The following is a 108,737-nucleotide window of genomic DNA, read 5'->3' as shown; positions in this document are numbered from 1 at the left end:
GACATCTTACACTGCACTGTAACCTTTTCTCTCCTACTTTAAATGTTTTACTGTGTTTCAACTTATTTTCATAATATTATTAATTGTATTTTAATTTCTTTTTGTGTTTCCTTATGTCACGTTTTGTTTTGTCACATTTGGTTTATTTGTGCTATTCAAATAAACCTGTTTTGCCTGAGTGTAAGGTTCAGAATTAAAATAATTTAAATGTTGTCAATCTCATTTTAAGGCTGAGGTTCTCTTCCAGTTAGAACATTTACAATTCAATAATCCACAGATGTTTCGGAGGGAAATAAATAAACTGGGATCACAAAAGAGCTGATTCAAAAATATTAATGGAGAATGGCAAATCTTCTTTTGAAACTGACCAGAAGAAGCTACTGAAGAAGTGAGAAACAGATTATAGTCATTTATGCAGGTAAGAGTTGCTCATTATTTCAAGGTCAATTCTTGAATTCAATTTAAAATGTGAGCTTGAAAACCGAATAAGTAATACAGCACACAAAATTATCTGAATAATGAGACAGAGGAGCTTCAGAAAGTGGTAGATAACAAATAAAGCTGTGGAGGACCTCCTGAATTCAGGTCCTTAAAACTTCAGATTTGGTGAACATCTTCACTAAACTTTATGGTTCACATAGTGTGGGGTTAAAAATACACTACAAGCCCTTAAATTTGGCCATTAGTGTGACATTTTTGGAGACTTCGATTATAAACTCACAGGATGGAAATTGTAATTGATTAAAGCCATTTTGGATCTTAGAATTAAGTAGATCGAATCGATTTTGTACTGTTTAAAGAGTTATAAATACATCGATTTATCTTTTAAATATACAGTGTTTTTATATTGCAATTTGTTTTTTCAAATAAATATTATGTTAAAAAAATCAATCAGATTATATCAGTAGCTCAGGACTGTAATATAAATCAATATTAAATGTTTTCTCTAATGTAATCTAAAACATTACCTACTGTTGGTGCTGCCAGGACATGAGCAAAAAACCCACACACTTAGATTTTAATGTGTTTTAAAGATGTTGGCATTTTTTTGTACTGTACTGTAACTTGACCATCCTCACTGTTCTTGGAGCTTCAGGAGTATAACAATGACCATGAACAAAAAACATTAATCTCAAAATAAGAATAGATGATTTATGCTATTAGCTAATTTCCATCTGCAGTCTCTGGGCAGGTACACACAAAGCAACCCCCAGAAACTAAAAACATTCATTTACATGCAACACTATTATAACATAATCTATTACAATACAAAATGTAAAGACAAATCTAAAAACACACATCAGCATATAAATACCAGCGTATTCATCCAGCACAACTTCAAGTTTGGTCTCAAGGCTTATGTAGAGCAGCGGAGCCAGAGAAGAGTGATACAAACAGGGAACAAACTGTGTCAGTCAGGTCATATTTGTATCATTTACAGCCACTGTAGACAGGCACAGTCAGCTAAACTACTGGATGTGTGTGTGTGTGTGTGTGTGTGTGTGTGAGATAAGATGTATATGGGGCCTGGTCTCATGTGACTTCTGCCAACACCAATCAGAGGTCCTGTTGTTCATTTAATATTTAGTTTACACATGTTTAGGTTAAAGTGTTGATAAAAAGAATTGTAAATGTTAAAGCAGGAAACAAATGAATTGTGAGAGGGGATATAAAGCAGACACACGAGTAAATAACAAAAGTAAAAAATGGTATTGCTATTCCATTTGAAAATATGTAATTCAATATTTATGGACAGAATAGGGAAACATAATTATTTATTGTATTATAATGATAAGTGAAAAGCATATATAGTAGTGCTGGCATGTCAGGTATTTCCCAAGAGGCAACCTAAACAGAATATGATCTAGGCATCTGATGCGCTGCCAAGTACTTTTACCCAATGTGTTGTCATTCTCCAGTAAGCCTGTCTGACACCAGAACATGATCCACTGACTGTACTGGGTATCTAATATGAATATGGAAAAATACATACTCACAAGAATATAAATGATACATTTACACAAATCCATACAAAATGTTGTCTTTCTTTTTTTGTGTTTGTTCATACATTAAAAAAAAACATTAAATAAGCTATAGATAAAATACTTTAAACTTTTATAATTAAGACCATACCTCTTAATTAAGCTGCTGTTAAGGTAAACGAAACTACATTTCACAGTGGCAGCTAGAGCAGATTCAGGTAAACAAACAAACAAATAACAAATAGACAAATAACTCCAAACAGTAAGCACATTTATTTTCCTAGGATGGTGAAGTCATTACCCGCCTAGGTCTGCCTCTGATTGGCTAGAACTCGTTGACTTCGTTAATTTGGTTGGTTAGTTTTAGGCATGAGTACTATGATTTATTAGGATTAGGGTGAGAATATCAGGGTAAACCGTTCATCAGCAGAAGAGAGAGAATCATGACTTGGCCATCCTAGGGAAAGAAACAGAGTACCACAGTCTGACTGTATAAAACGATGACACCACTAGATGTCGCCACTGACGTCATGTGTCTGAGTCAATTTCCCTTTTTTGTAACGACGAAGAAGATCAAACTTCCGGCTTCGGGGCGCCCTTTCGCTGTATTTTATCCAGAAATTTGAAAGAGATTAATAACATAAAGCTGTCATAAAGCTCACGTCGAAGCTCCGAAAACCGACAAGAGGATTTGATGTGACGCTTAAATGTTAAAAGAGCAAGCGATGTCTGTGGTGTTTGACGGGAGTCCGCTGAAGGCGATGCAGAGCTCACACACTCACACACCGCAGACTACTGCCCTGAGGTGAGACACACAGAGACACACAGAGACACATAGAGAGTGTGGAGTCAGTCTGGTTTATGTCTTATACTACGTACTTTAGTTAACTGGACACGGCAGGATGTATCTTACCACATAAAAATGTTTATTTGTTACTTTACTACTCCACACAGATACTGTTGAAACTTGTTGTAACAATAGACGTCAGAGCTTTAGTGAGCACCCTGTCAATTAATCGACTATTCATGTAATCTAGACAGGGTTAAGTACGGAAATATTGTTTTACTGTACTTATTTACAATGATCAACAACTAAAGTATCTGCAAGTAATTCAATTTAATTTTTATCCGACTGCTGTTTTTTGTTTGTTTGTTTTAGTGCTGACATAATTAGGCGATTAATCATTTAAGAGGTGATGCCGTTATTTGATTGATGGACACCAATTAATTGTCAGCTATTTTGATAATTGATTAATTTGAAGAAAAAAAATGTCAAGCCCAAAATTCCACACATACTTTAATTCCAGCTTTCTAATATTCTAGTTCTAAATTGATGTAAGGCCTACTGATAAATCTCCTAATAATTTTCTTAATCAAGAGGTTTTGTTCTGGGCCAGAGAATACTGAAAAGTCACTTAAAAAGAAACAAAAACAATTGACTAAATCCAAGGTTTGGTATTTTATTTTTGGAAAAGTATTATTTTTTAAACTATAAATATTAAGTTATTAGAATAGCTGCTGTTTAATCATCTGTCAATCTAACCAATTGATCAACCTATCTATATTTCAACTGCAATGGAAATTGGTGTAAAATGAGTTATATTTTTGAACTGCAACTACTGATTATTTCCAGAATTAATTAATGTGACCTGAAGCCAAAGCAATTCATTTATTTATTGATAAGTCTATCAGCACATAATGAATTGGAAACTATGTTGATAATTGAAAAATTTCAAATAAAATTTTCAATAACAAAATGTAGAACTACTTCTGCTGTGTTTCTTTGTCTTATGTGATAGTAAATTGAATAGCTTTGGTTTTCCACTGTTCGATGATCCAAACAAACAACTTGAAGGCACAGATAAGAAAATACTGGAAATCATTTTGGCCTCATAAATGATGTAAACAATCAATCAATTGTTAGAGTTGGTGAGAAATAATTTAAATATATTTACTAATTTATTAAACTTTCCACTTTCCCTCCTGACAACCCTTCTCTAGTGGCCAGGAGCTGTCCCAGGAGATCAAGTCCTTCATCAGTGGCGTTGACACTGTTCAGGGCCGGAAGCTCAGTGTGCGGGAACATGCCCGCTGTGCTGTGCGTCTGCTGCGCTCTGTCCCGGCCTGCAGGGGTGCAGTGCTGGAGCATTTGAGGGGCGTCTATGATGAGCACGTCTCCGCCTTCCTACACAACCTGGAGACGGAGGGTGATGCCAACTCTGGTGTCAGCTCCAACCTGGAGGATATCATACAGGTCAGTTGACACAAGGCCACACAAAGGACTTGACCAATATCTTTAATATCAGGACGTGATTAGAATATTGGAGGGTTAATGAAGGTCGCAACATTTTTTTGTCCTTAAATCTTCAATGATTAGTAGTCTGTGGCTTTAACTCAAAACCTTTAGCTTCCATTTGAGTTTCTTTTCTTCAACGATGTCTGGATGAAGAGACTCATATGAGGTTGTCAGTCAGGCCCAAAACAGAAACAGATCCTGATCCACCCTAAATTATATGTATCATTGCATTCATTAAAAATCTGGTGGTCAGGAAATTCCCCTGAAAAATCATCTTGATTATTTCTGTCTTTAGGAGGTTCATGGCGTGCTGTCAGAATTCATCCGTCTCAACCCAAGGGCCTGGGCCCCCCTGGTGTCCGCCTGGGCTGTGGACTTACTGGGCCAGCTGAGCAGCAAGCATGCCGGCCGCAGGGTGGCCCCCCACTCCTCCAGCCTCAACGAGCTGCTCCAGCTCTGGATGTCCTGCGCTGCCACCCGCTCCCTCATGGAGGCCTACTCTCAGTGTTTGGCTGCCATGCTGGCCTGGTGCCCTGATGCCTGTGTGGATGCGCTGTTGGATACCTCAGTTCAACATTCCCCACATTTTGACTGGGTGGTGGCTCACATCGGCTCAGCCTTCCCAGGGACTATCATCAGTAGAGTCCTGGCCTGTGGGCTCAAGGACTTCTGCTCCCACGGTGCCAAGGACCAAGGGCTAGTGGTGATGGGAGTTGAAAAAGGCACCAGAGTACCAAAGATCGGCTCAGTGGTAGGAATCCTTGGACACCTTGCAGCACACCACTCTGACAGCATCCGGAAAGAGCTGCTCAGGATGTTCCAAGAGAGCCTCAGCCCATCCAGCCCTCTATCTCCTACTTCATCCTCAACCTCCTGGGAGAGTTCCCCTCAACTCCGTCGAGCTGCTGTACCATTTTTGCTCCAGCTGTCTGCAATGTCCCCCAACCTCTTTGGTGCTGTCTCCGCAGAGCTGGTAGAGCTGCTGCGCCCACCTGTCCTGCTCCAGCTGCAGGCTTTGCTTCAGGGGCTTCCCAGAGAAGAACTGGATAACATGCTGGGACTGGCTGTCCACCTTATTAGTCAGAGCCCATCAGGAGGGGCCCGGGTCCTTCGCTTTCTGGCAGACACAGCAACCCCAGCCTCAGTCATCATCTCTGGCCCTACACCCTCCCCTCATGAAGGTGTCAGAGAGGGCTGCGACCGCCTTCTCCAGATGCTGCTTCTGCATCTCCATAAACTGGTTTACAACCGCTCGGATGGAGTTGAAGGAAATCCTCATCACTCTGCTTCTTCTCAGCCCAAGACAGTCATCCCCTTCCTGGAGGAGCTGCAGACACACGTAGCTGAGCTGTGTGCTGAGACATTGAGACTGGAGAGAAAACGTCACCTCTGGCTGCATCAGTTGCTCTGCCTGCTGTCGGTGTATGGGGGCCCCAGTGTGGCGACCGAAGCCCTTTGTCAGCTTCTCACCCAGGCCCGCAACCCAGAGGAGTTGGCTCTTGCCTGGCAGCTCCACACTACACTCTCCTCCTGCATGGCGGGACTAATTCCTGCCGCTGTAGCCCGCTGTGTGGCACAGATCCACACCCATACACTGGGACCCCGGCAGCTGAGGCAGCTTCTACTTAACTTGGCTGCAGCCATCCAGAGTCAAGATGAGGAGAGAAGAGGGGCGCTGAGCACTCAGTCCACCATGGCTGTTCAGGTGGGCTCCGCAGTCTCAGGACACCTCCATGATTTTGGCCCACTCCTTCTCCACGGTGATCAAGTCGTATCACATGCAGCAGTGCGTCTCCTGTCGGTCAGCCCACTCCCTCGCACCTCTTCCTCAGCACACCTGCTGCTGCTCGCCCGTGCTGCTGTCACTCATTTCTTTCTGGCTCTGCGGAGGAGAGGAGAAGTGGGGAAGGTGGGGAGAGATGGAGGACAGGCAGCCGAGGCGGTGAACAGTTCAGTCCTGCTCCTTTCCCGATTTGCTGCATACTCTTCTCTCACTCTCAAAGCAGTACTTCAGCAGCTGGTTGAGGGATCGCTGCATAAAGGTAATGCTGACCTGTTTGGAGGGCAGACCTCAGACATGTCAGGTGCTCCCGCAGTCGCTCCATCTGTGTCCCCTGACCTCGGAGCCTCCCTGCTCGATATCAACTGTTGCTTTGGTACAACTGTCAACTTTTCTGGCAGTGTGTGGTCTGTGTTTCATGCTGGGGTGATTGGCAAGGGGCTGAAAGTCCGTACTGACACACCTCTACCTGACCCATCTGGGGTCATCCAGGTGAGTTGGAGAATTTTAGGTTTGTAATTCACAATAGTTTCAGGCAACGTGTGTATCAGATTAAATAGTAGCAATGCAGTTCAATTTTCCATTTTCCATTTATCCAGCTTTTATAATAGGCCATGAAGGCACAAGATCTTTCTTTTTTAGCATTTTACCTATATAATTAAATTTAACTCTTAATTCTTTTAGCTGCTTTGACTTCAACTCCTTGTATTGTGCATGCTGCCTCACTGTCACATTTGAGTATAACAGGGAATTTGTTAATGTTATTAGTAACATCTGTGCTTCTCTACTTTTACAAGTTATATATCTGCTGTTGTTGCAGCAGAAAAGACTGAACATGTGTGACCACCATTTTCCTCTTTTTGTAGAATACCCAGACTCTACTGGCTGTCATAGTCCAGTGTTGCAGCTCCTCTGGTCTCAACGACTCCATCAACGGCTCACGACCACCATCGGACCCTGATGAACCAACGCCCATCAACGCCGAGGCAGCCAAAGTCATTGCTGTCACACTGGTGGAAAATGTGTGTCCGGATGTGGCCAACGGGGAGCTGTCCTGGCCTCCTGAAGAACATGCCCGTACCACTGTAGAGCGAGACATCCACATACGCCGGTGCTTTGAGGCCCACCCCGTGCTCTTCGCTCTGCTTCAAGTGGTGGCCGCTGGACGCCCAGCTCTCTGCTACTGCTCAGCTGTGCTCAGGGGTCTCTTGGCCACTCTGCTCGCCCACTGGGAGGCGTCACGTGAGGGTTTGTCCACAGACTCCCACTGGCACCTCCAGGCCTCCTGCCTCCTGGTGTCCTGCATGGGAGAGGGCCAGCTCCTGCCTCCTGTGCTGGCCAATGTCCACGAAGCCTTCCCCCACCTCGCACCCTTTGAAGTGAGGCTGCTGCTCCTGGCAGTGTGGGAGTATGTGAGGGGCAATGGGCCAATGCCCCAGAAGTTTGTCTTCAGCTCAGAGAAGGGCCTTTTCTGCAGGGATTTCTCACGGGATGGTGACGTAGCGAGATACGTGGCGCCGATTCACAGTGTCCTGCATAAAAACATTGACAGATTGGGACACCTCTGCTGGCGGTTCCAGCTCTGACATGTAGGGGAAAGAAAACTGTGAAGAGCAGGTGACAGGAATAGAGAAAGTGAAAGAGGTTGAAGACTGTGTTACATGGCTCTAAGATGTTGCTATCACTGTACTTTTCATTCAGTTTCATACATCTGTGTGTGTGTGTGTGTGTGCGTGTGTATAACTTTTGTACCATATTTTTAGACTTGATACTTTTCTAACTAGTTGCTTCTGAGAGAAAGACAAGTGGCGTAAAGAATGACACACATACAAAATACAGCCTTAATATCTCATTTTAATTAGAAAACTCAACTCACTGATTTATAGATTATTGGTATAATTTTCAAATTGATCTCATATAGAACATGTTCTGACTGCAAACATGCCTCGCATTTCTTGTTATATGCACAAAATGTTGTTTCAACCACTTTACAAAATAAAATTTCATTTGGTCCTCGACTCTGTCTTGAATCGAGACATTCAGGAGATATTATCCATCTTTACAAGTCTATTAGTGATTTGTATGATGGTTGTATGTTTTATTACAATGTTCTCTACACACTGTACATCCTCTATTGCAGTGATTCACACACTGCTGTTTGTGACCCCTTGATACAAAACAGCAAGTCACATAATGCATGATGAAGAGTGATTCTTCCTTCTCAAACTGTTTCATCTAAACATTTTTTAGAGATTTGAGGAGGTGAAAACATACTGTACCTCACCAGAAAAATGCAAAGATATGTAGCAGAATTTATCATTTCTAATTTCCTGCCCCAGTAACCATCTTTTGACACCTTGTGGGTGTCCTGACTCACAGGTCGGGAACCACTGCTCTGAGCAACTGGACAGCTATTAAAACGTCTGTGCATTATAATCCAATAAGGCTGGACTTGTGTATATGGGGAAAAAACAACATTAATGACTGAGTCAACATATTGTTGTCAGTAGTATTTTCATATGTCTTAATAAACAGATCCACAGTTTTTCAAGTCTGTCTTAAAACAGTAGTCAGGTGCCTAAATAATAATAATGATAATAATAATAATAATAATGCATTTTATTTAAAGGCGCCTTTCAAAGCACTCAAAGAGGAGGATCGGAGAGTTCGGGAAGGTGTGTAGATGTGATTAAGTTCAGAGAGATATGATGGTGCCAGGTTGTGAAGGATCTTGAATGTGAGGAGTAGAATATTAAAGTCAATGTGGGATTTGATAGGGAGCCAGTGAAGTTGCTGCAGGGCAGGAGTGATGTGTTCAATAGAGGGAGTTCTGGTTATGATAACAGTGGAATTGTATGTCAAATTTCCTGAGAATGTGACAAACAGGCAGAAGATAAATAATGAACAGGAGGGGGCCAAGGTCTGCCCTTGCCCTGGGGAACACCACTAGAGACTGGAGAGGAGCTGGATCTCAGATTCTTGAGTTGAACAAACTGTGTGTGGCCAGAGAGATATGATGTGAACCAAGCCAGGGGGATGTCAGTGATTCCAACGGAGGCTAACCTGTCCAGGAGGATGTCATGAGAAACAGTGTCAAAGGCTGCCCTCAGGTCGAGGAGAACCAGAATGGAGAGAAGTCCAGAGTCAGATGCCATCAGGAGGTCATTTGTGATTTTCACTAGGGCTGTCTCAGTGCTGTGGAGGGGACGGAAGCCTGACTGAAATGAACATTGAAATAGGTTTTTCTTGTCATAATCACTCCTTCTGTTCATACTAACCATATATCCTTCATAATGTGACAAAAATCTACAAGCCATCCTTTGGTGCAAAAATGTATGTAAAAGTTTATCTGAAGCCAATGTGAAACTTCCAAATTACTCAAATCAAGCAGATATCTTTCAACATTACAGTCTTTTAAAAACCTCATGTTGGCTTCAGATCAACTTTTAAATGCATTTTTACACAAAATGACTGTGTGGACACTGGATTTGGCCCCTATCACTTACATTGAAAGCACATTTGAAGGAGCTCTTTTAGTAGTCAGTATGGACAGATGAATGGTTACAGTGAGGAAAACCTCTTTCATTGTTCATAAAGTGAATGTTGAAGTAAAATATTTAAGACAGACTTGAAACATTTGGGAACATATCATTTAATACATGTCTGGAGGGGATCTTTAAATTAGACATAAATCATAAATATGCACAATTTTGTTTAAGAACTAATCTTGGTGCTGCTCAAATTGTATCACAGAACTCTTTAGGAGATCCCCTCATTGCTCATCACCCTTAAATATTATAAATATTGGTTATATAAATTATAAATCAGGGGCGATTCTAGGATCAGACCTTTAGGGGGGCTCAGCTCCTCATGAGAATGGGACATACAACACCCTGCAAGTGTTCAAACCCCCTGCTAATTACTCATTTCACTGGATAATGTAAATTACATCAACACATAGTAGAGTGGTTTACTATAATGTATAATTAATAATGGTTCAGAATAAACAATCACAGATTTCTACAGAGAGGACCCTAAGATAGTTAATGAACCCTGAGGGAAAGATTATACATTAATGACAGAACTATCTAAAGTACATTAGACCTGTTAAAATAAAACCATTTGAACCTGTAGCATAATTGTTTGTCCCATCTCTAACAGACAGGCTCACAAAATAATTAAAATTGTATAAAATATTTTTTAGGAAAAAAACAATAATTATTTATTTATTTTTAGGGGTGCTGAGATCAAATTTAGTGGTGCTTGAGCAACCTTAAAAGAGTCTAAAATCGCCAATGTTATAAATACATTATAAATAATCACTGTGTTGCAGAGATGCAGAAACAGGACAGATGTCTGCACTCCTCTGATGACGTGTCGCTGCCTGAGAGGATAAAGATACACGCACATTATTTTATTATCACTCACATAAATGTGACACTGTGATTTAGTGAAAACAGACTACCTAAACTAGATGCTGTAATCCTGACAGGTTAATTTACAGCGGTTGGCTCAATTGTCAGGATTTAAACGTGAATATGTGAGTGAGTTGTAGAGAGTCTCACTGTGTAAAGGATCTTTGTTGCGGACTGAAATGGGCGGAGTGTAGCGGAGGCACATTAACCAAGATGGCCACCTTCACCGAGAGGTAACACAAAGCTGTTCCGCGGTTTTATCGTCACTTTATCATTTGTGTTATCTATTATCTGTGTACATGAGATAAAAGACTATTGCTGTGGATGCCCTCTCGCTAAACGTGACAAAAAAAAGCGCAATTTCTGTTTTTTTTATCGTCTTTTATCGGAGATCCTGCTTCAATTGAATTAATTGACAGGCAGCTTCAGCCGCTGTTAGCAAGGTTAGCTTGACATCCTGCCACATAGAGGATGTTACACACAGATATGCAAGTAGGCCAGTGTCAGTCTGTAACCTTCTGATGCTTTATCGTGATCAAATCATTTACATGAGCTCGTGTTTTAAGGGGATGTTTCCAGAAGCCCGCCTGCATGTTAGCCATCCCTGTTTAGCTGATGTGTTAGCTAATGCTGCCTCTTAATTTAAGCTTACATCTACCGGCTCTGACAGTGAATATGAGCCTCTACCTGCACACTCAGGGTGTAACTTGGTAAACGGGATTATGGACGCGGTTACAAGTGCTTTGTGAGCTACTGCAGCAGGATGAGGAAACGGGAAATTGGGTGTTAAGGCTGCCTGTGACATTTTCTCTCTCATTTTACAACCACAAAGAGATCAAAGTCCGGCTGTGTTTTTCGTGTACATACTGCAGCTTTGCTAACATCCTGGGTATTTACTTACTACGTTGCTCAATCAGATGTGTTTGAATGAATTGGAGAGGTGACTGATAGTATGAAGGACCGGCTCACAATCTTTGAAGTCATACCATTTATATATTGAATCAGGGTCATAATCATTCTTCCTGTTCATACTGACAATTAAAAGATCCTTTAATATGTGATGGGAGGCAAATCCGCAATCTGCAACCATGCTGTTAAATGCTACTAAATCCCACACACTTCCCATTAATAGCCAGTATGAACAGGAGGAGTCATTACCTAGAGGAAAACCTTTCTCTGTTTTGTATGGGTACCTGATTTGTTATTGTAAAAAAAATTGAACCTATCCTTTTAACCAACTAATATAATCCTCGGTTTCCTTTTGTAGGATGGGACCTTTCCTGGTGTTCTGGCTGGCTGTGTGTCTCAGCGGGACCTGGGCTGTGGACAGGGGCAACTTCAAGACCTGTGACCAGAGTGCCTTCTGCAAGTGAGTGGAAAGATAGAAAAATAATGTATTTATTCTCTTCAAGTAAGTGTTTTGCCCCTTTCCAGGGAAGAACACAAGATTACTGATTTATCAACATGTCCACTCTTGTTGTTAAATTTTAAACAGGCGTCAGCGAGCATTGAAGCCTGGTGAGTCTCCCTATCGTGCCCTGCTGGAGACTATGGAGCTGACCAACACCAGACTCACCCTGCAGCTTATCAATGACAACAACAAGGTATACCACATCATCACCACATAGGAGGAATACATGTATACTAGTTAACATTATGTAGCTTCCTCATTTAAGTCTTACAGCCACCAGCTTTCAACTACCAGTGCTATCAAAACCGATAAATGTATTTATCTGACTCGTGTAGGCGATTTGTGCAAGTTCAGGTGATACAGAGGCGCCCTGGTAGCCGAGTGGTTACGGCGCAGACCATATATACACAACATCCCTGGTTCGAATCTGGCTAGGGACCCATGTTATATCTCGGATCCACTTCTTTCTCCCCTTCTTTCCTGTTCGCCTCTATGCCACTAGCCGACTAATAAAGTGGTCTTCTTCTACTGTTTCTCCTACCCTTCTTTTCACCCCTCTCTCTCCCTCTCTCTTGGGCCCTAAGGTGCGTCTGCTGCTGGAGCTCTACCGTCTCCAGGGAAACATGACAAGGGTGAAGATTAACGAGCTGAAGCCGTTGAAGCCTCGCTATGAGGTCCCAGACGTTCTCATCAGGGAGCCACCTACTGAGCCGTAAGTTTCCCGGGGGTGTCAGCTGACCGTGAAGTGTTGGGCGGGTTTGGAGGTTTTGATGTGTAGGTGGCGTGGTGAGTGACATTACAGAGTTAAACGGAAAAAGCAAAACTAACATACTTGTAGTGCTGCTTGTGTCAAGTCAATTTTATTTATATGGAATCACAAATTTCATCCTTTATTATTAGCCTCAGGAGGAGCAACAGCACAGGGATCCTTCTTCCAGAATAGATGGACAGATTTCCAATCGTGTGTGTGTGTGTGTGTGTGTATTTGTGTGTGTAGTCAGTGTAGCAGTGATGACTAATAATACAGAGAAAGAGAACACTGTCTTTCCGGACCATGTGAACAGACCAGAGCCATTGTTAATGTCATTATAAAAAGCTTTTCCTGCCATGACAAGTCAAAATGTCTGTGTTGAAAAAGCATGTAAGGGAATAAGATTATCAAAGAAAGGGACTTACAGGCAGATCTGAATAAGGTACCACTTTTATATATATGTTAGAAAATTTTAATATATTTTGAAGGAAACAAAAGCATCTACACGTATGACTGTAGGCTGAGGCACTCACCCACAGTATATACATTGATTTCGAAGTTGGCGGGGATGATGAGATCTGAACATAACATTTAGGACTGAAATTATATTCATTATCAGTTATCCTGCAGATTATTTATTATCATTTCCTGAGTCAAAGGTGATATCTTGTTTTATATTATAACCCCAAAATATTCAGTTTACCATCATGAATGCCAAAGAAAAGCAAGATATTGTCACATTTGAGAAGCTGAAACCAGATACAGATTTGTCATTTTTGCTTTAAAAGAATAACTGAATTATAAATCTATCAGAATGGTTCATCAGTGCAGCTCACATAAATTCTTTTAATGAAATAAGAGTCAGGCCTTTCAGATAAGTGCTTTTTTGGCTTCATCTCTTAGAAGCTTATCTCATTTTCAGCCTTGAAGTTTAGTTTGGCGTCAGAAAACTAGCATTTATGAATTTGGAGTAAATAATGGATCAATTGTAAAAGATGCCCTTAATTGAATTTTTCAGTTTTTGTCTTCTCTAAACCAAATCTTCTTTTATTTTCACCCTCTCTCATCTTCCTCTCTCTGCTTCAGCCTGTCTCTCCTGTCTCAGGATGAGAATGGGGTAGTGCTGTCCCTGGGGGCGGAGTCTCAGAGGGTCATTCTCAGCGCCCGACCCTTCCGATTGGACATCATGGAGGGGCGCGATGTGGTGATGTCGCTGAACTCTCGTGGCCTCCTGGCCTTTGAGCACCTGAGGATGCGCAAGGACACGTGAGAAACTACGCATGCACACACACATTGCCAAATACCAGCCCTCCCTTTTTGCTTTTCACTCAGTGGATGATTTCTATTTTTGTTCCCATGAAATTGTTTGTTTTTTGAGTATTGTCTCTGACTGGTTGTTCTGTCCTCTTCTCCCTATCATCCTAGTTTCTCCTATAAAGTAACTAGCACAGTGGCTAGCGTGTGGGATAATATCAAGAGGGTATTCTCTAGGTAAAGACCCTTAAGATTTGTAAGTGTGTATTCTGTTCCTTGTGCTAATGCTGCCAATAGTGATATAAACTTAGGGACTCCCATTACACCAAAGTCAGTATGTGCCCTCAAATGTGAGAGTGAGAGAGGGGTGTGGCTGAGTGAGTGCATGTCTGTGACTGATTTAATCCAGAATTAAGGGGTCATTTCAGCCCTGACTCTTATTATCCTCACATTAAATAGAATGATTGAAACAATCATAGAAAATGACGATGTTGATTTTTCATCTTATTTCATGAAACAAAGAATAAATCATCCTGATCATGAAACGGCACATTCACATAAAGGATACAGGCTCTGCCTAGCGATGATTTTCACTGTCTTGTCAGATCAATGTCTGAAAACTAAATCACACATGTAGAGTGTCACTACAGCAGATCTAACATTGCAGCTGCATGACTGACTAGGTTTCTTGACCAATTATCTTGTCTGAATTATTTGTGTCATGCTTGCTCAGTTAAGATGAGAGCTAACTGCCATAGTTCCCAGTGCCAGATGTGCACCAGTTGGGATCACAGAGCGACGCTTTCCTGTCTTGCATACAGTCTATTTTCCACCAGATAGTTTGTGTCTTATTTTCAAGTTAACCCAACAGCAACATCTCTCTTTGTGGTTATGCTTCAGTTTGTATTTTAGTTTTAGTTGTAAGAATTTCTAAAACAGAAAAGACTTCAGTGTTTCTCTTGAGCTCTAACAAGCTTATAAAACAAACTTTGGGCAACACTGTCTCTTGCTTTTACACTACTGCAGATCATGCACATCAACAGCTGTGTGTGGCGACCACAAGTTTGTAGCAGTGCCAGGCTTGTGTGTGAGAGAGAGAGAGAGGGGGGGGGTCTTTGGTGCAGTGCCATGGCCCTGATCATACCTTATTATATTGTTGATCCACTGGGTACCAGTTGGTTCTTTTATGAGCCTTTTGGGTGTTACACGCCGCAACCTCTAGAGGCCCTGTCCCATAATGCCTAGCTTGAAATAGCCACAAGGTAGGGAGTTGCTCAGTCCCTTTTGTCATTAGTTAGATCATTTCAAACCTAGTAGAATACTTATTAGTTGTTAGTGTTGAATTGGGAGGCAATCACCAACCTCCCTGTTTGTATGTCATCCTCCTTTTATCATAGCTTAATAATACCCCCATATACTTTTCTACTCGTCACTGGACAGTATGACTTTGCCAAAGTGACACATTTCTCTTTTGCCACATCCCCTCCCTCACTCCTCCCTCCATCTTTCTGTGCCACGCAGCAGTCAGGCAGACCCAGAGGCTGAGAAGAAAGACGAAGCTGATCCGACTAACCAGGCCGAGGTACTACACACAAAAATCCGCTTGTTTCTATCCCTCTTCCTCCTCCTTTTTTTAACAATCATTTCTGACCTGTATCTCAGCTTTGATCTCGTTTTTATTACATTACTGTTCTCCCTGTTTGCCCGCCAGGCAGCAAAAGAAGAGGAAGAGAAAGTGGAAGATGGGATGTGGGAGGAAACGTTTAAATCACACACAGACGGCAAACCCAATGGTAGGTACTCTAGTTTATCCTCTTCCCCATAAAGTGCTTATATGTATTTCAATTACAGCTCTATTTTGCTCCAGTACTTATACTAATATCTCTGAGTTTGGGACCGTGGTGTTGACATTATTGCTGAAATATGATGCAAAGTCTTGCATCTTTTTTTAGATTAAGTGAATTACTAATTCAATTACTCATTGAATTTCTTTTTACTTTCCCTTTTCTAACTAATTATTGGTTATTGTCATCCGGCAGGTCCATCTGCTGTCAGTTTAGACTTTTCATTGCCGGGGGTGGAGCATGTCTACGGTATTCCAGAGCATGCAGATACCCTTAGACTCAAAACAACAGAGTGAGTAGCAACAAGAACAATTACTTTTCTTCTACATTGTGGTGTGTGCACAATTGTCAGTGTAGTCTTCACTGCATTGGATAAAGGCTGCATTTGTGTTTTTGTGTTTCAGTAATGGAGATCCGTATCGACTCTATAACCTGGATGTGTTCCAGTATGAGCTGTATAACCCTATGGCCCTTTATGGTGCTGTCCCAGTTATGTTAGCTCACAACGCCCAGCGGACCACAGGCATCTTCTGGCTCAATGCTGCTGAGACCTGGGTGGACATCAGCTCCAACACAGCTGGAAAGGTAAGTGTCTGACGACCCTTTGCCTGATTTCTGACTGCAGAAACCTGTTTCCATTTTTAAATTTTGATTAGTGAGTCACAGTTGGGTTAAACAGGCCATGTTCAGTCTTTCACTCACTCATTTCTCTCTGTTTAGACCGTGTTTGGGAAAATGCTGGATTATGTGCAGGGCTCCAGTGAGACGCCACAGACAGATGTGCGTTGGATTTCTGAGAGCGGCATCATTGATGTCTTCATTATGCTTGGACCAACACCCAAAGACGTCTTCTCCCAGTATGCCTCCCTTACAGGTGGGTAGAAGGATGACTGGCTGCTTTGACACCTTTTTTCAATTAAATCAATTGATTAATTATGTTTAGAGTTTTAGGAATTGTACATCATATAATCAAAAGATAGAAATAATTAATTATTATAAAAGCTTTCTTAACCACTTAAATCAAGTTTAATTATGAACAGAATTGAATTTACAGAAGATCTCAAGTGTATTTAACCGTGAGGCATTGGCTCAGGATTTTCTGTCACCAGAATAATTAACTCTTATCTTATTAAAGATACATTTTACTGGCTTTTTACAGTGAACTTAACATCCAGCTGTTTTCCTCACATTGAATGTTGTTTTGTTCTTTAGGCACCCAGGCCTTCCCTCCATTGTCTGCCCTGGCTTACCACCAGTGTCGCTGGAACTACAATGACCAGGAAGACGTGCAGGCGGTGGACGCAGGCTTTGACAAGCATGACATCCCCTATGACTTCATCTGGCTTGACATTGAGCACACTGATGGGAAGCGCTACTTCACCTGGGATCCACACAAGTTTGCCACACCTAAAGAAATGCTGCAGGGTCTCCAGGACAAGAAACGCAAGGTATAGAGATACAAGACACATGACCTGATGTCATTGTACCAGCAGACAATGTCAGTGTCTTCATGTGTCTTCAAGTGTTCTTGTCAGAAGTTGTCCAATGTTTTGGTTTATTTATTTTGCTGTTTTTCCTCTCAGCCTGCCTGAAATCTCAAAGTAAATAACCTGTAGGCAACTTTTTGAAAAAAGTGTTTGTCTTTGATTTTCAGTCAGATTTTTTGTGTCTCTGGTGTGATTTGGCGCTATACAAATAAAGATTGATTGAATGATTGATTGATTATATGACAGATGGTGGCCATTGTGGATCCTCATATCAAAGTGGACAGCAACTACAAGATCCACACTGAAATACAATCTCGGGGTTTCTATATAAAGAATAAAGATGGTGGAGACTATGAGGGCTGGTGCTGGCCTGGTAAGAGACTTATGATACATTTATATATTGACAGTCAATCTTTTTTAAGGTGCTGAGACCTGTGTCCTTTATCTCTTAAAAATATGATGATGATTCACACTTATGATGAGCAGAAATCTTCATTGTGTCTCATGTTCTTTTCTGTCCTTTTTTCTCTTTTTCTTCTCGGTACAAATGATATCCTTCAGGAAGTGCCGGCTATCCAGACTTCACCCGTGCAGACATGAGGGCCTGGTGGGCCAGCATGTTTGCCTACGATCAGTATGAGGTGAGTCCCATGGCTCATTGCTTAAGATAAAGATGTACTAATCTGTAGTTTCATTTGCTAATGGTAGACTGATGTAAACTGAAAGAAGAAAAAGTCATATGTCAGTTGGTGCTCTATGCTGGTTCTCTATAAGAAAGCACCATGTTTTAACATTAGATTGTACTCAAGAGTTCTTTTATAATCTGACTTATTAGCCAATGAGCTACTCATAGCATGGTAAACAATTACATCACTTAACATCATTTCTTGGTCCAGTTTTACCTGTCCAGATATTTAAAATGGCATTTATCGTCTCTCATTGACTGTCTCTAACTCCTCTCTGACTCTTTAGGGCTCCATGGAGAACTTGTACACTTGGAACGACATGAATGAGCCCTCAGTCTTCAACGGGCCAGAGGTCACCATGCACAAGGATGCCATGCACGGAGCCTGGGAGCATCGTGACGTGCACAACATGTACGGCTTCTATGTGGTGAGTGCACGCAGACACGCTTAGAGAAAGACAGTGTTAAATATTTGTGGAAGTATTGAATCATTTTGTATTTTATTCTCTTCACTCAGTTACAGTGTTGAGTTTTCATGCATGAATGTAACTTGTGTCCCCTGTGGGTCACTGTAGTTGATGTGTGGGAGAAAATGACAATGTATTTAATTTCAGCGAATGTTTAAGCATGTAGAAAATGCTGTTACCACACAGACAGCAGTAGAAGACAGTGCTAACCAAAAATTAGAATTACAGTTTGAAAATAGAGGAGTTCTTAAACACTGGTAAAAAACCCTTTCCTCATTTTCTTGCAGCAAGTTGTGCAGGACATGATTTTCAAATAAAAATTGGCCATACATACGTTTTATATCTAATGTGTGTATACCATTTTCTGGTGTGCTAAAAGTAGCTTTAAAAAGAACATAACTGGAAAAATGGCTCCCTAGTAGCATTTGAGATTTTGTTTTTGTTGTCCCCTCCACTAATTGGTGTTTGTGTGATCTGCAGCAAATGGCCACAGCGGAGGGTCTGATCCAGAGGTCAGGAGGAGTTGAGCGACCATTTGTCTTGACCAGAGCCTTCTTTGCTGGGTCACAGCGCTATGGTGAGCTATTTACTGCCTTCACTTTTACTTTTACCGGTTACTTTGGTTTACTGTACTAAAATAGCAGATCCAACTACACGTTACAATGTTTTCAGGTTGCAGCCATAAGTCACGCTTGACTGTTTAACATCCAGCCATCACACACTCAGTTTTTTAAATGCTATACTTGTGCACTCTTACATTGTAGTCACTGTTCATAATAATCTCCCCTATTTTTTTGAAAGCTGGCGCAACAAATCATTAAAAATATTTAAAAATATATTTTTAATGTTCTATTGACATTAATGAAGCTGATTTGAAGCTTACTTTAATTCAAAAGTAATTGTATCAAAAGCAAAAAACATAATTAATGATTGACTCTAGTTCCTGGGCTGTGTGCAGATCTGGAAATCTTTGAGTTTTAGTGAATGGCGCTTGACTATTTCAACTGTATGTTTGTGACTCCAGGTGCTGTGTGGACTGGAGATAATGCTGCCGAGTGGGACCATCTTAAGATCTCCATCCCCATGTGTCTGAGCCTGGGTCTGGTTGGAATCTCATTCTGTGGTGGTGAGTATTCTCAGGCTTTACAGTCTGCTGTTTCTCTGGTGGTTTGTCTCTAAAAATATCAGAGGATTTCTGAAAGGTCTTTTGTAAGAATCATTCAAAATCAGAAACTGATACTGATTTTACAATATTTATACCATGTTAAACTGGAGAACATCTTAAGTAATGTTTCTGTGAATTAAGTGGAGCAACCTACAGAATCAAAGGTTTGGACACACTAACTCATTCACTTGAATGAAGTTTGTCCAAACCTTTGATCGATTATGTATTTTTGTAATGGCTTATTGTACCACAGATCTAGTCTTAAAGGTTAATCTGAAAACCTAATGGAAAGTAATTCTGAATGGTTCCATCTTTTGTTAAAATGTGAAGTAGAACAGAAAGTAGTTTAGAGTATGGATGTGATGGTTCCAGCCTTGATAAAATATAACCATAAAAACAACATCCTCTGAAACAGAAACTAGCAGCATTTTTACTAGGAAAAAAAGTAAAATGATATATATGTATTCTTAAAATAATTTGGCTTGAACATAGATTGCCCCCAGAGTGTTTGATGTTGTCATGGAAACATGCTCTGATAAATTGCATGAGGTGTTACCATGGTGATGAAACGGGTTCCCTGGGTAATGGTAGCAGCAGGTCTGCTGGCTGTAGGTCTTACATACTGTTCAGAGGATGAAGCAGTGCTCGTATTTTATAACTAGATTTGTTTGTCGTTGCACCTGCACCAAAAGAAATTACTTTGGTGTAATTAAAAACACAAAAAATCTTATCAGTGACAAAGTTGGACTTAAGCCTCAGTGTCATCATCCAAAAGCTCTAAAAGTTAGAGATCTCAAGAGGGTTGGACTCTGAATAGTGCCGACGTGACTAACACTCTGCTCTTCTGTCTCACAGCTGACGTAGGCGGTTTCTTCAAGTCCCCAAACTCAGAGCTGCTGGTTCGTTGGTACCAGACAGGGGCGTACCAGCCATTCTTCAGAGCCCATGCCCACCTTGACACACCGCGCCGTGAGCCCTGGCTGTTTGGTCCAGAGAACACAGCGCTGATCCGGGAAGCGGTGCGCCAGCGCTACACCCTCCTGCCCTACTGGTACCAGCAATTCTACAACACAAAAAAGACTGGAGACCCTGTCATGAGGTGAAGACACTGCATGAAAGATTGTTTCAAAATCATCAAAAACAGCTTGATTTATTTTTTCTAATTAGAGATGAATCCAGATATCAATTAATATCAATTTGCAATTCACTTTTAAAGCAGTCTACATGAGCAAACTATTTACGTCAGTAATAATGACACAATTAGGCCTTTACCAGCAATTCCCAGGATAATTGCTCATTAACTTTTTATTAACAAGTAAAATTAAGTAATGACAAGAACCATGCACCAACATCTTTTTTAAAATATTACTATGTAAAGCTGCCAAACTCGCACTCTCCAGATTAAATCTGACAATGCCTGAAAACCAGAGTATTAATATTTGCATGTACTCGCACATTTCCTCTTTGCACTCTGCTGTATAATAGAGAAGTGAAAATGTTTTAAATAAAATTTGTTTCATATTCAAAAACCATAATAAAGAGTATTCTGGGACACAAAAATACATAATGTAGTTAGTAATGTCTGTTCAGTTAGTATTAGATCAAGTCATATCTGAACCCACAGTGTGAAAATATTGTTAATTACATATTACTCAGCCCTGCTCATGTTTTTTGTTGCAGACCACTGTGGGTTGAGTATCCTCAGGATCCTGCTACTTTCGCTCTGGACGACGAATTCTTGATCGGTGAGAAACAAAACTTCACTTAGTTTGACCAGACCCATGATGTGGGCTGATTTTTGATTGTTGTTTAAGAAACACAGAAAAATAAGTTGACTCCAATTATCAATCAAAATAAAATATTAAAACTCTATACGTTTTAAAACTGGGCTTTTTTTATGAGATAAACATGGATTGAAATGATTATTAGTTCCCCTGACATTTCTTTCTTTGGTGCAGGGAGAGACTTGTTGGTGCATCCAGTGACTGAGGAGGGAGCCAGAGGAGTAACCGCCTACCTGCCTGGAAAAGACGAGGTGAGAGACAAGTTTTGACACCTCAACAATTTTCATTTTTATATCTTTAAGACTCAATGTCATTGTAGAATTTGAATGGCTTTCATCCAGTGGGATGTCAATTAGGTGACTACAGACTCAGCTGTTCTCAGAACTGGTGAAACCTCCTCCTAACCTCTTTGTGTGTGTGTGTCTGTGTGTTTGTCCTTCAGGTGTGGTTTGACGTCCATACCTTCCAGAAGCACAACGGGGCCCAGAACCTGTACATCCCTGTCACCATGAGCTCTGTAAGACACTCGAAGATGCACAAAGACAGAACCCGACTTGTAGAGATACAAATGTTCACAATGTTCAGTGACTTCATGTCTTTAATATGGAGTCTTCTGTTTTGTTAGATCCCTGTTTTCCAGCGTGGTGGGTCCATCATTCCTAGGAAGCTTCGGGTTCGCAGGTCCTCCACCTGCATGGAGCACGATCCCTACACTTTATATGTGGCTCTTAACCCTCAGGTAACTCAAATCATAATCTGCTGCTGTTTTCAGTCATTACACATTGCTTAGTCATGGTCATAAGATCTGACTTTTTTTTTTCCTCTGACAGAGAACTGCACAGGGTGAGCTCTACGTCGACGATGGCCACACCTTCAACTTTGAAAAGAAGGAGTTCATTCACAGGAGGCTGTCCTTCGCCAACAATGTCCTCTCTTCTGTGTACGTAATGATTACACCTGAAGTCTCAGTATTACCGGCAGCATTTAAAGGAAAAAGTCCATTCTCAAATAGACAAAATTAATTTCAGTTCACATATTTATTGCTCTACAGAAGATTTATTTTGCAGTGAGCGTAGTATAGAAACAAACACAACAAACACACTAAGACAATTGAAGACAGTAAAAGTGCTGTTTGTATTCATGTCGTAATTAAAATATTAACAATAAAGCACTTCACGTAACTATTTATGATTTACATTGCAATATTAAAACACACCTTTGAGCACTGATATTAAATCCATGTCTCTGTCTTGGTCCACAGTAACCTCGCTCCAGACTCCCAGTTTTCCACCAGCTCTTGGGTTGAGCGCATCCTCATACTGGGAGCCAGTAAGCCCAGCAAGGTTACCCTCAAGACTGCTGGTGAGTGCTTGATGTCTCACATATTATTTCTCACATTCATTTTAAAGCTGCATTAATCAATATTTTTGTATTAACAATGGATCAACGGATGCCAAGTTCATCGCCTGACTCTGCAGAGTGTTGGTCACTTAACTGTTTTAGTTTCACTTCTTGCAGCAGGCAAATGTTTTCAGCAAAAAAGCTCTGGTGTTAAAATAGCTGCTCAGTGCCAAACAGCAGACAGTATTAGCTACTTGCTGGTGAACATAGTGGAGCATTTAGCAGCTAAAGAGGCAGATATTTCCTTTTAAGTTGGTACAGAGATAAAGGGAGAGTAAATATTAGACTTACATGCGTCAGGTGGACAGAAACCATTTGCTCACATGTGCATTTTTGTGGAATTTTATGTGTAAATAATTCATAAAGAGAATAAAATTATGGTTGATTTCCACTTCATTAAAGTTACTGTCAAAACTCAATTTCTCACACTCTAATACTGTATGTTTTGATTCAACCTCTGAGCTCAAAGACCATTTATAGACAACCAAACCTTTTCTTTTGCTTCCTTGATGTAATCGATTGCACAGTAACCATTCAGCTACTGAGCTACTCTGCCAGGTTGTTTTTCAATGTGCTTGATCTTCTTCAGACAGACAATTGAAGATGTGCTGAGGTCTTGTAGAAAATGTCATGTCAGTGAAAAGGTTTGCTGTGATCACACGTTAAACCAACAAAATAACGCCGGTAAAACTGAGTGTGGAGGTTTTAGATTTTTGTGCTTTTTCCTTGATGAGGGAGATTTTCAAACTCTGTTGAATGGCAGCGTCAGGACTTTCAATATTTTATTAATCCCATATTAAATCCCAAATTCCGCTTCAATGAAAATTATCATTTAGTATGAAATCTGCTTTTTTTCCACCTCCAAATCTGTCCCTGTAACTTGCTTTTTCCTTTTTGCAGATGGTCATGAGAGCCAGCTGGAGTTTGACTTTGACGCCTCCATGTCTGTTTTGACGCTGCGCAAGCCCGGCATGAATGCAGGGGCCGACTGGACCGTGACACTCCAGTAACCACAGAGACAGGGACAGGAGATGCAGGAGGAGAAAATGACTGAACTGGACTGAACAGGAGGGTAGAGGAGGAAACCGACACAAGGCGCCGATACCCAAGACGAATTAAAGCAAGACGACAGGATACCCGCCATTGAGACTCAAGGACATAAACACATCAGACACACACCGCTGTCCTCCCTGCAAGCACTCATGTAGACCTGTTAGTTGAGCTGAGCCACATAACGTCTCCGCCATGTCCCTCTTGTGTTCAGTAACGGTGTAACAAAAAGGATTACTGCTAGGTAGATACTGTTTGTCATGTTTTTTCAGATAGATAACTGAGCAATTCAAATCATGTCATTGTAATGAATCATTTGGGGGTAACAAAAAGAGTTTAGTTTAGTTTTTAATCGTCCACTCAGTTGTCCATCCAGTCCGCCCGAGAAGAAAAGATCACTGTGGTGGATTGTTGTTTAAAATGAAGGCTGACATTCAAAGCACAAGCGCCACCTGCTGGTGATTCCCTCTGTTTCTGACTTTGAAAAAAAAAAAAAAAAAAAAGGATTATTTCCCTCTTTTTAAGCCAAGCTTGTGAATCAGCTACGATCTTCTTTCCACGTGCTGCATTTCATACAATCAATGATCTGATATGTAGCTCTACACTAATCTTTCATTCTCTATCTTTATTTCTTAACTTTTTGGCCTATCAGGAAAATGGTCTTTCTTACCGCTCCCAGCCAGTTCGTTCCTCTTCAGCCTCTTCTTGAACTCATCAGTGATGAATTTGTGTGCATGGAATTGATTTATCATCGCTTCACTTGGAGGTGATTGGGCTGCTGCACAGAGAGGGATTTTTCAGTTCTATTGAACAAAATACTACTTTGGCGATGGGAATCTTTCAGGGGACTGAACCACTGATGTGTGTGGATCATCCTGTTGACGTGCTTTCTTTGTTTTTATCAAATTCTTCTTTTTCCCCAACGTTGTTTACTAGATAATTTTTAATGCACTTGAAGAGTGAGGACTTACAAGTTGTTTAGATTTTCATGTGTTGCTAGATATCGGTGCAGTCCGAGATTTCCATTGTGTCATTTGGGTTTAATTATTAAAAAGTGTTTCACTTGCAATTATCTTTCTGTATACTTATGATTTTCATAAAAATCCATCCTAAATGTACACTGAACAGTTACAAAAATTCTAATGATACTCTGGAGATGTTGGATTGTGTCCTGTCTAGTCAAATCATTGGACCTTTTTTAGGTACTTTGTTTGTCTCCTTGATTGTTTTTATGACCATAAATGTACATGTTGCTGCAATTTTGTCTTGGATGGCTCGAGTTGTGGTGGGCATGGAAGTGAAGGAACAGACTTCAGCCGTCGATCAAAGTTGTCAAATGTACTAAAAGATGAGACCAAGTGAAAATAAAGTTGACCAAAATGAAGATGAGTCTTTAATTTTGGAATTGAACTAACTGAAAATTTACCACATTACATCTGTGCTGTCATCTACAGCTCACCATCAGAGCGAGCATGAGAGTGAATAGTTTTGTCTGGATTGATATCTGTTTGGGTCTGAAAATGAACACCTGTGTGTTTTATTAGTTAACACATGTACAAATGATACAGACTTTACATATACAACATAAGATGTGATGGAGAAGTGCAAAAAACCCTCATGGGGGCTTTTTCCAGGTACTATCCAGTGTGAGATTTACATTAATCAAAAGAGAAATCAAGGATTGTTAAAAGGAAGCTCATATATATATATATATATATATATATATATAATTAAATTAATTTCTTCAAACTGATTCAGATACATTTTGGGTGGATTATCATTTTATCATTTCATCATTTTACCCACTGACAGTTCACATGCAGCAGTTTCGCACATGTAGTGTGACAACCCCACCCACACACAGGCACTAACCAAAACCAGCTCTGCTGTAATTTCCTCATAAAATAAAGTGGTGTAAAAGAATGTAACTCCCACAATGTCAACATTGAGACATGACAAAACAATAACCTTTTCTTATTTTTTATACAGTGTAGAGGCTGTAGAGAAGAAGAATAGCTTATTTAAATTGAAAAAAAAAAACAACTTAAATGATGGGGTTGTTTTTGATATTTTGGCTCTGTGGATATAAAACTTACCTAACAAATAAAAAAAAGTATACAATGTTACAAATGTCACTATTATTATTATTACAAGGACTAGCCTATTATTATCATTATTATTATTATGTGATAAACTAATGAATATTATCTTGCTATTTTACACTTCCGAACTTTTTTAATGCGCAGTGACGTCATGGCGTACGTTGATGACGTCGACGAGACGTTCACCATCATGGCGGCGGAAGGCTGTGAGGAGATGAGCGGCAACGGGGAGCTGGAAGAGTCCTCAGGTAGTCTCATGGAAACACGTAATGAAATTATTGAACTGAGCTGGTTGCTGTTTGACAGATAGGACCGGGCGGTGGTTTCTACCGCAGCCTGCTGTGATAAAAGCTCTGCCCGCAGCTGGTTTTCAGAGCAGGCATGACGAGCTAAGCTAACTGAGGCTAACGTGATTTCAACTGCACGCAGCGCGAAGCTCCTTAGCTCCGTGTCCTACCAACTATATCTGAACTGATGTTAAACATAGAGGCTGACGGCTGCTCATCACCCTGCCGTCACAGATTAGTCGAGTTATGTCCTCAACGAGCACAAGTTGTAACAGTCAAAGAAGGACCGATGTGTGTAAACTTAAACTTTATATGAATGAAATGTGTGTGGGAGGTGTCTTTAGGAATAAGAGCCTGACAGTGTGTGTTGTGATCGTGTTGTTCATATGACTTACTCCCGTGTTCGGTTGGATGGCTGGTTTGTCTGCTCAGTGTCATCTTTAAAGAGTGTTAATAGATTTAATAAAAACCAGTCACACCACTTACTGAAAAAGCAGGTGTTTGTCATGCATGGTGGATGTTGTTGTTCACCTGAAGGCGCTTTTTCCACTCAAAGGTTCAGGAAGGGGAGCAATGAGAAAGTTAATGGATTATATCACTATAGACAGGATCAGTAATTTTGATTTTCTTTAATTATTCCTCCTGCTCATATTGACCTTCATAATCACTTCATATTTGCAAAATATAAAATCTGCAGTGCTCCTTCTGTGCAAAGAATATGCATATATGAAGCTTCAGTAGACCATTAGTCAAATCATGTAGCTGTATTTCAACATTACATTTTTTTGGTGCTTTTGTACCAGAGTCCTTCTTTTTGCTCCTCAAGAACCAAGAAAGAAGAGGGAGGAGTAGATAAATTAAATATTCATAATAAATATATTAATATGAAATAAATGCTGTATTATGTTAGATATTTCTCTGGCTGGCAGAATATAAAAATGACAGTCAGGCATTATGAGTGCTGAAAACCTATGTGACCCTTCAACTGCAAAGACCTTTGTATTTGTGAGTGTGTCTGATAATTGTTTTGTGACGGTCATGTGAATGAACCATCTTATTGTGATCCTGTGTATATGTAACCTGCTCTCATCTTAATGAAGTTTCCTGATTAGTTAACTAAATAGTATTGACAGGCTACTCTAGTAGAAATATATCCAAAGTTACAGGGAGGATAAAGGAGAGGTTTCTAGGTTATAAAGTCCTTCAGTTACAGTATGTTAATAGAGATTGTTTGGTCCATTTACCTGTAATCTGCTCCCTCTGTAGCGATGGAGGCTGCTGAGGTCCCCGCACCGCCTCCCATTGAGATGGCCGAGATGGCCGAGATGGCAGAAGAGAACGGCAGCGCCGCCATAGCCACCGAAGCCCCTGTGGCCCCCGACCCTGCTCCCTACTCTGTGCCTCCAGCTACAGATGACGAGGAGGGGGAACCACCTGCAGATTTTGAGCGTCTGTGGAAGGCTGCACATGACAATCCTCAAGACTTCACCAGCTGGACTGATCTGCTACAATACTGCGAGCAGGAGGTGTGCGATCGTTATTTTGAGGGGGCAAACGGGAAAGAATCATCAGGTTTTTGATAGAACAAGCACGTTTTCCTCTTCAGACTTGAAAATACTGTTTGGTAGCAGCAGCTTGCTGAAGTTTCATGTGACATTTTTTTTTCCTAATCTTCACAGGGTCACATCACAGCGTCACGCAGAGCACTGGAGGCCTTCCTAACCCGCTACCCGCTCTGCTACGGCTACTGGAAGAAATTTGCTGATTTGGAGCGGCGCGCTGGATACAACAGCAAAGCAGAGGAGGTAAAACAGGAGAGATTTCTCAGTTCTGTGTTTGAACTAATGACTCTTTATTACTGCAACATTAAGACAGTATTCACTCACTGCTTTTCTAAAAGGTATCAATGAATTTGTAATTGGATTGAATTTATATATGAAACTGTACAACTAACTAAGTCATTTAAATTTGTACTTATTGTGTAAGTTAATTATTACTGTTTATTTATATATTTGCACACAAAAATATGTTTTTATTGTAGAAAAACTGATTTTATTTTTGCACATGGTCATTCACATATTATAAAAACACACGTTTACCTACATAATGTATACTCAGCCATACATTAATTCAAAGTAAATAAACAATTGTGCAGGTAGGAAGCTAAAAGCTTATACAAAGACATTTCCTAAAAACTCAAGACAAGATCAACTCAATTACAGTACAGGAATGTATATCTAATACAATTATTAATTAGTTTACAACAAATTATTGCTGTCATGCCAAATATGTCTTACAGAAGTATGACAAAGTAGTTGTTGGCTAACAGAGTAATCAGGTGCACACTTACATTCATAGTGATGAAATGAGACTTTAACACTAGGCCATATATATTTTATAAGTTAAGGTTTATTAAAGAATGTTTTTCACTGGTTTAGTGAACTCATGTTGATTTGATTCTGTGTTAGGTGTGTGTTCAGGGCCTCCAGGCGATCCCTCTAAGTGTAGATCTGTGGATCCACTACATCAATCTGCTGCTGGGAACGCTGGACATGAACCTGCCTGAGTCGCCCACACGGATTCGCAGGTAGAAAAACACATTTACACACATACACAACAAGACTTTCAGCTCTTAATATAAACTGTTGCTTGTGTCTGCTGTTTCCTTGTGTCACTGATCTCCAATCTCAACCGTCAGTGTGTTTGAGGAAGCAGTGGCAGCAGCAGGTCTGGACTTCCACTCAGACCGGCTCTGGGATCTGTACGTTGAGTGGGAGAAGGAGCAGGGGAACATGAGGAATGCTGCAGCTGTTCTGAACAGAGCCCTCAAAGTCCCCACCCAGGTGTATAACACCCACTACGAAAAGTACGTAATCAAACACACACAGACGAGTAGTTCAATCTAAATGTCAAAATATGAGCATCAAAGCACCGTTTTCTGTAATGAGAATTGTAATGAATTACATTTCACCACTTACCTACCCTCTGTCAGGTTCAAGACCCACCTGAGTAGTCATGAACCCAAAGAGGTGCTTTCCTCGGAGGAGTATGAGGAGCTGAGGACGTTGTGCCGTCAGAGTCAGAAGGCGGAGCGTGCTGAACAGGCCCAGGAGGAGGAGGAGGAGAGGCCGCCTGGGGAGGAAGAACCCACCACACCCGAGGGAACAGATTCGGTGAGTAACACTCGACTGTGAGGCTTTAGAAATGAACACGTTTAAAAGACATTATTTAAGTGGACTGTTCTGTTCTGTTCTTATTGTTTGTAGGAGGAACTGATGCAGAAGATTAGGGAACAGGTGTTGGTTCACAGGGACAAGGTTTACCAGGACAACGAGGGAGAAGTCCGCAAGAGATGGCACTTTGAAGATGCTGTGAGTTCCTTTGTTTTCGTCCTTTGCTTTTTCAATTTTTTTCTTACACTTTCTCTCCTCCTCTTGTCATTCACTCAGTCAAGGCAATATGACGACAAAATGATTTTCAGGGCAATTTCTTCTGAATCTAAGGCTGGAAATTGTTACATACTGCTGCATAATGCTGATATGACATGTGAATTGATACCAAAATTATACTTCCCGTATTTTTGGGAATATAAACATGTTTTTCTACCGAACCTTCTTTCAGGCAGCAGAATAAGCCAAACTTAACTGGTAAATGTTGTCTAAAAGAAGAAGATGTGCAATAACTTTGCCTAAATAAAAGAAAATACTATAAAAAAGTATTAACATTCAATATTCAAACTTCTGAAAACCCCAAATTCTTAATATTTCTACTTTTATGTTCAAGTCCTAAAATAGCATTAATGCTTTATGTTCTTTGTAGTTATTTTTCCAGTCTTACAGCAAACTGAATTGTACTTTTGTTTATCTTATAATTAATCCTGTTTTTTTTCTGTTTTTTTTAATTTACATAAAAAAAACAACAACCTTGTTACACACTTTCATTACTTGCGATCTGGGAAACACATCAGATGTCTGTTTCTCTGCCCTGTAGATCAAACGTCCGTACTTCCACGTCAAGCCGCTCGATCGTGTCCAGCTGCGTGCCTGGCACTCCTACCTGGACTGGGAGATCGCTCAGCTGAACAAGGACACCAAAGACCCCAACCAAGGTGGGTGACTTGATTGACCTGATGAAGATGAATATATTGACCTCTTTGTCTCTGTGGTTTTATTCATTTGAGTCTTATGCTTCATTTTTGACACGGTTGTGTCGTAATAGATCCGAGCCAGGCAGCCACAGAGGAGTCAGAGGTTACAGCCCAACCTCAGGAAGGATCAGGGGAGGCTGCCGTTGCAGTTGATGACCACAGAGTTCGCATCCTCTTTGAACGTTGTCTGATCGCCTGCGCTCTGTATGAGGAGTTCTGGATCAGGGTAAGGATGTAAAATGTGTGCATTCTTGTGTTTGGTATCCTTGAGAACCTATAGACCAGATTAAAAAGAGAAGCTTGTGTGTGTAAATGATCTCTGCTTCATGTGTGCTTGTGTGTCGCTCAGTACGTTCATTACCTGGAGCCGCACAGTGTGGACGAGGCTCGGGCTGTGTTCAAACGGGCCTGTGAGGTCCACCTGATGTTCAAACCCAACATCCACATGCAGTGGGCTACCTTCGAGGAGAGGCACGGTATGAGAAACCTGAACACACATGGATTTATTTATTTTCATCAGTGGACATGCAGGTTTTTGACATTTTAAAATGAATATGTTATATTTAAATACATGAATATAATATGAACAACTTATTTCAGTGTAGTGCAGAAAAAGCATCCTCAAAACTCACAATAGAATTGAGTGAACACACGAGTCCTACAGTGAAACTATTATAGATGATGTATTCAGCAAATTTACTCCTTCATCTTCTCCATCAGGTGACTTAACAGAGGCCCGACGAGTGCTGGAGGCCTTGGAGAAAACCCTGCCTGGATTGGCAGTGGTTCGTATCCGCAGGGCCGCTTTGGAAAGACGGGCGGGCCAGCTGGACCAATCGGAGGCCTTGCTGCAGGAGGCGGTGATAGAATCCAAAGAGAAGCCAACATTGCACGCTTTCTACTCCATCAAGCTTGCTCGCCTACTGCTGAAGCTGGGCAGGAACCCCAGCAGAGCACGCAGAGTTTTACAGGAGGCGCTGGAAATCAGTCCGGTGAGCCAAGTCACAGTCACACACCCAAGATGGCATCTACTAAAACTGCATCAATCTGGACCCTATTTTCCCATCATTATATGTTTAAGTGACTAATGAGGACAACAATGTTTGAAATTTGTTCAGTATTGAGCGAGAGCGCTTCAGCCGGCAACCACAAAATGGGCTCATGTTATTGTAAGTGTCTGACAACAACATTATTAAAATGGACCATGCAGTGAAATAAAACCGTTTCGCTCTCAAATCTTGCAGGAGTTGAGCTCTTGCAGGCAGACAGCTAAATATTCAGCCATAACTTTTAGTTAACACTGAGTTAAACGTTCTGTGCTTCAACACAACAAACTGTTCCCGGCACTCCTCTGTTCAGCTCTCACTCACATTTCCGCTATTTTCTGCCTGCAACAACTCAACACTTAGTTAGAAACAATAACAAACAGACCAGATCAAGCAAAAGGTTAAGCTTTAAAAACTTTGTATGGTTCTTTCCATAATGTTGTCAGATGCTTATAACAATGTGAACCTGTCAGTGGAAAAAATAAGCACTTTTAGTGGACATATTGACGGGGTGTTACACAACAGTATTTCATGGCTGCAGGCAACAGGGCTCCCGCTCAATACTGGACCAAATTTAAAAAAAAAATTGTCCCCATTAGTCACTTCGAAACCAAAATATGGGAAACGAGTGTCCAGGTTGAAAAGTTTCCCTTTTAATTTTATCATTCACATCTGGCATGCTAGTAGATACACATACATATTACAGCCAAAAATAAATCATGAGTTTAAAAATGTCATCGGCTAATAATTTGATTATTAAAAAAATCAGATTGGAAATGTTTTTGTCCTCTCATGTAATGCTGACTGCTGTTACCTAACCTTCCCCTTCAGGATAATGATAAACTGCACCTGAACCTGTTGGAGCTAGAGGTGTCAGGGGAGCCCTGGGCCTCAGCTGAGGCGGTGCAGGAGTGTGTGACTCGAGCTCTGGCAGCTCCCCTTGCCCCACACACCAAGATCCTCTTCTCCCAGAGGGGCCTGCAGTACGCCGAGGACTACAGCAACTCCATCCAGAGGTCAGAGTTCAATGGTTACTGTTTGTTTAGAGCCACAAGGTCCTTTCTGAAGAAGTTTGACCTGAATGTTGCTCTTTATTGTCTCCGTTCTCTGTAGTGTGTTGTCTGTGTATGAAGAGCACCAGAAACTTCTGAACGAGCTGGGCGGAACAAAGAGAGGAGCAGAAAATGGGTAAGAGAGGAAAGAAAAGGAGGATTGACTCAAATTGTCTCTTACTTCACCAAAAAATGTTGGATTTTACATACTTTTTAATCAAAAGACTGCTGAACAAATTGTTTTAGTTACAACTAGAATTTACCAGGAATTCTCACACATAATTTTTTAAAAATAGTGATATATTTGCTGCACATTTGAGATATTTTTAAAAATTAAAATGTAGGTTTTGTTGAATAACACTGAATTGAATATTTATAAATTTATATTATTTATTTATTTATATATATATATATATATATATATATATATATATATATATATATATATATATTATTTATAAAAGACCCAGTTTAGGCTTTTCATGGATTGTTAAGTCCTCAAATCTAATTTTCTCAAACCGAGCAAATAAGCCCACCCTGCGTCAACCAGCTGTGTGAGATAATTTCCCCTCTTATTAAATTTGTTACACAATTCTTAAGAATTGAGTGTCCTTTTTCTTGATATTGGTGCAAAAAGACTTTTGGCAGTGTTGACACAGTAATTAACAGCACTGATAACAATGCTCACGTCACATCAGTTGAATATCAGCTTCTAGTTTTGTTGTTTATCCGCTCTTTGATTTCCAGGGATGAGGACCCAGAGAAGCTGAGCAAAAGTGATGACGGCTCTGCTGTTGCCGTGTCCGCACAAGTCCCTCCTACCATGGCACACGTCCCCATCACCACGCCCCCTCCTCCAGTGATGGGCACTGACATGAGTGCTCAGGCTGGCTACGGTGGATACAGCAGTTGGTACCAGGTACAGTTAAAACACTGAGAGGAATCAAAAAAACATATCTGTCTACTTTGTTATTCCTTGTTTGTGAGTGCCGTGTTTCCTGCTTTTTTACCAGCAACCACAATATGGCGGTTACAACTATCAGAACACCTGGAACTACAACCAAGGCTACTATCCACCCAGCTAAAGAGGGAAACGGGAACTGTGACACCAAAAGGCCCAGGAAGCAGATTGACTCGGGATGTCTTCTCAGCCAAACAACAAACTGAACCACGCGGTCCTGCGGGCTCTGCTGAAATACATATCCCAGCATCCTTTCCTCTCCGTCCTTCCTCTTGAGTTACATCACTGTCCTGGATTTGTGAAAAACACGGAGCTGGAGTTAAGCTCCCGTTTCATGTGCTGTCATTTCAGTGTCGATTCTGAGGGACAGTTGGAAAGATGGCGAAAGGAAAACGGTGATTTTATTTCAGTGCATCAGTGTGGCTTCCTCAGTGTGAATCCTCTACATTTTAATCAGAACTATTTTTGTATTTGTTTGCAGCCTTTAATTGTCATAAAGTCATCCACTCTATCCAACTTTACAGGTGATGTAATATTGACATTTTGTACCATTCCACAAAGTAGGCTATTTGTTGTTTTTTCTAATGTATATAAAGGTGTTTTATAGTGTGTCACAACAGAAGTCCTGTGTGTCATGTGTCTCTATTTGCATCTTAATTGTTAAACTCAAACTCTCAGCTTGTCGTAGGGAAAAAAGGTTTGTCTCCTCCACATCTACAGCAGGGTTTTGTAAAATGTTAGTAAAGAATTTAGTATCTTCTGTACACCACTGCAACAGAAATATAACAAGTGAATCACTAAATGCAATATATCAACAAACAGTAGATTGATAGTCCTAAATAAGTTTGTTTTTACTTATTCCTCTCTTTATTTATTACCTGCTGTAAAGCACTTTGGTACACCGAAAGGACTGTTGTAAAGGGCTGTATAAATAAAGTACATTTACATTTACAAGTAAGAAAAACACTTACAAGATCCTTATTAACAGTCCACACACTAACTCAAGAATTAAATGTCAGTGCTTGCTTCTTCATGAACATTTCCCATAAAGGACTTTTAGAAATGTATTAAATTGTAATAAGGAGAGACAGTTCCTGCTTTTGTTTTGCCCATTTAGTAGAATCAGACTATTCAAGTTAAGACTAGATACTTGTTTGGCCTACTTCAATAAGATGCCTAATATTTACATGTCACAGAAGTGTGGGAAAAGTCTGAGAGAATCCAGTTTAATATTAAGTCAGTCTTAATTAATCGCTCTCTTTTGACCAATCCTAATACTCAGATGACCACTGCTGCTTTAATAAGAGCTGCCATGTCACAAACTATCACAGTCTTGTTATTTGACCTCTTGGCATTATGTGCTGATTAAATCTGTTCAAATATAAGATTGGCAATAATCCATATTTTTCTTATAGTCAACAAATCCCCTTTAAAAAAGGTCAAAATGTGTTTACAGTCTACTCATATCCTGTCACTCAGCCACAAGCCAATTTATTCCCTTTAAAGACTCAAATATTTACAATTAATAAATATAGCTCTCTATATATCTATATAAGTAATTTAACAGCTGGGCATCATATTTTTTTAGCTAACAGCAGTACATAGTGTAGTTTTGGGGACCATGTCCATTGTAATGAATACCACCCAGTGCAATGCTGTGGCTTACTGACATGTTTTTAATGGACTACGGTATCACTATGTATTAGGATCAATTCATTGTTCATTTTGGTCTTGTCAACAAAATACAGAAAATACCACATTTGTGTTAAAGATTGTAACAGGTGATTTTTAGATAGAAAATTGAGTCCATCATCACAATTCTCCAAATCAGCTTTATTTGAAGTAGATTCTTGGTGATTATGCAGACATAACTGTCAATATATTTTAACTTATAAAAAAAACTGGCAAAGTAGAATGTCACAAAATCAGGAAGATTGTGGGGATTAAATGTAAGGCCTGTTAAGAACCAATAGAGTAGATCGTCTGTGGTACTTTGCTATGTAAGGATCAGGTTAAAATTGAACAACTTTGTTCTGTATTGTCTTTATAAATGTGTTGAAACCATGAGCTGTGCTCCTCCAGGCAGTATCACTCAGATGCCAGCTATCCTCACTACACTCTTGAATTAGTAAAAGTCACTGTCAAACCCACTGCACACTAACCAACCAAATCAATATCCAGTGAAATCAATCCACCCAGAATGGCAAGGGGGCTTCATTCAGGCAGTTGGTCTTAAAAAAAAGCCAAACCGTGTTTCTTCATAACGTCTTTGTAACTAGATTTTAAGAGTGACTACACAGCCTCACTGCTTTGGTTCAGTTAGCTGGCTTTCTGAATGATACTGAAGCTGCGAGTGCCATTGCTGGGTCAGTCTGTTTCTGGTGTCTCAGGTGATGATGTAGTGGAGGTGGTGAGGTAGGCTCACAGAGCAGATTCTCCTGATCTCACTTTTTGATAACAACCAGCACAGCCGAAGGCACCAAACCTGAACAGACAAAGGAAAGTCGGGGGGAAAAAAGGTTACAGTCTGTAACTACGATTCACAATTACACAGAATTCACATTACAAATTTACTTAAAGCGATGGTTAGGCGTAATTTTGACCTAGCGTCATATGCACTACTACGTCTATCTAAACACTGCCTCAGCCCTTTTTTAAAAATTTGGTCGCAAATTAGTGGAGTTAGAGCCATCAGCTGAATTGCTTAGTACAGGCGCTAATGGGACCAAAAGTGTATCTCATAAATGACCCCACTAATAATACCTGGATTGTTATCAAACTTCTACAGTAGTACAAATAGGGTCTTTACTCATAAATTGATGCATTGGAAAGTTTGTAAGTACACCAGGAGTTTATTAAAATAACACTTCCCTGATGGCTTTTACTCTGCTGCTACTGCTAAAGCTGTTAACATCGCTAAGGTCAAAATTACACCGAACCATCGCTTTAAGTAGGATGTGTGTTTGAAGTGCATTTTGAGTCACAGGTCAGTGCAGCCATTTTTCAAGATCACTTCGCTGCAGTTATTGCAGTCTGAGCCCCGAGGCTCTGGAGCGATCTCCACGAGGAAATCACGTCGGCTGAATCAGTGATCTCTTTTAAGTCCCTTTTTAAAACATGCTTTTATAGAGAGAGCCTTTCCTGATTCTAAATGAGTTTTAATTTTCCTTGAATTGCTTTTATCTCCTTTAATTATGGTTGGTCTACTCTTGCCTTTTTACTACATTGAATTGTTTTTATTAATTTATATTTAATTTAATTTTATGATGTGTATTTTGCTGCCTTGTGAAGCACTTTGTAACTTGGATTTTGAAAAAGTGCACTATAAATAAAGTTCATTATTATTTATTATTACTATTATCAATAGTATTACTGACTATGGTAGCAGATTGTCTATTAAAATCCAATCCCGAGCTCAGTACTCACCCAGCTCTTTAAGGGGCTTCTCCATGTCCAGTTCAGTGTAGACGTGACGGGGGTAGGGTGACAGCAGCGTGAAGTCCTGACCTTCAGGTGTGTTGCCATTCATCTGTACGTACACGCGCACTGCAGCCAGTGGCTCCTGGGCCTTAAAAACCGTGTTGATGGTTGAGCCATCCAGCAGACGGACCTGTAGGTAGTGAAAGGAAGAGGAAAAGGATGTTCTATTGGGATCTACTCACTGAGCTATTCTGACATGCAGGTTTTGCTCCAGTGGTGTGAAGACCAGCGTGTAAATGAGTAAGTGTGACTGAGGCTCGTACCTGTATCCTGCACTCTTCATATTCCTTCTTAGTGGGCGGGGGACCCTGACTGGTGGGCGATGACGGGCTCGGCTGGGTGGGCTGGGATGAAGCGGCCGTGCTAGAGGATCCACCCCCTCCGAACTTTCAGGACAGGTGAAAAATTAAATTCTTAGGTGGTTACTGGTTCCAACAGGTCAGTATGAGTAATGATGAACTAGATCAATGACTTACGTACCTTCTGTGCTCTCTCCTCTCTGTCGCGTGCAATCTTTTCTTTAACCCTTTGCCTGGCAGGAATAAAGAAAAGCAACACTATGTAGTTAGAAGGTATTTGCTAATTTATATAATTTGTTATTTTTGTCTCTTTTCTGACATAGTGTACATATTTTCATTTCTTCTATTGATTCCACTGCATCTTCTTTTCATTCACAGCAAAGTATTCAACAACAGTTTCATTTTGTAAGTGAAACAACATGTGGTTTCTTTTGGAACACAACTTTTTGTTGATGATTCTTAAATTATTTTCCACTGAGATGACAACACAGTGTTTTAAAAAATTCTTTGCTTTCAAGACTCAAACATCATAACCTAAATCTACTTTTCCTTGCTCTGAGATGCGTGTATGTGTTATGAAGACTTTACCGGGCCATTTTGTCTTCCATCTTCTCTTTTCTGCGCTGATCAGCGAGTTTCTTCATATCATCATCCTGCAGCTTTTGGCGGATCTGCTGCAGTTCTTGGCCCTGCCTCCTCCTCTGCTTCTCCCTCTCCAGCTCTTCTGCTCGCTCTCGCTCTCGTCTCTCCGCCTGCTTCACTCGCATCAGTTCCTCTAACCTGAAAATGGACACACACGGAAGAATCAGCTTATTTACCAGAAAGCTCAGGTTTACCTACTAACTAACCCCAAACTAATAGTCACGGATGACATTGTCAGTGAATTATGGTGGTAGTAGAGAATAGTAAAGTCACTACAGTTATGGTGGCCTCTGACCTTTTGACTTGCTCAAGTTTTTCTTCCTCTGTCATCAGCTGACCTCCACTCTCGTCATTCATAAGGCTGCCGTCTCCACCTGCTGTCCCTGAGACCAAAACGAATATGCATGAGAAAGTGATACAGAAAGACAGAGAGTATAGTGCAGTATTGAACTATTTTACTGTCAACCACGAACCACAACCCCCAAATCAAAGCAGAAGTTGCATGCTCGCCTAACCTAAACCACAAAACTTTAAGTCTCAGTGCAGACACAAAAAACCCACAAATGATGAAAAGCTGAACTGAAAACTTGAACATAACTGGTATGGTATTAAGATGATGAAAAAGAAAAGAAAATAATAAACAGAGAGAAAGATAACCAGATTACCACAGAGTTGCTGCTTCTTGATTTTACTAAGGCTAACAAAAGAAATGTTATGAAACCAGTGACGGTGCTAAAAATCACACTATGAGAGACCCTCCCGCCTCCTAAAATCACATAAAGCTCTGACCTGTAGCGGTGTCTCCTAGTGTTGGCTCTTCTGTGCCAGATTGGCCATCTGCTCTTCCTCCCTGGACATTCCCCACAAGCGGTACGTAGGGCTCATCAATGTCTGGGTCATTCTCATGCTCCATTAACCTGAGTAAAGCACATCACAGTGGAGAGACGAAGGCTGAAAACTTGACGTGTTGATGACCAGACCTAGTGATATACTGGCAAGTCACAGTCATGTTATGGTAGGCAAAACTGGAAAGCAGGGGCGGACTGGCCACCGGGAGTACCGGGAGTTTTCCCGTTGGGCCGGTGGGTCAGTGGGCCGGCCTTTAGTATGGTAACCAATGTTAACAGTTTCTCTAGTGTTTGGCTAATCAACATTGGCCTACATGGGTGTGTCACACCTCTTTCACCTCGGTCGTGGGGCTGCTGGCCTATCACAGCCGAAGGCCAAGGGTTTCAGTCCCTTCCTCCCTCTTCATCTGTCAATCAATTAGTCAGTGTGCAAAAATGGAGAAGAAACGCAAGGGGAGCGGAAAAATTTTGAGAAAAGAAAAGGCACGCACTACATCTAGATGCGACCAAGTGTCAGAAATTGATGGACATGTTTTCTGTTGCTGCATCATCTGCACCATTCTCAGCGGCACCTGCAGCTCCCGCGTCGCTGTCTGGAGCTCGAGGACGACGTGATGCTAGTCAGGTGGGCGGCTGTAATGTGATAACATTATTTGGCTAGCTTGCTAACTTTTAGCACAAAAAATGTCATTATTGTGTATGGACTCGGGCCAGACGGCACTCAGTGGCATTAGCCAACATTGACATCATGGTTAAGCAACTAATAAAATAGCTGAGCATCTGATCAAACATTATCTCTTTTGTATTTCACTTAATGCTAGTGAGCCAAATGCTGCTCTGCTGTCTTAATTACTTTGCTAATTCATCAACATTAAATTGAATGTCAGTTTTATTCTTTTGGGTGGATATTGTTGGATAATATATAAATTGAGACAGGCTACATGCAGAGGAAATGTGTTGGATTTGTCTTAAAGTCTAGCCTATTATTTGCAGTTTGTAAAACTTAAGCTGTAATTATTCAGTGTTAAGAACATGTAATTGTGCTTATCTGAGGCACAATAGGTTAATGTGTTTGACATGTTTCTATTTAGCTTAAATGAAATTTGAACATTCAAACAGTAATATTCCTGTTTGAAACAACATAATGTAGGAGAATGTTCTTCAATAAATTTAAGTAAATTTTGACATTTCAAGCGCATTTACTATTAACAGTTAACAGTAACCCACATATATGTGAACATATTTGTTCCACCGCCATCATCCACCTCCATCATCCACTGCCATCATCCGCCTCCAGCATCCGCCACCAGCATCCGCCGCCATCATCCACCTCCAGCATCCGCTGCCCCGGCCCCTGAGTGGGCCAGTCAGGTACTAAATTCCCGGGCCACTTTTTTGCCCCAGCCCACCCCTGCTGGAAAGCATCAGTGACATGATTTTTACAGCTATGTTCATTGCTGTGTGTGTCAAGGCTCACCAGTCCATGGCTTGTTCTATTCCCTGGTTCCCTGTGTTGGCCACCGCCTTCTCCCTGCAAACACCAACAGAGACAACATGCCGAGTCACTCTAATGTCAGACAGGTTTACTTTCTCTTTTTCGAACACCGTCTCAAATCTAAGAACTTTATCTGACAAACAAGTTGCTGTCATTATATCTAGTGTCACTTACGCTCTGTTCCTGTCAAAGCCCATCTCCAGCAGGCTCTCCAGTGTTGTTAGCTCTGCCATCTTTAGCTGAAACACAGATTGTGTAAATAAATATCAGCACATTAAGTTAATTACTCTCTTTTTCATTTTGGCATATTGTCACACACTTGTTACTTATTGTTATTAGACTATAATCCACACATAGACCATAATAATGCATCCAGCATGTTACAATCCATCTTTAATTGCTAAATTACCTACCTATTAAAAGGATAAATTCACAATTTGTCAAATCTCTTTTAAAACAATAGTCAGGAGTCCATATGAACACTGAAAGAGGTTTTCAACGCTGTAATCATTCCTCCTGTTCATGCTGACTATTAAAAACACATCTTCAAATATGCTTTCAATGTAAGTGATGGGGGTCAATATCCACAGTGTCCATACAGTCATTCTGAGCGAAAATGGACTTAAAAGTTTATCTGAAGCAGTCTGAGTTTTTCATATCAAGTGAATATCTGCCACAACAGTTGCTTCTATTTCTTCGTTTGCATCAAATTCCCTTCTTTGTTTCCTCAGCCTGTGTTTCTCAGTTGAACAGTAAAAAAAAGAAGAAATTTGGCACTACAAAGACAGTAACATTGAAAGATAATTCTGGCAGCTGAAGCTTGATATTGGCCTCAGATCAACTTTTAAATATATTTTTGCACCGAAGGAAGACTGGATTTTCCCCCCAATCACTTACATACTAGGTACATTAAGCGGGGATCTTTTAATGGTCAGTATGAACCATTAGGGATGATTACAGCGAGAAAATCCTGTTTCAGTGTTCATTTGGACACCTGACTATTGTTTTCAGACAAATTTGAAACACTGTGAATCCGTCCTTTAACTCCACACATACAACACCTCATGACTTACCTTTTAGCCCATGAGCTACATTAACTATTATCGCTGAAGTAAATCACAATACTAGCAATTTCTTCACATTTCCTGGGCTCACAGCCTGATAAACTCATTGTTTACCGCTTTTGGCTGATTGTAGCTGTTTCCTTTCATTACTTACATTATGCCAGAGCTAAAATTAGCTTTCATGTGGCTAACGTTCAAATTACGAAAGCTAGCTGTGAGACTTCGCTGGATTAGGACGATAAAAACACACAGGAGCAGCTAAATAACTCTCCGAGGCTACAGTGGTCAGTGTCTGTCTGTATGTTACACGTAAATGGACAAACAAGTGTATTTTTTTCTTTTTTACGCTAACGGCAGCTAATTTAGTGAAGAAGATAATGTTAGTTAGCTACTCACACATCAGTCAGCACCGCTTCAACAGTACGGCAGCCCACACAGGTCAAACAGAACAGCGCCCGAAAAAAAGCTTTTACAGTTAATCTCAAAACTTAATATATATACATCCAAAACACATACATTCATTTATTGATTTCATGATTGTACATAATCAACTAAGTTTTTGACAAATTTCTAGGAATTTATGTGCTATAAAAAAAAGTAGCATTTATGAGGAGAGACATTCTACATTTAAGAAGATTTGGATCATTTTCCAACCATTTGTTTCAGAGTATAAACCTCATACTTTTTATGGCAAAATTTCACCTAAAAACAAATTTAATACGAATTTAATATAAACCAAACTGATATAAGTATCTTGCCTCACTTTTGTGTGTGTGTGTGTGTGTGTGTGTGTGTGTGTGTGTGTGGTATATGATAATTATGATAATTACTCGTTTAAGGGGCATGACATACTTTTTTGGATAGCATGAAGTAAATTAGCACTGGACCCTGGAGCACTAAAATACTCACTGTACCTAAAAGCTCTTTATTTTAGTTTAAGACACAAAATGTGAAATACATTTCATTCATTAGGTGTAAACAAGCTGTATATACACAGCCACTATGTGTATATAAAGTAACATGTCACTTTGTTTCTTACCATTAAATATCTAAACACTCCTCACTTGTCTGTACTTTATGTATCCTGATCCTGTTTACATTTTACAGAAATGACTTCACCTGTACTGAGTCAGTCCTTGCGTATCTTTCTGTTTTGTTATGTTGTGTGTAAGTACATTGACAGGCACTGAACCAGAGTCAAATTCCTTGTATGCGTAAACATATATTGTCTTTAAAGCTGATTCTTATTCTGAAATTGTAAAACAGGTCATACTGGTGCCAAGAAAGAAAGAGACATTTACAATAACATCAGGTTATTTCCAAAAAAATTATTTGACATTTCATTGATTCATATACCTGTACTTATAGGTTTTATAACTGGTATTAATAATTCATTATTACATTGTTAGAAGGACATCTGCCAGAAATGGTGGCTTGCAAACATCCAGACATAAGTGCTGTAAAAACAAGACATACGTGGAATGCACTGAATGCAAGATGTCCTCTGGATAATCAAAAGGAGAAATCACTTACTTTATTACCATAGCTACGAGCAAAACTCGAGAACGAAAAAGAAAACACAAAAAAAAGTTTTTAGACTTGCAGAAATAATTCACTAATTAATCTACACATAATTATCAGAAAGAATCTTAAAGCAAAGCGAATTTTTTTCACTGTTGTCTACTACAGTGGATATGCTGTAAAAAAGAAAAAGAAGAAAAAGTTCAATTGTAAGATGTTTCTTTTACCCTAAACGGTCAGTGTATCTTTTGGTCACATGATTTTCTTTTCAGAAACAAGTATTGAAAAACAAAAAAAGAGTGGTTATTTGATTTTCGTTTTTAAACATATTTTGTCTGATAGATGAAGGATAGGAAATAGTTTCATATCTCTCCATCTGATATGTCCAAAGTGAACCATGTGATTGTGAACACACACTTTTTAACTTCATTATTATTATTATAAAGTGCATAACTACTTACCCGAAAAGCAACAACTTTTCCACGTCCCTCAGCCACAGATCAGGGATTGCGAGCAGTCTTGCTGAGTCCACATGTTGCTTTGGCTCTTGAGCACTGACTGAAATCACTAGGGCAATCTGGGCAAAAATAAGAAAGACAGTTCAAAAAGTACAGTCAAATCAATAAACGCCAGTATCTGCATTAGTAAGACTTGAACCAAACCAACCTTGTTCCCAGTTGTTGAAGTAGAACTTCATAAATTCAGTATTTCCGCACTGCACACTAATTTGACTGTCTAGTCAGAGTGTTTTATTTGGACAGGTAAGATTAGTGCATCCAGGAAGCTTTATATTTCGTTTATCTCAGCTGTTTTTTCAGCTGTAGTGAGTCAGTGGGGATCTGTTGGGTTAGGAAGCATGTTTTATTTTGTTCGTGATTTGGCGCCACCTGCAGCCTTTCTCTTTGATAGATACATATGACGGTTTGTCAGGTTAGTGTTAAACTACTTTTCCCCAACATGGACAGGATTCTTTTTTAATTGATCTTCATTGCGCCCTTGCCTTGATGACAACATCCGGTCTCAGAATATGAGCAAACAGGTCATTTTTTGTTTATTTGCTAGTAATATTATTTTTTACCATTCTAAATATGAAAAGAAAATCAAGTCAATTAAAATGTCTGCTCATCCCTTTTTGTTTTTCAATACTAATTTCTGAAAAGAAAATCCAATGACCAAAAGATACACTGACCCTAAACATACAGAATTCACATAAAAAATAAAATAAAATAAAATAAAATAAATTGGAAGACACATTTTTTCCTGGGTTCTTGTCAGGTTATATACTGTATATTATTGTTTTTGTTTAATTCTTTATTTTTTGTTTAACAGAATATACAATAAAATAAAGGAAGAATATACAAACATCCAGTCATTCCAGTTCATAAGTAAAAGATAAATACATTAGGTATAAAAAAGGTATAAATAATATGTAATAATTTCAATAGAAAGAAAAAAAACCTAAATAAATGACAGTGACAGACATCTTCAATTAGAACATTCGGAATGTATTTTAATAATAGTAGTAACAATACTTTCTTATTTTTTATACTGTATATTGTTTCCACTATCTGTACTACTGCTTTGAGACGTTTTATGAGACCTCGCCCCGTCAGCCTCTGACTGGCTGAGTCCTCCCAGGCCGGCCTCTGATTGGCTGAGCGTCCCACCTGCGCTACGCTACTACAGACTAGTTCCGGGATTCCGATGTCGGCCTAGCGGGCGAGCTAACAGCTAGCGGCTAACTGAAGGAGCACCGATACCACTCTCACGCTAGAGGCAAGACAGCTCGCATGGTTGATACCCGGTACGTCCTGCTTGTTTTACCAGCTCTTCGCGGCGTTTGTGTAGTTGAACACAGCTATGTTTGTAGCCCCAGTCGTCAACGAATGCTAACTTTTACTCTGCGAATGTGAAGCTCTCATGCTAGCCAGGTGACGCTAGCTAACTCCCTTAGCTGTGGCTGTGGGAAAGGACTGAGCAGTGTCGCAAAAACTTTCGAGGCTAGGTAAGAGCTAATAAAATTACACAAGTGTTGCGTTTGGATCTCTAAATGTTCTTTTGGTTGTTTGAAATAAAACACAGTGGCGCTTTTCAGTGAACTTTAAAAAAAGAAAAGATGAAGTGTAGTTTGATGAGGGGTGAGCAGATTGTCAGTAGTCTTGACTGAATCCTGCCCTGGCCTGTTGTTTAACGGTTGGTCTTTTTTTTGGAGGAATGATTAAAATATGAAACGATCCACTATTATGTGTTATTGTATCAAACGTAAACCAACAGCTGCCAATGTGCCACTAACTATCATAGATGTGATTAAATCTGCTCCACAGGCCACTTAGCGATGTAGCTCTGCGAGCTGGAAATTGTTGCGGTGACATGACAGGCAGGGCTCGACGCGGAGATTTTAGGATTAACATCCATTATAGTCTGAGAGGAGGGGGTGGATTTGTTGTGGGACAGATGAGATGATTAACAACAGATACTGTCACTGTACCTCGGCCACAGCTTTGTATTTGTGAGTAATTTACTGATGATTGTTGAGAAGAGGGGTGTGTCCAAACTATCAGATTACACTGTTACTCCAGATCCGTTTTCAGTGTGTTCACACCATACGGACGAGTTTTCATGTTGAGATAGGGGAAATTAAGTCTGAACTGTATGTGTGTGTGTGTGTATGGCTGTGTGCGCCACTGATCGAGTACTCTATGGTTGTTCTGAATTTCCAGTAATGGGTGGCTTTTCCCATGACCACCTGAGGGCAATGAGCTGTGTGTTTATCAACAGCAGACTGGTGACCAACTTAATGAGTAATAATGAGAAATGCATAAACACACACAGCAACCTTTTTAGGACTATAAGAAGCTGGTTAGTCAGCCTGATTGTTGTGAAATGAGGGTGAAACCTCTGCTTCTCGTGGTTAACTCGGTCTTAAATGGGAAATAAAGTTTTGAGATTAACTTGCAAAATGAAGCAGGGGTATTTCATAAACCATTATTATTGTAGGGCCTTTTTTCTCCATAAAATATCAGAAACTAGTGAAAAATGCCCATCACAATATCCTAAAGCTTAAAGTGACATCAGTATCACTTTTATTGTCTGCCCAACAGTCAAAAACCCAAGACTGTCACATAAGACAAGGAAATGGAATTATGTAACAAGTTTTAAATCAATTGATGATCAAGATAGTTACCAACCAGTTGATTTAATCAAACAATTGTCTTGTTTTTTTTACAGGAACTTCCCACAACTTGCCAACAGAAGCAGTGCATGAAAGAAGACGGGGAGGACGAGAGGAATAAAGAACTAATATGTATCAGACTATGTAACACCACTGCTGCACATGGCTTATTTTAAAAGATGCAGAATGGGAAAGGAGGTCTATCTGCAGAGAAGTTGGAGGTGGGAGAGGTCTCTACATCCAGACCTGGCCGAGTGTGGCGGCACCGCAGTGACATACACGGGACTTCTCTTTGGATTAAGTTGATTTTGTCCCCCTATTGATATAAAAACTGAAGGCAGATCCACCAGCGACTCTGCTTGGCTGTTTGAGCTATTTTACGAGTAAAGGCAAGGCTGGACATCATTTTTTAAGACTTCTGTTTTTTGTTTTTTTAAGCAACTTTTTGAAAAGCAAATTCCAGCTGGACTTTTGTCTGACATTAAGCAGCTTCTTGGAACCAATTTTGAAAGTGAATTTGTTGGTTTAGTTGTTTTCCCCTGCTGACTTAGTTTGAAACGCTGGAACCGTCCCTCCTGCAGCCATCCTCAGTTCCTTCCACCCACCCAGTGCCTAAATAAGCCCTCTCGGGACAATCACAGAAGTCATCAGCAGCTGCTGCGCTCAATCCCCTGCCTGTTTTCCTATACATGCTTTTTCTCTCAGCCTGTTGGCTGTCCACCCACTACCTCTTTTAATTTTCTGCTCTTTTCCTTTTTATATTCATTTTCTTGGAGAGTTATAATCAGACCTCAAGCACAGTGACGAGCATTAATGAAAAGACAGAGTGGAAAGAAACCTAGACTGTTCCAGTTTTAGTCGTGTGTGCAAGTGTCTGTGCTTTTGTGTTCATGCACAAGAGTGTTACGGTTGCACTGGTGACAGGGAGTAGTTTAAGATTAACTTTATTTATATTATTGCACCAAATACAGTTACATTAAAGCCATACAAAAATATTTATGAATTACCTACACATATTTTTGTATCACATTGCTCTTGTATAGTCTTGCTTTTATAAGCTTCTGTTAAAATTATGCACACAAATTAAATACAACAAGCTGTGCACATGCAAGTAGAGCTGTGTATTGCTGTGTATAAAAGAAAACTATTTTTGAGTCATTACTGGAGTGCCAGGAGAGTTTTAGTGACTGGAGGTAGAGAATCCCTCATGTTTCCATTCAGTTGCCGCTTTGCATAGTGCTGGTTTCTTTTTTCAGTCTGTATTCATGGCCTCTCCTCCAAAACAAACACCATATTCACCATTCTGACCTGTAAACCACCCTTTACAGTAGGTAGACTGTAGATATCTACCTCTATTTCTGTCTTCCTCCCCCCTGTCTGTCTCTGATGCCGGGCTTTAGTGGTGGGGGGGTTGGGGGAGGGGTAGGTGGTCCTGCTTCTGCTCCTCCCCGTCCATTTAGACCCAGCCGATATGTCCCGGTCTCTGCAGCCACCACTTTCCTTGTTGGATCCACTACCCTCTTCTTCTGCTTCACGTAAGTCCATCTTTATGTCCTAATTGTTGTGTTTGTTTCACCTGTTTTTCTTCAGAGAAAGTTTACTGAGCACACTCGCCCTCTCTTCAGCAACACATTCATATTGTTCTTCAATCACACCTGTGAACTCTCCATTACAATCACAGCCTTCTATTTCTGGCCATTGAACAGCCACTCTTATAACTGTTTGGGGGTCAATTGCCTTCTACAAAGGCTTATCAGTAGTCGTTGATGGAGCGTGTTACTTGCTGGGGTTTTTTCCATTTGCGTCTTGCCAGCAAGTGCAGGAATTAGAGCCTACTTCTGCAATCACCACTTGTTTCTGTCTACAACAGACCAAGAAAATGCGTCAGATATTGAAGGAGTAGATGTTTTGGTAATAACATGTCAAAGTGTAATTTTGTTCCCTCCTTTTTGTGCTGTCCAGGTGCCCGTGGTTGTCAGAGTATTTCTCCTCTGTCATTCCCATCTATAATGCTGTGATCTTCCTCTTCACCCTCGCCAACTTCTGCATGGCCACTTTCATGGACCCTGGAGTCTTCCCCAGAGGTAAACATACATCGACAGCATAAGCGTGCAAGTCTTTGAAAGTTACCATCAAATAATATTATGTGTAATATTGCAGTGCTGTTTAGTACGTTGTAGATTAAATTAAACTGAAAAGGTGACAGCACAAACATAAATATAGACAAAATTAAAACCATGATAGAAATTTATTGCAACAAGTAATTGACTGTAAACAATGCAGGGACACTGTATAATTAGCCATCACGATGTGAGTACAGTCTCTGTGTGTGTGTGTGTGTCTGTCTTTAGCGGAGGAGGATGAGGATAAAGAGGATGATTTCCGTGCTCCGCTCTATAAGACAGTTGAGATCAGAGGCATCCAGGTGCGCATGAAGTGGTGCTCAACCTGCCGCTTCTACCGCCCGCCACGCTGCTCGCATTGCTCAGTTTGTGACAACTGTGTGGAGGTACACACACAAACACACAAGCACACACACATTGTATCATGGACTTGCTGTGCTATGAATGTGAGTGGCAGCATCTAACTGAATACTGGCAACACTTCATTTTACATTTTACATCATTACTCAAGCTTTTTTTTAAACTCTTGTGTGACTTGACTGCTCAACCTAGATTTGTGCTATTCTTAGTTTCCACGTGTGAGTGTGGGAGGTAAAAACTGTGTGGACATCTGATTTTTGATGGGTCGCAGTTGGTGCTTTTTATTATTACTCTCTCTTTGATGTCTTCTTACTGGTTCTTCCCCCTCAGTGTCCTTTGACTCTGTGCTATTACAGGACTTTGACCATCACTGTCCCTGGGTGAACAACTGTATTGGAAGAAGGAATTATCGCTATTTCTTCCTCTTCCTGCTATCACTTACCACCCACATTGTGAACGTATTTGGCTTCGGTCTGGTTTATGTCCTGCACCACCGCCAGCAGCTGGACACGCCACATGCTGCTGTTACGTATCCTTAAAATGCAGAGCAAATTATTGGACTTTCTTTTCATATTGTACTTTCATTGTGATTTTTACTCTAGTGTTGTTTTGTATATCTTACTTAAATGGATTTGATTGTAAATTTCTTAACCCTGTTCTCCCAGAATGGCTGTGATGTGTGTTGCTGGTCTGTTTTTTGTCCCAGTCGCTGGTCTGACTGGGTTCCACATTGTACTGGTGGCCAGGGGTAGGACCACAAATGAGCAGGTACATACAGGAACTGGTTTGTGTGCCTCAGACTCTTCACCAATTAATCCATCCATACAGTTTACAGATGTTCTTTGCTGTTTTACTAAATTTGGTGTCCATGTTTGAAAGTTACCACAGCATGATTGTGTTATTCTCTATCCCTCACACTTTAGGTGACAGGGAAGTTTCGAGGAGGCGTTAACCCTTTCACCAACGGCTGCTTGAGGAATATTTCACATGTGCTCTGCAGCTCTCAGGCCCCCAGGTCAGCCTTCCTCTCTCCTCTTCACTCATCTGTTTACTCCCCTACTTTTACACTCTGCCCCACATTCATTCTTTTTCCACTGCCTCTTTCTTTCCATTGCTCTCTCTCCCTCTCACTTTTCCACTCTCCTCTTTTATTGTTCTCGCTTGTCTCTTCAGTTTAAGTGTATGCACACAAGTGTGAGGGACATCTGGTGTTGGATTGTGTTTCAGTGCAACACAGATGATTAAGCCTGCTGTTAATGTTTGTGTCATTTTAACTAGGATTTAAATGCATGTGTGTGACCCTCCCTCAGATACATGGGTCGGTGGCGGAGCCCTCAGGCAACAGAAGTACAGCCACCGTTTCTTAGGCCGCCTCTCACTGAAGCTCAACTAGAAGCCAAGATCCTGGACAACGGCATCCAGAATGACCGACACAGCACCAGGGTGAGTGTGGACACACAACAAAATGTACTTGTAGAGGTTTGTTTCTGGAAAAAATATAAATTGTACGTGTATGCATCATTGACTTTGGGATGTTCAACCTGAAATTGGTTGAGATGATCGATGCCTGACTAACAGTTCATGAAGCAAGACTCTAGAGAGCCATTGTGGCATGTGACCGTTATTTTATCCTTTGTTACAATAACTGCAACCAAAACAATAAAACTACATTGCTCAACTTCCAACGTAATGAAGGCAGTGCTTTGGCAGTACAGCTTGTATTGTGTTGCAGTAAAACTTGAGCCAAACTCAGTTTTTTGCTGGTATTTGTTTTCTCCTTTTTTTAGTAGACCTTTTGCGTCTGTTTCCTCATTATTTCATGATGCTTCAGGATTAATTTAAATAGTTATTAAGTTAGTAAGTTATTTTTTATCAGTTCTATAGCCAGTCTGCACACCGTCTAATACTGTGTGTCTGCTTTCATGACTTCACTCTGTTTCTCTTCCAGTCCAAGAGCAGTCTGGATCAGATGGAGAGTCAGTCAGCAGACGCGGAGCCTCCACCTCCTCCAAAGCCGGAGCTTCGGTATCCTGGCCTGCCTCGTGCTGACACAGAAGGTGAGACAGCAGATAGACAGCGTACTACAACAGTTAGATATTTGTCCTGACACGTCGACATCTCAGTGTTTGACCAGGTTCCTCAAGGGTTTTACCTCTTGTGTAAACAGATGAATGTTTGTTTTCTAATCACAAACACACCTCATTCAAATGTCACGTTTGGTGTCTTTTTTTTTCTTCTCAGAGAGCAGCCTGTTGACTGAAGCTCCACCTACGCCATCAATGTACAAGTACCGACCAGCCTACAACAGCCCAGGAAGGAACCACACTGCCCTCACACACCCCAACAAGGTACACGAGGAGTATAAAATTATCAATATTATGTAGATACTGTACATTAATAGTATAAAAGGAACCATCAGCTGAGGGTGAAGTTAACCGCATGTTTTTGCCTGATTGGAAACTGGTAAGATCACAGAAGTAAGCAGACACATGTGAATATGAGGATTTTGTTTTTAAATACTGACGTAAACTCTCCAGATGTTATTACAGGATTAGCTTGTTTAAGCATCAACGTAAACTTACATTTCCCAAAAAGAAAATGATAAATGTAAATGAGAAATGAAGTGTATCCCATAGATGTATTGTAACTTATCAGGGTGATACAGCACCATGTCCTCATCTATATAATATTTCACATATCGTTTGGTAGCTGTTCAGCCCTCCCCCTTCTAATTTTGCTTTGTGGTTAATACCATGCCTTTTTTGTTTTCACTTTAAAATGATCATTCAGTGGCCATCGGTCGATCAGTAAGTCTCAGCTAGTGTCATCTGTGTGTGTGTCCCTTTGGCCGTCTTTTGTGTGTTTTGAGTGGATCTGTCCCTTCCCTTAAAAACTGCATTGACTGGAATGTGTAGTTCATGTACTGTTTGTACTCGTATTTCCATGTATTTGTTTATACACACAGTCTTTGACATGCAGTGGCAGTGCCTGTTCAAACCAGTCAATGTTTCCAGTCCAGTAGTGTGATGATGGAGTAGAGCACTGGTCAAGCATCCAATTTTCTCCCCACCACTCACTCTTTTTTTCTGTTAGAATCTGTAGAGGAAACTGTTTTTTTCGTGTTTTGTTATCTATTCCTGTGGTAACATGATGATTTTCATCTTTCCTCCTCTCCTCCTTACTCTTCATCTTCATCACACTTTTCCTTACCCTCCCCCCTCTCTGTCTGTACCCCTTCTACCTCCTCCTCTCTACTCTTCTCAGATGATCCGTGGGGAGAGTCTTGACTCTCCATCTTCCTCCATCCTCCAGTCCAGCCGCCAGCCCAGCTACCGCTCGGAGCCGAGCAGCCTGGATGGGGCCACAGTAGTGGGGGGAGGTGTAGGGGCGCGTAGGGGGGGAGGGGAAAGGGGTGAGGGCCCCGGAGGCCCTGGCGGGACTACTGGTGTGGTGTCAGGGGGCATGTCAGGCTACTCCCTGACTGGGCGCTCCTACACCTCCTACCCATCCTCTCTGGTCCTGTCCACTGGCGGCTCCCGCTCCTCCAGCCTGCGCTCAGCGCACACGGCACATAATCCACTGGCTACGCTCCAATCCGAAGGCACCACAGACACGAGCTACAAAAGCTTGGCCAATCAGACGCCTCGGAATGGCAGCTTGTCTTATGATAGCCTGCTGACACCATCCGAGAGCCCAGAGTTTGAGTCAGCCGCCCACGAGCTGTCGCCGCAGAAGCCTCATGCTTTGTTTCCCTCGGCGACAATAACAGGCCAGCCTGAGGTGGTGTCACCCAGTACCCCGCTGCAGGGCTACACGTCGCCCTTCCTCTCAGCTCAGATCGCCCAGCAGAGGGAGGGGCAGCTGCTCCAGGGCTCTGCCACTTTCTCCTCCCCCCACAGGGCCTACCTGCGTGCCGTCAGTCCGCCCCCTCCCTCTTCCTCTGGGTCTCCTGAGACCCAGCACCTGCTCCATAACCAGGACTCCTCTTCCCGAGCCCTTCGTAACCCTTCTTCCTCATCCTCTTCCCCAGGGGCTCGCTCACTAGAGCCCCCTATCTCCCCACCACCTCGCGGCCTCTCCCTTGGCAAGTCTCAGTCTTACACTGGGGAAGCGGGGCCTCAGCACAAGCCTCGGCCCACAGGAGGAGGCGGTGTGCTGGGAGGGGGAGGAGCCGGAGGAGGGCAACAGGCTGCACAGTGAGTAGTGATCCGTCTCCAGGTCCGCCAGCCTACTACTCTTCCTCCTCCTTCTCCTTTTCCTCCTAATCCTCCTCTTCTTCCTCCCTGGTTTGTGTCAGCCCTCCTCTTCCTCCCTGATCTGTGTGAGTCTTCCTTTTCCTCCTCCACAGTTTTCAGTCAGTCTTTGCTTGTTCAGTGTTCAACAGTTGGATGTGTTATTGGTTCAGTTTGTTGTGTGTTTGTGTATGTGTGTGATTTTAGTGTTTAAAGCATGCCACTAAGTGTCAAGCTCTGTGATCGCATGCCTAACCATGCTGCTGTTTACATCTGTCTTTGTCCTTTTCTTACTCACTATGATTAGATACCAAAGGCCTTTTAAGATTCATGGTAAAGACACATGTTGCTGTTTGTTTGTTGTAATTTTTGAAGTAGAACCACTCACCTCCACATCCCTGTCTTCTCTGTCTCCAACCTCAATCTGCCCTCCCTCCACTCCCCTTCCTGATGGCTGTCCACTCAGATCCACCTCTCGCCCAGCCTTGGCCAATCACACCACATCCAAACCAGGGGGCGGGGTGAAGAAGGTGACAGGCGTTGGAGGGACCACTTACGAGATATCGGTTTGAGTGACAGACATCCTTCACGGTCTATCACACGGAGGGGAAAAAGTCACTGGACAGCTTCCACTTATCTCTTAACAAAGCTGGATATTATTCATGGTCGCAGGCTCCTGAAAAACGACTGTTTCCGCTGCGACGGACTAAAGGAGCAGGCCTGCCTGGTACTCACTTTGTTATCTTTGTAACGCTGCTGGCCACTGTTTTCTGCCAGCCTTTCGAATTTGAACAAAGAGTAACTGGGGACACTGGTTCATTTTTCACAGGATCAATTTGTCTCCATTATGCCACTTTGTGAGCCATAGACTGATGAGACTGTATCATCACGGCTGGGTACAGATATGTGTATAGAACATGCATAGCTCATTCGATTATGCTGTTTTACTTTGGTACATTAGCACACAGAGTATTGGCAACGGTGTCTGACACTTAAGGCAAGGACGGCTTTTATCCAGCAGATGTAAAATTTAAGAGGGAGGATTTTAGGACTGTTGACCAATAGAAACCGTCACTGTCTTCTTTTCCACAGTTTGAACGGACCACACAGCCTGTTTATCAATAGGAGTCACGGAGAGAAGAGTCCAACCTATAAACACAGTATCATTTTAGTTTTATAAATCTTTGTTTTTAAATATTGTTTTATATAAATGTATAAAATCCTGCAGATTATTATTGGGTCGGATTGTCAGGTATTGAAGGCGACTATTGATGAGGGTGGCAGATGTACTGTGTATAATTCTTATTCTTTTTTTTCTTTTTTTATTCAGCGATTTCAAATCTGTTGCCTGTTTTATAATTGATGGCTGCATCAGCCACTCATGAGCTCTTGCTGGAATTTTTTTCGTCACCCAAAGAGAATGATGATCCTTTGGTGGACACCTGAAGTGGCAAAATAATTGAGCTTCACCTTTTGAAAGCTACAAAGAAATTCAGAATCATCATTGCAGCACAAGCATCTTTGTGGAATGTACGCTTGTAATCTTTATGCTAGAGACATTATGCAAAATCTGTTTGTAGCTTTAAGGTCATTGTATGTCCTTTTGGTGGTGTTTTTTTTCTTTCTTTCTTTTTTTCTTTTCTGTAATATTTTGTCTGTCAGTCAATCAAGATGCTAGTAGAACCTTAAACCTTTAACGGATGGCCAGCCAAATAGGGGCAGCGAGGGAAGGGCTTATTTATTTCACCAGACAAAACAACCTTGTAGTTCTGGATACAGTTTCAAGCCAGTCTCTATTAGTTGTTTCTTTTTGTAAGAGAAGAGGCAAAGGCATGGATATTTTTTAAAGAAAAAAGTTTGTTTATAAAGAACCAGTAGGGACTGGTTTGCAATAGGAGATTTGATTTTTTTGCCTTGAAACCATTCATAGTGAAGCACGCTTGTTTTTATTTTTTCTATCTTTATTTTTTACACTTTTCTGATGAATTGTAAAAGGCAGATTAGATTTTTGATTTACATACAAATTTATAAACCCCTGTAAAGGTACAGTGAATTTAGCCACAGCCATGTTAGGACAGGATAATTAGAGGGAAGGAGGGAGGAGTGTGCAAGTTTGTGTCTTTCCTATTGGGCATTACAGTAAAGGATCAGTTAATTTAATTTTTTTCAATCAAGGCCCACAATGGTGTTTGCAATAGTACGACAGAGTTGGCTGAATGTAGCACGTCTTTTGGGAAAAGTACACGCTTGAAGCACATGAGTATCATTGTTCAACCCAATCATTGTTCGATCCAAACAACGGTGTTATGAGTTTTCCACCCTCCCAGGCTATGCCTTCGGTGTGCATGTGGTTTTTGTTTGTCGTGCTGAATGCTTCACTGGCGGGCATACTTGTGAGAATATTGTCAAATGCACGCCTGGTTCATGCGTGGGTGGTAACAATAAAAAAGAAGTATCATTAAATGGCACAAGCAGCCGTTGAACGGAGATAAAGAGAACCTGTGTTACTTTCTTCCTGCTCTGGCCAAGAATGGTGGCCATTGAACAATTTGAAATTATGTGAGTATACTTCTATGTGAGAATAAATATCGCTATTGTGGGCTGTGATGAATGGAACGAGTTTCACAAATATCTGTAACGAGTACATTAAAGACATTTCCAAAATGGCCTTATAAAGAATTTTTAAAAAGATGTCTTCTCAGAATAAAAGGTCAAACTGATGAAAAATTGAATGCGTCATGAATTTTAATCATTCACTATTTATTTTCATCTTAGTTTCACTTCTTTCTTTCTCTATTTTGGTTTTTGAAATGTTAGAGAACCGTAAACACATTAGTACAGGCAGCAAAGTAATGAAAGTAGCCAAAAAAACAAGCAATCAAAAAAAGGCATTTGTTCTCCAATAACTTAATGGATTGTCTCCAGGTCATTGATTGATCTTTCACGTGGCTCCATTTAAACATCCCTGCACACCAAACCAGAACAGTGAATTCCGGTCTAGTTTTTCATTTCATGTAGATATTTGCCACAGTAAATTATCAACTTGGAGTTGACATCTACAGTATTCCACAATATGGATTTTACAGTAACGTAAGGCATGTCAATGTTTTAAGAAATGGAAAGACGATGCAGCCTCTCTGAACTGGCTTCTCATGTCTCACTGGTCTTTCTTGCTCTCTGTGGGCTGCTCTGGGTTGTTGGTTTCAGGATGAGGCTCGTCGCTGCCCTCGTCTGGGCTAGAGCTGTTCTGCTCCTCTCCCTTCAGGCCACGATCCTTGCTCAGCTTCTTGGATTTCTGGAAGAGCTCGTTGAGGTTGAACTCTCGGATAATGTTCTCCTGGGGATGAAATAACCTTCATGTTAGCATGTGTGTGTGACTGTGAGGCTGCCGTAAAGCAAAACCGACTCGGTACAGGCTCCCATTGTGTTAGTTACAAACAGACAAACCTCATTGAAGGTCCAAGACACAGCTCTCCCTTTACTGTCCACCATTGGACGTCTCATGATTTCCCGTCCTCCTTGGAAGAGCACCAGTGAGGGCAGTTGCTTAGCCAGAGGGGAAGTGCTAACTCTGTACCTGTTCAGGGAAAAATTATGAGGCAGTTAACACAGGAGCTTAAAATCATAGCTTCAAATGTGTATCTTAAGCATAAATGGAAAAAAAAGTGACAATATTCCTGCGAGAGCATCATTAAGAAAGATGCAGAGTGGCGGAGCAGGAAAAATATCTGACCTCTCAGAAACTTCTCCATAGCGTCCGATGTCCACCTTCCCAAACCTGAGTCCAGCACAGTTATACCTGCAAAATATAATAAAAGAAGCACATGACATTCAGGATGCGATACTGCCATTTTTCAAGTCACTGCAGTCCCTCAATGCCAAAAACACAATATATAGTATATTTTGTGTGTGTGTTGTAATTTTCTGTAAATCTGAAACATACCAGTTTAATCAAATAGGGTTTTGATCACTGACAGAAACATGCAATGCATCTTAAAAAGGGCTTACATCTTATTTTGATTAAAATCTAAACTTTAAAGTGAAATCTGAACAGTTATACAGCGTGGAATATGGTAGGGAGTTATTAAGTGAATATTTAATTAAATGCATGCTCTCAAAATCGACATGCATCATTATGTAACAGCACTACAGAACTAGGAAGCACCAATGTCTGCAGCAGGTAGCGTATGAAGTGTCTCCCTAATAATGTGTGCGTTCTTGAGGAAATACCACACACAAACACACCCACATATGTTGTACAGCAATGTTAAAGTCCAAAAACCCTCATTAAAGAAGTCAAATCAGATCTCTCTCTCCAAGTGCCTTGATTCTCTGACCGGAATCATAGTCCATAATCTGCCACCTCAACCAGCATTACAGGTGTGACTGGTGATTTGTAGATTTATAACTGAAACTGTTTAGTAATGTAGTATGTTGCACACGGCTCAGCCAATCATGAAACCTGATAAACCCTGACTGAGAAGCTGTAGGCATCAGCCTCAGACAGAGATCTCACTCTTCACGTCTTACTTGAGTGAAAGGTCTGCGAAGACTGGAGCGAACGACTGGCAGTCCGAGGACCAGTTGGCGTAGAATTCAACGATCCAGGTGACACGACTGTCCTTTTGCAGCTCCTCCTAATGACTCAGTCACACAACATTAGATGAGAACAGATTACACAGGTTTAGCTATAATTCAAAACTACTCTCCTCTGGGTCTGGGGCATCATCAGTGACACACTTTAATATTTCATTTTCAAATTTCTGACATTAAATCAATACATGATGTTGTAGTATTGTAACCTTAACAGGCAACGCTGTTGCTATTTTGGGCCGTCATTGATCGATGGATACAGTCCAAAAATGTACCAGGTGGCTCATATTTTTATGTCCTTGTTATACTGCATATGAATCTTTGATTACCCCATAAATACATGATACAACAGTCCCAAAACACCGAACTGAAGTGATTCCTGTCAGTTGTGTTGTTCCAAAGCTCTTACATAACATATCGAGAAGTACTTAAGTCCTATATCGAAATGGTCTTATCATGAAGGATTCACAAGCATTTGAACAACTGCATGGTCTCTACTGTAACACTCACATCTATGGTCTGGTCACTGAAGTACTTGATGTACTCTGGGCCCACGTAGACGGGAGCCTTACAGGTCATGACGAATGCTAGAGAAGCACAGAAGAATAGATTATTACATTGAAGAGTTAAAAGGATAGATTCATTTTTTATTCATTTCTTAAACTCTGCACAAAAACAACAGCGAGGTATGAAGTGAATACATTTAAACAGCAGGTGTTTTAATAGAGGTGAAAATGGAATAGACTGAACGTCATGATTAAAGTTCAATAATAATGAGTTTGCTAACTTAAAGGACCAGTGTGTATAATTTAGACAGAAATGGAATATAATATACATACGTATCTTTTAAATCACCTGAAAATAAGAATTGTGTTTTGGTTTCCTTAGAATGAGCCCTACATAGGGATCAGGTCCCTTTCCATGGGCCCGCCATGTTGCACCGCAATGTTTCTACAGTAGCAAAGAATGGATAAAACCAAACAGAGACTCTAGAAAGGGCCTTTCACGTTTTGGTTTTGGTGAGTTTCATGGCCACTGTAAGGGAGGGGATGAGGGGAGGGGTAATCAGTTCGTGCAATCTCCAAACTCACTGCTAGATACTACTAAATCCTTCACACTAGTCCTTTAAACAAATGTGTTTTAGCTGTTATATAAGCCCAGCTGATGGATGTGTAGAGTTGGTGAGTTACAGAATCTTGGTGCAGAACAGCTGAAGACTAACACACATGATGCTGAGTCTGAAAACAGGTTCACAGCTTCACATCATAAGTGATACTTGATACAAAAATGGAAGGGAAAACAAAATCACTGAAACTAAAATCCTTTTTTTTGTATTAACTTGGTTCAATTTTGTAAAATTCTGTCTTATTTTATGAATATTAACAAATGGCTCTAAAAATATTGTTGGTGAATATAAAGAAGAAAGATAATGGTCCACACACTGTAGCTCCAATAGGTGTAATTTAATGAGACATCCACCAGTGACATAAAATGCATCTAAGGGAGGTACAGTGTGCAGATCTTCAGCTTTCTATTTTACATTGCTTCTTATGGTCCAGTTTGAAGTTTAGTGGATGTGCACGTCTACTATGCTTTTTGATTAGATGAATATAGAGAGCCATGTCTACATGTGGCTTTAGTGTGGTTCTACGTGACGGCTAAGATGTTTCACAGCTAAACAGTGCAGTGGAGATGATGGATAAAATAAAACTATTATCTGTCCTTCTTGGTGGAGATTGATTTTCCATAAATGTGTCTCGACATGCTCAGATTAAGCCTGAACTCATGATTTTATTGATTCATGCAAAAAAAAAAAGTGGGGGATAATAATAGTTAAGCTGCTCATTAGGCCACTGACCGACACACAGTGCGAGGTAGAGGATGCCGAGTCGAATGTCCAGCCTGAAGAAGAGGATGACATTGGCCACTTTACTGAACAGGAACAGGTTGCCTATGTGCTGCTCCATAGTGACTGAGAGAGTGAGAAGAAAAAGGGGAGGAACAGTGAGGGACAAAGAGTGTTGATACAAGGTCAGAGGAACTCAGGGAAACACTGCAACTGTAATGTTTACACAACAATGCCAAGTTTTTAGTAAAACACTTCCTGAATGTGGCTCAGCACAAAGCTTTTTTTCTGGTCGAGGATTTGAAACAGTTACACATTAGGTCACAAATACCTATTAAGTTCAAATTTAACATTTGTTTATTATGGGGCACAAACATCTGGTGTCCATAGTCATTTTACTGTCTGCAGATTATATGGAAATAAATGTATCACATTCCATAATTAATACAGCTGGTCCCCACCGGTCCCCAAACTGAGCATCATTTGCTTGGTGAAAAAAAGGCTGTGTGTACTTTATTGTTTCTAATTGATATTAAGGTCTTTTACAGCTTTTTAGTAAGTTGCAAAATTATAAAAAGACCAAAACTTTTAAAACATGTGAAATGATTGATTAATATTATTTGAATCAGTACCCCTCTCTTTCTTTCTTTTTTCCTCCTTGTATATTATTTTTGTTTTTTATTGAATGTAAAAAGCTTTATACACAATAATTTTAACATTCTTTTCTTATTATGTCAATCTACTCTTTTTGTTCTTTATACTTGTATGTTAATGTGTGTTTTTTTATAACTTGTTTCAGTAAAGTTGGGGGCAAAAAATGTACATGTAGGCCACTTTTAACGATGTGACTGTTTATAGTGTAAATAAACACTTGTCATGTCATGTCATGTCTAAGGGTGTGTGTGTGTGTGTGTGTGTGTGTGTGTGTGTGTGTGTGTGTGCGCGCGTGTGTGTGCGTGGTGGGTGGATTGAGGGGGTACTTACTGGCTCTTCTGTTCTTCATCATCACTATTGCACTTAGAAACATGAGAATCTCCAATTCTCTCTATGTATCAAAGAGAAAAAATATTACAACAACTTTTTGACAAGTAAGCAATTATCCAAATTTGTAAACCTGAAACCCTTCCCCAACCACACACACGCTCACCCAGTCAAAGTCGCAGGAGTTGCCGTCCTCCCGTTGGGTCGCCAGGTGTTGGCACACACCGGGCGCCTTTCGGACCACAAGGAAGGCGACGGTCATGAGGAACGAGCCGATATAATACGGCTTCAACAGCCATTTGTAAATCTGAGGTAAGTGGTACAAGAAGGTACAGAGCCCTGTGATTAAAGCCATGCTGACTGCGGCAGAGGGCGAGAGAAGAAATGACAGCTGCAGCAACTGGACGTGGTGAGTGGACGGGACTGCGCATGCGCCAAGCCAACTGGCTGTAGTTTCTGAGCTTCGCGGCACGCCGTAGATTTGGCGGGCAGTGCAAAAACGTAAACAAGAGAGAAGCTGGAAGAATGGAGCAAACCGAAGCAGAAACACAAAAAAATACTGTAGACAACGTTAACCCCGCTGAAAAACAGACCGGTAAAGCTACAGGAGAAGCTTCGTCACAGATGTCAGAGGCCGGAGCCATCTGTGAGCCGGAAGCTCGGTGGAGCAGATTAAAGCTGTTCGACAAAGTGATGCAGAAGAGTCTGGATAAGTTCATCGGCCAAGCCAGGTGATGTGGTAAAAACCGCGAATAAAGTAGCCCCAATTTGTACCTCTTACGTTGCTGTCATGAGTGTAAATAACATGTAACTATATTAAATTGAGAGGCACAAAATAATGCGAGCAGTAGTCTGAAGGAAACGTGAATGAAGGTGTTTCGGTTCAAAGCGTGACCATGTTAACCGGTGACTTTCAGCCGAATGCGTCGTGGTTGTCATAGTGACGATAGTAGTTGTCCTCCTAAAAGCCTTAATATCTCTATTTCAGTTATTTATATTGCAACAATGCCAAACATTTGATGTTTCAGTTTTCTATTTGTATTTGATCCTTTTATCTAGTTATTATTATCTTTGTTTATGGGACTGATCAATCAGTTATGAACATAATGATTTGTTGCAACCATAGAACATTGTGTGTGATGACAAATGGTGTGAACTGACACTTTTGAAGTGGCATATGCCAACAATAAATCATCTTCTCAAACCCACTTCACCATCCCATTTTGAGGCCACCGAGGAGAACAACACATCACTTTTTTTAGACAAAAAATTGATAATATACGTTCACACCTCTCAACCACTGCTGACCTTTTTGAGAAGTTTCAGTCTGTTTTCCGCCCTGGCCATAGCACAGAAACAGCCTTGGTCAGGGTTGCCAATGACCTTCTGATGGTAGCAGATACCAGTTCCCCATCTCTACTCATCCTCCTGGACCAGCTGGAACAGCTGCCTTTGATACAGTTGACCACAACATCCTCCTCCACCGCCTGCAATACACCATTGGACTCTCAGAAAACATACACAACTGGTTCACTTCATATCTGACCGACAGAACCGAGCACGTCACCCTGGGCAAAGCAAAGTCACACACCCACAACGTCACCTGCGGTGTCCCTCAGGGCTTGGTGCTGGGCCCCACCCTCTTCACCCTCTACCTGCTCCGCCTGGGCAACGTCATGGGATATCCTACCATTGTTATGCTGATGACACACAGCTCTACATAAGGACAAGCCCCACTCCTTCTGCTCCCCTGCCAACATCCACACTGACCACCTGCCTGGAGGAGATAGAGGCATGGATGAAGCTCAACTTTCTTCAGCTGAACAGTTCCAAAAAGGAAGCCATCCTAGTTGGCACACCACATCAGCTCTGCTCTTCCACCATCACCAGTATCACCTTCTCCGGTCAAAACATCCCCCTTTCCATATCTGTCACCAACCTGGGTGTTACAATGGACCCTCAACTCACCTTTGACACCCACATCAAACACCTCTGTAAAACCTCTTTCTACCACCTCAGGAACATCCCCAAATTCCGTCCAACACTCACCCTGGCAGATGCAGAGAAGCTTGTCCACGCCTTCGTCTCCTCCAGACTGGACTACTGTAAATGCACTCCTCATCAGGATCTCTGGCAAGAGCATCCAGAGACTGCGGTACATCCAGAACAGCGTTGCCCGGATCCTGATGAGGGCACGCAAATACGATCACATCACCCCCATCCTGAAATCTCTTCACTGGCTCCCTGTCCCACTCAGAATTGAGTACAAGGTCTCCCTCCTCACCCACCAGTGCATTCACGGACATGCCCCCCTATACCTCAAGGAACTCCTCACCCCCCAGACCTCCTCACGCACCCTCCGCTCCGAAAACACAAACATAAACACCCTCCAAGCCCTCAGAACCAAGCTCCGCACCATGGGTGATTGGGCCTTTTCCTCTGCAGCTCGGAGGCTGGGGAACGCCCTCCCTGACCACCTGAGGGCCCCACAGACTAAACGAGACCTAAAAACCTATCTTTTTACAAAAGCATTTAGCTAAATGTCTTTCATAGGTTCTCCTTTTAACATTTTTTGAAAAATGTTCTGTTCTGTAGCACTTTGAGATTGCTGAAATGTAAAGTGCAATACAAATACTTTGCCATACTTTTTGTTGACTCTACTTTCGCTCTGTCTCTTTTCATTAATACAGTTTTAACACATTTGCCAGAACGTTTCGTCCACTGTACAAGAACAACCCCCAGAAGATGGAGAGCATTCACAGGCAGTTCATAGAGGAGTTGCGGAGGATTGTACAGGTGTCAAACACATGAAATTAACAATATTTATGAAAATAAACTACAAGTGGTAGGCCCTCTGTCTGGTTGCCTGGTTGTACTATGTATGTCTAAATTAATTTATGTGTGTTTGTGTATAAAGGAGGACATCAGCAGGTTGACTGAAGAAGGCAAGTTAGAGTCTAAACTGAATGAGTTGGACAAACTGGAGAGTGCTGCCAAGAACAATCTTGACCCTGCATGGTTGGTAAAATCAATATATGCCCCACCCTAACCTTCCTGCACCTTCTGTTTTCTCTGCTATGACATGATCTACTGGTTACATGTCAACATTTGACAATATGACCAACTTTTCCCTCTTTGATAGCATGTGAATTCCAACATCAATCATCTCCTGTTAACATTGCTTATTCAAATAAATTGTAACAACAAACAACCAGTAGGTTAATTAAGGGAAATTTGTTATCTACAAATAGAAAATGAAATGAAATATTGTTGATATAAACATTCGTGTTTTTGTGTGTTTCTCATCTTAAATTAACAATTATTATTTTGTTGTATATAAACTAAGGTCACAGTTGGTCAAATATATAATTTTATAATATTTGAGGTTCTAAAATCAATACATGTGTTCCCTAGTGTTCATCAACAAAGAACATCCCATTTCCTGAACTTGTCCTTTGTATAAACTGTATTTTAGACTCCATGTCTCACTATGACCTGTAATGAAGTTGTACCATGCACAAAAAAGCATTAATCTCAAAATGAGAAGAGATTATTCATGCCAGATTTAACTGTTAGCTAACTTCCACCATTTCACACTAACAATTATATAGAAAAATGAACATGAACACATAAATACCAGTACATTCATCCAGTACAACTATAGAATTACAATTCTGATGATTTTTCTTCACTTATTATTCTTCTTTGTTTTCTTAGGCGACCCAGTGGGATTCCTGAGCAAGACTTTTGCAGCTTTTTGAAGCCATACTATAAAAAGCAGGAGGCCTACATGCGGCTGGAGCTGAAAAAGATCCAAGCGGAGAATGCTGCCCTTGCGCAGAAAGTTCAGGCTGGCAGAGAGAGTGTTGCTCAGACTGAACATTGTATTTTAACCACTGTTGATGAGTGGAAGGTAGGTACTTAAGTAAAAAGAGATTGGAGCTGGAGAGGATAACTTTCCCTTTAAATAATATTCAGTATGTTTTTTTACACCCCCAAAGAAGATGCAGCTCACCAAGTTACTTAACTGAGATAAGATGTAACATCTGTAGTATACTATGGAGATTAATACAACTAGGGTTGCAAAATTCCGGGAATTTTCAAACTTGGAAACTTTCCATGGGAATTAACGGGAATTAACGGGAATTAATGGGAATTAACGGGAATAAACCGGGAATTTACTAAACTGAAGGTAGGTTCTTATTAGGGAACTTAAATATAGTTGTGTAAAATAATATTTTAGTATAATCCTGACTAAAACAACCAGATATCATGCAGTACAGTTGAATATCTATGCTATCTGAGACCACGCCCCCTACATGCACTGTGCATTCCTCCATCACATGCACAGATGATTTCTACAGTTCTGGACCACCCTTTTGAGCCCAGAGCACACAACAACTTGAAGCCAGACTTTTGAGCCTGTGGTTTTGATGACATTATATGGGAATATATTTAGGGATATTTTTATGTGTAAGTGCTATATTTAGCCTTATGGTGGAAAAAATAAAACTGGTCAAAACCAAATAAACCACAATTTATACAGTAAATATCACTTTAACAGACAGGAGTGGAACTTTGATGTTACTAGTTATATCATTTGCACCTTAGTAAATAACAATAACTAATAGTTTTAAAAATGTCTTGTATATTTTGGATTTTATGAGTTGTATCTCCACCAGGACACATTGGACACACCCCTGTCAGGGATGTACAGCTTCACAGACACATTGTTGTATTTTTTCAGAGTTGTGTGTGAAACCATTAAGAATAATAACATTTAGTTGCTTTTTTAATATATATTTTTAATATTAAATTATAAATAATTTTATAATTTAATATAACTTCAACAGCTCAGGGACATCAAGCGACATTGTGCACCTTTTTTCATCGTCAACTTAAAATAATGTTCTGTTTTTTAATGAAGGGGTGGACTTTTTTTATCCAATTAATCAATCAAATGATGATACCTTTCCACTAAATTACCCTCAGTTGCCATAAATTCCCATAAATTCCCATTTAATTCCCATAAATTCCCATAATTCCCTTAATTCCCATGGAAAGTTTCCAATTTGGAATATTTCCAAAATTCCCCAGCTTAACTTCCCATGGAAATTTACCGGAAACTTTCCGGAAATTTTCCACCCCTTTGCAACCCTAAATACAACAAAGATTTTGTATCAAACTTTATGAAGTTGAATTCATATTAAGCTAATATATAAGTCATATATAAGTCACAATAATGAGCAAACAAATTATTATTATTATTGTACAGTTTGAACGAATATGTACTGCTGAGGGTCAAAAGGCAAGGCAAGACAGTTTTATTTATATAGCGCATTTCATACACAATGGCAACTCAATGTGCTTTACATAAAACAGAAAAACATGCAATAAGATACTTGTGCACTATAACATAAGGAGAAATGTGAAATAGAAATCTGCCTGGAGTTGTAACTCATTTGTGTGTGTTTTTTTCTTCTACTTTCAGGCATCTGTCACAGAGTTTGAAAGGATGAAGTCAAATCTCTGCCCCTCTGGTGTCAATGATTCTGGTATCTTTGATGTGTGATCTTCGAGTTCAAGTTATTTTACCTGCAGATATATGGACTAAATTAAAAAAACATGTACACTGGCGGGTACAAAGGATTATTTTGCAGCTTGTTCCTCTGCTACTGGCTGCAGAGCTCTCACTCAATACTGGACCAATTCCAAACATATTTGTCCCCATGGGAAAATGGGTTACAGGTTAATAAAAAGAATGACAATTAACTGTACTTATTTGTTTTGTTTACTGTGTCTGCGTGAAAATAAACTTGGTAAAGAATATTCATGTTGAAGCTAATTTCCCCTGCCATTACGGTATTGTGCGTGTGTATGCCTGGTATTACGGTACATGAGCCATGAAAATAAAGCCACAAAGAAGTAGAGAGTCGATTAGTTGACACTCGGATGAATTCATTGGGAACATCATCCACCATCTAGCAGGCCACACACCTGGAGATACTTCTATTTTCTTCCATTTTAAATGTATTATTCGCGATAGATATGGCGGACATGTTTTCAACGCTGTTTAATCAAAATGAAGCTCAGGGACCACCCAGCTCATCGTCCCTGGGCTTCGGACCGGGGAAACCTCCGCCGCCTCTTCCGCAGAACCAAGTCTCCATGACGGGGCAGATGCCACCGCAGCTCGGGGATGAAGGGCCTGCTCTGCGGAAGCCCGGAGCAATGAATGAACCTTTCTACTTACTACGAGAGCTACCTGGTACTAACTACTCTTTGTTTTGTGTGTTATTTGTATGTAAAACCAGAAGAAAGTCGAGCTGCTCTTAAACGTTGCTAAGCAGTTTGTAAACAATGCTAACATAGCTAACGTTAGCAAACAAGATGAGTGTTACCGAAAATATTTGAGGAAGCTAATTACCGGTGTTAGGCCCCCCCTCCCGTTTTTCACAGATATGGTTAATTTCTAATAATGTATCCAATACTCAACAGCATTTCTAGTTAAGTTATCTGTTTCAACCCCGCGCTTGTGTTTTAAAAGTTAAATGTTACGTAACTGTGCAGCTTGTATAGGACCGAGCATCCTTGATCAGCGCAAATACACTTCAAAATCCTACATTAAGTTAACCCCACCATTGATGTCTCTTGCAAATTTTTGCAAACGTCATACAGATACGCTCTCACACCTGTTTTTTGAATGTGAAATATCAACCAAAAAACAAATACACTAATCTGGAGTGTCACCTCAACTCTGCATACTCTTTAATCTCAAAGAGATCATCTGCAACAAGTCAGAGAGTCGCTGCATAATATCTTATTCATTTTGTCATTTCTTTATGCTAAATGTTATGCTAAAAACAGAAATTCTCCAAAAAACCACTTCAAATAGTACCTTTCCTCCTTGAATTGAACTCTATTAATATCACACAAGCTTATAAACAATAAGAAAGCAGTACATTTATAAACCACTACCAAAAAGTATTCCCTGCAACTTGGCTAAAATATATATGAACCCCCACATTTTTATTGATGTATTTAATTATTAATGTATTTGTGTATTTTTTAATTTATTTTTCTTTTCATTATTTATATGTAATTTGTTAGGTCATATTCTTTATTTCCTCATATGTGTAACTGACTGAGCTGTATAGACTGTATGCATGATTGTGTATTTCACTATTTCAACTATAAACACAAAAACTTCCTTGATCAGCGCTGGTTGGACACCGTTAATTTACATTATGGGAATCCCGTATGTGCAGAATTATAAATGATACATGATATGATTTGACATGCTGATGTTTGCATGAATTACACTGATATGAACGTTTCATGTGTTCAGTGGGAAACGAGTTGACAGGCAATACCAACCTCATTACGCACTACAACCTGGAGCATGCCTACAACAAGTTCTGTGGGAAGAAAGTGAAGGAGAAGCTCAGCAACTTCCTGCCAGAGTTACCAGGTGAGCCATGAAAAGGAAGCACAAATGTGGCTGGACGAGTTTCTGTACAAACATCATCAGGATAAATATATTTAGTGATTAGTGGTGATTTATGTTCAGTGTAAGTAATAGTTACTCTACCCTTGATAATAGTTCAGTCTATTATCAGTCATTCTATGTTTTCATTGGCATGTGTCTGTAGGGCTGGAGAATATCAAATATAACAATATTATCGATATTACAACAATATTGCATGGAAGACTATTGTTGCTTTCACCAAGAAATTACCCAATGAGGTTTTTGATAAATGATAATGTGCAATGTGGATATAATGACTAAGTGCTTAATAGCAAATAATAGAACAGTTTGAACAGTCTGGTGAGTTCTGAGAATTACATGACATAACTGTAATGCAGCCTTTAAAACAAGGAAAAGACTTATGCTATATCATGATATTAGCATATCCAATATCTACGACTATATCTAGTCTCATGTTCTGATATTGATATAATATTGATATATTTGATCAATATCAATATATGCGGGATGAATTGATATATTCATCCCGCATCACATGCACTCTGTCTTTCTCCCCCTTGTGCCAACTTGTCCTTCTCTGATGTGCTGCAGGTATGATCGACTGTCCCGGCACTCAGGATGGCAGCTCATTGCGGTCTCTGCATGATAAGCCTCCAGTCTGCGGAAACTCCTTCAGTCCACTAACCGGCGCTCTGCTTACAGGCTTCAGACTACACACAGGACCGGTACTGACACACACAAAATATTTGGGCCTACCTCAAAAGGCACACATATTTTCAATGTTGCGACAGATTCTCTTTAGCAAAAATATATTTTGGCCTGTAAAATAGTGTAATGTTTACATTAATACTTACACATGCCTGTATTTATTTTTTCCAGCTCCCAGAACAATACCGATTAATGCACATACAGCCTCCAAAGAAGAAGAGCAAACACAAACACAAACACCATCGACCACAGGACCCATTACCACAAGGTAGGACATAACCAACCAAACATACACACATGGAGACTGGATTTTTTTCCCACACTGCTGACCTGTTACTTTCTGTCTCTGCAGAAACCCCATCAGACTCTGATCCCAAGAAAAAGAAGAAAAAGAGGGATGATGATCCTGATCGCAAGAAAAAGAAGAAAGACAAGAAAAAGAAGAAGGTAGGAAAAACTGTTTGCTGTTTATTATTTATCCCAATGCAGTTAATGGTAGAAGATGGAAGCCTGTCTCAGACCCCCTACAACGTCAAACACATAACTCATCTCTAAACTAAAACCTCACCCTGAGGATCTAATCTTGCAACATTTCAGTTTAGGTAAACTGAAACACAGATAATTTGATTTTGGCCACTAGGGGGTGAAAGAACTCAACAACCGGCTGTCAGAGTAAAAGCCCCAACTTATTATTGGCACATGAAGTTATGGCTTCACCTTTTCACAAATACTTGCCTACAGTTGTTTACAAATACAGTTTTTTTACAGATACTTCATAAACGCATGTATCTGCTAAAAGCTACATTTCAGTGTGTTGTAAACCATTTTCTTAATGTGTCAGGGACTTAAAGTAAAGTGTTACCATTTGGGGTAATTTTAGACCCGTATCATCTTATCATCTTATAAGGCTGTAGTAGGTGTTTCCCCCTTTAGTCTGCATATCTTGCTTGAAACAAGTTCCTTACCATGTCTTTATAGCCCACAGTAATACTAAGTGCTATGAAGTCCCACATCCTCTCTCATCTACCAGAGAATTTGAATCTACAGGAATAAACTTAATTAACTGAGCTCTGTTGATTCTCTGTCCCCCTCCAGAACCGCCACAGTCCCGACCACCCTGGCCTTGCCGGCTCACAACCCAACAGCAACAGTCTCAGATAGACAGAAGCCCACTGTGTGCATGCCTGTGTGTGCGTGTGACTGTGTGATTGTGCATTTTGTAAAAGAGAATGTGTGTGTTTTACAGATAATTGTATTATTGAAAATATGCCATAGTGAACGAAAGGATCTATTGAAATGATGCAAATGGTTGTATGATGCGTGTGACAGTGACAGAGCAGCTACACAGTGGATGTGGGCGACAATGAAAAGAAGTGTTACAGAGCAGTGTAAATGGCAGAAAGCCGCTGATGTTATGGATGAGTGAGCAGGCACTGTATGTATGTTTTCTTTGATTTTGTTGTAATATCTTTTGACTATAATGCCAAAATCAAATAAACTTTGGTTATTAGCTTTGTTTTTGTCTCATTTAAAAACACTGAGCCACTTTGTTGATGTGAACTGTACTGTATAGATGGATGGCAAAAATACAAATTACACAAGTCTTCATTCATACATTTATTTTATTTTTTATATGAAATACACAAGCTGGATATATTGATTGTAGGCAGGAAAGAAAGGTGTATATTTAGCAAGATACAGCAATACTTCAACCCAAAGGGTAAAGAAAGGAGGTTAGATAAGCCACTGAGGAAGATCATTAATCTTAAAATACAGATGTGGTGAAGCAAAGGGTTCTGTTTTTTTGTTCCTGAGACTGTCAGAAGTGTTGATTAAACTTGATGTGCCAACTGCTGCAAATCCAAGTAACAAAGGCAGATGCACAAGTGAATCACTGACTTGACTGCTAGCCTTCAGCTTAGCTTTAATAGAGACAACCATCATCCTATAAGTAATACAACTTCCTGAGGTACAAAAAGCCCAGGTAGTTGTTGGTGCATTGGATTCAAACTGTGGATCATGTATAAAAACTGCATTTATAAAATGAAGGAATGACCACAAGTAAACGTTCAGTAACGCTGACTGGATTTATACCTAAAAGTATTCTCTACAGTCTCAAAAATCAACAATTGAGGTAAATCAACACATTTGACAGTCAACAAAATGACCAAACTCTGGACTAATGCATCACATTGCAATTTGTCCTGTATGTTTTTGCTCCTGTATGTTCTCCTGAGGAAAAGTGCTGCACTATTGACAATCTTCAAGCCTGGCTTTAGGCAGAGGCGTTAATCTCACATTCACTTCTATTGCACAAAGCCAAGATGGCAGCGAAAGGCACAGAGTTTATAGAAAACACAGAATTAGTTTCTCTTTTAGGGTTAGCAATGATACAAGAAGCTGAACACATTTTATATACGAGGAACTACAAATAAGGAAATAAATGCATCAAACAAGACTGAAACAACCTATTGAGGATGTCTTGAGTTGATACTGAAATGGATTGAGTTGGTGGGGAAAAATTATTCTTTACAAACTGATTGCATAAATTCATAAAATATTGTTGCAGTGTGCATGAAGGATACATTTTGTCACTTTTCTGTGTATCTGCAGCTGACTGTAACAAGGAGATCACAGACCACAGCTGCATCTGTCTTTTTAAAGTGACTTTTGAGTATCAAATCCAAAAACATCACAAAAAAAACAAGTTAAACCACAGCCAGTGTCTCAATACAACTGCACACACCCATATATAGTAATGCAAGCAGAATATGTAACAAAATAAAAGACACACCTCAGTTCTATTTACAAAAAATAATTTTGCTGAATGGAAACCCATTGAGTAAAATCACATGACAAAACACATGAGAAAACAAAAAGGCATAAGCGAAATATATACACTTAAAATCATCAAAGCTTCATGTATAATTAGCAAACTACAAAAAAAACATTTGCTGATGCTGAAACAAACGCTTCCCTTTTCAACGCTACTGCAGCTAGAGTATAAAAAGACACTTAAATACATTTTTTATACACACACTAGTTCATTACTGTGCATAAAGCAGTACAAAGTGTTTAATATCACCCACACACACCATGTGTCAGCATTTAAAAATCAGTCATATTTTTCCTTATGAAATCTACTTGAAATAAATCAAAAAAAAAAAAAAAAAACTCCCAAAACTTTTTTTCCCTACATATAAAAAGTCCAGAAATGACGAGGGCTGAATCAGCATCAATATGAATGAAGGAGAAAATGCTGTTCCGATTTAAATTTGTTGTTTTGAGTAAACATTTCATATTTTTCTAATGTGAATAAAAAACAATCGATGGTCAGACATAGGAGTGGATTGCAGAGAGACAGTACAAAAAAAAGGAAACGGAGGAGGTAGATATGGCGTCTCTACAACCAGCCTATCTGTGCGTGTACATGTGTGTGAGTGAATCGCCGGGCTCTGAAAAATACCCCAAAAGCTACCAGAAGTCTGGTATTTAGATTTTCAAATGCTTTAAATTCATGAGTTGTATGCTTATAATAGTGTTTCATACATTTACTGTGTATTCATAGTTCATACTGAGGGGCTTTACAGTAGAAACAGCACAATTAATATACTAAAAGTTTTTCAGTTTTTTTCTGCCCACTTAACTTACTCAATAATACTGAGAGTGTAATTTTCCTAATGTAATTAAGCTGTTCTTTGGTGTTAGCAAGGCTCGTGGTGATTGTCAGAAGTCTTTGAAAACTAGATAACAGTATTTCAAGTACCGTGATATCCGCAGTCTGACACAGAGGCTATACCTGGATGTGTGCATGTGTCGATGCGTGTGCTCGCGAGTGAAATCTATGGCTTTAAATCACGCTAATTTGGCTCTTTGACACAAACCAAAATAAATAACAGCAACAAATGATGATGACACGTTTTCTCCCAAATTCATGCCGCAGCATGAAAACAACTTAAAATGTAACTAACAACATGGATTTATGGATGAGTGGATTGCTGGTGCATATTTTAAAAGGCACATATAAAAATAAATCCTACAATTCCCCAAATCTTTGTCTCTGCTCTGTTGTTTTACGCCTCAACAGCAGCGACTCCGTTGCTGTGGGGCTTGTAGCCATTGGCCTCTGTGTGGTTGAGTGCCTGCATCTCCTGACCGGCAGCCCTCTTGTCTCTGGCTTCTTTTTCCCTCAGCAGGTGTCTGCGATGGTAGTACAGGTAACCCGGCAACAAGAAACCGCCAAATGAGAGGATCAGCAGCCCCAGGTTGATCTGAGGGGTGATTAGATGACAGAGACAGAAAGTAGCACAGTTATATGCAGTGATCTGTTAAAATAGGTCCGAGAAAGTGTGTGTTAATGACAAATATACTCACAGAGTTCATATTTTGTAGAGAGGGTATTATTTAGGACAGAATATTTTAATTTATTCTCAGTATATCACTTAGTTTTCCCTCAACATCTCAGCTCTGTGTGCTCCTGCAGGTTTGCCTGCACTCTCACTAATGCTGACAGAGGGGCACAAGTACAGCCAATGAAGAAGAGGAGTAGATCATTTCTAACTGGGTGTAGATTTCTAGTGGGATCATCAGTCACTAGGGAAGTATGAAACTGGTGAATAAGTAAAACTGACTGATAAAGACAATTTTTGTGCACTTATGTCTACAAACATACAAATACATTTATTGAGCACACCATATATTTATTTCTTTGCCTGATAGTAGTGCCTCTTGCGAGCTTGCAGAAAAAAACATTTTCTGTGCTCAAAATGCTGCACTGCACCCTCAGAATTGAGACCCAAATATAACTCCATGCAAAACTTTGTGTTTATCTGTGTCTCTCTGTTTGAAGTGTAGAGGCCTGTAGAGATGAGAATGTTTCCTCACCCAGTAGGGGTCTCCTTTCAGCGGTCCAACCATAGCAATAAAGAGTGGCTGCTGTAGCAGAGCAACCACAGCACTGATCATCGACTGGAGGCCTGTCAGGGTGCCAAAGTGGTTTGATGGGTAGCTGTGGGAGAGACATTCGGTGGTTACAAAGAGTTTGAAACACCCACTAAAATCAGACAGAGTATTTGACAGACATGTACACTGCATTGAATAATATTCATTTGTATTTTCTCAGTATAGTCAGTATTTATTAATTTAGCTCAGTGTTGTAGTGTGTTTCTTGTACAAACAGGAAACTGCATCCCAGCTTGTCGCCACATCTGGTTGTTCTTATCACATTGAAAAAGTGCTGCTTTATATTTATATGGCACTGGGAAACAATTCTAAATGGTCAGAAAACAGACTGTTTCATCGCCAGATCTCAAACATTATACTGTTATAAAAGTTCAAATTACTCACACGGCAGCATAGAGGCCTCCGCAGCAGGAGTGGATGAAGCCTCGGACCATAGTATGGAGGATGAAGGTCAAGACCTAACACATCAACAAGAAAAGAGACAAGGACCAACACAATGAATGAATCTATCATTGATAGACAGAGATTTATACTTTGTTTACTTGTTCTCTGGCTAGCATAATGTGTGACTGTGTGTTACCTGTAGAGGCAGGCTGTCTATGAGACAGCACAATCCGAAAACGAGCAGTAGCATGTTGGTGAGGATGAAGGCCCTCATGGCGTTGGTCACCTTCTGGATCTTACGGTCTCTCTTGGGTATGCTGGTCTGCCTGATGGGAAACAGACAGACGCGTTACAACATTAATGATTACTGAACAACTCCCATTTAAATGTCTTCACCCCACATTCCCCAGTACCAACCTAATTTTGTTTAATTTTTGGATCCTGGATGTCTAGTGTTTAAGATGTTTCTGGTTCCTGACAAAATTACGGGTTGATATCACAACTTAGAAACTCTCACGTCTCATTGCATGTACCTCTGCTCTGTGCCTGGAGGGATGGGCTTCTCCTCTTCACACTCCTTCATCTTCCAGTCCATGATGTAACCGATCAGAGGACAAGTGGCCAGGCACAACAGCTGCAGGGTGCCAAAGATGGACGAGTAGAAACTCACTGAAAGAGGACACATTATATCAGATTAAGTAACAATTTATGTGCCACAAAGTCACAAATCAGAATCTGAGACCAGATTATAAGGCTGCTCACCTTGCTGTGCTGCCTCACTCACCAGGTCATCAGATGCTGAAACACGAAAAAACAAAATGCTCTGTTATTACACTTTTCAATAGTGCAAACCCAGAAACTGTTTGTTGGGATTGTGTTCGAGGGCTTGACACTCACGGTGTTCATCGCCATGGGTAACCATGAACTCCAGCATCTTGTTCATGGCCCCCATGAAGAAGATGATCCTCAACTGGGACATCCCCATTGTAACCAGACTCCACAGGAAGATAGGAGAAAACACCGACCGACGGAAAGGAACGGTATCTGAGAGAAGAACAGACAGTTACACAAGTTTACTTATTTATTTTTTGTATATGATCATTTAATTAAAGACTTAGAGTGTAAATGTTCTGGGACATCCAGTCTTGTGTTTCTCAGCTTACTTTGTGCAGGGTCAGCTCCATTAGGAAGTTTCTCTGTGGAGTGTCGGACGTCACCGTTTTTCTGGCTCAGTCTCTCTGCAACAGCCTTCTGGTCTGATAAAGGCAGCTCTTGCTGTGTGAGGATTTTACTATAACGCACAAATACACACAGAGACGTTAGGTTTTGAAATACAGGATGTGGACTCTTATGTCTCTGTGTCGCTTTAAAGAGATGAAGCAGAAAACTGGTAGCCGCACTGACCTGTAATCCACCTCATCAGGTGTTGGGAAACCTTCTTTCGGCCAGTTAAAGAAACAGTTGAAAAAGACAAACCCGGCAAGACCTGCCCACATCCACATGATCACCTGGAAGGACACGCCTGCATCGTAGATCAGCTAAAGGGGAGAAAATGAAAAGTTTTTTTTAAAACATATTGCTTTAAAAATCTATCTGTTCTTATAATCATGGCAATCAAATATTGTTATGTAAAATCATTTATACATTATCCATTTACTCTAAAGATTAAATTATATCCTAAAGATTCCTCAAACAAGGCTGTACTAGAAAACTATACGTAACGTAAGTACTATGATTATATATTTAAATGGTTTATTTCAGAAAGGTGTGTAGAATATGTAAAGATTATTATTATTATTCTATAATATAAAAAATATATTATTATATAATAATATTATTGTTTGTTCTTAATATATAACTTTGTTGGTTACCTTGACTCCAGGGAAGGTGACAGCAGAGGAGGCGTAAGAACCGATCATCAGAGACATGATAGTGGAGCTCAGAGCACCAAACATATTGGGGAGCTGCAAAGAAAGAGGAAGAGAGGAACATGAAGAAAAGTATATAGATAAACCACAGATATTTGATTCTATTACCCTAATCAATTAGTCACTGAAATGTGTGACTGATTTTGACCAGCAGAGGGCAGGCAGCTGCTTTGTGAATGCGGGACCACACTGAGAAAGTCATTATTGAGACAGAGATTGTGAACTTCTTCTGCCATCAGGGTTTGCACTCAGTAACACTGAGCAAGGCAGACTCATTAAAACATTATTAGTTCCCATGTCATGAGGAAACAAGAAACAAAGTTATGACCCAGTTCAGGTCCTGACCCCATAATTCAAACACAGACTAAGCTACACTTAGACAAGCATCCACCGTCTTTATTCTTGCAATTTCAACAAATTCTTTGAATTAGGATTAAAAATGTAGAAGTCAAGGAACTTCACATGGCTCAGTGGACCCGACTTGGGGGCATGCATGCACACACAGCAAAGGGGACAACTTGCAGGCACCAGGCACCAGGCACTAACACATCATATATCAGGTCGACCTATTTACTGTAATAAGAAGCTTAGCTAACATAACAATGACCTATTGTGCTGCCAGCACACTCAGTGTCCTTTGATTAGAGTTTTAAATGGGTCAATCATGATTATAAAATCACATGTCTGGGATTTTAGGTGTCCGGCCCGACAAGCTCACTATTCTCTCTCACGTCTGCGCATGGTTTTCCCAACTTCTGCTGCTGTCACCTAATGTCACAATTCACGAGGAGCGTCTAGCTCTTTTTTCCCCTTGCGCACGCTCGCCACACCTTTACACTGACCTCACTGCGGCTGGACCCAATGACATCAAATAAGGGTTTGTGAACACAATGAATCAAAAAACAAGTTAATGCTGGCACTTTTATATTAAAACCTTTTCCCCTAAACTATTTCAAGCATTTTTTTTTAACTTTTTAAAGATGACTTATTTATTTAAATTTTTTACGTTAATGGATAAACTCACAGTGCAGGTACAAACAGTTAACAGAAGGAGAGACAAAAATCCTCTGCCAGATTTGAGCAAGAGACGCTGCAGCTAAAAAGGTATATGTCTTAACCTTCATGTTGCACAATTCAGACATTTATGAATCCAATGCTGACCTCAGGGTTTTTTCTACAGCATAGAGAAATGGTGGCAAATAGAGGCCAGAGAGGTGAGTGTAATCTATAATTCACTGTAAATGCAAACAGTGAACGTAATGATTTTAGAAAGTGTGGACCTTCCAACAGCATCTTAGTGTTCATTTAAGTTCTTTTAAACCTACATTAACAGATGTCTTTCACCACTTGTGGTTAAATGTGTAAATGTGTTACATATTATCACCTTATAAAGTTGACATGACAAACTTAAAGTGACCTATTTGCACATCCAGCAAATACGGTGCAACATTATCATTCATTGGAAGTCATGTCACATTTAAAAGGGGATTCCCTGCTGCTTCAAACGCTGTGAAATAACCCAGGTTTCCAGTAACTTTATTGCCTCATATAGTCATTTCTGGAGCTGCTTTTGGCTCCTTTGTCCAGCAAGACGAGAAGGTGCAAGGAAAGAACATGTTCTCGTGTGAGTGCAGGTTAGGCCTCTGTCTGGGGATAGGGCTGTGGTGACAGCTAGTGGTAAGCAGACCAGTGTGTTTGTGTACCCTGGGAGGCACAGGTCACTTCGGGGGCTGGCACAACCACAATGATGGCAGGTAAACAGGAAAAATCCTGAGGATGTTCAAGAAAAAGCCAGACTGTCTGAGCAAGATGGGAAAATCATCAAGGAGAACAGCCATCATTCAGTGGTTCGGAGAATCAAAATACTTCACATCCCGTCTCGTTGTGGCCTTGAAAGCTGCAGCACTGGACTCTTGACTGCAGAGATTTGTGGAATGTAGGCAAGAGGGCCCTCTGAGCACACAGGGGAGTTTGCATCTCTTACTAATGTTAAAGCAAAGATATTCCAGCCATGTCAGATGTCAGCAAATTGATCTTTGCTTTCAGAGGACTAGCAGCAACAACCTGTGTGTGTGAGATTCACCTGTGACGAAGACAGATGGAAAAAGCGCAAAGTGTGCATGTGTCAGTGCATGTGCTGGCAATTTTCATGGAATACATTTTTCACACATAGCAACACATGTCCTGCATCCTGACGGAGGAGGTGGACAGAAACACGTGACTGCTTGGAGGCATGCGAGGATCAACTGGTGTCAGAAAGTCATGCACAAATGAAGCTGTGGCTCATTGCTTGTCATGACTAATCAGTTCAGGCTCTACTCCTGGTGTGCTCACTCACTTGGGTGTTGTAAGACTTTGGCACCAAGTTTAATTAAGACTTTAATCGCTGAGAGAGTGGGCCAAATAGTCGCGTAATGAGCACTGACATTTCTAAATATGTGGAAGAGAGGTTGGATACAAATAAAAAGTTAAACATTCTTGCATAGAGAGGAAGAAAGAAGAAGAGAGATGTAGAAAAAAAGAGCAATGTTAGGCATGATTTTTTTAAAAGAGAGAGGTAGTGGGAGTTGCATTTTTTTGGTTTGACTGATCTCCCCAGGCTCCAGCTGCAGCCCCTCTATCTGTGGAGCTCCCAGCAGGAAACACTAAACCACAGCTGATTAACACCGGCTTCTTCTCTCCACCTCAACTCTCACTGTACATAGATTGGTCCAGCCTCTGTCCCTCACAGTGCACAGTGTTCTTATCCAGCTGCACTGGACTTATATAACACAAAAAGTGGTTTAACGTAAAGATCGTGGGTTGATCACACATCTTCTGTTCCCTATATGGAAGCTCCAACTCATGACTGCCACTTTTGAAGTTGACATTGAGCATCTTCTCTTAGGGCCGTCCACAATTCCCTGAAGAGGCCTTTAATTGTTGTCCAACCTTTGCTAGCATATACCAAAGTTAGCACGAGGAAGATAGTTCTCGTAAATTGCACCTAGGAACAACTGAAAGCACTTTTCTCACTGGCATGTGATCAGGCAGGCCCCCCGCACACAGCCAATACTGTTGAAGGGCAAATCCATACCTTGAGAGCCCACTTGACACAGATGACATGCAAGCTCACAATAAAATGCATACTCTACAACAGGTTCTATTACAGGAATTTAAGTGATGCAGGAACAAGGGTGCCCTGAAGGTTGTGTGTAGTGGTGGAGATCTGGCACAAAAACCACTAAAGCAGAAGTGAATCTCTATGTTATGCAACAACGCCCTCAAATGAACTTCAAAATTACCAGGGTACAAGTTAATTAGCTTCGAGCATCTAAACTAATTGTTAGAAATGGCGGTCTAATGTAATATTTGGATGTTTTCTAAAGCATTCTTTTTTTCCTTTCTTGATGGTGGCAGGGGTGCCTCAACCTTTTATCAGTTTAGGTAACACCCTTTTACTGTTTTGTTCTTATTATATGATAAATCACTTGGATTGATATTACAGGATTACAATCTGGTTCTGCCTGAGGTTTCTTCCTGTTAAAAGTTTTTTTCTTGCCACTGTCGCCAAGTGCTTGCTCATGTGGGCATGTTGGGTCTCTTTAAAGTTAAAACCTAAAGAGATTGGTTTAGAACCTGCTCTATGTGTAAAGTGCCTTGAGATAACTCTGTTGTGATTTGGCGCTATACAAATAAAGATTGATTGATTGATTGATTGATGAAGTTTAATGTTCACATGTATTATGCATTCATTAATATTGATTTCTCTGTTCTTCTTCACAGTTTCAATAAACACACAGTGATCTGAACTCTGTGATGTGAACAGACCCATAGTAAACGATTACAGGTTTTCAAGAAAGTAGTTTGTAATGTTTTATTTATTCTACTTTTTAATCTAAGGAGACTAAAACTAAACTGTTCAGCTGAACCAGAGATGTCATTCATTCATTCATCAAATCATTCATTCATTCATGTTACTGCTCCTGGAACAGTAATCCTTTGGCCTCTAGCTCTCATTTATAGGCTGCCTCTGGGGATTTCTGCCAGTTTTCTGCTTTCGTTTGCAACATTACTTTTTTATTGTTACCATACACATTGTAAATGTGCACAGAGCAGTGCACTTGGGGTCTGTAAAGCAAATAGGGGTTTAACACCTTCATCAAGGTCATTTAGGTCATTCAGATCAAATGTTTGACTGAATGTTCAAAACCTGCCTTTAAGTTTTAGGTTATGAGGCTGTTATATGATTTGTGTTTTTGCTAGTTGAAATTTTATGACTGTGTAGGTTTAATTGTTCCACCACATTATAAAATACGAATACATACTTTGTTATTGTTTATTAACTAGCTACAGATGGACATATGCTCCTTTGTGTGCCAGCTGCTTGATAATGGCTGGAAACATTGGACAATTACAAGCAGAGGAGCACAGATTTCTTGTTTTGAAATCCTTTTGATCTGTTTCTCTGAAGCTTTTAAGCTCATGCTTAAAAATCATGACGGGATGTGTGTGCGTGTGTCTATGTCCTTGGGCTAAGCCATCACCAGGTCTCCAAAAAAAACAACAACAATAACAGAGGTCAGTCAGAGGAGGGATCATTACCCGAGTGTGTGTGCATAATAATAGTAATATCTATTTTGTGTTCACATGTGATTAATGTAACAGAAAGAACACATTTCCTTCCCATGTCAGACTTATGTGAGTGTGTGTTAGTAGCCAATCACTCTCACTGCAGTAAGTTTCTATGTAGAGTCAGAGGAAGCTTTAAACTGATTCTCGCAACAAATATAAACCTGCATTGCAGATTTTGTCAGGGACTTTTGTTTTTCTGGGTGCAAACCGCAAACATGTGACCTATCCACAGTATTCAATGCATCTGTGAACATTAATTTGACTCATGCTTAACCTGAGGCTGAATGCATTGTGTGAACTCAATGTACAAGTATGAATGGCATGTTTCTACAATATATGCAAATTTGTAATAGTAGTATGCACAGCAAACTTGATTGAATAATACTTTTTACTGTAATAGATTGATGCTTTTGGATTTTGACTTTATCTAAGTATTATTTTTTTTACCAAAATAACAAATAAAAGCACATTTATCTGATTCTGAGGAAAAAGCTATGGACCTAAAATCTTGTCCAATCCATACTTACTCTGTCTAAGCTAACTAAAATCCCTCCTCTGTTGTTCTTTTGAAGTTTCAGAGAAGGGAAGTTTTTTTTTCATTTATCTGATTCAAGGGTCTCAGGATAGGGGTCATATATGGCATAGACTATAAAATTCTTTAACGAAAATTTGCAATTTTGGTCTGAATTTTATGGATACTCGTGACTCAGTATCAATAACACTTTTTTCCAGTTTATGAAACTACAAATTTAAATTACTTGTTAAATTACTTGTTTTTCTTCCCTTAAAACAATCATGTCGGCCACTGTCAATTGACATTGTCAACAGTGTACAGTGAGACCAAGAGGCACAGCTACATTTAACTCAAGCAAGTCAACAGAAAGACAGGCTGAGATAAATGTCTTAACTGTTCTTTTACACAGAGTGACAGTCAGCATACAGAAGAGAGGTCAAAGCAGGGGGTCATCTGTACATATTCAGCTTTGACTTTCATTATCTTGACATCTGTTTCATGTCTGTCTCCCTTTGTGTACATAACCATCCACACACATTTGTACATCCACATGTGTGCACAGTCATGCAGAGTTAAAAAGAATTGATTTTTTGCTGACTGCTGCGCAGAAGAGAGAAACAGACGAGTGAGAACGAACGAGAGAAAGAACAGGAAGAGGAGAAGAAGAGAAGGAGGAAGGAAGTGAGAGGAAGGAGCAGAAGAGACAAGGGAAAGTGTGGCCTTGAGTGTTTTGGATAGAGGTGAGTGGGCCGAGCTTCACCATGGGGGTGTGTGGTCAACCGCAAGCCGTTATTGGCGGAAACACAAACGGGAGACTTTCCATCTGTGACAAGGCATGTGCAGCTCAGACGGAGAAAGCATGTACGCACTGTACCAACATACTTGCCAGGGCACAGGATAGCAACAACAATAAAACACACTTGATAATGTTGGTACCAGCTGACACATCACATGCAAAAACACATGCCTGCCGCGAATATAAACAAACACAGCTCCCAGTTCTTACACACACTGTTTCCTCAGCTGAGACAAACAGAGGCCCCAGCCATGCTGAACCTCTCAGCTACCAAAACCCCTCTGCTCATTTGTTCTAGGAACACAACCCTACATTTGTACTTTCTCAGAATAAGTTATGTAACCATGGCAGAGACAGTTCAGTTTTGGTAGTTACAGCACTAAAATATGAGAAATGTTCTTATTGAACGACTGCATGAATACTTAAGGTGATGACGCAGCTAAGCAGGCTTGTTATAATTTAATAGCATTTTCTGTTTGTGTGTGGCAGATCAACACACACACACACACACACACACACACACACACACACACACAGAAAGAGGAAAAGACAGATTGAAGTATTTCCTTTTGGCTCAGAGGCCAAATATCAAATGATTTGCAGTGTGTGTTTCATTTTATTCTGCTGAATGACTGGTTTGTTAGATATGCTTTGGACAGCTATAAATATTTCTTAAAAATTACAACAATTTGGAGGTCGGCAGGGACACATACAGTACACAGTGTGAAGACAGAGGCGGCATTGGGGACATTAGATAATCATCTAATCCAATTTGTGGTTTGCAAATGATACAAAAAAGCATCCATACATAGTTGAGGCAATAGTTCTCTCTCTTGTTCTTTCTTTCTTTGTTCAGTAGGTCTAAACAGGTCTTTATGTGCAGTAGTTGATGACATCAAACAGGGTGCTGTTAATCATGTGAGCAGAACCTTACCATACACCCATATTGTGACTCTAAAGCTTCTTCAAGACACTGATATGATGTGTTTACACTCTAGGCTAATAGATAGCATAGAGCATCACTACTATACTCATACTGTATGTCAGGATCTGTATCTTTTTCTGTTTCTGGCTAGTTGTGTTTCTCACCGTGAGGGAGGTGAAGGTCAGGCAGATGCCTCCAAAGCCGTTCAGGGAGAGAGCGAGGAAGATGAGCGCTGACAGCACTACAGAGAAGAGGAGGAACACAGAGAAGGAGTTAAAGCATGAATTCACTTTCTCAGAACAAGGTTTTGAGCACACGTTGTCCAGAAAGCCGAGCTGGACAAAGTAAACTCGACTCAATTAGACGAGGTGAGAAGCTGGTTGTCATGAGGAGGGGGAATAAAAAATGTTGGACACAGACTCTCCAATTTCAAGATGTATGGGAAGGGAGTTTCTAACTTTCAGATATTTAGATGATCAGCTTGAAGCACTAAGGGCAGCAGTCAACAAGGAAATAAAAATACTGCATTTTAAGGTAGCACGCAGTCATTTCCTTGTTTGTGTTTAACAGCAGCTGAACCACTGTGACTGTTGTTCCCAATTTCCCGTATAAGACCAAATGGCTCACATTGCTGCCAGAGCTAATCGGTGAAGCTTAGTAGTTAACATGAACAGCTGTGGAGGCGGGCATGTTAAAAATGTGGAAGAAATTGTTTGAGCCGGCTCTTTTTCACACCGCTTGGCACACCTGTCCAAGTGCACCTGGTATAACCGTCTGTGTCGCACAGTTAAACTTTAGCATCACAGACGCAGTTGTCTGAAAGCCACTGCTTTGAACCTTTTCAACAGCCCTTCTGACAGAATATCTATTGGCAATTTAGCATAAACAATATATTTTTACTCTTTGGCTATGACCAGTGTGTTATATAATACAAGTAAAGGAACGCATCCTGTGCAAAATATGTTTGCATAAAGATATTGCTCTTCCACACAACCAGCTGACTTTGTAATCTTTAAGTAAATCATGTGCACCTCCAACTGTCAGTCAGCACTTAAACTGCACAATTACTTAAATAGACTGAAGAAAGTGAATATAGTGGGACGTTTTGATGCCACACACAATATTCAAATATTCAAGCTGTTGGTATTTGACACGTGTGTGTGTGTGTGTGTGTGTGTGTGTGTGTGTGTGTGTGTGTGTTGATTTGGACTCACCTGGAGGATTGTAGGCCGACACAGCCATCATTATACAGGACGAACCGAAACATGAGCTATAAGGAAAGAACAAGTGCCTTTTAAAATCTTGCATACTGTATCACACCATCACAGCATTTATCAATTATACATTGTGTTTGTATAAAAGAGCCAACATGTATAGAAACTCCCAGGATCACTGCCACAGGTTAACTTTCTGCAGGTGACTTACAGTCTCTGTGTTTGTAAATGTCTTATTCACACAGCTGCCACGTTATTGAGAGAACGTGTGATGAGGAATGAATTTAGACACTGTTGAATAGGGCCAACAGATTCAGATATAGCAGCTATAAAGTTAAAAAATACTCTCACACATAAATAATATCAAAAACTGGCAGTAAAGCCTCAAACCATCAGTGGTTTACCAGCCTGAATGTTAAAACATATGCAGCTCCAGATAAAACTCCCTGTTTATCATGGGCTTGCATCCTATTTCAAAGCATCTGGCATTAATATTCAATTTCATAGTTGCTTAAACTGTGAAAGAGAAAAAGAGTACATGCATTTGAGTGAGTGCTGTGAAGTTTGTTTTCTGTAAGCATACTGCTGGCTCTATTCCGGATAGTATTCTTAATACACTGCAGTCACGCATGAAAAGGTAGACTACACTTGTTTTCACATGTTTCCACACCCACACTAACCAGGAATTTCACTACTTACTACATATACACTGCCTGGCCAAAAACCAAGTCGCCACCAGTGTATATAGTGAGTAAGCATCCACTCTAAAACTCCACCCACATTCTCTGATTCACACAAAGGGCACATCCCTCTCCTCCCTGTTTGGGAATGTGATCTGTCTGCTTTTAGTTTTTACTATAACAACAATCGATAGATAAGCATTTGTTTTATGCCGCTTTCACTTCAGATTCTCCCCATCACAACATTTATGAATGAAATGTGGAGTATTTTTATGCATCCCCACAGACCACAATGCTCAGTTGTAAACGTGTCATGTTTGTGACTATTTTTATTCCCATTACCTGCCCACCAGACGAATTGGGCGTGGCCCAAACCTGTCCATCAGGATCCCAAGGGGTAGAGTGGTGGCACTGAGTAAGAATGAGCCAATGGTGAAGCCCAGATTCAGCATCTCCTCCTGGTCCACACAGCTGATCCACTCGTCCCCATCACTACTGGAGGAGTTTCCCAAAGGCACAACCACTGAGTTGTTCTCTGTGGGAACAAGTGCAGGGGGTTAATAAGAGAGGTGAGTGTTCAGAATATGGACAAAAAAGGCCCAGTCAATAACATTTTGAGACTTTTCTGACAGTAAGGCTACATGTCATAAATCAGTGATTCCCAGCTTCGGGGTCAGGACCCCCATGTTGGGTTGAAAGCTAAATCTGAAGGGTTGTGAACAACAAACAAAATTGAGAACATTTTTGAAGTATCAGGCTGAAAAAAACATGTTAATGTGTTATTTGAGTTGTAAAAGGGGGCGTGCAGAACATCATGGTGAAGTAATTCAGAGCTGCAGATTTTACCTGAGCACAGGTGCGAGTAGAAGCCTTGCCTCTTCAGCATGATGAGCAGGGAGCCCCAACCCAGGAGCACGGCCGAACACAACAGGTTTTCAAGCACTGCTGTCACCGCCATCCACCAGCGCCTCCTGTAGGCCTGGAGGAGAGAGGGCGACATCGCTGCTCTGCAACAAAGGAGAGACAAGGAGGGGAAGATGTGATTGACGTGTTTGGTTTTGTACAGCAGGTCAGATAAAACAAACAATGAGAAGACATCCTCCCGGTCCTGATATTTTATGGACTTTTCAAATAATCTAACCGATTTTTATTGACATGATCCAATTAATAAATAATGAAGCATCGTGTCCAGGTCGAAGCGATGGCGAATTGTGATCTGATCACTGAAACCACAACACATATCATATCGTTTGTACTGTAAATGCTAATGTGTCCTGATGTGTAGTACTTTGTCCTGCCAGTCTCAACAGTTGAAATATTAATGTATGTTAGTAAACATTTTTTCTTAACTAGCCTGCACAAAACAAATGTGGTGCTCTTTGACCATCTAGTGGAAGTGATATAGGTAGTAAAGAGATCTGAACACAAGTGATTAACTCACACGCTGGAGATACATGATTATCACACACGAGTATCTTTAGGGAGTGAAAATAACGATGTTTTAAGGTGTGACGCTGTGGTTAATGTCTAGTTTACTTGATTAGAACTAGGAAAAGATCATGGTTTGGGTTAAAATGATCACTGGAGACAAGTTTTCAAATTCCTTAAAGATATGCAACCTTTACTGTCATGGGAACAGTGAACACCATGATTAATTAACATGAGCAAGATTAAGTCGATTAGAGTTTCTAAATGTCGGTTTCGAGTATTTTTCGATTAATTGCAGCCCTAATAGCTTCCAATGCTCATGCTAGCTATGGCCTTTACTACACATAAATCTACAAGAAAACGCATAAAAACAGCACAAAATACAAACATTTAAATGCCATAACCATCATTCATGGCTGAACCCCCAAACTTAAGTACAAAATTATCAATTTGTGATCCATTTTAAGATCCACATATTGACCCTCCAAAGAGAAAACCCCCTTTACACTTTCTGATTTCATTCTACCTTCCACTGAAAAAGAAAACTGTGATAATTCATTATGTCTGCTTCACTGGGGAGACCTGATGGAGTCTTTTGGCATTTTTCTCTCAGCTTCTCTAATGAGTGCCCATGTGACCGGTCATTGTTTTGTAAATCCCAGTTGGGTACCTGACACCTTGCACTGCATTGTCCTCAGAAATCCACCCACTGTGCCGTCAGCAGAGCAGCTATTTCACACTTTGACTAAAAGGAAACAATTCAGAGTGCTCAGCCTGTCTGCTTGTTTTCTGAATCTAAGGAGGATCTGACTACAGTGAAAGTTTGGCTTTCCCCCAATGGGATTAACTTGTGCAACTTTTATGTAAACAACAACACACACACACAAATAAAACAAATGTGACTGACAAGATAAAAGGTTAGTCATGACCACCTACACACACACACAGGACAGGTCAGCTGTAACCTGTGACAACAGTGACCAACACACAGACTTGCAGTCATGACCACCCTGACACAATCACAAACACAAACACACACACACACACACACACAAACACACACGTCTGGAAAATATCTAAACAAGAACCAAAAAATCCAAATATAACCAGCTATTCCATTTGGCACTGAACCAAGAGGGACTGAAGGACAACAGAGGGAGAAAAGTCTTGATCTGAATAGGGGTCGGAGGGGGTGGGGTGGGGGGCTGCAGTCAAACCCTCAAACAGGAAACACTTTCAGTAGTTTTTAATGAGGACATCTTGTATGTGTGTGTGTGTGTGTTTTATGGGAGAAGGAGAGAGGATCTAATGGGACAAATTTGTCTCTACGTGTGTCCATGAATCTGTGTATGTGCTTGTGAGGCGTACTTGTAATGCGATTATCCACAGTCCAGTGCACTGTGTTTGTGCTGAAAAGAGAGTTGTAAAAGGGGGGATTTCTTTTGTAACTGACACCCCATGCTGAAAACACACACACACACACACACACACACACACACACACACACACACACACACACACACACACAGACACAGACACAAACACACACACACACACACACACACACACGACTCCCCAACCCTCAAAAACAAGGTAACACGGTGAGAAAGTGCTCATTCATTCAGTCATGTTAATGTATAATACATACATTAACTTTTTCTTGACTTTTAGTCAAGAGTCAACAGAGGAGGCAAAGTGATGGTGTGAATAATTAGTGATCACGATAATAATCTCTAAATATATATCATGTTATCAGTTTAAACTTCTCTGATGTGATAGACAGAATAGACATTTGAATGATTGCACACATGGTCATGTTTCTGTTTGTGTGTTAAAAAGCTTCATACAGTTTGTCAAATATTAAGTTATATGAAAATGTCAGAAAATGTTGAAAAATGCCTGTAAGATCCCATGGTAACATATCGACCAATCAAAAAAATCTAGTCTAAAATCCAAAGAAATTCAGTTTACTGACATGAGATACAAAAAAGCTAAAAATCTTCACATTTGAGAAGCTGTATTTTTGCTTTAGAAAAATGACCAATTATGACAATAGTTACTGCTCTATTATTAATTTATTTACTGATTATTTTCTCAACTAATTGCATGTGTAGTCTAATAAAGTCAGCAAATGGCAAAAAAAAACCAACCATCACAGTTTTCGTGATGTCTTTACAACTGTCTACAACCCAAATATAGTATGTTCAGGTTACTATCACAGATGACTAAGACAGTCATTAAAAGAAACAACAATATGAGTAGTTGATGTTTAATTGTTCATTTATAGGCTAATGACTAAAGAGACTACTCATTTCGGCTATACTGCTCTTTTGAAAAAATATGTTACCAGGTCAGCCATGTTAGGAACCTTTACAGGAAACCACCATGTACCATAAATGACTGCGTTGACCCTACCATGACACCATCATGTGAGGGCTACAGCTATCATATCACGAGTTACTAATGATGAAACGAGTGTGTGCTTTATCTATAATCATAACAAGAAATGGGTTAAATGAATAATCACAATAATCAATAATCACTATATCACAATAATCACTGTATTGTCAATGTTAAAACCTTTATTTAGAAAGTTACAAAAAGTAACGACACCAGCATCCTGGAGACAAAACATCCCCACCTCCAGGTCTATCTACTAGGTATTCTGGAGCTTTTGACTGGATCACATGATCCTCACCAGCAAGGCTGGATTAGTACCCCAACGGGCTACTTGGCACTGATGCTCATGGACCCCCCACACTGTCTCGGCGCACAAATCACCTGATGATACCAACCCTCGACATTAAAATCCACCTTAATTATTTTGAGCTTCCAGTCGGGCTGACATATCAAATCACACACCTGTTGGTCAAAAGCTGAATAAGTAGTTCAGCTGAGCTGGGAGCCAGTATGCCTGTACAGTTCAATAAACCAAGATCTGAAATACTTTCATTTCACTTAGAAATCACAAGAAGTGAGTGAAGCTGACTGTACTAATTTTGAACTACTATTTCAGATCTGAAGGTAAATCTGCATTTCTGTGCTTAATGCCAGTTTCTCGCTGCATCACTTTGGGCACTATTAATCCTCTCTATGTTCCCCTCTGGTGATTCAGAATCAATTAAGTGCAGAACTCATTCCAGAGTTGACCACAAATGTATAATATGTTTATAGATTAATTCAATAAAGCAGGCAGACAGAGAAGTCTTTCAGGCAAAGAACAGAAACAGTCTATTAAAGGCCCAAGTATGGAGGCTAATGCCACATGAACTGGATTTACAGTGCTGTGGCTGCACACACAGTAAATGCACATCATACACACTTAGCATTACTCATCATGAGACACTATGCAAAGAAGTCATGGCTACTCAGTGTCAAGAAACAAGTGTTTGTGTCTGTGGTAAAGGTATCAGTTACTCCTGTGTGTGTGTGTGTGTGTGTGTGTGTTTGTTTGTGTTTGAGCTCAGGTTATACAGCCACATGAATTGACGCAAGATACGCACGTCATGCAAGTTTAGGCCAGCACTTCTGCTTATCATACACTCTTCCTCTCAGTTTCCCGCCTATTTTGTGCAACCTGTGACACAACGGTTAATGAGAAACCGTCATGCTAAAGAGCAGAGGCAGAGAGGAGTTGTGGCACCTGAAGGTCATCAAATGACGTAGACCTGCAAACAAGCTGAGACACGAAGATGCAGGGCTTTTTAAGGTCGGCAAACAGTTGTAAAGCCTTGTTATAGCACCGTGAAGTGGGTGTGGGTGTGTGTGTGTATGTGAATGTGGGTGTGTGTTTGTGTTTAGGGAGAGCAGGTGAGGTCCTACAGAGAGCCACACTGTATAAGGAAGTTGCTTCCTGAATAACCTGAGCGCTTGAATGATGCAATGTTGCCTTGATTAAGATCACGGGTATGGCCATGGAGAGCTTTGTTATTTATAGTGTGGTTGATGTTTTAAAATATTGATGGTTAAACTAACTCTTCTTCTTTTTCCTTCTAACTTTTCTGCATTAACATTTGAGTTGATGATGACATGTTTGATTCATCATGTGATCTGCTTTCTTTCAAGTCTCTGGGTTGCTGCTCCCATCCAGTGCTGCTCTTTTCCCCCCGGCAGGGATGTTTCTGACCTTGACCAGCCATGTTTATCAACCTCTGCAGGACATAAAGGACCGCAGGGCAAACTCTTTATCCTCACAAGTTTCCATGAAAATAAACGACACACCCCAGGAGCCTCTGTTCCCTGACGAGTCCAAAAAAACGCAACCTCCGTAGCTGCCTGGCCGGAGAGCAGCTGTCTCTCCGCGGGCATGACCTCAGCCCAGGGTCCGGTTACCGACACCACGGGGACCGTCCAGTCAGCTGCGACGTTAATGTGCTGTCCGAAATGTTGTACTTGTGAATGCAACACACATAAGCGACCAATATAGGGCTTATACACACTCCCCTCATCCTTAATGCAATGCATGTCTACAATTAGTGATTTTGATAATTAACTACATTTTTTGGGTCATTCTCCATGAAAAATAAAACAATAGGAGATTATCTGGTTCCAGCCTCTTAAATTAATACAATATTTATACAAACACATGTTTTATTATATCTTTGATTTTTTTGAATTCTGGCTGGGATGAAACAAAACATTTGAGGATGTCATTTTGGGCTCAGGGAAACAGTAATTGACAGTTTTTGTAGATCAATTGATTATTTAGGAAGGTAACTGACATATTATGCGATAATGACAATGACTATGACTCCCCTAGCCTCTATAGGTAAGTGTAAATTATATGAAGAGCCAAAAATAACTTTCAGAATAGATGACAAGAGGAATTTTTATCAGAAAGCATATTAGATTTATTTAGCCTAATGGTTAGTTGGAAATTAGCCGCCAAGAGTTTTGGTGGAATTATGAATCACCAATGAATCATTCATAAGACATTTTCCAGTTCCGGCTTGCCTACTGTAAACATTTGCTCCAGTTTCTTTAAACTTCAATTAAATCATTGTGTGGTTCTGGACTATTAGTCAGCTTTAGGGAATTTTGATTATGACATTTTTCACTAAATTCTAATTTTTTTTAAGATAGGCTAAATGTACACCAGTTTTGGTTACAGGTATAGGATGAGTAGGCTATCTACTATGGGATAATATTTAAGAATGAAACGTGCTAAAAAAACTCATAATTTGGTATGTTAACAGACTTCTTTAGTTCAAGTGTAAACTTAAGATGTCAATGACAGCATGAAGTTCATATGTCTGACCAGCCTTGAAGGCATCACGTCTGCCTTTTGTTCATCCAGACGTGTTTCCTCCAGTAGCTCGTTAAAATTTAAATGTGATGGTAGATAAGTCGGTACACCAGTGTGTGTGTGTGTGTGTGTGTGTGTGTGTGTGTGTGTGTGTGTAACTTTATGTAGGCCTATGTTTAATAGAAAGTGAGCCATCAGACAATGAACCACGGCAGAAGTGACTTTTCAATGAAAGGGAGGATTAGACTGTAAGCATGGTCTCCAACTCACTTCCGAAACAAAGTTTACACACCGCTCTTTTCCGTTTCCTTCACTCAAGCCTCGTTTTTGTGCCTTCCACCTCGTCATATCTTTACATCCAGAGTTTTATTAATTTCTCATCACGTAGCCTATATTCTTCCAACAGCATCTACCCTTTGGCATGATCTAATGTCAAAAAGTAGATGCTTCATCGTGCCACGTGTGAGAAGCTGGTTTGTCCAGATGCCGCCAAACACAGGTAATACAACTATTTATACACGACGTCAACGATTTCATCTTTACAAAACAATAAACTCATTTACTTACTTGAGTTGTTTGTCTTCTCACAGAGGAAAATACTTGTGATGCTTCTTTTAAAATCTCTTGCTGCTCACTAAATGTAAAAATTGAAATTGAAAGTCTCACAGCTGGCTATTCTTTTCCTTGATCAGTAGGCTAGACAGGCACAGACTCACAACTTTTATATTTAAAAAATCTTATCCTCTCTCTGTTTCATCCCTTCCTCCCTTTCCCTATTTCCTTCTTTCGTGTTAGTTCCTACTATAGTCCACGCTACTTTTCTTTCTCTGGTGTCATTACAGACATCCCCCTCTTCTCCTAATTTGACTTAATTCCCTCCCTCTTTCTTCACCGGCCCGGGGGTGGAGAGAGAAGTCACCGCCACCATTCACCAGTGCACACAGAAACTTTTTTTTTTTTTTTTTTTTTAACTCAGTTCAATGCAAATGACATGATCATGAAGCAAATATGAGTTTATAGGAAAATGATTGTCAAAAAACTCTAAGGGCAAGGACAATTATATCAAATAAATACATTTCAATAAAGGGAGTGAATGTATTGTTTGTGGATGAATTAAACATGTGTCGAGATAGTTTTGATCTGGATGGTCTATAGTATAAGTCTGGGTAACATAAAATAGTATATCATCATTTATGCTTAATGGGGAAGAATATATTATGTTTGGCGTAGACATAAACTAGTATTGGCTATGCATACAGTTTTTCTTTCTATTGTTTTTCTTGCCCGTTTTTTTCTTTTGTTCTTTTGTCTCATATTTCAATAGACCGAAATAAAGATCAAATCCATCAGTCAGTCGGTATCATTATCAAACAAATAGGGTTTTTTTTACTAGTTTTGGTCTTATCTATATCTATGCGACAGGCTACTGAAGCAAACATGTCAGTTTCTGTTCAAGTTAAAGTTAAAAATTCATGAGGAGAAAACACATGACATTACATCAAAGCAAAATAGTGCAATCATGTAACCAGTTTCTTTGTGATTACTTATGTGGGTTTTTGTTGTATTACTAATAAAGTAACTGCTTACAGAGACAGTTTTAATGGGACATATTCAGTGCAGTCCGTCATTTTATATGGTACAAAACAGGCACAAGTTAATGCAACGATGCAGTGCTGTTTGTACCACAGTCATAAAACATTAATGAGTCTGAAATGTCACTGTCACATGAAACCATACAAGTAACCATGTGACAATAGCTCAAATCAAGGAGCAATGATTGTTTTTCTTGTGTCATCTTATATATTTTTCCAAATCAGGAGAAAAACGCCCACATCCAATAAACTGTAAACAGATGCTGGACCAAGGACACAATGTAAAAAAGAATGATGAAGGTCCTTTAATTGTACTTTAATGATGGCAGATGTCTCATTAAAGTGCATCTAAGGGAGCTACAGTATGCAGACCTTCATCTTTTTTTCCCCCCAAATCAAAATTACAATGAAAACAAACTCACGTTAATGTTTTTGTGATATTTATTTCATTATGACATCCAGTGGACTGTTTCTGAGATAAAGAAGTGACTAAAATTCAAATAAAATCTACATTAATGTTGGAGAGCCACCTGTTGCTACATTAGATGTAAACCCTCAGACTCAGACATTACAGCAGGTCTGTGGCCTCCATGGAGGCAAAGGCCGAGACCTTTTGGCAGGTGCTTTCCATTTCAAACACTCTGGTCCAGCTAATTAAAGACACACTAAATCACACAATATCTTTCACTGAAAATAATATTCTTCAAAGAGGAGCAGCTGGCACAGAAGGCAGTTGTTATAAAGTGTAGATCATCAGCTTATATCAGCTTAACTTTTCTGTATGCACAGAAACATTCAGCTTCCATCTTTATTGCTTTATTGGTTAGACAGCTGAGCTCAAGTAATTCTCCATAATTCTGCTTGCCATGCAATAGTATTAGTCCTTCTTATTGCTCCAACACCGTTATCAGCACAAAAGAAAATCTGCACCCTGCTGGGCCCTACAGGGAAGTGTCCAGTTTTCCATTTCCAACCTATAGCAATTTTCCATAGTTGGTTCCTGACGGTAGCTGTTCATGAAACATTTGTTCCAGTTCCAGGGGCAAAGTTAGGAACTCTGGACCCCAATTTCTTAATAAAATAATCCTGTTGGAATTTGTGTGAGCCCTCTCCAGCTGTGGACACCTGGAAATGTGACCTTTAACCCCACCTGCAAACCAATTTATACTCAGACTGTCAATGGAATACTGTACTTTTCTCACAGTGGGAACAACCCCATGAAAATATGTTGAGCAATTATACTCAAAGTGAACACAGTGAAGTGCAGAGACTCCTGCGGAGTGTTTCGGTGGACCAGCTCTGCAATAATCACTGTCTTTATGAAACTCATAATATTCCATTTTACGTTTAGACTGCAAACAGCCAAAAGTTGAGTTAAGATTATTAACAATAAACTATTGACAAATGAATAGGAGGAAGTGGAGTTGAAGAACTCTTTGGAATATGTTAGCTCCATACTTTTTTATACAAGATATTCTTTCATTGGCATATATTACTTCTTCCAATGTGTGTATTCAGTTTAGGGCAGTCGATTTGGTTTATTGACAGCCGTGTCAGCCTGTCCCACTCAGCAGTGACTCAGTGAGCAGTGACTTTTTCGTTCCCCCTCAGCTGCACACTGGCTGCTCAGCTTTTACCCAAATTTGGTTTGTCTGACTCCACCATCTATACGTCGAAGGTAGTGAACATTCCAATCCAAATTCAGGCTTCAAAACCACCACCTCAGATTAACATGAGTGATGTCAAATGTGTTATATTATATGAATGTTATTTTAGTGGTTTGGCTTTGATTTAACTCGTTTTGAGGCCTCAGAGTGTTGCCATTCATGATTACATGATAATGATTAAGCATTGATGTAGAGATGAGACATTTTTCACGCTATTGTTTAACAGATATTAATGTTTTATTTTCTGTACATTTATAGATCTTGCATTTCGATTGCATCATGCTAAGGGCAGTTCAGGAGCAGCATGACGCAGCCTGAGCTCCTGATAGAGGGCTCCACCTGCTGGATGAGCAGAGGTATAAAACAGTGGTTCTCAAAGTGGGGTTCTGGGAACCTGCATAAGAAACACAATGACATAATGTGTAACAATTTTGGTCATGGGTTTCAGTCTTATCAGATGGGTGTCTGGGGTCTAATTTGTGTCAGTTTAGGGGTCTTTGACGTGACAAAGTTTGAGAATCACTGGACTAAATGGATTCAAGAGTGATCTCTCTATCTCTCTTCTCTCCAAGGACTACATTACTCTACATTATTATATTATGAAAATTAAGTTAAACTGTAACTTCACTTCCCAGATAATGTCACTCAAGACAATACACAGACACTGCTGTCCAGTGCTTTTCAATGCTGTGAGCATCACAATCTGAATTCAATTAACCTCTGCTGTGTCAAGGTGACATCAGAAAAGACAGATATCTCCAAACCTGAGAAATAAAATCAACATTTCCTGCATGCATCCTAGAGTTTAGGTTTTATTTGGGTGAAGTAACCCTTTAATTGGATATGAGTCATGCATTCTGCTGTTCATGATGGGAGCTACTCTGAGGAAATGCTGGGATGTTTTCATGACCATATTGCAGATGTATTTCTTTATTCATCAGTAGGTCAAAGAAAAATTCACCACTCGACTGCCCTGAGCTGCATTTTGAATGATGTATGTCATGAATTAGGTAACGGGTGACACATTAATATTAAAAATTAGGATACATCCTCAGAAATCTAGCCCATTTCTATGACGACAACTTCTCTGAATAGCCATCACTATCTGAAAAATGATGGCAGCCATGTTCTGTATATTGTGGCATCCATTACAAGCTCTCTGTCCGAACTGATAGTGCACACCTATAATAACAGATTAAAGTATCCAAGCTATTAATTTATCATCAGTGAATGGTCGTGTGCATGCACGGACAGAAGACCTCCTTTGATTCTTTTCCACAGATGTTTGACGAGAGAGCTTGATTAAATTGTTTTATCACCACGAGCAACGGGAAAACTTTGGAAAAACAGCACAAACAGAGTCTGGTGAGTTAAATGAGGACATCTGACTTCCATAAACAGTTCTGAATAAAGTGAGATACTCTTGACAGGATTTGTTTTTAGTGATTTATAAGTGAATTTACATGTTAGCAGGATGGTGACAGGAGTCAGATTTGTCTTTTTTTGGTATCACTGTGTGAGAACAAAAGAGATTCAATGTCACAAAGTTCAGTGCCTCTTGTGCAGAGGACACAGAAAGGCCCATAAAAGATGATAAAGCAATTCAGTAATTGACATTTAATTTTATAATACTAAATCAATCAAATTAAAATAATTAAATACAGATTAAACAACTGAAAAAATGGAGAGCAGTTCATGACTTGATTGTGACTTGAATTGGACAATAAAAAGACGGATAAATGAAAAATAAAACTGAAAAATAACAATGCAACGCCTATCAACATCAAATAACAACAAATTAAATAGTAATATGCAAGTCACTCAAGAAAATTCTTTAAAATAAATAAATTACAAATAATAAAAGAATACCAAAAAAAATGGAGGAATTTGGCTTTTTTTTGGTGCACAATATAGTTCTTAAAAGAGACACACAAAAAGAAGGACCCACAAACTGATGACAGTTTAAAGGAGGAAGTTCATTTTTTATGCTCCGGGTTGCAGACTTATATACAGTCTATGGTTGCAGAACATAAACTGATAAATCATTGCTCCAAACCATGACTTGCTCATTCACTTCAATTCTTGTGGCATTCTTGTGTTTGTTAAGCTGTCGGGATGCAAGACACAGATGATCGATTTCTTACACAAGCCATAAAATTGTGAGAAAATAGGTGCTGAGTTGCATGCGGTGAGTTGTGGTTGAACTGACTGTTGACAATATCAATCATGCAGAGACAGAGGGGAGTTTTTGTTACATAAATGCAACCAAGATGTGTCTTACTGATGGTACAGCACAGAAAATGTGAAACTGGAACATGAACAGCTGTGAAAAGGTAATATAAAGAATATGACATCAACATTAAAACAATCAGTTTTGCTTGCTGACTTTCCCACCTCAGTGTCCTCACCACTGCAGACTTGTGGTTTGCATGTTTGGTTTGTTTGTGTGTTTTTAGAAGGTGAGAGCTTCAGGAATGTCTGTTAGGAGGAATCTGTGCCTTATAAAATATGATGAAGTTGCTGCAAACCTTTGCTTGTAGAAAAGCGTACCCTAATACTCTGCAACTCTGAAAAATGCCTTTTTTTCTATTGGACGTAACAATCTTATAGACATACAGCCAAATTTTATTTTAGGGATTGGCTTAACACTCACAGAGCAGTTATCTGACTATTAACAAAGTCGACATTAATGCACCATTTTTTCTTGTGTCATTCACAGCAGGGCTTTTGTTACTGTAAGCGTGTTGGCCAAAGGATTTCACTCTTACGTACCACTTCGGTGCTTTTTGGCAATCTTCACAAGCATCCATTTTTCCCCCCTTAAGGAGCTGTGGTTTCTGTCTTGGTATCTTGCCATGAAACTCGTTTTTCTCCGTCTATTGATGGTGGACACATGAACACTGACTGAAGCCAAACACAAAGAAGCCTGCAGACCCCTGGATATTATTTTTTTAACTTTCTGCACGATTTTGATACTTTGCTTTTGGAGAGGTTTTGGCAGGATGACCACTTCATGGAAGATTCACTACTGTCCCAGAGTTCCTCCACTTGTACAGTGTGGAGCTGGCCGGGCTTCAGTGGCGCCCCGGAGCTTTTGGAATGACTTTGGAAGGATTTCCAGACTGACAGGCGTCAACGTCGTCCCTCTGGAGATGTTATGGGATTGCATTTGATTGTGACGTGACATGGTTCTCAAACCTGTGCGCTGGGGGCTCAACTCTCACGGCAAAAGCCAAAGTTTCTGATCCAAATGAGACAGGATGGCTGCCATTTGTGTGAAGGAGTTGAGCTGAGGAATAAACTTACTGTAGTGAATTAAAAAGGGTGCCAACTGACGTAATCTTGTCTCTGACTTCCTCTGATCTGGCCAATGTCATGGTGAGAAAAATGGAGTGAATTTGACAGTTGAAAGAATAGTTTGACATTTTGGAAGATAAGTTTATTCTCTTTCTTGCCAAGAGTTAGATGAAAAGATGGATACCCTTTTTATACTGAATGTGTCCTTTTCATGTGAAAAATCAATCCAGTTTAATCTACTCAAGAAACGAAGAATAAACATAAGAAGTTGTGGTTTTAAACGAGCTTATGTGCTGGACTATTTCTTGGCTAAGAGCAGTGACTTCTTGAGGGACTGGTAGGTGAATTTTGTTGCTTTGGACAGAACCAGGTCAGCTGTTTCCAGACTTTATATTGGAAGCTAAGCTAACTATCTCCTGGTTGTAGCTTGATCTCTTCAACTCGATTTTCACAGTAAATTATCACATGTATTCAATTTCCACCAACATTTTGTGGGAAATTCACCAATTTGTACCATTTTTCCACTTCCTCAAAAATATCCCTGGAAAGTTTGGATTCTCAACTAGATCCTTCCAAACATGTTTAAGATGTTTATACAATACTCCGCTCTAATTTTTCCTTCTTCAATATTTTATTTATTTATTTATATTGCGCCAAATCACCACAGAAATGATCTAAGGTCCTTTCCACATAGTGCAAGTCTAGGCCATACTCCTCATTTTACAGAAACCCAACATCCCCGATGAACATGTGGTGACAGCAGCAAGGAAGAAACCTCTAACGGAGCCAGAGTCTAGGTCTGAGGTCACTAATAGGATCTGGACTCAGACGCTGTACTGGACCTGGACCTGTAACTGATGAATATTGAGGATTGTTAAATTTTGCCCTATCCTTTATACTTGATCTGGCGCAGCTTCTCCAGCTATTACCGTAAAGTGGAGCAGCCGTCGGAAACTCACGGACCACTGTGCATAGCGAATGTTCTCACTAATTAACCAATCATATCCATGCATTAGGACTAGCCGAGAGACACTCGGAGAAAAGATAAGAGACAGAGAGGTAGCAGATACGAGCTAAGGGTTAGGGTTAGTATTTTATTTAAGAAGCACAATCAAAAGCTTTCTGTAATGCAACTGTTTTTCAAAATGCTATCTTTATTTGATATAAGAAAAGATAATGTATTTATCTTATTCTGTTTCTCTTTGTTTACTTTATAATTTAAAAAAAAATACCACAAGTTGAGTGTAGAATTCTAGTCAAGTCAAGTCAAGTCAAATTTATTTATAAAGCACATTTAAATTCTACGGTATTTATTTGACAGTCTACAATCTAGCCACTAGACACAGATGCTGATGTAACTACAATGCTACTTCAAGGTACTGAAAAATAATATGGATATTATGATGTTCCAGACCTTCACTTGAGGACATTTTCAGAAATTGGACTTCACTGAATTTTAATTGAATATTCCTGCTCTAGGTGGTCAGCCATCCTCCTTGGTTGATTGGGTTGAGAGAGAAAGAAGGAGGTCGAGAGAGGAGAGAGAGAGAGATAACAACAGCAGTAACAACAATAGAAATATGACATGTATATAATATGCACATTTTTCCACAAAAAAGTTAAATGATCTTGTTAAAATCCTTAAAATGGCATTTACTCCTTCTCCAGTATTAAAAATGCCTGCTGTGCACCAGAGGCTTCATGTTTCCACATCACATTTGTGTAAATTGAATATTGGACTAGGATTGGCTTCCAAACTAGTTGTGATGTCACAAATCTTGTTTGCAGGCCCTCCCATTAAAATTGGGCTTCCAGTGAGCACAGAGAAACTTTCCACTTTTCAGCAGATTAATGTGAAAACAAACTCTGCACATACATCATTCTGCACAGTGAACGGTGAGACATTTTTTGGTGGAGTGGAGGGGAACTTTAAAATGAAGTTCAATGAGTTTTAGCAAAGAATACAGAGCAATGATTAATCTATTAGAGTTTAAGAGGTTAAGAGATTAAATATGAAACTACAGTCAACGGACGTTTATATTAGCTTAGTGTAAAGTCTGAAAACAATAGCAAACAGCTGACCTGGCTCTGTCCAAAGGCAACAAGACATTTCCTGGCCAAGAATTAGTCTGGCACATTACTGTCTGCAAAACCACTACTTTTATTTTTATTCTTTGTTTTTTGAGCAGATTGAAAGATTGAGTTATCACATGTAAGGGACACAGTGGTATCAATCTTTTCATCTAACTCTCAGCAAAGAAAGATAATAAGCTCAGGCTATCCTCCATAACGTCAAACTACATGCATTCTCATAACAGACACACGTGAGAGTGGTATCTATCTTCTCATCTAACTGTTGAGAAGAAAGCTTACGAGAATGTTCTCAAAAAATGTCAAACTATTGCTTTAAGTTAACGTTCAGCATGAAATATGCTGCTGAACCCACATTGTTTGTACTGTAAATTCATTCAACTCATAAAAACATTTTATCATGTTATTAGTGGTAGAAAAAGTTATCATAGGGGCTTATATTTCTTTGTGTGTGTGTGTGTGTGTGTGTGTGTGTGTGTGTGTGTGTGTGTGTGTGTGTGTGTGTGTGTGCGTGTGTGTGGTTGCAGCTGACCTGAAGGCCGTTTTAAAAGCAGCCCTGTGATGCGGCTGCTGTTTGACATAGTTAGAGAAATTCCATCCTATTAGACCTAATTATCATTCTTCAATCTGTTTCTACTTAAATAAGGTCCAGACAGCAATCAGTGAACACACACACACACACACACACACACACACACGCACACACAAACTCAATGTGGTCTTAATTTTCATTAATGTGAGGACGATTGGTGAGCTGGCAGGGGAGCGGGTGAGTCTCACGGTACCTGAAACATAAAACATATCTAATCCTGTGATTCCATTAGCACAGGACTATAACACATCGTTCTTTTCTCAGCTCAAAACTACACACAGGTGGTCAAACACACACACACAGAGCTCCTGAAAAGTCATGAACAGCTAAAAGTCATGCTTACTGCTCGCCACAGGAGGGCAACAGAGGCCAGTAAAAACAGCATGGTGCTACTTGTTTGTTTTTTTTTTTACAAGAGAGGCTATTTAACCTCTTTAACTACTGGCCAGCCATTTAGGAAACAGTGCTGTGAGCTGAAACAAAACAGTTTCCAGTTCGGTTATTTACCCCCCGGCAGGATCTGGAGCAGCTTTCTCCTTAATGTAATCCAGTGCTCTCCTCAAACACAGAAAACAAAGCAGGAATACATCTTTTTGAGACATCTCTCTCTTGCTCCATCCAGTAACTTGGAGGCTTTTCTGTTAGGCTTATCAGTCATAAAGTCAAATAACTCTCACCACATCCAACTTGGAACATATTCTCCCGTTATTCTTCATCACACTGATTCCCCCCTAATATGTCATCAGCTGCTTCACTGCAGAGCTTCATACATCTTCCTTATGTGGGTGCGGCAACACAATCCTGTTAGGACGGTTGAAAAGTTGACTCCAAAAGCAGCCGAAGCATGTGTTTTCTAACACGCTGATGCGCACATGCACAATGTATGAGGCAGTAATGTCTAAGCTAACAACAGACCTTTACAACAAACATGTGACTTCAAAACTTTTTGTACATAAACTTAAAACTAAATTAAACTAAATTAACTAAAACAAAATTGTGAATATCAAAAATACATTTTATTTATTATTTTACAGGGATAGTCCCTCTCCACGAGTGTGGGGTGCAAATGTCTGATTCTGACTTGCATCATCAGTACTTACAGTACAGTATATTTGCACAGGTGGGCACTTAATGTCACTTCATTTTCAACGGCCACACAGGCAGTGTAACCAGGGGGCCTGTCATTGTTAGCTGCTGCTGTGATTTGCGCACTCCCAAGATTACTGTATGACTCTGTAAATTTCAGAGTAAAATATACATGAAGAGCTGAGGTCATAGGATGCTCAGTATTAAACATGCTGCATTCACACGACATCAGTAGTTTGGGAAGAGGAGAGTTCATGAATGATTCCAGGATGGTTAAGCCTTGTAATTCACATTATTTTATATAGTGTTACTTGTTTAGAGTTTTGTTACCAATTAAAATTAAATTCAAACTGTGCGCAGCTTGTTGTAAATTAGCTGAAAGGATTATAGTAGTGTTCATTTTGGATTATATTGAAATGTGACTTCTAGTTATGGTAAGTACAGTACTTCTGATTATTGTAAGTATTTAAGATTATTGTTGCTGTCAGGAATCCAGTCAGAGCTTAACATGAACTGATTTTCCTAATAAACTGCTCACAATTATAGTGAAAACAATATTACTACTGTTTAATCCATGTACTTCTTTATATTCTTACTCTATTGCTGCAATTTTAAAACTTCAACAACTTTTCTCACTTGTCTAACGTATATAGCATGTTATCCTGTCTTTATATTTTATTGTATTTATAATGTATTATAAAGTTTTTTCTTATATTGTTTTATTAAGCTATTTTATTTTATGTTGGTATTTGTTGTGTTTATTTTTCTAAAGCTATTTCTCTTTTCTAGTGTTGATATATACAGTACATGTCTGTGATTCTCAGTCATCCAGGTCATGGTTATCCAAGGAGGGTTGACAAAAGGGCAACTGGATTTGAAGACATTTTGCCTCTTATCTAGTTGATATGATAGGGTTGATATATTTACTGTTCCTTTACAATGCCTGGTAAACTGCTGCTGTGATTTGAGCTCCATAACTCTGTACATTTCTCTGTGATTTGAATCACGGAGTTTAACGCAGAGTGCTGAGGACTACCACAGCTGGACCATTAATGTGACAACAAGTGTGCAGACGCTTGACAATGGCACAATGCAGGTGTTGAAATGGTGTAAAGAATAAGTATCGGGTAATAACATCAGCCACGTAGACCAGCATCTACTTCCCTAGCTTCCGCTCTCCGGGTGAAATACAAACATACCAGCAAGATGTGTTCTCCCTAATGTTAAATGTTAGGAAGAGACAGATACATAACCAGAGCTTTGTGGACTTGTCGAAAAGCAGGAAAAGCTTCTTATATTAAAGTTAAAGGTTATATAGGAAGGACAGATGTAGACAGTGTGTCTCCTAGAAAAGCCAGTCCTGTGATGTCAGTCCTGAAACTTAGACTCTGCTTCCAATAACATGTCCAAGACAAGTCGTATCTTCTTTTGAAAAATTGAGAAATGTGCAAAATAGCTGCATTATAGTTTCAATTTTCTCATACAAAAAGTAAAGAGAATTCAAATTTCAGTTCAACTTTAAATCTTTTGCTATTATCCATCATTACAAAGAGCAGATGCCAGCAGCTCTTTAAGTAGTTTTTTCCAAAAGAAGGGGCCAGGCATGCTGGCAAGAAAGTTGTTCAGAGATTTATCAATAAGGCTTTAGTCACAATTGAAAGAAGATGTAAGGATAAAGTCCAGGTTTAACGTGGTCCAAGTTATACTTTCAAGGGGCAATTGGGCCTTCAGCCTCAGGGCATTGAGTGTAGGCTGTGATTACCCTCCCTGCTGTTTCTCTGCACGCTCCCGCTCTGTAGCTCAACGGGCAGAGCATGGCACCAGCCATGTTGTGGTTAGGGGATAGACTCCCACTGTTGCTCCTCAAATTGAAACTGTATGTTTGCACAGCACTGAAAGTCAGATAATAAAAAGTATCCCTCAAATTGCGTATAGTGCATTTGTACCTTGTGAGGCAAGTATGTGCCTAAAAGTAATTAGCACATTCATCTTTTTCTTCCACAGGGACTCCTGCTGTCTGAAAATGTCAGCTACCACTGAGAGCGATGTGAAATCAAAGAGATCAAGCATTGCCGTTAGACCTGAGGGCCAATCAAATGTCTCCCTCTGGCTTGAATTGTGACATGAAGCTCTTTAAGCCAGGGCCAAAGAGTCAAAGCAACCCTGAGTGTGCATAAAATCAATGCAGCACTAGTACAGGACAAGCATTTTCACATAAATATGAGATAATTACATGACAGTCAGCATCACAACCGCCGGCGACAGCAGATGATGGATGAGCCAGGGAAAGAAAACATGAACAACGCAAGAGAGTTGCCAGTGTAACACTAACTGTGGACGCAGGGATGGGAGTGAAAGGCAAAACAAAAGATGGATTGAAGGAAGATAGGAGAATGGTGGCGGTCTTGGTGTCCCAGGCCCCGAGTATAGCCCCTCTCCTCTCGCCCTTCTTCTATTTCTGCCTTTTAAGGCACTCCATAACTTCAAGTAGATAATGAGTGCCTTGAAGCAGGCTGAGTAAATCAGACAGAGAACAACGGAGGGAGAGAGAAAAGGTGAGTTGGGGGGGGGTTGGGGTGAAAAAACAGGATCGAGAGAGGCAGCGGGAGACAGCGGAGGAAGAAGAAGATTAGAAGTGATAACAAATGAAGCAAAAAAGGCAGGCAGGACCGAGAGAGGAGCTGAGCTGAGTGGAGATGTATGATAAGATTGTGCATTAACTTAAAAGCATACTTTAATGAAACTCCACCAGGCACTTTGGAGAGGGAGACGCAAAGATGGGTCCCACGCTGATTAGGAAAATACATGTTCTGGGTAGATTTTTTTCAGTTCTCAATATGCGTTTAACCCTGAATCCCCTCCTCACCATTCCTTACACTCACCATGTTCCTCTGCTTACAGTCTAAACAGCCGCAGTTGGATTTCTCTCTTTCTTCGCCTCTCTCCGCTTCTCTGTAGAAATATTGTGACTCTGAAAGAGCCTTCAGAGGTCACGGCAAAGTTAAGATTCAAGGAGAGCATGACCTAATCACTGGGTTCAAATCAACAATGATTGAGTCAACTTTAAGCTTTTAACCTTATTGGAATCATATGTATCAACAGCCTCAGTATGCTTCAAACAAACTGCTTGTTAGGTTGAACAGCATCTGAAGGTGTACGAACATGGGAAAAATTTTAACTGAAGTTCTTTAATCTTATTCTTTACAACTATTTCACTTGTCAAGTCAAGTATTTAAATATCCCAAAATCACAAATTTTCCTCAAAGAGAGGAAACTTTAAGTAGAGCAGCAGAGGCTGGTTTTCTCTTTCAGGATGGACACACATGCAATATGGAGTTGGTTCTACTGTCACTTTTCGTGTGTCCAAACAAGTGCAACACCATGACGACCTTTGACTACAGACTGTCCAAAAGTGTACGCTGTTATCCCCATTTGTGCATATTCATATTAACTGCATCAAGATTATAAAGACGTGCAAAAAACAGACTTTTTGGAGAGAGATCAGGGAGGTGGTAGGATGAAGGAGGAGGATATGATGGCAGGTTTTTGTTTTTTCCCCACCTTTGAGGGGAACTATATTGTGTTGGCAAAACTACTTTGTTAAACATTTTCACATTAACAATGGATTAGATAAATATTTGTGTTTTCTCGTAGTGATGAACCCACAGGAACTCCCCTCTGCTCCATGGAGCATTTTAGTACATTAGCCACATTTATGAAATGACTCTCATGGCGACTTTGTGACTGTTAGCGGCTGTAGGCTATGAAACAACTATATCTGAGAAATCTTTGTGGTACAATTCAATTTCCTTCTTTTCAGTCACCCTGCCCAGTCAGAAAATGACAATAGTCGGTCTAACGGAAAACAAATAGCACCCGAGCTTCAAAAATAATCTCTGGTGACGTCAAGGAAAAAATAAATCCCATTCTTTGCCTTTATTTCAAGTTCTGTGTCTGTTTTATTGTTTTTCTCTGTATTTTGCTTTCCCGTTCGTTCACTTCTCCGTCTCTAAACCACAACAGTTGTGGGAAATCAGTCCCAGCTGTCAGCACTTTGATTTGATTGTAGAATGTGTCAATCAAGCCGGGGCACGTTGCACAAAATCTAATTCTAGTCATTCGTTATTTCAGCCCCCCCTCCAATCTCAGAGATTAACTCTGACTGTCACACAGACCCAAGAACCCAGGGCGAAACTGACCAGCGCATCTGATCTTTGTTCCATCAACCAAGTAAACTGAACATGAAAGCACAACTTTATTCAAAACAACTTGTTCTGGTTTCCTTTGAATTTTTTTGCTCCTAGCAGTAAATGCTTGCATGGCACCATTGAGATTATTCTTCTTTTTTTTAAGATGTAAAAGCTTTCTGGATTCAAACAGCCAGCGCTAAGAGAAGACTCAGCCTTGTTAGAGACTGTCATACTTCCTCCTCTGGATCTCTGCAGTGGTTCGGCATGTTTAAGCTGGAGATCTCTGTCAAACATCAAACTGGTGTCACAAATAGGATGTGAATCAAAAACCGCTCGGACTCATTCATCTGTCTGGCCAGGAAAACATTCTTGCTTGCTCATCCCTGTCCGTCCTTCCAGGAAAACACAAGCATGCCTCTCTTGAGTTTGTTTTGGTCCAGTCTTGTCCTAATGGGCTCAAATGGTGAAAGAACAAAAATGAATTAAAGAAAAGAAAACTCAGACAGCGTAACGGAATGAAGAAATAGCGTCATATTACCATGGGGTTTTTTAAGAGGACCGTAAAAAGATATGCCCTGTGTACTTTCCAGGCCTGGAACGGGAAAATATTTGGTTCTGCTTTTCCTACGCTTTTGAAATGGTGCACTGTGGGAGAGGAACATTTGGTCCAGTGTTTGTGAGAGTTTAGGGAAGCAAAGTGTGTGTCTGAGGAAAAGCATGTTGTGTTTCTGTGCAGGTGAGTATGTTTGTACATTTGAAAGTGAGATTGTAGTGTGGTCTACTCATGTACTCATGATGTAAGGACAAAAAGCTGTTTGGGATTCAGCTTTGCATTTGAAAACACAAGATAAATCATTGTAGTTTAAGGTTAAAAATTGTTTGGTTTTTTTAGGTTAAAGGGTAAACCTTTAAATATTCTATAGTTTTATTATTGGCCACAAATACCCTGAAAAGAGAAAACCAACGATGTTGTAGTTCCTCTTGATATTTTTTTTAATTTCCCACTTTATTTGTAGCACACAAGTCCATTAATTCTTATGTGAAGATGCAAATCTTTAAAAACAGGTCTTGAATATATTTTAATAATTTCAAAAAGGCTGAGAATAATGCATTAGATATTATTATATTTAGGGGGGTCGGTGTATGTGGGATCAAATAAGCTATAGTGCCCATTTCCTTAATGGAGAAACGTGCAGTGCAAAGATGTGGTTCATTTTTATTGAGTTTTTAATCGTTTTTGGAGAACAGTGGAGGCCTATAACACAGACCAATAAGCTTTGACTACAAAGACAAAATTTGTCTTTAGGATAATTTCATTGTTGGTTTTGGTCTTTTCATGTTAAGTGTTGACAATAAGAAAATAATATCACCAGACTCATTTGTTAAAGTTAAGCTGTGATTGAAGCTTGTTGTTTTTAGAGTTAATGTTTGGTCTACATGGAATGAATGTAACTCAATGTAAAGTCTACTCTTCTAAAAACAAATGTGTGTGTCTTTGTGTGTGTCTGTTCGTGTGGACACCAGCGGGGGTGTCTGTAGTTCCTCCATAATCTCCTGTCTTTGTGTGTCTCGCAGACAGTTTAAAAGCTTTCTATTTACCTTTCGCACCATTCTCCCATTTTCAGGTCGCAGCAAGAAAGAGAGGTGAGAGAGTGAGAGAGCGAGAGAGCACTGTGTGTCGTCTTGGTGGACAGCTGGTCCAAAAGAGGTGTTTAAGTTTCTAACAAACCGTGACATGTCAAACATGTAATGTAGCTCACGACACACTATCATGTAAAATGCTTCATTGACTCTCATGCAAGGCCTCGGGGAAGAGAAAAGAAAAAAAAAAATCTTTTTTCACTCACACACTCCTGCAGCCATTAATCTTAGATAACATTTTACGAGGGATGGGGATGAGTATGATTGTCATAAAATGAGCAAAACAAATGCGCAAAGGGAGGTTCCTGGCTATAGTTGCTGGAATCACTTCAGGATAGCTTGGCTCAGGGAACAGAGGTGCCGAGATATCCCCCTTGTTTGGATGCGTGTTTACCTCGTTCTGTTTTGCTATCCGCTAGCCACCCCCACTGCTTCCAGCTTTGTTTTGCATTTGTTCATCTGTGTTTTTGCCAGGATGCGTGTCAGTTATCAGACTTATTAGATGCCATCAACAGTCTCTGCTGTCTCACTCTCCTCCCTCTCTGTCTTGCTCCTTTAAAGTAGCTCTCACTTGTTTTCTTTCTCACACACACAAATATATATTAAATGCAAATGCAAGATAGACAAGCACAAGAGGTAGAGAAAGAAAAACACAGCATAACCATCGCAGAAAAACACACACACTCAAAACCCTAATCCTAAACCATAACACCTGATTTCTTAGATCACTCAGTGTGGACTGGTCGACTAACACAGGCCACCATTGACAGCCCACATATTCCATCTTGTATTATGTGGAAGTTTAAAGGTGCAATAAGTGATATTCATACTCACTGGATATCAGCAAACAACTATTTGCTATGTAAGGATGTAGTGAAGAAATGGTGACCGGAGCAGAGAATTAAGCCACACACCCTCCAAATGTGTTGTTATCTGAGCTTCTCTGTTCTTTGTGTTGGTAGCCTGTCCAGCCACACATGCATGTTATTGCATGTGAGTGTGCATGTTAGTGCATCTGAACCCCTCTGTGTCCTCCATGTCCTTCTCTAAGAGGCAACCATGTCACAAACTTTTTAAAATTAGAGGTAGAATATGTAGAATGAGCAGAACAACACCATCTAATGTTCGAGATCGTAGTCGCAACAACCAAAAAGTAATTCCAGCAGTCGGGTTGCCAGGTCCAGTGCCGGATTTTATTTTAGCTCTAACTCTGTAAATATACCACTTTATCCACATGTCTAACCTTTTTAGGCGAGAAAGTAGCCCTTTAGATCCACAATGTGACGCTAATTTGTCCAAATAACATCTGCTTAAAGTTTTGCTCCTGCGAATTCGGAGCCACTCAAGTTAGCCGTAGCGAGTAACGCACTTCCGGTCATTTTCACAAAATAAAACACCCGTTGCCTTTTATTATTAAGAAAACCATAACGATAGAGTTGGTGCTTTTATTTTGAAAACAGGAAGCGAACATACCCTCGCTGTAACTGACTTGAAACCAACGAGGTACATTACATTGTAACGCCAGTGGGAGTAGCAGCAATGTCTCTGCATGTACTGCCTAATCCTAAACACCGATTGGCTGGTGTGTGGTGTCGTCAGAAGCAGCAGAGGCTCACTGTTGTAAACATCTAGTCACGTGTACTCTGAGATGGACGTGCTGGTCAGGAAATG

General features: G+C 40.2%; 9 protein-coding genes across 12 annotated transcripts; 6 read left to right on the top strand and 3 right to left on the bottom strand.

Moving 5' to 3' along the window:
- Positions 1–2,576: 2,576 nt before the first annotated feature.
- ints5 (integrator complex subunit 5) lies at positions 2,577–8,076 on the top strand. Its single transcript, XM_053323836.1, has 4 exons — positions 2,577–2,787; positions 3,984–4,236; positions 4,574–6,550; positions 6,925–8,076. Exons 1-4 carry the CDS (start codon positions 2,690–2,692, stop codon positions 7,642–7,644), a joined length of 3,048 nt encoding a protein of 1,015 aa, XP_053179811.1. The 5' UTR covers positions 2,577–2,689; the 3' UTR covers positions 7,645–8,076.
- A 2,605-nt stretch (positions 8,077–10,681) lies between these two features.
- ganabb (glucosidase II alpha subunit b) lies at positions 10,682–24,250 on the top strand. Of its 3 annotated transcripts, none has more exons than XM_053323398.1 (25): positions 10,682–10,706; positions 11,741–11,842; positions 11,969–12,077; positions 12,469–12,596; positions 13,722–13,901; positions 14,061–14,126; positions 15,414–15,471; positions 15,601–15,682; positions 15,929–16,025; positions 16,138–16,318; positions 16,454–16,607; positions 16,946–17,181; positions 17,467–17,593; positions 17,782–17,861; positions 18,193–18,333; positions 18,853–18,949; positions 19,397–19,498; positions 20,393–20,636; positions 21,218–21,282; positions 21,496–21,572; positions 21,764–21,838; positions 21,947–22,060; positions 22,152–22,261; positions 22,583–22,683; positions 23,623–24,250. In XM_053323398.1, the coding sequence occupies exons 1-25, from the start codon at positions 10,687–10,689 to the stop codon at positions 23,730–23,732; spliced, it is 2,856 nt and encodes a 951-aa protein (XP_053179373.1). In that variant the 5' UTR covers positions 10,682–10,686; the 3' UTR covers positions 23,733–24,250. The 3 variants fall into 3 exon arrangements, with proteins under 3 accessions (XP_053179373.1, XP_053179372.1, XP_053179375.1); XM_053323397.1 differs by having other exon boundaries at positions 15,411–15,471; XM_053323400.1 differs by lacking the exon at positions 14,061–14,126 and having other exon boundaries at positions 10,683–10,706.
- Positions 24,251–26,040: 1,790 nt separating this feature from the next.
- Positions 26,041–33,980, top strand: si:ch211-114c17.1 (pre-mRNA-processing factor 39). Of its 2 annotated transcripts, XM_053323824.1 has the most exons (15): positions 26,041–26,122; positions 27,428–27,687; positions 27,841–27,966; positions 28,630–28,748; positions 28,860–29,027; positions 29,154–29,334; positions 29,428–29,532; positions 30,152–30,269; positions 30,380–30,534; positions 30,658–30,784; positions 31,029–31,300; positions 32,186–32,370; positions 32,468–32,542; positions 33,154–33,325; positions 33,420–33,980. In XM_053323824.1, exons 1-15 carry the CDS (start codon positions 26,065–26,067, stop codon positions 33,489–33,491), a joined length of 2,193 nt encoding a protein of 730 aa, XP_053179799.1. In that variant the 5' UTR covers positions 26,041–26,064; the 3' UTR covers positions 33,492–33,980. The 2 variants fall into 2 exon arrangements, with proteins under 2 accessions (XP_053179799.1, XP_053179798.1); XM_053323823.1 differs by lacking the exon at positions 26,041–26,122 and having other exon boundaries at positions 27,444–27,733.
- A 1,201-nt stretch (positions 33,981–35,181) lies between these two features.
- ubxn1 (UBX domain protein 1) lies at positions 35,182–41,621 on the bottom strand. The gene is made up of 10 exons (XM_053323214.1): positions 41,592–41,621; positions 40,306–40,370; positions 40,114–40,167; positions 38,578–38,705; positions 38,084–38,171; positions 37,735–37,926; positions 37,328–37,379; positions 37,111–37,233; positions 36,794–36,977; positions 35,182–35,852 (listed from the first exon to the last, which is right to left on the bottom strand). The coding sequence occupies exons 2-10, from the start codon at positions 40,362–40,364 to the stop codon at positions 35,812–35,814; spliced, it is 921 nt and encodes a 306-aa protein (XP_053179189.1). The 5' UTR covers positions 40,365–40,370; positions 41,592–41,621; the 3' UTR covers positions 35,182–35,811.
- Positions 41,622–44,435: 2,814 nt separating this feature from the next.
- Positions 44,436–55,318, top strand: LOC128362475 (palmitoyltransferase ZDHHC5-B-like). Its single transcript, XM_053323211.1, has 12 exons — positions 44,436–44,520; positions 45,945–47,423; positions 47,851–47,972; positions 48,240–48,397; positions 48,728–48,900; positions 49,037–49,139; positions 49,295–49,386; positions 49,682–49,814; positions 50,320–50,428; positions 50,613–50,719; positions 51,636–52,567; positions 53,070–55,318. Exons 2-12 carry the CDS (start codon positions 47,275–47,277, stop codon positions 53,173–53,175), a joined length of 2,184 nt encoding a protein of 727 aa, XP_053179186.1. The 5' UTR covers positions 44,436–44,520; positions 45,945–47,274; the 3' UTR covers positions 53,176–55,318.
- Positions 55,319–55,363: 45 nt separating this feature from the next.
- On the bottom strand, positions 55,364–60,455 carry tmx2a (thioredoxin-related transmembrane protein 2a). The gene is made up of 8 exons (XM_053323213.1): positions 60,190–60,455; positions 60,027–60,087; positions 59,055–59,168; positions 57,707–57,783; positions 57,134–57,240; positions 56,337–56,402; positions 56,051–56,180; positions 55,364–55,940 (listed from the first exon to the last, which is right to left on the bottom strand). The coding sequence occupies exons 1-8, from the start codon at positions 60,376–60,378 to the stop codon at positions 55,761–55,763; spliced, it is 924 nt and encodes a 307-aa protein (XP_053179188.1). The 5' UTR covers positions 60,379–60,455; the 3' UTR covers positions 55,364–55,760.
- A 58-nt stretch (positions 60,456–60,513) lies between these two features.
- si:dkey-6i22.5 (polyamine-modulated factor 1) lies at positions 60,514–65,753 on the top strand. The gene is made up of 5 exons (XM_053323216.1): positions 60,514–60,754; positions 62,714–62,819; positions 62,941–63,041; positions 63,741–63,936; positions 65,515–65,753. Exons 1-5 carry the CDS (start codon positions 60,549–60,551, stop codon positions 65,593–65,595), a joined length of 690 nt encoding a protein of 229 aa, XP_053179191.1. The 5' UTR covers positions 60,514–60,548; the 3' UTR covers positions 65,596–65,753.
- Positions 65,754–65,947: 194 nt separating this feature from the next.
- Positions 65,948–69,730, top strand: med19a (mediator complex subunit 19a). Its single transcript, XM_053323215.1, has 6 exons — positions 65,948–66,291; positions 67,372–67,494; positions 68,104–68,237; positions 68,392–68,488; positions 68,573–68,667; positions 69,316–69,730. Exons 1-6 carry the CDS (start codon positions 66,072–66,074, stop codon positions 69,379–69,381), a joined length of 735 nt encoding a protein of 244 aa, XP_053179190.1. The 5' UTR covers positions 65,948–66,071; the 3' UTR covers positions 69,382–69,730.
- A 1,088-nt stretch (positions 69,731–70,818) lies between these two features.
- Positions 70,819–91,716, bottom strand: slc43a1a (solute carrier family 43 member 1a). The gene is made up of 15 exons (XM_053323212.1): positions 91,478–91,716; positions 85,084–85,244; positions 84,580–84,772; positions 83,558–83,613; positions 82,508–82,584; positions 75,438–75,530; positions 74,971–75,104; positions 74,730–74,857; positions 74,464–74,610; positions 74,329–74,364; positions 74,100–74,235; positions 73,763–73,892; positions 73,567–73,640; positions 73,105–73,228; positions 70,819–72,491 (listed from the first exon to the last, which is right to left on the bottom strand). The coding sequence occupies exons 2-15, from the start codon at positions 85,235–85,237 to the stop codon at positions 72,294–72,296; spliced, it is 1,680 nt and encodes a 559-aa protein (XP_053179187.1). The 5' UTR covers positions 85,238–85,244; positions 91,478–91,716; the 3' UTR covers positions 70,819–72,293.
- Between the last annotated feature and the right edge of the window lie 17,021 nt (positions 91,717–108,737).

Source organism: Scomber japonicus, chromosome 8, assembly GCF_027409825.1.
Source record: "Scomber japonicus isolate fScoJap1 chromosome 8, fScoJap1.pri, whole genome shotgun sequence".
NCBI lineage: Eukaryota > Metazoa > Chordata > Actinopteri > Scombriformes > Scombridae > Scomber > Scomber japonicus.
This window is presented reverse-complemented; position numbering and strand designations above follow the sequence as displayed.

Excerpts from the sequence above, each read along its gene's own strand:
- ganabb (XM_053323397.1), top strand. The coding sequence starts at position 10,687 with ATGGCCACCTTCACCGAGAG. Across the intron at positions 12,597-13,721 it reads AGGGAGCCACCTACTGAGCC|CCTGTCTCTCCTGTCTCAGG; the intron begins GTAAGTTTCCCG and ends TCTCTGCTTCAG. Across the intron at positions 20,637-21,217 it reads ACTGGAGACCCTGTCATGAG|ACCACTGTGGGTTGAGTATC; the intron begins GTGAAGACACTG and ends TTTTTGTTGCAG.
- med19a (XM_053323215.1), top strand. The coding sequence starts at position 66,072 with ATGGCGGACATGTTTTCAACGCTGTTTAATCAAAATGAAGCTCAGGGA. Across the intron at positions 66,292-67,371 it reads CTTACTACGAGAGCTACCTG|TGGGAAACGAGTTGACAGGC; the intron begins GTACTAACTACT and ends TCATGTGTTCAG. Across the intron at positions 68,668-69,315 it reads AAGACAAGAAAAAGAAGAAG|AACCGCCACAGTCCCGACCA; the intron begins GTAGGAAAAACT and ends GTCCCCCTCCAG.
- slc43a1a (XM_053323212.1), bottom strand. The coding sequence starts at position 85,237 with ATGTCGCCCTCTCTCCTCCAGGCCTACAGGAGGCGCTGGTGGATGGCG. Across the intron at positions 74,365-74,463 it reads TACCCATGGCGATGAACACC|CATCTGATGACCTGGTGAGT; the intron begins GTGAGTGTCAAG and ends TTCGTGTTTCAG. Across the intron at positions 74,236-74,328 it reads GAGTGAGGCAGCACAGCAAG|TGAGTTTCTACTCGTCCATC; the intron begins GTGAGCAGCCTT and ends GTCCTCTTTCAG.
- ubxn1 (XM_053323214.1), bottom strand. The coding sequence starts at position 40,364 with ATGGCAGAGCTAACAACACTGGAGAGCCTGCTGGAGATGGGCTTTGAC. Across the intron at positions 40,168-40,305 it reads GGCTTTGACAGGAACAGAGC|GGAGAAGGCGGTGGCCAACA; the intron begins GTAAGTGACACT and ends TGGTGTTTGCAG. Across the intron at positions 37,234-37,327 it reads GAGAGGAGAGAGCACAGAAG|TTCGGAGGGGGTGGATCCTC; the intron begins GTACGTAAGTCA and ends CTGTCCTGAAAG.
- si:ch211-114c17.1 (XM_053323824.1), top strand. The coding sequence starts at position 26,065 with ATGGCGGCGGAAGGCTGTGAGGAGATGAGCGGCAACGGGGAGCTGGAA. Across the intron at positions 29,028-29,153 it reads TATAACACCCACTACGAAAA|GTTCAAGACCCACCTGAGTA; the intron begins GTACGTAATCAA and ends ACCCTCTGTCAG. Across the intron at positions 30,535-30,657 it reads ATGAGGAGTTCTGGATCAGG|TACGTTCATTACCTGGAGCC; the intron begins GTAAGGATGTAA and ends TGTGTCGCTCAG.
- tmx2a (XM_053323213.1), bottom strand. The coding sequence starts at position 60,378 with ATGGCTTTAATCACAGGGCTCTGTACCTTCTTGTACCACTTACCTCAG. Across the intron at positions 57,784-59,054 it reads CTACCTCGCACTGTGTGTCG|CATTCGTCATGACCTGTAAG; the intron begins GTCAGTGGCCTA and ends GTGCTTCTCTAG. Across the intron at positions 57,241-57,706 it reads TCAGTGACCAGACCATAGAT|GAGGAGCTGCAAAAGGACAG; the intron begins GTGAGTGTTACA and ends CTGAGTCATTAG.
- si:dkey-6i22.5 (XM_053323216.1), top strand. The coding sequence starts at position 60,549 with ATGGAGCAAACCGAAGCAGAAACACAAAAAAATACTGTAGACAACGTT. Across the intron at positions 60,755-62,713 it reads AAGTTCATCGGCCAAGCCAG|TTTTAACACATTTGCCAGAA; the intron begins GTGATGTGGTAA and ends TCATTAATACAG. Across the intron at positions 63,937-65,514 it reads CCACTGTTGATGAGTGGAAG|GCATCTGTCACAGAGTTTGA; the intron begins GTAGGTACTTAA and ends TTCTACTTTCAG.
- ints5 (XM_053323836.1), top strand. The coding sequence starts at position 2,690 with ATGTTAAAAGAGCAAGCGATGTCTGTGGTGTTTGACGGGAGTCCGCTG. Across the intron at positions 2,788-3,983 it reads CCGCAGACTACTGCCCTGAG|TGGCCAGGAGCTGTCCCAGG; the intron begins GTGAGACACACA and ends ACCCTTCTCTAG. Across the intron at positions 6,551-6,924 it reads ACCCATCTGGGGTCATCCAG|AATACCCAGACTCTACTGGC; the intron begins GTGAGTTGGAGA and ends CTCTTTTTGTAG.
- LOC128362475 (XM_053323211.1), top strand. The coding sequence starts at position 47,275 with ATGCCGGGCTTTAGTGGTGGGGGGGTTGGGGGAGGGGTAGGTGGTCCT. Across the intron at positions 47,424-47,850 it reads ACCCTCTTCTTCTGCTTCAC|GTGCCCGTGGTTGTCAGAGT; the intron begins GTAAGTCCATCT and ends TGTGCTGTCCAG. Across the intron at positions 47,973-48,239 it reads CCCTGGAGTCTTCCCCAGAG|CGGAGGAGGATGAGGATAAA; the intron begins GTAAACATACAT and ends GTCTGTCTTTAG.